This window comes from Rhopalosiphum padi, chromosome 1 (genome assembly GCF_020882245.1).
Source record: "Rhopalosiphum padi isolate XX-2018 chromosome 1, ASM2088224v1, whole genome shotgun sequence".
NCBI classification, from domain to species: domain Eukaryota; kingdom Metazoa; phylum Arthropoda; class Insecta; order Hemiptera; family Aphididae; genus Rhopalosiphum; species Rhopalosiphum padi.
The window spans coordinates 14,010,766-14,129,214 of record NC_083597.1 but is presented as its reverse complement, the minus strand read 5'-3'; the positions used below and the strand labels follow the sequence as shown (position 1 = coordinate 14,129,214).

The 118,449-nt window shown below is 27.3% G+C and overlaps 7 protein-coding genes and 1 long non-coding RNA gene across 12 annotated transcripts; 3 read left to right on the top strand and 5 right to left on the bottom strand.

Moving 5' to 3' along the window:
* Positions 1–3,323: 3,323 nt before the first annotated feature.
* Positions 3,324–4,532, top strand: LOC132917449 (adenylate kinase isoenzyme 6). The gene is made up of 4 exons (XM_060978196.1): positions 3,324–3,456; positions 3,564–3,718; positions 3,781–3,926; positions 4,224–4,532. The coding sequence occupies exons 1-4, from the start codon at positions 3,426–3,428 to the stop codon at positions 4,417–4,419; spliced, it is 528 nt and encodes a 175-aa protein (XP_060834179.1). The 5' UTR covers positions 3,324–3,425; the 3' UTR covers positions 4,420–4,532.
* A 1,274-nt stretch (positions 4,533–5,806) lies between these two features.
* On the bottom strand, positions 5,807–7,197 carry LOC132917448 (large ribosomal subunit protein uL18m). The gene is made up of 4 exons (XM_060978195.1): positions 6,813–7,197; positions 6,620–6,733; positions 6,136–6,247; positions 5,807–6,053 (listed from the first exon to the last, which is right to left on the bottom strand). The coding sequence occupies exons 1-4, from the start codon at positions 7,013–7,015 to the stop codon at positions 5,934–5,936; spliced, it is 549 nt and encodes a 182-aa protein (XP_060834178.1). The 5' UTR covers positions 7,016–7,197; the 3' UTR covers positions 5,807–5,933.
* Positions 7,198–7,891: 694 nt separating this feature from the next.
* On the bottom strand, positions 7,892–8,825 carry LOC132918252 (uncharacterized). Of its 2 annotated transcripts, none has more exons than XR_009660435.1 (2): positions 8,709–8,825; positions 7,892–8,638 (listed from the first exon to the last, which is right to left on the bottom strand). It is a non-coding gene; the product is annotated as an uncharacterized LOC132918252 (long non-coding RNA). The 2 variants fall into 2 exon arrangements; XR_009660434.1 differs by having other exon boundaries at positions 8,713–8,825.
* Positions 8,826–20,019: 11,194 nt separating this feature from the next.
* Positions 20,020–24,425, bottom strand: LOC132931679 (uncharacterized). The gene is made up of 2 exons (XM_060997609.1): positions 23,059–24,425; positions 20,020–21,308 (listed from the first exon to the last, which is right to left on the bottom strand). The coding sequence occupies exons 1-2, from the start codon at positions 24,188–24,190 to the stop codon at positions 20,503–20,505; spliced, it is 1,938 nt and encodes a 645-aa protein (XP_060853592.1). The 5' UTR covers positions 24,191–24,425; the 3' UTR covers positions 20,020–20,502.
* A 132-nt stretch (positions 24,426–24,557) lies between these two features.
* Positions 24,558–30,815, bottom strand: LOC132931680 (protein mothers against dpp-like). Its single transcript, XM_060997610.1, has 7 exons — positions 29,823–30,815; positions 29,555–29,732; positions 28,914–29,072; positions 28,770–28,840; positions 28,501–28,699; positions 26,322–26,562; positions 24,558–26,263 (listed from the first exon to the last, which is right to left on the bottom strand). The coding sequence occupies exons 1-7, from the start codon at positions 30,093–30,095 to the stop codon at positions 26,104–26,106; spliced, it is 1,281 nt and encodes a 426-aa protein (XP_060853593.1). The 5' UTR covers positions 30,096–30,815; the 3' UTR covers positions 24,558–26,103.
* Positions 30,816–40,435: 9,620 nt separating this feature from the next.
* Positions 40,436–46,342, bottom strand: LOC132929261 (zinc finger protein 431-like). The gene is made up of 9 exons (XM_060994487.1): positions 45,639–46,342; positions 44,604–44,785; positions 44,271–44,539; positions 44,017–44,211; positions 43,641–43,940; positions 42,548–42,861; positions 42,172–42,487; positions 41,827–42,103; positions 40,436–41,288 (listed from the first exon to the last, which is right to left on the bottom strand). The coding sequence occupies exons 2-9, from the start codon at positions 44,752–44,754 to the stop codon at positions 40,843–40,845; spliced, it is 2,268 nt and encodes a 755-aa protein (XP_060850470.1). The 5' UTR covers positions 44,755–44,785; positions 45,639–46,342; the 3' UTR covers positions 40,436–40,842.
* Positions 46,343–46,515: 173 nt separating this feature from the next.
* LOC132929243 (dystrophin, isoforms A/C/F/G/H) lies at positions 46,516–102,665 on the top strand. Of its 4 annotated transcripts, XM_060994464.1 has the most exons (68): positions 46,517–46,879; positions 48,037–48,098; positions 48,168–48,260; positions 48,328–48,405; positions 48,699–48,791; positions 48,919–49,008; positions 49,072–49,267; positions 49,335–49,447; positions 49,510–49,704; positions 49,773–49,954; positions 50,024–50,265; positions 51,490–51,728; positions 51,796–51,972; positions 52,489–52,605; positions 52,668–52,890; positions 52,973–53,184; positions 53,254–53,390; positions 53,456–53,823; positions 53,895–54,019; positions 54,276–54,467; positions 54,575–54,737; positions 54,800–54,919; positions 56,101–56,207; positions 56,874–57,026; positions 57,260–57,421; positions 58,105–58,233; positions 58,340–58,513; positions 59,197–59,310; positions 59,837–60,019; positions 60,081–60,269; positions 60,487–61,018; positions 61,080–61,396; positions 63,824–64,018; positions 64,082–64,255; positions 64,319–64,423; positions 64,561–64,728; positions 64,804–64,938; positions 65,003–65,151; positions 65,231–65,404; positions 65,774–65,902; positions 66,135–66,285; positions 66,369–66,476; positions 67,558–67,734; positions 67,830–67,937; positions 68,039–68,138; positions 71,173–71,309; positions 71,367–71,465; positions 73,801–73,906; positions 73,975–74,186; positions 74,258–74,412; positions 74,486–74,669; positions 89,978–90,150; positions 90,934–91,078; positions 91,159–91,282; positions 97,384–97,547; positions 98,128–98,253; positions 98,309–98,439; positions 98,517–98,711; positions 98,767–98,903; positions 98,975–99,179; positions 99,593–99,863; positions 99,948–100,468; positions 100,971–101,114; positions 101,178–101,415; positions 101,938–102,019; positions 102,106–102,207; positions 102,409–102,434; positions 102,494–102,665. In XM_060994464.1, exons 1-67 carry the CDS (start codon positions 46,852–46,854, stop codon positions 102,432–102,434), a joined length of 11,055 nt encoding a protein of 3,684 aa, XP_060850447.1. In that variant the 5' UTR covers positions 46,517–46,851; the 3' UTR covers positions 102,494–102,665. The 4 variants fall into 4 exon arrangements, with proteins under 4 accessions (XP_060850437.1, XP_060850447.1, XP_060850456.1 ...); XM_060994454.1 differs by lacking the exon at positions 102,409–102,434 and having other exon boundaries at positions 46,516–46,879; positions 71,176–71,309; XM_060994473.1 differs by lacking the exon at positions 102,409–102,434 and having other exon boundaries at positions 60,487–60,640.
* A 7,609-nt stretch (positions 102,666–110,274) lies between these two features.
* LOC132929126 (V-type proton ATPase catalytic subunit A) lies at positions 110,275–114,439 on the top strand. Its single transcript, XM_060994240.1, has 12 exons — positions 110,275–110,432; positions 111,755–111,847; positions 111,944–112,056; positions 112,132–112,497; positions 112,560–112,711; positions 112,791–112,932; positions 113,027–113,156; positions 113,238–113,364; positions 113,429–113,677; positions 113,741–113,947; positions 114,005–114,194; positions 114,263–114,439. Exons 2-12 carry the CDS (start codon positions 111,772–111,774, stop codon positions 114,353–114,355), a joined length of 1,845 nt encoding a protein of 614 aa, XP_060850223.1. The 5' UTR covers positions 110,275–110,432; positions 111,755–111,771; the 3' UTR covers positions 114,356–114,439.
* The last annotated feature ends 4,010 nt before the right edge of the window (positions 114,440–118,449 follow it).

Genomic DNA, 118,449 nt, shown 5'->3' with positions numbered 1-118,449 from the left:
ACATTTTAAATGAAAATTATGAACAAATATCAATGCATAAATAATAAACAACAATATTTCGTAGAGTGTATTTATAAATAGGATTTTAATAGAAGCTCTGCTTAAAAAGAATACAAATAAAAATGAACTAGGTAATCATGTTATTTGTGATTCAAATTGTCTAATGACATATCTTATTATACCATTATGTCAATCAAGGGCGTATTTGAGGGGGCCGGGGCGCATACTAAACTTAATAAGAATTTTATGCCTACTTAGGTAATCAACTGTAAATTATTTTTAGTTTGTATAGAAGAAAAATTAGTTCCCCCCCATGGTCACAACTCCAATGCGCCCTTGATGTCAATTAAATTATATAAAATAAAAAAACAAGTAAGAAAAAATGATCTCCGTTCTCCATTAACTATTAGGTTCTGGAATTTTCAATAACACGAGAAATATAAAGCTTGGATTATAAAGTACTTATAATGGAAATCAAATAGACAATAACTATGAGCCAACAAAACTCCGAAATGATTATTAGTGCAATAAATGTAAGAAATCAATCATAACTTGTAGACTTGTAGTTTAGTATATGGTTGATGGAAAATTTTCCAATTCAATAACCGATACAAGGTTCCAAATACCGGGTTTGTTACATTTATGGAGTATCTCAAATAAACATTAATAACTTAGAATTAACTAAAAAAAAAAAAAACCAAATAACCTACCTATTGATTTATTAATTAAGTTTGTCTACACTACCCCATGACGGTCTCCACATGCATATACGATTTTGTTTATATTATATAATATAAACATTTTTCTATATTTTATAAGTGAAGAAATAATAAATAATAAATGAGTAAGAAAAACATATTATATTTAATGCAAAAAAAATGTAACAAACTACATAACCAAATACCAATAGTTTTCGAAAAGAAATTTGTATCATTATAAAATTATAATATTATTTATAAATTAACCTAAACAAGGTACGTATAGTATGTTCTAGTAATTTATTATGATAATACCGCTAGGATGTTTTTTGAAAATTCTGAATTCTTGAATATTATGAGCAAAAATTAGCGGACTGAATACAAAACAAATATCTAAATTTGGAATAATATACTAGTAATAGGTAGGTTGGTAGCCGGTAGGTACCTACTAACATCAATTGTATGTGGTTTTCATATAAAAATTTTTGCATTTCATTAGTATAGTAAAATTATATATAAAAACAATATAAAAATAATATTTTTAGGGGGGGCAACAACTGGTTTTAGGGGGAGGCAATGCTCCCTTGCCCCCCCTCCATGGCTACGACCTGCAAAGATAGTAACACCATTATTTAGTGTGTGTCATCTCTTTCCAACATTTTTCTCACAACACTACCTATACTTGGTGAGCATTTCAGTGGGCATCGAGCAGTTAGGCCTCGGAACCTGTGATAACAGCCAGATTTATTCTCACGTATCCTGGAAAATGGAAATTGATGATATATTAGTATTATATAATGTATATTATATTATAATATTATTATAGAGTTAAATGAGCATTGAGCGTACTAAATTATATGTTCATTTTGTGTCTTTGTGATAAAACTTTGAGACATAGCATAAGCCATAAATTATACATAATATTATACTATACTCAGTGTTTGGAACGTTCATTAAAAAAATGAATTCGTTCACGTTCAGTCCTCAAAAAAGGAACGTGTTCACGTTCATGTTCTTTGAAAAAATGAATACGTTCATTAGGTTGTTCATTTAATTTTTTTTTTATGAATCGCTTACCTGCAGACTGCAGTCAATATAAAAACCCATAAACATTAAACATACCTATACAAAAACCTAAAAATAAAAACTCAATTTAGACTTTAGAGCAGTGGTTCTCAACCTTGTTGAGACTATAAATTGGATTAGATATTAGTAGTCCCTCCCAACGAAAAAAAAATTAAGTTTTAAAAATAATAAAATAATAAATAATTTTTAATTTATTAATGATCAGTGTCATTAGGACATAGGTAATCGCCAAGGTTAAATTAATATAAATTATATTATTACAATACTTGAATACTATAGGAAAATATTATTATATAAAATAATCAATATATTTTATACAGTTATTTACTAAATCTTAAATAGATTGAGCGTCTTAAAAATCGTCAAAATTCATTAAAAATATAAACGTCGATCACGTGAACGTTCCATTTGAAAAAACACGAATAGCGTTCGCGTATCGTTTACGATGATAAACTACGAACGTGAACGTGTGGCAAACGTTCACGAGCCACGTTCTTTCTAAAAACTATAACTACTATATGTCTATATCTGTGAGTTTTGTATTAAAGATATATCGTGTTGGAAATTGAAATGGGAAGAACAGACCCCCGTCTTTAACAATACACATTGTTCGTATTAATCAACAATCGTTTGGTCTGCTACAGAAGACCGTAGCCAGCAGAATATTTTTTTTTTTTGGGGGGGGGGGTGTTAGAGTATAAATTTGTTATATTATGTAATAAAATATGAAATTTTATTTCAAGAAAAAATTTCTGGGGGAGTCTGAACCCTATACCCCCTCCATAGGCGCAACTAAGGGGGCTTGGGTGGGCTAAGCCTACCCAATGTTTTATGTTAGTGTTAATAATCAATATTAGTGGTGTAGACTGTAGGGGCAAAGCCCTCACGGGTCACTAATATGAATTTAGCCTACCCAGAAATAGAGCTCTAGTTGCGCCTATGCCCCTCTGGCTACAGCCGTGTCTGTGGTGGTAGACACATGTTATCACAAATTAAGATGAATATTAAGATAATTATAACTCGTAATTGCTGATAAGTATTAAGCATCGTGGTATTAAGTAATAGTGTGGTAATAGGTATTAGGTATTCATAATTCACACTTTTACTGGTATGAACAATGAATAATTAGTAATTATTAATTTATTTTACTCTGTAAACAATAAAAATAATTCTTTAATGTCCTATAGTGTCTAACAACGCCAATCGGCGGAATTTCATATGTGTTAACCGCTAGAATTCTACCGGTTATTCTTAAGTTCTTAACCGACACTGAATCGGACATTGTAAGAATGGCCCTAAGTAATGTAATACCTAGCACCTAACAAGTAATCGTTAGCTGTTAATGTTATTAAAATGTTAAATAACGGTCATTTATTAATTTCGATCGACGGATAAATTATGTATCTGGTTCTGAGGGTGAGAAATGCATAAACTCAAAAAAAGTAATGGAACTATTTAGTATTTACATATTTACAATGTCGAATGGCTCGAATGGTCGGTAATCGGTATTAACTTGATTTGAGGTTAGAGTTCAAAAACTTAATTTCGGTTATCAGCTATAATTTCTTATCAAGGGCTCAAACTGTATCCATCCCGGTTTACTTAAATTTTGTGTGGTGTGCACCAAATCAATTTTTAAAAATGAGAAGAAAACCAAATATTCTAATTACTGGTAAGTATTTAATATTTATAGTAATGATTATAAGTAGTGCTAAAAAATATATGTCTGATCCTTGCTTGTTCTTTGATAAATAATATACATAATGGTTTTTTTTTTAGGTACACCTGGAGTAGGAAAATCAAAACTGTGTGAAGAATTAATTCGAAATGGTTTAGATATGGAATGGATTGAAGTTGGTCAAGTAGCTAAGCAGTGTGATTGTTATTCTGGATATGATGAAGAATTGGAATGCCATATACTCAATGAAGACAAAGTAAATGTTAATACAGAGTTTATTTTTTTGTCAGTTTGTGTGAAATTATCTTAAATATTTAGGTTTTGGACGAATTAGAATCAAGAATGGAAGAAGGAGGTAAAATAATTGATTATCATGGTTGTGATTTCTTTCCTGAGCGTTGGTTTGATGTAGTGTTCGTATTGAGAACTAATAATACATTGTTGTTTGATCGCCTTGAAAAAAGGTTAGTAACATAGAATATTATTAGAATTTATAAAATTAATATTATATAAAATTCTGGGGTCAAACACCTCATATAGCGATAGTGTGATGTCCTCTTAATCTGAGATGTAACAAATTATGAATGTATGTTACTTCAACATATATTTGATGTTTCTACCTATTATATAAAAAAAACGACAATATGGCAGATAAATGACAAAATAATTTTCTTGTTTCTGACACAATTTATTTATTACATTCCAATTAATGAATAATAAAATTTAATTATTTTTTTTTTATGTTTTACTTTTAATTTTAGAGGATATTCAACTAAAAAACTTCAAAAGAATATTGAATGTGAAATATTCCAAACTTTACTTGAAGAAGCTATGGAATCATATGATAACAATATTGTAAATGAGTTATGTAATGAAACCTTTGCAGATATGGAACGGAATATCACTCAAATAGGTGCTTGGGTAAACCAATGGATTAAAGACAATGTTAATAAATAAAATAAAATATATTAATATTTGTTTATTTCAACAAATATAACTTGTATAATTTAACATACTTACATACCTATTATAAAACTGAAACTGTTATTTAATAAATAATTTAATTTTTACATTTGTTTTAATTTTTATTATTATATTAATGTTAAAATTAAAACAAACGAACATTACAATTATTTTTTAGTAATTACAATTTTATATTAAATTTATTAAAATAAAACAATATCAATTATTTTATTTTTATCTCATAGGTATATAACCACAGAATAGATTTAATATATTCTGTGATGTAACTATGTAAGTTAAAAATAATAATATCAAATACCTTTCTTGATAATAAAATACTTTTCTTCAATCAACTGATTTGTCTTGCCATAGCTTACAGAATCTAAATTTGGAGATTAACTAGTCTCACACCAAGATTTATTTCAATCAGTTAACCTATTTATTTAATTAAACAAAACTTTTCACAATGACCTTTTAATTTCTTCACTCTCTTGTCCTATTCGTGTTGTCAAGCTTCCCTTTAAACCATAAAAGTTTTTTTTGTTAAAATCAGCATTTTACAGATTGTAAATTATATATTTAATGATAATACATGCACAAATAATATTATATTACTAATTTAATTCCTTTAATAAATACAAATAAAATGTCTGTTTGTTTATAATATAACATTTTCCTTTGGTCTACTATAATTCAGTTATATTATAGTTATTAAAAATACACATTTTTTTCAACTTAAGTCCTAAATATAAGACATTTAGATAGTATAAAAAAAATGGATGTATAGTATTTTCCAGTATTATTTATGTTCCTAAATGTTCATATACAAGATATACTCATCCAATAATAAGTAGTAACTACCTATTATAAATTTAAGTTCAGGAAAGAGTACACATTGTATAAATAATGATGAACTCTCTAATCATGATTTATTTAATTTTTTCCATAGTTTTTGGAATAGTTTTGATCACATTAAAACAAATATTTTCAAGCAGTGGCACCTAGTTCAGTTAAAAGAGGTGGTTCAATTCTTGTAGTTTTTTAAAACAAAATCCTACCTACCCAACTCTTTATACAAGTACTATAAAAAGCATTAAAAAATAAATACTTAATTTTTCAGTACTAAAATCTAAAAATATTTTTTTATTACTGCCTTGTCACAGTTTATTTATATGCAATAATGACATAGTAGTGTTATTGGATTATATTTTGAGATAATTTTATTTTTTTCCATTAATTTTGGTACAAAAAAATTAGTTATTACATCGAAATGTTGAAAACATTATTCTCTATTAGATAATGTTAAAACATACATTTTGAAAAAAATAGCTGGTTCTTGCACTGGACCCTTTAATTTTATCAAAGTTCATCAAAACAAAAATTAATTCCTCCTTTTTTTTTTATTAAAATACTACTACTTTAAATATATATATTTTTTAATGCATTAATACAAAATATGAATGCATAAAATACACAATCTATGTTAAAAAAATGTAATTAAGTTTGATTCAATAATGTTCCCAGGGTTTTTCTGGTCTTTCTTGATCCCAAGGATGTGGAGACTTATATCTGTGATCTTCTTCTAAACGTATACCACCTTTAGATAAGTTTTCTAGTAATGCCTCAAGCTAAAATTAAAATGTGTTAACATAAATATAGACTAAGATAAGAAATTAAATAAAACTAAAAATACAGTAAAATATGACTTACTTTACTATTTGGTAACACTTCATAGGTACTTATCATATCAGAAATACCACATTCTAAACAACGTTGTGCTAACACTTTTCCAATAGTTATAAATGCCATTTTATCTAGAGTGCTAAATAATAATATAAAAAATATAAAAGATTAAAATAAGCAAATAATCAAGCATTATCAAATTTTGTATACTCATAGATATTATCATATTTTATTAAATAACAAGAACAATTGAAGGACAATATATAAGGTAAGTAATAAGAATGATATATACACAAAGATGTGTAGTTAAATTGTCATGAATACAATCAACAATATTTAGAAAATCATCAATAAATTTAGTCAGTTGTGATAATACCCAAAACTTAAACCATTTATGAGTAAACAAGTAAATAGATATGTAGGAGGAACATAAAATACATTTTATATAAAATATTTACGTTTTATTCTAAAATTAACTCCAATATGTATTTTGATTGAAAAATAAACAAACCTGAAAAGCTGTTTGCGTATAGCCCATTCTGCAGTAGTTGCTAGTATTGGAACCATACCTGTATGATGTAAAACACTAGCTGTCACATGTCTTTTGCTAGTTGTTACTTGTAGTCTAATAATAAAAATATACAACATGAAAAGTAAAACAATACTAAGTTAACTGAATAAACTTCAGCACTTTACACCCTTACTTATGCCAAAATTCACGACCAGGTTTTTCGAGATGATAACCAGCTGGTTTATAAGCGATTCTTAACTTCTCTAAATTTCTAGGGTTACGATTATATACAAATTGAGCATGGCCTGAATCCTCAGATATTGAACCTAGACACCTTTTTATGTTTCTATTCATTACATCGAAAAACAGATTTTTTGATTGTCGACAGACCAACATGTTAAAAATATTTTTTCTTTAGTGATTTAAGTAAAATTGCTAATTATGGATTTTCAAAACTAATTCTGTGAACGTGAAAACTGAAAAGTTAACACCCGTCACTCACAGTTCTTCATTCCAAAAACAAATGAAATCGTATAATACTAAAATATCAGTTTAATATGTAAAATGTAAATATTATAATTTAGATAGTGGCAGATACTAGAAAATGGTAAGATTGATAAGAAAAATATAAGGTTAAATTAATACGGGATATGCCATTGCCGGTTACGTATCACCTAGATCCCGCGACAAGTAGATCCACGTACGTCAACTGGATCCCATAGGACATTTAGAACCTCAAAGAAAATTTAGATTTCATATTAACTATAATCTCCCACGTCATTCAGAAATCAGCGGTAATTTAAAAAACTTGTCTAAAAAAAATACTTACATAAAAATTTAAATTTAAAAAATATTATGAAGTATAAGTAAGTTACATGGCGTTAGTAAAATCTGTAATTCCATTAATTATGATATTAGATTCTAAGTTTTAAATAAGTAGTAACGTTTCATTATATTCTAATATACACGATATATAAATTATCGATTATGTTAATGTAGAACTTATATATAATTTTTAAAAGAACTTGCTCAAATACCTATTTATTATAATAGGTAAGTACATTAAAACCTAACCATTAACCTAACAGGGTGACTATACTTATTTACAAGCATTGTATGACCACTTATTCCTTTAATGTTAAATTTATATTGGACTTATTTATAAGTTTATAATATTTTTCGTTTCTTGATATAATTAATTATTTAATTGGTATTTAATAAAAAAATGTATGCAAGGTTAGGTAACTATAAGATAAGAATAACAGTGTTAGGTAATTTTCCACACCACCTTTATTATTAAACGACGTACAATAACATTGTCCGTATTGTTTAATAACTTTATGAGGTATTACACGAGGCGCGTTTTTTTATTGTGGTGTCCCCAGTAGGCCTAATCCACATCGTAAGCGAGAACGCATCATATGCAGAGGCGTATTTAGGTAGGGGTTTTGGGTTCTGATGTTCAGAACGGCAAATTTTTAAAGATTTAGAGGGGCGGCAAATTTTTATTTCGTACTTTATGAGTACTGGCGCAGTGACGTCAATCATTAATAATTTTCACAACACATGTGTGCCATAGACGTATAAAATACTATAGTATTTATATAACATGGTATTCTATGGTATTAACAGTTTGACCACTATTGCGCGGCGTAGAAGTTTTTTAATTTTTTTTTAATGGGGGGAAGGCGGCAAAATATGTGTTGCCCTTATCCTAAAATTCCTAAATACACCACTGATCATATGAATGCATTCAAATAATAAAAAAAAAATATACAATAACTTAAACTATGTAGGTATTAATAATATTATATAATATAAAACGGGTAATGTGTATAATATATGTGTGTTGCCGGCCGGCGATAGTGAATGTGTTGGATGAGTGGATGAGAGATGAGCGCTAATGCGTAAAGGGGGGACAACTAAATTAAGATGAGCTTCTTATTGATCTTCCTCCGGGTTGAAACGAAGCCGAGTGCCGACACATTTGCCATCAGCTTTGTGACAAATTCTTCTTCACTAATAAATATTATATAATTATATATAGTATACTGTACCTACTACGATTCTAAAAGTTATAATATAATACAAACAAATCCTTTGGACAGTTGATTATCAGTTGAATTTCTTTTTGCTGCTGCTAGACGTCCTCCGTGTTGAAATACAGCCGAGTGCTGACACATTTTCCATCAGCTTTGTGACGAATTCTTCTTCACTAATAAATATTATATATTTATATATAGTATACTGTACCTACTACGATTATAAAAATTATAATATAATACAAACAAATCCTTTGGAAAGTTGACATTAAGATGAGCTTCTTATTGATGCTGCCAATCTTCCTCCGGATTGAAACGAAGCCGAGTGCTGACACATTTTCCTTCAGCTCAATGACAAATTCTCCGTTGGTGGGTAGTCCATGATCCACCCAAATGTTCGGTTCCTATAAAACTTCAACTAATGTGCTGATTAAATGTAATTTAAATTTATAGTAAAATTTTAATGTTTAAGAAATCTATGTTGGTGTTCTTTTATTTTTGAATTTAAATTAATTTGAAATTTTATATTCATAATTTATCAGTTAAAAATGTAAACATGAACTAAAAAGGTTATAGTATATTGCAGTTTAACTTTCTGTTCGGTGGCCACCTTTTTAATTTCTCACTCTCTTTTATAAGAAAGTTAAACAGCACAATAATTATAAAAAAATATAAATTTAAACATACACAAAGACGAACTAGCTTTGTGATAAGAAAAAAAATTGAAAAAATTAGTAATTTATCAACGTATTATTAAAATAAAAAGAACACCTAAAACCGTAGTACAGTATATTATCTGAAAAAAAAGCCATAAAAATTAAATATAATTTAAGTAAATATTCATAATATACTGTACTACTGTTCAAAAAATTATAGTATTAAACAAACACAGCCTTGTGACATTTATTTTTGTTATTCAGATGTGCTTCTTAATGATACAGCCAATCGTCCTCCGGGTTGACATTACACAAGGATATAGCGTAATTATTTCAGTTTTTTTGTTTTTTCGATATTATGGCAAGATCTGAAATTTTTTGTTTTATTTTACTATTTACCACCCAAAGTACCAAATTGATGCATATTTGCTACAAGAATTCATGACAAACAAAAAATAAACTACATAATTGTAATTTGTAAGATCATTATACATTTTTCGCTACGTCCACGTCCAGGATATCTAAGGTGTACTATTTTACTACTATTCTAATATAATATAATCGCGAATAATACAAATAATACATGGTTGTTATTTCTCACAATTTTTTTCTACTATAACTAATGAGTAAAATAAGTAGGCATTGTGTACTATTTTTTCATTGGACCCTGGAGAATAAAATATGCGTCTACATCAACTACATCGTCCGACTAGCGCGGATTGTTCATATAAATTTGTATATTTTATTTTTAAGTTTAAAAAATAATTTTAATCCCAAAAAAGAAAATAAAAAAAAACTTACTTAAGCGTCGACTGTTCCCGTGAAACCGAGTTGTGTCAATCTTCAGACTATACGTAGTAGTGCACCGCCGCCGAAGAAACTGCAAATTTTCTTCATATCGATCTTCAATCGTGATTCTAAATGAGAATAAAAATTCATTTTTATGAAAATAAACAGCACGAAATTAAAATGAGAGTACTTGTCATGTACTTCAGTACTGTTCATTAAGACTATTATAGAATTGTTAATCGTCTTCGACGCGTATACCACAGATGACGAATATTATAATATGATAAATTTATGGTTTTTTTTTTATAGAACTCTTTGTGTTATTATACGATCTTTTTTTCTATTTTAGCTGTTTGACATATGAACGTAAAATTGAAACATTTAAACTATAGACCAAATCTTTATAGCTATTGCAAAGTATTAATATTTTATTCTAATGAAAATGATTACAAATTATTTAATTTAATCTATAAAAATAGTGAACTAAACAAAAATAATTATATTATTATATATATTTAAAAAAAAAGAATTATGATTTATGATTAATATCGTTATGTTTCTGAGTTATTATTTCTGCATACTTTTGGTTTTAATCACGCAGTGCTTTAACTTAATCTTACATATTTTTACATGTAAACTTACATATATATATCTGAAGACACCTTTCATAATAAAAACAAATTCATACATTTCCTTTATTATGGTTTCATGTAACAAATAGTACCTAGTCAATGCTTTGAGGAATTCAATTTTCAGTACCATTTTACAAAATAATCAAAAATTACATTAAATTAAAGATAAAGAAGTAATTATATTACAGTGTTGGTTTATACATTAGTGATTAAGTTTATTACTGTAATTAGTGTGTGAAATTTGAATTTGAAAGAAACAGTCAGTCAACCTTCATTAATAAGTATAATTTTGATGTATTATGACTTATAATATTATATGTTGATTGCTAAGTATTTTATTTTTTTTTTTGTGTAAAGTTTGACAAGCTACATTTTTTCCGAAAACATTGCATTTATCATAATTATTATTATAATATTGTATAAATAATAAATATAATTTATACCGTATTATATTTTTGTTATATACTTTTGAGTTAATAGGTACAACCCTTTCGTCAAATAATTCGAATAAATAATATCTTAAGATTAATCTATACGTATGTCAAAAATGTCATTGTGTCCGTATAGTATAACATGTAAAAAAAACTTTTATGTCCCTACAAATAATGTTTTAAATAATAACAAAATATCGTAAATATACATACTTTCAAAATATTTTGAAAACATACTATTTGTAAGAAATACTCTCATAAGAATTTAATTAAAGTTTTAAGTATCTAAGATTATTCGTTTTTGAACTATAACAAAATATAAAAATTATTTGAGAAAAAATATTTATTTTTAGGGTGGGTGTATAATAAACATTTAATAAGTTATAGGTATAATACTGAACTTCAAATAGTCATAAAAAATAATGACTTTCCAGTAAACATATTATTTTTGTTTTAGGTTAAAAAAACTAATGAGAATTAGTATATTAAATTTGTATATAAAAAGACAATATTATATAAATATCTAATGAAAAAATAATTTGAAAATTGTATAGATTTAGACAAAATTTGTCAACATTTTGATTTTAAACGTTTATAAAAATATAATATCGTGACTATACATTTTTTATTGCAGTAATTTAGTGACTGATGAGGAACATTGTATTAAATTTTAAATCATATTTGCCATCAATAATTTTTATCGGCTTAAAAAAAAAAAAATTTAATTATTTAAAATTGTTAAAATGTTTTTATAATTATACAATGTATATGAAATCATAATGTAGACAGTTGGTAAAATTTTCAACATTCTATGATTAGAATTTTTGAACCAAAACTTATTAAATTAATTAATTTTGTCGAAATTATACAAGTATATAGCGTAATGATTCCAGTTTTTTCGACGTTATGACAAGATCTAAAATTGTTTATGTTATTTTACTATTAACCACCCAAAGTACTAAATATATCATATTTGCTACAAGAATTCATAACAGATAGAAAATTTTAAAATCAATATAGATTCATTGCTACGTCCAGGATCCAAGGTAATATTGACGAATTTATTTTATTCTTGGCTATTTTTTAACTTTAACCTTTTAGAACTCTCATGCCATATTCACAAATTAAAAACAGTTTGCGGACCAGACAAGAATAAAAATTTTATATTCTTAAATTATTTACAAGAAAAAATTATTATCTAGAACTTTAAAATAATAAAATATTAAAAAAAAGATTTCGTCGTTTAAGAATTTAAAACGGGTCGTATACAATAACCCGCCGGTCGCCGGCTATTGGAAATAAAATATAGTTCTAAGTAATCGGGGTGGCAGCTTGTACAAGTCAATAAGTATTTATTTAAAGTATAAAAATTAAATTTATTACTACCCTAAAATTATAGGAAAATTAACCTACGTAAGTATCCTTCGACGCTTTTCGACGAAATAAAGCTGTGCCATATTAAAGTTCAAACGTGCACCGTCACCGAAGAAATAGCTATATAAGTAGTTTATTTCTTCATTCGTCTTCTTTACGCTTCGGAATGAAATTATTGAAATATTTTATGAAAATGAGAGTACTTGTCATGTACTGAAGGCTATTGTTTGACGACTGTTCAATAAAATTATTGGAATTGTTAATCGTTTTCTACAAATGACAACGATTGTCGTTTGCCATGGATGTCGGATGATAAATATTATAATTTTTTTTTTTATACAACTCTTTGTTATTTTATAGGATTTATTATTATATTTTAGCTCTTTGACATACGTAAAATTGAAACATATAAACTAGACCAAATCTTTATAGCTATTGCAAAGTATTAATATTTTATTCTAATGAAAATGATTACAAATTATTTAATTTAATCTATGTAAATAGTGAACTAAATAAAAATAATTATATTTTTAAGTATTTAAAAAAAAGAATTATGATCAATATCGTTATGTTTCTAAGTTATTATTTCTGCATTATTTTTATTCTAATCACGCACAGTGTTTTAACTTAATCTTACTTATCTATTACATTAGATGCAATTACTTCTGTCTGTAGATATTGTGTCTGAAGACACATATCATAATAGAAAAAATTCATACATTTCGTTTATTGTGGTTTCTTGTAACAAATAGTACCTAGTCACTAGTCAATGCTTTAGTTAATCAAATTACTTTTTAAACTTAAAATAAAATATATTCATTTTTATGAAAAATCCGTTACCCGGATAATGTAATCAATGTAGAAGCATATTTTATTAATTTATATAATAATTATATAATATTGAACTTCAAACAGTCATAATATAAGTTTTCAGTGACCATTTTATTTTTGTTTTTGCATTAAAAAAACTAATGAGAATTCCTATAAAACATTTTAAAATTGAAGATATAAAAAGAAAATATTTATATAAATACTAATGAAAAAAATAATTTGAACATTTTAAAAATTTTAAAAATTTGTAATAATAAAAAAATAAAGAACATTGTTTATATATATATAGTTTGGAAATATTTTTAAAATAATAACATAATAAGAAATACTCTCATAAAAAATTAGTTAAGACTTTAAGTTATCGCTGTATAAGATTATTTGTTTTTAAACTATGTATAGTATTATAGTCTATAACACAATATAAAACTCGTTTTACAAGAAATAGTTTTTTTTAGGGATGAAAAATTAATACTCAATAAGTCATAAAATATTGAACTTCAGTCGTAAAAAATAATGTGACTTTCCAGTAAACCTTTTATATTTGTTATACTTAAAAGAACTAATGAGAATAACTATATCAAATTTGTATATAATAAGACAATATTATATATATAAATATCTGATGAAAAAATAATTTGAAAATTGTATAGATTTAGACAAAATTTGTCAAAATTTTGATTTTAAACGTTTATAAAAATATAATATCGTGACTATACATTTTTTATTGCAGTAATTTAGTGACTGATGAGGAACACTGTATTAAATTTTAAATCATATTTGCTATCAATAATTTTTATCGGCTTAAAAAAAAAAAATTAATTATTTAAAATAGTTAAAATGTTTTTATAATTATACAATGTATAGGAAATCATAATGTAGACAGTTGGTAAAATTTTCAACATTCTATGATTAGAATTTTTGAATTAAAACTTTGTAAATGAATTAATTTTGTCGACATTTTACAAGTATATTATAGTGTAAGGATTCCAGTTTTTCCGATATTATGAGAAGATATGAAATTTTATATTTTATTTTACTATAAACCACCCAAAGCACTAAATATATCATAATTGATACAAGAATTCATAACAGATAGAAAATTTTAAAATCAATATACATGCATTGTGCTACGTCCAGGATCCAAGGTATAATTGACGAATTTATTTTATTCTTGGCTATTTTTTAACTTTAACCTTTTAAAACTCTCATGCCATATTCACAAATTAAAAACAGTTTGCGGACCAGATAAAAATAAAATTTTATATTCTTAAATAATTTACTATGAAAAAAATATTATCTAGAACTTCAAAATAATAAAATATTAAAACAAAGATTTCATCGTTTAATAATTTAAAACGGGTCGTATACAATAACCCGCCAGTTGCTGGCTATCGGAAATAAAATATAGGTCTAAGTAATCGGGGTGGCAGCTTGTAGAAGTCAATAAATATTTATTTAAAGTATAAAAACTAAATTTATTACTACCCTAAAATTATAGGAAAATTAACCTACGTAAATATCCTTCGACGCTTTTCGACGAAATCAAGCTGTGCCATATTAAAGTTCAAACGTGCACATCAGCCACCGAAGAAACAGCTAGCTCTTATTTCTTCATTCGTCTTCATTGCGCTTTAGAATGAAATTATTGAAATTTTTTATGAAAATGAGAGCACTTGTCATGTACTGAAGGCTGTTGTTTGACGACTGTTCAATAAAATATTAGAATGGTTAATCGTCTCCTACAAATGACGATGATTGATGTTTGCCATGGATGACAAATATTATAATAATATGATAGATCATATGTTTTTTTTTATAGAACTCTTTGTGATATTATAGGATTCATTTTTATATTTCAGCTGTCTTGCATACGAAACTTTTGGTATCTAATTAATTTCATACGTAAAACCATAATAATTGTATATCCTGAATTTTTTTTTAAATTATAATTTTATTATTTCAATAGTTGTTTGGTAAAATTTCTCACCAACAAATAAGACAATCTTCGACCAGCATAATTTTACATTGTACACAATGTATTAATGCATTATACATTGAAAATTGAATTCAAATTAGACAAATTCGTTATAGTGACATACTTAACCTAGTCTACATGTAGTATTGTAGTCACCTACTATAGTAGCTATACAGCAGTTTACGGGTTGGCTGTACTAAATGATTAATAATTTTAAAAATATTTGAAAGTTGAATCATTCAATTAATATTACATACTAAATAGTTAATAGATTATGATCTACGTATAATAAAGAAGGACTTACAAAATCAATAAAATTAATTTCTAAATACAAGTAGTTATTCACATTCGACTCGTTATATACACATGTGACTATATCATTCCCGTTTCGGTACCGTCCTGTTTAGGAATAATACATACCTACTCATACTATTTGTATAGGTTCTAATGTTAATATGTTCAGATAATTTGCGACATTAATATATATATATAATAAATGCATCTATTTATGGTATTATGCTATTGTTATTTTATCCTATAAGTGTATAGTCAAAATATTTTGAAAATTATTATATGTATAAGAAATGCAAACATTAACATTTGTTGAAATTTTCAAATAACTACAGTTATTTGTTTTTAAATTACTACAAAAAAAAACAAAAATCGGTTGAGCAGAAATAGTTTTCACAGAAATATGAAATGAATATCTAATAATGTCATAAAAATTCAAAATTCAGACAATTATAAAAAAATATTAATGCGTCTTTTCAGAAAACTTTTTATTTTTGTTAGGGATAAAAAAAACTTATATTAGTCAAGTACTCGGTCAGTTAAAAATGAAAAATGCTATTTATACAATTAATATAAATATAAATTATTATATAAAATGGATCTGGTAATATACTAATATGACGATTATGTATTTTTGGTTTCACGTATTTTATGCATCGCGCGTTCAGGAATAAAATATGCATACGTATACGTCACCCGGCGTGTAGCAGATTGTCCGGTGCAATAAGTATGTATTTATTTTATGTCTAAAAAAGTAAATTAAAGCTCCAAAATTATAGAAAATCAAACTCACGTAAACATCGATTTTTTTTTGTGAAACTTAGTTGTGTCATATTTAATGTCCATACGTTCAGTAACCACATCGCCGACCCAGGAACACCTTTCCTCGTCCGTCTTTACCACGTTTTGAATTGAAGATATTGAGATATTTCATAAAAATAAGCTGAACAGAACGGCATATGCGTGTAAAATATTATATATATTAAAGTACGGTTTAACGATTTGTACGTCAATTTTTTCTCCGTTAAAATTATTACAACCGTCAATCGTCTACGACGAATAGCGAAGATTGATGATTACCATAGATGATAGATTAATATGATAGATCCATATCCATAGATTATATACTGTATTATTATGTTGTAATATTATTATTAGCCAGACATTTAAATTTATTCGGGAGTCTGCCGTTGGAGAGACTCAATAGTGTAAATTTTATATGCAAGACGGAGGGCGGGGTAGATTGTATAGATGTTGTGCAGGACATTGAGACTAGACTCTTTCAAAGTTTCTGCCATTGGCATCGCATAAATTAGTACCTAATTAGTTGTTGTTATCGATATTTTTCGCCCATATTATTATTGAATGACACCCGTCTTCTCATTATTAATGTAAAAATATTATAATATTATCAATAATCAATATTAATATCGAAAACCATCATAATTATTTTCCAAATAGACAAAAATATTAAATTATAGGTACTACAATTTTCTTCAAACTTTTTTATTGCTTTACTACCTTTTTTATGGTGAGTTCGCCATCTCAAAGACCCCTGACGCTCCGCCACTGCAGGTGTTAATAAATTTATGGCATAAACAGCTTAAAACTAATCTACATAATATTTTGAATACTTCTCTGTTAGTGTTAATAATAATACACGAATTGGTGTCTTTAAATAATATTTTTGTTATATCTTAAAACAAAATAGATAATTATACCTATAGAATCGTTATTTTTCGTTAAAATATACAGTTTTGTCAATATTCAAATTTGGTATACGTACTAACGCCGAACACGGGTTTGAATTGGGGAAAATTCCCCAGAAATATTTATGGGTGGGTGGGCGATAATCAAAAATAGTTTGTTATGCAGTACCTATCTTGTATGTATATAGTTAGAAATAATATAGTGCCATTCGAACGTAACTAACTAAACATTTTTTAGTAGGTGGGTCTAACACCAGAATTTTTTCCCCTAACATGAAATATATGATCGGCGCCACTGGACTTACGACTAACATCTGAGACTGGGAGTGAGAATATGAATAAAGGTAAAACTTTAATATAATCCCTTTTTAATGAGCTATCAACCAACTTTTTAGCTATAATGGTTTTGGAGAAAAGTTAAAAAAATACAAATTTTGGGACTGTTCACGCCGACGTTTTTGTGGATTCAAATCGTTATACCACTTGGGTAGTTGGGTGTGATATCGGATCTCTAATTAATATTTTATGTTAAAGCTAGCTTAATTATCCACCTACTCAAACTCAATACTCATTACAACTGAGTTACATTTTCATCATTTTCCTATTTAACGAAAATTCTTGAAGTTTTAAAAATCCAGACTGTTTTCATTTCAATTAGGTACCATACTTAGTTGATTAAAAATCAAGAAAGTAAAATCGTTATAAATCTATCAGTATAGGTAAGTCCGAAAATATGATTGTAAAAAATATTAAAATAAAACTACCAATTAATTATTATATAAACGAAATAGTATAGACGGAGAAGGTTTCTATTGAAATTATAGAATTTGTCTAAAATCTAAATTAAAAAACCTTTGAGTTATCTACTAATTAAAATAAATCTGTAAATTGTATAAATTGTGTATCTATAAATATACATAGGTATACTAAATATACATATACTACATCATATACATATTGTGCGGCCCATATTATTCATAACTCCAATTGCATAAATTGTCACAATAAATCTAAATAATATTCAATAAAAATAGATACCTACTAATACGAAAATACCTAACTAAAATATTTAAAAATTTGGTGTTCGACGAGTATGATATTCTCGATGCATTCCGAAACTAGGTACTCAACCGATTTTGATGAAATTATGATCAATGTGTGTAATTTTATATCCGTCATAAGATTGAAAAATTTTAACTCTAGGCGGGACAGTTAAGTAAAATTTAATTTATATGTCAGTATATATAGTATAGTATATCATCTATACACCAAATCAGAAAACCAAAAATTGTTTTTAGCCTTACGCTAAATGTTAGCATTGTTAGCATTATAGGCAACCAAACTTGACACGTGTGCATTTTGTACGGGTGACGAAGTGCACGGGGACAGCTATTATTGTATAATTAATGAGGATAAGTATTACACACTGCAATAATGTAACTTTTTTGCCTATACTATATGCCATAGTGCACCACTTAATGTTTGTGCGAGTATACAAAACAATATAATATTATTTTTATTTATATAATTTAAATATTTATAAAAATAATAAATAAAATAAATATAATTTTAGATTTATAGAAGTTTTTCCCATTATAAAAATATTTATTCAGATAATCTTTGTCGTTTAGGTGTTGATAATATTCAATACAACAAATTTAATTTATTTCCATAGATGCATTTATTTTTTTGGCTGTAAAATAATTTAATAAATATTTAATATAATATAATAATTAATAATGTAAAACAATTTTTATTAGTGATGGGTCGAACTGTTCGAATCTCGAACCGAACCGAACCGAACGCTTGATGTTCGGTTCGATTCGAAATTCGAACTCGGCACGAAAAAAATTCGAACCGAACTATCAAACATCTTTTACTGTTCGAAAATCGAACTTGAAAATATTTGTCGAACCTGATTTACTGACCACGATAGTTCAGAGACCAAATATTTGTACAATTCTTCAAAATTTATTTAAAAAAAATAAAAATTGATAATCTTTTTTAGAAATAATTAGACTATTGGCGATAGAAAGTTATAAACTGTAACAGGCACCTTATGTATCATTTATAATAATAACGATAAAAAATATTGAGTTCGAGTTCGAGTTCGACTTAAAATGATTCTAGGTTCGTTTCGGTTCGGTTCGGTAGAAAATATGAAGGTTCGGTTCGGTTCGAGTTCGAAAAAATAATTTAAAGTTCGGTTCAAGTTCGGTTCGATTTAAAAAATCAGAGTTCGACCCATCACTAATTTTTATGTGTATTTTTGTTTTTTTTTTTTGTGAATATTTTGCCAATTTTACCTCTTACAAATTCTCATTCTTAATAATTATTATTGAATTCAAACTTAATAAGCCTATAATAGTGACTCAATCAATACCTAATAAATAGCTGAGTGGTACTTATTTACCTACCTTTTATTCTTTTTAATTATTCACGGAGTTTCTTTAGAATGAAATTATATTTTTTGTAGTGTAACCAGTGACGTATTTATAGATTATGGAGATATATCTCCTCCACTGACTCCCATTTTTAAGCTTATATTTATAATGTTTAATTATGTTTGATCCATTTATTACTTTAATAGAAGGTATTAAAATGTTTGGACGTTTGGCGTTGATAACTTTAGTTATACCCCCCCCCCTTAAAGAAATTCTAAATACGCCATTGAGTGTAACATATTAATATATTATTATTTTGAAATAATCAATTTAAGTATTGCAGGTTTACAAAAGTAAAGCGATTTGAGATGGATACATAACAAGGTTACCATTTGAAGTTAACAGCTAAAAATTTGAGTTTATAATTATTTTTCAAAAAAATGCTAAATTGTTATGCTAGTCTTAACTTTTAAGTTTTAAGTCAAACATTGACCGTGGGAATTGAATAGTAAAGACATTTTGAATATCTTTACCGTGACAAGTGAAATGTATTAAAATAGGTATTAGTTATAACAATATTATTGCAAGCCGTATAAGTTGTATAACTCGGTCTCATAATATCAGCGGACGAACAGTAACACGATGTTACTGGCAATAGAATAATAATGCCAACATTACTACTTCTGCAGTTCCACTTGTGCTACTACTATAGTACTACTAATAGTGATTTATGACCACCGCGTGAGATTGGGCAGCGGGTGTGTATGCGCTACGGACCGAGCCAAGATAATAGCCGACGGTGCAATCTCGCAGACCAACAGATCTCGACAACGAGCACGGCAGATGCAACGGCGTAGCTGAAAAACAGGAACAGGAACGCTTCCTTGAGCCGGACCAGCTTGAGTACCCGGCCACGGATTTTCTCCAGCGGTAGCACTTTGTTGGAGCCCAAGTGTATGATCCAGTGGTCGACAATGCCGGTCTCGAAGAGCGTGCTGAGCACAGCATTGACAGGTTCGATGAGGTACGAGCCACCGTTGAACATAAACTGCGTGGTGTGTGTGCGCAACAGACATCCAGGCAGAAACCGTATGGGTATTTTGACCTTGATGCGCTTGGCCTGGGGTATGGAATAGTAGTACATGAACCGTTTGACTTCGAACAGGGCGATGTCGCGCTTTACCACCAGCCGGTCAATGATCTGCTCGAAGTTGGTGGGCGGCAGCAGCTGAAGCCGCTTCATGAACGTCCGCGATATCCGCGTGGTGGCCGTCGTCGCGTTCATTATGTGCATCGACCGCGGCGTGGCCATCGTGATCAGCTTTGAGTCTAGTATCTCGTCCATTCGGGTGAACTCTGCACCGTGCGCGGGTACCGTCATGAAGCTACCCAGCGACGCTTTGTACGCCACGTTGATGACCATACAGTACCACAGCCAGTGCACCATGAACGCGCGGAGACTGCACCACACAGGTCTCACGCCCAGCGGCTGGTCGATGGCCGTGTGATACACGAAAAACAGTACAGAGTCCACGTGGTGCAGTTTTTTCAGTTTTCGAAAGAAATGGAACACACCTGTAATAATAAATTATATACGCCAATATTTTATATTAGTGCAGTGGTGCAGTTTATTATTATTTGATTATAGTTTTGTGTCGTTTATAGTTTACACATGGCTTGATTATAGCGAATCGTGAACTTTATTATATCTAAACATCAACGTTTAAGAGTTTATCTATTATCAACCATAATTTTCTAGACTTAAACCAATGTAGAGATTAGAGAATTTCTTTTTGAATAAGACTAATAGGTATTCCTCCTAGAATATGTATATAAATATTATTCGTATAGCATAAAATATAATAAATAATTAGCAATGTTTTTTATTTTTAAAGTATATGTGAGAAAGTAAGTAGGTACTTGGTCCAATCATTATCGGACAAATTATTGAATTATTGATTTTTCAACATAGCTGATCAGCAAAAATATTAGGTATATTCAAATATATTTTTATAAATTTTAAATTTATAACGTGTATATAAATTATATGACATCTTGAATGAAATAAGTACGGGAAAATATATGGGATGATCACTGATCTTAAATGTTGGATACATACTGGTGACTACTGACTATGCACGTTTCAACGTTTGTAAATTAAAAATGAATAATACAGTATTTCGCGTGTGTATAGTGCCTTATATATCTAACCTATACTGGCTATACTGAAAGTTTGAATGAAAAATTAAATGAATGTTTGACTATTAAATTTGTATTACTATAATAGTTGGATAATTGTTTATAGTGGTTATGGTCGGTGTGGACTATGGATATTAATGCAATTCTAGCCGAATGGCCGAGCTTCCAGTATTATGTTTGGCGTGTATATATTTTGTATTGATGTAGAAAATTTCTCATATTATTGAAATATTTGAAACAATGAGGTATAAAAAAATAGTTATTATATAATTTTCGAAACAAAGTATAAAGCCAAAGGCTTTGGCCCAAAGCATAAGGTTTTTGTTTTCCAAATGTAACAGTTTATTTGTAATTGAAAAATATCTACCAACAGATTATATTTTGAGTTGGTTTTTAGTTTTTACATAACATTTATATTTTCTAAATCACCCATTTAGCTAAATTATAAGTTTTTTTTTAATATTTAGCCACATTTTTTTTTTAGATATTTAAATAGAATAATATTATCGTTATCGTAATCAATAATACAATAATGATGCGTAGAATTACATATTAGGTACATACTCCATTCTCCATCAATATAATAGAAACCCAACGATCCCATCACTCCCATCAAGTCGGCATAATATACTTCTTATATAGTTAGTAGTTACCTATACAATATGACTAGGTTAGGTACGTATTATCACATAATTATAATTGTACCTTCTAATAAATATTTTGTACTAATAGGATAAAGATTGAGGATTGTTCGTTTGATTTAGGAGAAATATACTTTCAAAGTACTTTGAAATGAAATGCAAATAAAACAATACATATAATTAATAATAATAAATTATAGTACCTAGGAGGTATTCAAAAATGTCTCAACGAAAGTTGTTTTGAGGCCACACACAAAAGCTATTATATAATAATAGTTTATCGAAACATCAAATCACACCTGTTGTTATTTAAATTTTTGGTTACTAAGTGTGTCCACATAAAGGTTAAAGTTCATATTGGGCGCGAGTTTTTCGACAGACGTCTAACAGACTTATAGTCTACTCTGTAGGTACGGGTCTCGACTGATCTAACGACAACAGTACTTTATAATAATATTGAGAATAATAACTATATATATGATTACCGACAACAATCACGAACATCGAGCCGATGAATATCCATCCGATTTTGTCGAACTCGTAAACGTAATTAGTCCAAGGCTGTGGTGGCGGGCCCGCCCGGTATGGAACAGCCCACCCCAGACAGTCAATGCTCGTGGTTCGAGCCAGTTCCGTGTTGGTGTTGTATGTGCTATTGTGCGTAGCGTACGAATACCAGCCGAACGCCAAGTCAGCTTCTTCTGAGTCTAGCATAGCGGTTATGTTGTCCAACACTTCGGCACTGTTGTACCAGCTGTACATCTCTGACACGTCACCTTTTGGTGAAATGATGACCGGTGTGAAGTTCATGTGCCTAGCCACGATCTCCAGTACCTTACCGCCGACGCCGGAAGTGGTCCACAACGGCTGCTGTGGCGTGCCGTCACCGGGCCGCAATACTGTGTCCGGCGGATGTTCGTTGCCGGCACACCAGAGCGGACAGCCGAGCATGTTACCGGTCTTTGGCATGCCGGAGAATAGATCGGTGCCAAGCTGGAACCGCCCGTCAACCCATCGGTCCAGAAGAAACGGTCGGCCTAGCTTGTTGCACCCGTAGTTGGAGAACGGCCGGTACGTGTATGCGTTCACGCCACCGCCGTCCATCCGGACCAGCCCGATCACGTTTACGTGTTTGCCAGTGTCCCAGAAGTGCCGAAATATGCGCCGGATGTTGTTCATGGGCATCTGCCTTGTCCACACCACCACGAAGTGACTTCGCTGCTTAGCGGTCAGCAGTTGCGTGTATAGCATGTCTTCGGCCAGGAATGCAAATACATCGCCCCTCGATGGCTGTTGCGGCGAAGCATGTGCGTTAAACGACGAATACGGCACTATCACTTTGGGACTCTGCACGGCCATGGCGAATGCATCCACCGCAGCAGCGTACTCAGCTGTTTCCGACTGTCGGAAGTACATGTAAACGGTCCGCCGGTCAAAGTATGTTCGGGTCACGTTCGCCAGACAATCGAATAACTCGGCTGTGTACCCATTGCTGTTGTTTTGGGCAGTAACTACCGACATCAAAACGGCGTCGGCTAACGATGTCAACCCAGCGGCAGCAGCGAACGTTAGAAACGAGAGCACGGCTAACACCATTGTTGCAGGTCGAATCCTCATCTGAAAATTGTGTTGTTAGGGGTGGTTTGCAGCAGTTCACTGCCGAGGTAACGACCGTGTGCAGTTAGAACGGTGCCATAAATTATAGTAACCAGAAATTAATTGTAACAATCGACACTTGACTAGTCTTGTTGACTTGACATTGAGTAATTAAAATAGCGCCATAGTCGATGATAATAGACGAGACACTCTGTGAATTTTTGAAATTTAATTAAAAGTAGTGCAACGGTTTTGAGGATGAAAATATGTGGGTTTTTAATGGATATTTGTTTACCAAACTATGTAACATAAATTAAATGATTAATAATTAATAATTATTCACGATTTAATTTGAAGTTTGAGGGATAAAAAAATAATCAGCAGGAAATAATATTGTCTTTCTAGCAAAATATATTTTTTTCACAAAAAAACTATTGTTCACATTCAAAATATTTATAAAATAAGATCAATATAATATATATTTTTGTAGACAATAAACTAAAACGTTTAGGAAAAATGTATACAACTAAAAAAAAAATTACAATATAATAATTAATAAATCAAACATAAATATTACATTACTGAACGCATTGGGAACATTGAACAAACGCTTATTTAAAAATTCAACAATATAAATATACAGCTTACATAATATTCTCATATTGCACGCCTACTACAAAATAATAACGACTAAAAATTATTAATTTACAGATTGTTTTATGTTATTTCAATCAAGACAAACTACAAAGCATGTCGCCTCACTATTTAAAAATAAGAAACAAATAAAACATCATAAAACACCCTGTATATAGTTTACTGTCATTGTAAGTAGCATACCAATATTAATTTAATAAATTATAAATTAACTAAAATGAACAACATTTTGAATGAGCAAATATAATTTACTAAAATTATTTTAACAACATTTGAACACTATGACTTATAACTTGTATGTAATTTAAGAATAGTGTGCAATATAGGTTAAAAAGGAAATAGCTGAAAATTTTAAGAAAAAAAAAGTAATTATTTTTTATTTTTTAGTGCAACAATAATAAATCAATAGGAACAGAAAAAAAATCATGCTCTGCTCAAAAAATACTTGATTACACTTTTTACAGAAAAAGATGTTTAAGCCTTTCAAGAATACAGCTTTCTGAAGGGTTTTACAAGTGAAATTATATATTATAAAAATTATGGAGAAAAATTTTATCTACATTCATAAGAAACCAGATTGTTGATATCCCATTTCAATCAACCTGTATTTGATGATGAATTTTTAATATTTTTACAGATTATCTTTAAAATTATTTAACTAATATAAATATCAAAAATTTTATTTTTAATAGATTTAGATAAAATTATTCCCTATAATTTTTTATGTTTACTAGGAAGGTGTAAAATAAGTTTTTATGAGTATTTATATACTATTACACCATCTTAGTGATTATTAAGTTGCCAACAATAATTCATCAAATAAATATATTTGATTAGAGAGCATAATATCACCATATTTTTCAAAACTAATATGTCAAATAAGTTTTAGAAGAAAATAATATGTTTTAAATCTTTCAAGTCTCAAAAGTATTACTTTTTTTAAAAAAAAGGTTTCATTTTTTTTATTTTTTTTTTAAATATTTAGGATAAAAAAACAATAAATAAATGTTCTTTAACAAAAAAAAAATATATATATATATAGTAATAAGAATAGCGAGCACCAAACATATAGTACAGCAAAATAAAAGTAATTTAAATTTACAAAAAGTTAAATTTCATAAGTTTATTTAATATAAAAATACCTGGTATTTTGTAGCAAAATTATTTTACTAATATTGTGCACAACTTATGTGTATTTAAGTCATATTGATGATTTAGTTAAAACAAAAATAAAAATGACACCTTGATACTAGAAAAATAAGTGTGTTAAGCATGTTGGCCTATGAAACAGATGATATCGCATTGTGAGGCGATCCCATGGCACACAAAACTTTGTCTAACCACTGTAATGGTCCATTTAAATGTATTTCAATCCAACAAGGTGTGCTGGTAACATCTTGCCGATGATACTCTGCGCCCCAGCCCTTCACAAATGACATCCTAAACAGATAAATTAATTTTAATATTATGTTACAAGATTATTTTAATTAGTATTTACCTAATTGTGCACATTTTAGTGAGCTCAAATACCGCTTCATAACCAGAATTTACAGATTCTGTGAGTAAAGTTGCAAATTGTTGATTATTGAAAATACGTAAAGAACATCCAGCTGGTATCTTACACACAGTTAATGGATGAAAATTATGATGGTGATTGCAATTACGTGACTGTACAAACACTGCGGAGTCTGATAAACATTCTGCATATACTTCACCGCCAATATAATGTAATTGAATGCCTAAATTAAATAAAAAATATGTTTAAAAAGGTATTTAACTATATACATTGTTTATGAAATTTAAATAGGGACAAAATTCAAAATAAAATGATAAAAATACAAATTTTAAGTCTTTGTTGTAATTCAAAAATATTTTTTTGTAGGCATTTGAAACTTTTTAGATATATTATTATATTTTATAAAATTTAAATTAATTTTATACTATTTCCTATTTATAGCTTAGGCGCAAATAGGCTATTGAAAGAACATACCTTTTTTATTTTGGCGCAAATGGGGTGTGGGCGGTGCTCATAATCAACGGCAATTATCAACCCAACTAAGCAATGACCTTTAATTTTAATCAAGTTTTCATTTTATATTAGCAATGTTTTTATAAGGACATATTTCTCAACAAATACATTTTGAAATATACTCAGTCTAAAAGTCGCGTTTTGTCTGTCGAATGAATAACATGTACGTTCTGGTCGTGTGTGTCAAATTGTGCAGTGTTTATTAAATTAAGTTAAATATCTTTATATGATTTTTTGCTTACAACACAAGTGTCAAGTGTTTTAACACAAATTATTTAAGCCATCATACGTGGTGGCTCGTGCTGTTGCCCAGCAATGGGCTTAATGAAACAACGCTCCCACGGCGTCAACACACATTTTAGTTTACCAAGCATTTCTGATATACTTGCAATATGATAATGAAACATTACATTAACTTGTAACCGAATTACAAGCGAATAATGCGCAATTACAAAGTCAACTACTGCATATTCAAGTGAGTAACACTAATACTAAATATACTACTGTAAATAAAAGCTTAAACAATACAAATACGAATGAAAAAACAGGTTATAGCTCAAAAGCTAGTTCAAGCCCACAAAAAAAAAAAGAAAAACGCATCTAAGAAACTGATAATAATATCATTAAAACAATAGGTATCTAAAGTATATAAACCACCACAAATTACGGCGTGTAGTGTCAACGATATACAGAATTTAGTCACTATTTTAACTATTGAAGAAGCCCCCGGTCATGAACAATGTCAACAACTTAAAACTTTCGCTAACGGTGACATAAAAATCTCAACAGAGGATGAACACCAGTTTAAACAAACATTAAAAGTTCTTGAAAATAACAAAATTGAATTTCATAGATATCAATTGAAAGCCGAAAAAATGTCGTGTCGTAATGCATGGATTGCACCCAGAAACTGATGTAAAATTAAAAGAAACCTAGCTGACAAAGGTTTTTCTGTATGTGATGTCTCAATCATTCAAATTAAAAAAAAAGTTAAACCCTAATGATAAAAATAGCGAAGTTTACATTCGCCTAATTGAACATAATATTTTAACATTTTATAGTTAAAGATGCCCAATTTAATAGCCTATGTAAAAGCTGCTTTTTTTGTAGCGACTTCTTGAATACTTGATTCTATTAACCTGGTAGAAAACACATATAAGCATGACATTCATTCTTATTTTTAAATTGTTTAAAACTATGCATATCTTAAATTAGTTTATTTTAATTTTTCTATAAATAAAATAACCCAGTCCATAGTCTTGTGTTTAAAAGGAAATAGATTAAAACTGAGTTAAGGCGCGCCCACAGTATAATTAGTTATAATAATTCATTTGTAACAAATAATCATAATTTATTCTAATTAATTATTCATAATGAAATTCTCACTATTCAATTAACAACTTTTAATAGTAGAAATTGGAAAAGTGAGCACCGCACTTTTACGTGCCTACTAACGGGTTAATATTACATATATTTAATTATCATTATTTACTTAAAATTATCATTGTTTATGTATATTTTTAACTCAATATCCACCACGTAGGTATGAATATTGAGTACTTATTTATGCAAAAGTTAAATACAAGTGAAATATAAAATAAATTATCACTAGTCAGACTTGTATCTTATGTGTATATTTATATATTACCTCTTCCGATATGTCGCCTTGTGTTTTCAATTGTTTGATTTCGATTAACATTGGAAAGTTGTCCAAGACAAAATCGGTTTAGATTATTACTTGGATTAGTGAAACCATCCACAACTACAACAGGAGATTGGCAATGAAAAAGTTCTCCAACTCTACTATTTAATTCATAGTATGCTATGCTTGCCCAACTAGCTTGTTCCTAACAGTTAAACAATTTATAGTTAAGTTATTTATTAATAAATTTAATTTTAAATGTTGTTATAATTTACCTGATACATGACTTGTGTTCCAGATGCGGGACTCATAGCTTTTTCATCAGGCCCAGGAGAACTTCCTAATTCTAAAAAATATTTTAAACAAAAATATATAATAAATTAAAGAATTGATTACAATTTATTAATAAATGTATTTACCTGACAGTGCGCTGCTCTGAAAAGGACTGTTTGGTGGAGGACTTGATGATGGAGAATTGGGTCCTTGGTTATAGTTATTATACTGAAGATTTTCCGGCATTTGACGGAACATCATAGGGGGTAGCTGACTTTGTCTGGGTACCAATACAGGAGGTAACACTGAAAAGTAAATAATATAACTTGTAAAGATAAATAAGTCTAATATTGTGCTCGTTAGTTTAAAATAATTTTATGTCCAATACTCCAACAAGTAAAATTAAGTCTTTTAAACATGTAACATGTAGGTATAATTAATTTTTAAATATATTGTTTTAAAACTAAATAAGTATACCAACTAAAATAATTGTACACATATGATCGTCAGTTGACATCATTACTTACAATTTGGTAATATACAAGCATAAAGTTTTTAAATTTAAAATCCACTGTAATATAAATTAAAAGAACTGCTTGAAAAAGAGATAATGATAATAATAAATGTATCTTCTAAGTAGTTAATATTCAAAATTTCTACCAACATTAATTATATGTGCTGTATTCAGAGGAAATATTGAAACAAAAATAATTTAATAGAATGTTCTCATTTAAACTTCAACTAAAGTATACTATTTATACTGTTATTCAAATTGGGATTGGCTTACCAGGACTTTCAACACGTTTGTAGTGATAAGGATTAATACAAACATCTTTCTGTTTGTTTTGAGTAGAGAATGGAAATTGACAGTGGTCAAGCGGCTTAAGCTCGTGATGGGTTTGGAGATCTGGCCATCGCCATACACGGCAGTATATGACGTGCGGTAAACTCTTACGATGTGACACCTGAACATAAAAAAACACATTACATTTACATTACCACGATAGTTATTTGGCATAGGCAGGAGGTTTGATTTTAATATGTGGTAGTCGTACCTGCAGTCGTCCGTCAAGACTTCTCGGTATGGTGACGCACTTGCTTGGCTGTCCCGGACAGCTGAGCGCTTTTTCCAATTCCTCGATAGCGCCTTTGGTTTTCTTCAATTTCTTGACGAGCGCATCGACGGCTTTTTCGGCCCATTTCTCTTCTTCGTCACCTTGCTTCCAGCCCAACAGTTTCTTAACGGCCGGGCTGGTAAATGAGAACAGGCTATTTATCGACGAAATTGTCGACGACGGTCGGCCCGAATCGAACTCGTCCACCTCCATTGCACGGGAGCGTGAAACGTAATAAACTACACACACGCACGGAAAATATTCTACGACCAGAGTCACAGGACAAGTGAACAACAGTAAGTGTTAACTTATTATATTATTTATTTATTGTTATTGTTGTTCGGGGGAAGAGAGAAAGGAAAACGCGCATCATTGATTAGAATCCAACGGCGGACGGTGGCGGCCGTTCGGACGGATACGTTCCGGAGCAAACCGCGGCAACGTTGTAACGGAGTGTTACACGCACATTTGTTACGGTTCGCGAACGATGCGTGTGCTGCGCCGTTGCCGGATTTTGCGTCTCAGCAGGTGTACCGCGCCGTAGATGTCGAAGACGTGCTTACCGCGGATTGTTTGATTTCAAACCGCGGCCACTGGTAACGACGAAACTTTTACCGGCCGTTATGCACGACGAGCGGGCACGCGGTACGGCTTTTTGGACAGCGCAGTATAGCGAAACCGGTACGACGACACGGCCGCGTGTGAGTCTGTGTGACAGTGGTCGCGCTTGTTGTCCACCGTAACCGTCGCGTGAATGTGTGATCAATGATCTTATACGGTTGTGTATTATGGTCTCCGCGATAAGCGTATATCGCGGACGAGACGTGTCGCCGGCGATAAATTCTCTTCCTCACTGCAGTCGCGTTAGTGAGAACGGACTAGTTTCGTACGCACGCGCGAGATCGAAGTAGGTACAACGCGTATCGGTGGCGCTGCAGGTATACGGGTACACCATGATAGGTACTGTAGGTACTACGCGCGTACCTCACGCAGATGAGGCGGGTGGGAGCAGCCGTCTGGCGCCTATACGGTCCAGTCTGATTTTCCCTTTTTTAAATGTTTTTTTCCTCTCCAACGACGCGGGTATTATATTATTATATTGTATTTCAGATAATGTATGGTGATACGCGTGTACGAGAACAATATTATATATTTATATGACGTATACGTAGACGCGACGTGATGCATGTTGTCTGCACTCTTTTCTCGTACCCCGATTATCATCCGTCCATCCACCCTGGTGTAATAATATATTAATACGCGACTCTTAGAATAAAGCATAGATAATTTTTATATGTGTATATGTATCCGGGAGTCGACCGAAAGAAAACGACGGTAAATGTGTTAATATGTGCACTTCAAGACTCAAGTGCATCCTGCACAGTGCAGATATTGACCACACGGTCGATTTGTCAACCCGTTCCGCAACTGCAACTGCAGTTGCCTGTTGCTGTATTGAAAACGGAATTCGATTTTAAAATAATTGATTAGATAATTAATGTTTATCGTTCTTCAACCATCAACTTTTATGATGATAAAAATGTTTAATATAATATGAAGATATATACATGAATACAGAATAGATGATTATTATTATTTATGTCGATCGATATTCATGCACAGCAAATGAACCAGTGCGGCGTGTCTACATGTTAAATTATTGGCGCCTGTACACAATTTTTGTACAATAACAACTGCAACAAAGACGTCGATAATAAATTAAATGGGTTTAGCCGGTTTAGGTAAAGACCGGCGCTCCCCTGCAAAATTATATTTTGTAAAAATGTCGCCAGCATTTATAGTGCGGAAGTAACGGTCCGACGTGGTGGTATAGTATTGTCCTGCTGTCGCCACTTGCCGTCGCCATCCCCATCCAAACATGCTGTGGTCTCCGACCGTCTAAACGAGACCGGCTCTTGTATTTTACGTGTATCGTGCATGTATGCTGCATATTTATTTCTACAGGGTGGCAAAATTTCTTCAACACTGTTAGAGTCTCAAATGAATGATGAATGATATTAGAAGACAGCCCTTAAGTAATGTACATTAGACAAATCCAGGAATCGTTTGTGACTATTTTTTTTTTTAATGCGATAAAATAGTACAATCTATAATACTAGTTTACGTCATATTGTATGGCCACGTGGTATTCGTAAAAGATAGTCTACATTTATTTATAGTAAATGAAATACTGTAATAAGTTAACAAGTAGGTACCTAAAAACTACATTTTAATTCTCGTTGATGTGAAAATAGTTTTAGCACTGAGTGAACGATTATTTTACGTCAGGCACGTACACAGGGGGATATTTTGAGTGCTCAAACATCACTCGAAATATTTGAGTTTTTGTATGGTTATTTATTTATTCAATTTGAATGTTAATTTTGTTGTATCAATGTTTATATTTAAAAAAAGTATTGTAAGTATACTTCATTTTCATAAAAAATTTTTTTATAATTATTAAAAAAAGTTCTGCTTTTCATAATAACTGATTTTCAAAAACACTCCCAAAACTTTTTTGGGCATGCATTCCTGTTTTGTGTGAATAGTGATTATTATCTAGAATTACTATTAGTAATACTGTGATAAGTATAATACTTACATAACGTTGTATTCAAGTATAAATGCGGGTGATTTAATAATTTTAAAACTGATTAATTGTTATTGATTTCATTAATTCATATAATTCATTATATACCAATCCTCTTTCATTCATAAAAAGTTCTTAGACTACCTAAAGCCATCAATCAAATTGAGAATCGCGATGTTAAATATCTACCTATTTATATTAAAACAGCATTTTCAAACAGCAAATCGCCCTATTTGAAATCTTAGTATAAACTATAAACATTAAACAGTACTTATTATTACATTTGACACTTCGGTTATAAAATGTCAAGAATCGAGATAATATTACGTTTTTCGTAACACGTTATAAAAGATAAAACTCAATTACTGGTTCTTGCACTAGTTAAACGATATTTTTCATTTATTGTAGAAAACTTGCAGTTAATGGAAATTGGCAATTTAAAAAAAAAAATCAAATTTGTTCTTCTATATAATAATATTAATAATCTATGTTCAATAATTTATACGGTGACAATCTTATTTTTTTTCCAATTTTCCATCTGGTGAGTGTTAATATGTTATATTATTAAACTTGTATTAATATTTATGACAAAATCATTGGATTGAGAATGACAACGACAGTTTATTATTGTATGTACTTATTTAATATATTATATACTATACGCGTGTTCCACATATATAATAATAATAATAATAATAATATGTCGTGGCGGGCTGTGGCGCCAGTTCACCGCAGGGACCTGTTGAGTCCATGGTATGTTTATAGTGTAATATATATATATTAAATGTACGTCCGGCGGCGGGCTGCACGAGGTTATTGTGATGAGAATGTGCGTTTTGAAATTCGAACCATTCAGTGCCGGTCGGCGAGGGTTTCATACACATTTTTGGCGCCTATAATATACTCTGTGTGTATACAACGTATACCATCGTAGGAACTATTTTAACTTATATGTTATGTACACAATATTAACAAATATGATGTTTATATAATATATTTAGTATATTTATTTATTGTTTCTTTTAGTATATCCATGTGTGTTGGGTCTAAATGGTATTATAGTATTCATATATGTATATATACATATATGGGTACTTTGCATGCACATACAACACGTATAATACGTATTTATAAATAACACTAATCATATAGGTATATTGAGTTTAAAACATTTTTTATATTTATGCATGACTGTATAATTATTTTGTATTAAATATAAAACAAACAATTTATATATTTAAATTATTTCTATCAGAATATCAGATAGGTTATACTGGTTATATAGGATATTATATAATATATATTACTTAAAACAGAAAGACATTTATAATTTAATTATTATTATAATTAAATATCTTATTATAATATAATTTTTAAACATATCACAGTTCAATTAAGCTATGCATAGGTAATATCCATTAGTATGTTACAGACCTTACAGTACTGAAGCTATACTTTATTTTAATGGGTAGGCAGGTACCAAGTACGTGCAGGCTTTTTCAAAAACATTTTATACACATTAATTTGTATTATATTATCAATACTTAAAATTTGAATTTGAAATAAAATCTTAAGAGGACTGGATACGCAAATAAAAACAGTTTTTTAAAAAGTCGATTCAGGTGCGTCATTTATTTGATGGCAGAGCGGGTACATGCAGGACATTATTATACATATTTTTAACTGATATTGAGTCGGTATTGTATGTACATATATACATTTTTTTTACTTTTCAAGAAAATGTTTGTTGTCTGATAATTATTTACTTACTCCTACTAAGAGAAAATTTATAACAGTAATAGTTATATTATAATAATAAAAAATAATATCTATAGTTATAATAATATACGTATTATTTACCTTTACCTAACCTACTTAATTCATTTATGTTTTAAATATCATTGCTAATACTTTTACTCCGAGACGTATTTGGATGAGATTATTTACTTAAACAATAGAATAACTACCTATGTTAATTATTTTGTTATAATTTAAAAACATTATTCGTAAATCGTAGGAATCAAAACTTTTACGTATAATATATAATATTATTATACATTTTACATTTTTACAATACGCAATGAAATTTAGATTAATTATTTTATGATATTATCTATTTTATATTATGAACCTATTTTTACTGTTTTACGGTAGGTATAACGGAAAAATAATATTTAATTTCGAGTTAAATAAGTTGATATAATATGGTATAGATTATAAATATAATAAATGCAATATTTTTAGAAAATTATATATCAATCTACAATCTACCGTAATATTAAAAATAAATTAGGCTGACAGACCGTATTTTCGTTTAGAATTGTTTTTTATATAGGTACAATAATATATCATTGAATGTGAATTTAACACTTATAATTTACAACAGAGCGTACTCACTTTACACTTGCCTACCTTTTTAAAAATTTAAATCGAGGTAAGAGCATTTTCAAATAATCTAAATAGTTTATATAGTTATAACTTATGATTCACCTTAAAATTTAAATATCAACAAAAGCACCGATATGATATGTCCTATATAATTATAATTGGAAATAGACCAATTATTCATTAATCGCCATAATATTAGAGCAATAGAGCAATGAGCAAACAACATAAAATGATTATGAATTATTATTTTGTAATAAATATATTGTATATACCTGTATACCTGACGAATATACAACACATGCGGCCCATGCGGATGTAGCATAGTAATCTAATGGCATAGTGATCTAAGAACTTCTTGTTCTTGTATGCCTAATCCCTAAGATATACGATATACTTTTTAGTTATTACTATAGATAATACATAATATGTTTGTATTATGTATTATCTATAGACTATAGGTATATCATAATCTGATTGTGTGTATGTAATATGTATTTTATGTTTCTATAATTTTTTTTTAGGGGGCTTTTTATTTTAATAAAATAAAATAAATCTACAACCGTGGTAAAATCATAGACCTTATAGTCTATGACCCTATGGGTAAAATAATAAAATAATTGAATGATAATGATTATTATCACCAGTGCAGTCGGTAACGTGAATTCGGCATAGCAATAAATACATTATACCGCGACCAAATGATTTGTATTCCTATATTATCAACATTATATTTTTGATATAAATACGTTCGAGGGGGTGGGGGGTTACCACCCCTCTGGCTACGCCACTGCAGGTGTTCAGATATCCTCGTGTTTAATTAAGTACAGAATGACGGATACGTCAAACATCACGTATAGCATAGCGATTTCGCCTAGAGAACGTAGTTACTTTGCACAGACTATATAGTGCTGAAAAGTAATAATGATTAAGGTTTTTGCGGCGGGGTATACGTACAATGCGTTTTGGGTGTTTTTTGCTATCACATTTTCTTAGCAAACAATATTGCAACTAGTTTACAATTATGGTCAATATTTAACACTGCAGTGATGTACCTATTTTGTCTATACCATACGCCGGGTAATACTTTTTGTTCACGCGAAGTATTTAAAACAATAAATTATTCATATATTTTATATTATTATATTTATAAACATCTTATTTTAATCAGTTATCAGTATTTACACGGAAGTTTAGCTTTAGCGTAGTGTATACCTTTAATATATTTATATGTAGGTATTAAATATTTTAAACGTTTTTTACCAACGTCTTTCGTCCTACATATTACCTATATTAAATTCAAATTTTGATTAAATTGGATATTTAACGAAAAATAAAGATACGAGTATAGTTACTTATTTTGTTGTACCTAAGCAATTATGCTAAAATAAATAATATTTGTATACACATTTTTACTAATTAAAGACGTACAAGTAGATGAGCTTGTAACGAGCTCTCGATTGTTGAAACTCGTATGGAGTTTATGGATTTTTAGATCCAGGATAAGAAGAACTGGGGCACTATAAATATAAACAAGTCCGTGGCACAGCACTATAATAGAAGATGTACCAGATTCGAAGACAAAAAGTCTATACCTTCACGTTTCAGATTTTTTAATACTTAGCATATTGTTCTAGCTAGTTAGATTAAAATAAACTATTTTTAACTACACAAATTGCCTTTAAACTATCAATTTAAATCCAAAATTTGAAACAACGGAAAGTAGGCACCCTGCAAGCAATTCGAGTTAGTATTGAAAATATATACACAAATAAAGAACAGCCAATAGGTATTATTGTTTATTTCTTATTTCTTATTAATATTAATTATTAGGTAATGTTATATTTTTGGATTACGAAATTTAATTTAGCAAATAGCCCTTTTCCAACTCCTCAATATTTTTTTTTACTGAGATATCATCCATAATATACAATATTATTATACATCTTTAATATTTAACGTGTGTAGATCAATCTGCAGTTGCATCAGACATCAGTGCTCAAGATTGCCGGGTAATTACTGATAACTGATAATAGTATATTGTCAAATTTATAATACAAAATACTAGCCTACAAATATAGGTGAATTGCGTGTGCATTTGTGTATGTGTGTGGGACGTGGGTGTATTTATATTTTATATGGAATACCAAGAAGGGATTTGTTGTGATATCACTAATTTTTTTAATTATTTTTTTCCAAATACATATCTAGGTATCAGTCAGTGTATCATTAATATTAGTTCATAGTTATACAGTTGTACTACATTTAATAAACCTGCACGTGCTGTATTAATCTATAATAAAGTGTTATTTAGTTTTTAAATGCAACAGCACTACGACTCCACAAAATATCAACCCTTCTTTGAATGATGGCAATGCGCCACTGCGTTATCATTTCATTGTTAAATTATATTATTTTAATAAAAAAGTATAATCTATACAATATTTTTGATATTTGTATGCATTTTTAGAATAAATAGGTTCAGTCAAGGCCGTACCTAAGGGGGTGGGGTTCAAATTCCTCGAAATTTTCTCGCATTATGCAAACTTTAAAATTATTTTATACACTATTTACTAAGATTTGTATAACTTCCCCCTTCCCGAAATTTTTTATGAAGTACGGCCTTGGGCTTAGTGGTTTGTTAGTAATTGTGCTGCATATAAAACAACATTTACACAGTTTAAACGGGCAAACTTTCTTTCTATTTTTTTCTATTATCAAACAACACTTTTTATTTTAAAATCTATTAACGTTTTTGAAAATATTATTTTTACTTAATTTCCAGCCAAAATAAAATATACTTATTTTTATTTTTTGGTGAAGAGTTTATTAATAAAATAATAACAGCGGTTCATCGTTATTGACCTAGCGAATATTTGATAGCCAGGTTCACTAGAGTTGAGCCCATATTATGATATTTTCTTCTGGGATTATCTCAAAATTCAGATAAACTGATACCGAAATCGTCTCCAAACTTTGGAAGTCCTGGAAGAGGTAACAATACAGGAAGTATTGTTTTCATATACAGCTCGAATAACCCGTACCTCAAACACAACTATCGAGAAAGGTTCAATCAATGTATTAAAAACGAGAGCCATCACTTAAGTCTTAAGTGATGTAATTTTTCAAAAAAGTTAAAGTAAAACGACATTATATAATGTAAAATTTTTAAATAAAACATATAATACATGTTGATATTTTATTTGGTTTAGTATTTATAAGTTTCACAAATCAGGGAGGTTTTTCTGCAACACCCTTTATTATGGATATGCATCAAATGCCAATATTATTATTTATTAATAAAGGATATGAATTAGTAGAAAAATGTATTGTTTTAGCTTGAATCTTAAACACTTAAAATCGTTTACGATAAAGACGCAGAAGGCTACGCTACGAATCAACTTTCATCATATATGAAATCTTAGTTATCTTGCGCAATAGCAATAGCAATAGAAATAGGATGCATTCTGATGAAGACAAAGTCAATATATCTTTGCAAACCACCTCGTTATTGATTATTGAAACATTCCAATTCACTAATTTCATTTTTCTCTCGGATTAAATTAAAATAATTCCTTGACTCGCCATTACAGATGTGAAATGTCTTCCCTCCAAAATACATCTCTTTAGTTGATCTTCAATACACAGCATTCAAGCTCCCCCAAAAAAGTTTCCTAGCTATGATTTATTAATTTCAAAAATAATGAACTAGCTTCTATAATAAAAGTGATTGCGCTTTTAACCTATATATTTACTCAATGCTCTAATTATTCTACTTTTCTATTCTATGAAAGTAGGTATTCTATTGTGTCATACTAATTTTTGAACAAGAAAACTAACGGACAATGATGATGTTCATCTTCATATACTGTGGCGCCAAACTCACTTTTTTTGTGAAGCAAATTCTAAAATTTTGTCCCATCCACCCACCTATACTTTTCAGCCATCTAAATATCTTGTACCTCATACTTAAATCCTATTTAGAAGATCGATTTTTCTCGGTACGTTACAGCTTATCCACCTACTTACCAAAATCAATTAATGCAAGAATTTTCTCAAGTGTGTAACCCAGGCTACCAAGTAATCACTTATCTTATCGGTGACTTTGTAGATGACAAAGCTCTTATAGCTATGACTAGCAAAACATTGAGTAAAAAACCACAGGTCCCGGGTTGGGTGAAACAGTCTTTTTCATGTTAAAAGTCCCATTGTTTCCAAAAAACGCAAAAATACTCCGCTTTGAAAAAAATGGCTTCCTTAAACCAAAATTCAAATACTTTTTTTTTTGTTCGAATAAATAGATAACTTTTCATAAGTAGTGTTTTTACAAAACCAATTGAAGGGGGTATGTGGACAAAAGAATTATTTTATTTATAGTAATGACTAATTATTTTGTTTACAATTAATTATTTTTAGTTAGTTTAATACGATGACATATTAATGAAATTAATAAATTTACTTTATTAGTTAATAAACAAGATGATATATTATATAAGTTATTAATAACTTTAAACTTAAATACCATTTGAATACTTAATAACTTGTACTTATTGCCTGTAATATGTAAAGTTCTTTTCTAGAAACATTTATAAATTTTAATATTACGAAATTGTTTATATAAATTAAACTTTTATATTAAATTGAACTCTTATAGTATTTATTGGTAATTAAACCTTAAAAGTAAATTTGATATCTACATTTAACAAATTAACTTTATAGTTGATTTATTTTATAAAATCATAATTTATAAGTTATAAGATAATGAGTAATATAAATATGATCACCAAATTAATTTTTTAATGTGTCAAATAAAAAAATTTAACACTAACCAATATATTCTTAACACTCACAAGGAAGACATCAACAACATACATTTTTGTTTTCAAAAAATAAATAGAAGAAAATACATATAAAAGTATAATTGATTTAGAATGAACATAACGACAGTTACATTTAACATTACAACGTTCAAATATTTTTATTAAAAATTTAAAAAATGTTTATCCTAAAGAAAACTGATATATCATAATTTAATTTTTAAGATTGAAATATTGTATTGGATTTTAGTACTTGTATATAATAATACATTTAGATATAAAAATTTGAACCAAATTCCTACCATGTAACTAATCTTTAAACTAAGAATTTCCAACTTAAAATTATTTCACTATTCATTATTTTCTAATCATTATATGATTGTTTGGTTTAAAATAGATACTTATACTTTAGATATTGTTAAAAAAATATGGGATTTCAAACTTTTTTACTTATCTAAATATATTTATTACTTTATCAAGTAAGATATTTATTTTTTAAACATTTTTAAACTTCTCATATTATATGTATACATAAATAATATATATATATATATATAAAAAAACAAACAGTAAATTTATTTAAGGAACATTAGTTATGAATAAATTTTTATTATTATTATTATTATTAGCCAAGTTTTATAAATATTGTAGTAGTGCATACATTTTTCCCATAAAAATGTGCATCACTTAATAGTCATTTAAGATGTTTTAAAATAATCATGGAGTTGAAAACTTGTTAGTAATAGAATACAATAATTCAATTTATAATAAATATTCAACAAATTGTGTTAATTATATTACACATAATACATTTTTAACATTTTTTGACCCAAATGTTTATACTTATATAATGGTGTACGGGTCAGATAGTTCAATCAGTTTGAATAATTTACCTTGTTAACGTTTTCTTAATTGATATTAATGTTCGAATAGAAAGTAACAAAACGCAATTTTGTAATTCAAATGAAGTATCAAAATAATTTTATAATATCACACTTAGTAACAGCCAAAAACAACTCGTTTTTTTATTGCAGAGTATGTTTTTTTTTGAATTTTTGATAACTTCATCCAGAAGTCATTTATACGAAAATTCAGAGAAATATTACAAGTAATACATTTTTGGATTCAAGAAGTTGACCAAGTTATGCATAGTCAAAGTTCATAAAAATCATTCACTTTGTAATAATTGCTCAGTATTAGATGGAATCCAAACATATAAAGTATTTGTTTCCCGATCAATTATTTCTTGACGCCCATTAAACTGTTCAAAATTAGTAGATTCATCATTGTCACCATTATCTTGAGCTCGTAAATTGAGATTAAGAGGTGTACTAACTTCATCTGCAGTTAATATTTGATTTGAATCATGAGGGAAATTTTCATGGAATTTAACATCTCCATCAGATTCTGTTGTAATTTTATCTTTATTCACTTCCAATTTGGTTAGATGAATACTCATGTCTGAAGATGTAACAATCCCACTCACTTGACCTGCATAACTATTAATTTGAACAGAGTTTACAACATCTTTTCTATGTACAACAGTATGTCGACGCATATCTGAACGTACTCTGAATGCTTTACCACAAGTATCACATTTATATGGTTTTTCACCTAATAAAAAATATAAAAATATAAAATTATTTTAAATACCAATTGTATGTTCAAGTTTTTAAATAGCACACTAATTTTTTTTAAATTTTAATAATTTTTAAAAATTCAAAAGTTACCATTCTAATATTTGAACATGAGAAACACAAAAGAAAAGATAAAAAGCTCGAGTAAGAGCGTATGTGATTGGCAGTTGTTGGAACGAATAGAAAATTATTGAGCTGTAAGAATGATTATATTTAAAGTATTTAAAGTCAACATCTTTGGTATATGACACTCAGGAAATAATTAGAACATGTATGTTACTTTTACACATATTGGAAATTAATAATTTTTATAGATTGTTAGAAGTGGGACTCCTAGAACTATGTGAAAGGTTCTTCTACAAAACTTTGAGAGGGTATCATTATTTTGAAATGTATTATAAATAGTTATTCTTCAATATTTTAAATTTTTGGGGCTGTAGAGAAATTATTGAAAATTTAGGTTGTGCTAAAAAAAACAATAAGAATTTACAAATTATAATCAGAAATGTATATACCTGTGTGAATACGACGATGGTTTTGTAAATATGATGATGCTCGAAAAGTTTTTTTACAAAATTCACAAACATAATTCTTTTCCCCAGTATGTATTCGACGATGGACAATTAATGAGTATTTACGAGCAAAGTCTTTACCACAAAATTCACATTGAAATTGTTTAGATTCAGAGTGCAATGAAGCAATATGATACTTAAGGTCACCCCACTGTCGAAAATTTCGCCCACACCATTCACATTCGAATGGCTTATCTCCGGTGTGCAGCCGATTATGTACCTAAAATATAGTCAGCAGTTCAATTTCAATAAAGTAATTTACATTAACATTAAATAAGTAATAAATACCTTAAGAGCACTGCTGGAGAAGAAACTCTTAGGGCATAGTTTACAGCTATGTGGTCGTTTACCAGAATGTGATCTTAAATGATATAGCAGAGAATTACGATGATTGAACTTTCTTTTACATTGAGTGCATACAAGATTCTTTGAAATATTTTTTTTCATTATTTGTTCCAGTTCATCGGTATCATCTTCCCAAGTATGCTCTGCTCGACTATTTTCACCATTATCACCATTTCCATTCATCAAACAATTATTTTCTTCTTTCGGTTTAATCATAGTATCTTCATGATTTGTAATACTTTCACCATTGTATTCCCAACTACATAACAAATTTAAGAGTTTATATAGAAATTATATTTATAATTATAAGTTTTATTACATTTGATCTTGGATTGGTTGTTTTTCATCAGTTTCTGATTCGGTATCAGCTACACCAGGTACCATATGACGAATGCCTTCCATTAAATCTTCTGGATCAGAAAATTCTTCCAAACAGTCCTGTTTAACAGTTACAACAGTAGCCGGTTGTGGATGTACAGAAGCCATATGAATTTCTAATGCTTTTAAACGTCGAAAATTTCTACCACATAGATGACATGAAGGAAATGGTTGCTGGAGTTGTGCAGCTAATATAGACCCATCAGATGAAAATATGCAATGTTTATCATCTTCCATGCTCTCTTCTTCTGTTAACTAAAAATGTACATGACTATTAAAGTATAGATTTTTTTTGATTTTTATTATAGGAATATTTTCATACAATAGGCTGTTTTTTTGAAGCAAATATTAAAATATTAAAAAATTAAATTTTTTTTCTAATTGCCAATCAGCATATCTTACAATGATCATGTTTTTGCTCTAAAAAGTTCTTTTTTGTAATTAGTTTTGAGTAATAAATCACTAAATAATGTTATAGTGAGTTTTTATTCTTTAACTTTACTTTTCCATTATTAGCGAATTTCTAAAATAAAAAAAAATATAGTTTTCAGTAGAAAAATTAAATAATAAATATTTATCTCATTTTTAAAGTTGTAGAGCTTTAAGGTACTGCTAAAATCATAAAACTAATAAAGATACTTGTATATAATTTTATCCCAGAAAAATACAGAGAATATCTCATTTCATTTGTATTAGATACTTATGTAAAAATAATAAACATTTAGTTTTATACCATAATACCCAAGAAATCTTAGGTATTTTTTTTTATACATAGCCACCATACCTAGTAAGTATTAGAAGCGACTATTTGTCATACTTTAATTAAATACACTTTAATAGCAATTTGGGGGATACTTATATCTACCCACCAATGCATATGTAATAGTATATGCCACATATAATTTAAAATAATACTATTATTAATCTAGGATACAAGAAAAACAAACATTTAATAAATAAAAATACATTTCTGATAACATGTATTTACTTCAAGCCGACTATGTTTAAATATATAAATAAACATATGACCTTACTCTATAACTCTGTAGTGGAGGAAGATCATGAAGTTCTGGTTGATTTTCAATGGTTTCTTCGATATATTGATTTTCATTATTATCTGCTGATTCTTGAACATTATGATTTTGATAATTTACATGATGTGGTGAAGTACCAGAGTCTGTAGTAACTACAATTACTTTACTTTGTTGTGGTTCATAATGAAATTTTAGGTGTTCAAAAAATTTTATTTGATGTGTAAAATGTTTATCACAGATCTCACATAAGAATGGCATTCGACCAGAAACTTTTTTAGGAGCATGTACTGGTTTATGTGCCTGCAATTAAAGTTTGGTTAAATAAATGTATATATTTATTTGACATAATAATTATTAAACAATAAATAATAATTACAGTAACTGCAGATTGAGAATTAAACTGTTCACCACATTGTTTACATTTGTAACACTTTGGATGAATACTTCTCAATGGAGCCGGGGCAGATTCTCTTTTACGAAAACGTTTTTTATGTGGTAAATTATTTTGTATTTCTGCATGGTAATCAGACTCTGAAGTTTCAACTTCTATTAAATTTTCTGTACTAATAATCTGTATAAAAGACATTCAAATAAATAAATGTAAATGTAAAATATATTAATGTATAATACTTGTTGATTATTTATATGACTTGAAGTTTGTGATGAATGTTTACTATTCGTGTTTAAGTCAAAGTCAGTACTATACAGATAGCTGGTCATAAGATGAGTGTCATGATGGCCACCATCAACAAGAGATTTGTTCTGCTGAGCAAGCTCAGCAGCTAGTTCATTAGCTAATCGGTGGTCATCTTCAGTGAGAGTAGTAGATCCATCACCAGATAATATATCACTTGTATCATAATATCCAGTTGTATGATGGGACAATTCTCCATTCTCGTCTTAAATTATAAATGTAAAATTCTTTAGGTGTTATCATTATAAGTTGATGGGAAAAAACCTTACCGATACGGAATTCATCGGGCAAATTATGTTGGTCACTAACAAGTTGTTTACTATTTTCTTCAGATACATGTTGATGACCATGTTCAGTAATATATTGATCTGCAGTTTCTAAAAATTCTCTTGATCTCTCATCCAATATATCATTGTCCATAATTGGTGTTTAATATAATAGTTACAATCACCTATTAAACATAAAACTGAGATAATAGAATTTCTATTGATGTTTACTAATGAGGTTTACATAAAATTATTTACAAAAAATATACTATGTATCTACACAAAAAATATAAAATTTAGTCAATAGTAATAAATTTGTTAAATTTCAATTAATATAAGATAATAATTTATTTTAGGGTTACAATTTATAAGTTTAATATGATTAGATAAAAGTAGTTATCAAGGTATTTGTAAATTTACTATTTCCTAATCTTTTCATCCTTAAATTTGAATAAACAAATTTATATACAATGCAAAATATTTTGAATTATATTGAGAATGGTATTAACTTTATATAATTAACAATTAATTATCAATTATCAGAAAAATTGCAAATAAACACTATTAAATTATAGAATTAACTATTGCCAAAATTAATTTTTATCGAATTTGACAATCAATTATACATGAATTAAATACTGAACTCTATAAATATTGATGCCAACATAATTTTGTTGCAATCAGAATATTTGTTACATTTCATCAAAGTAGTTCTATACATTTTACATGTCTGAAACATGCATGTATATCTAAACACCTAATGAATATTAAGTGGCTATCACTTTTATTTTTGATATTCAGGTATAAATAATAACACACGTCTATCACCGTGATCAGAACACATCGATTACAGAGATAATCTGTCGCAGTGTCCATACTTTTGAACACACTGACCATTTATTTAGTCATCTCATAAACACTAGATACTAGTTCATAAAGGCAGAGCAGCGAGAACATCAGGTCAATTTTTTAGAATAATACCTACGCATCTTGGTAAATAGATGAATGAAAGAAACATGACAGATTGATTTTACTCACCAACAGCGGCGGTAATGCGACAGACCGAAAACAGTGATCCGGGGACGGACACTTATTGGTCGTCTGGTGTATGTACAACCGTCGCGCCACATCTTTCCACCCAAACGTGCGGTGGAGATCCAACGTCTGCGAGCTGCTGTACACGGCAATCTGACATCTCTTGTGGTAAGGTGGATTGCGGGTGTGCCACAATCGGAGGAAATGAACAGTCGAGAAAAAAAGTTCGGAAAATCACGACTAGCGAAAGTCGTGTGAAGTGCTGGTGTTTGGGACGAATGCACCGGTTTGCAAATCAAGTGTATAACAGGTAAAAATAAATTAAAATAATAAAATTGTGTTATTATACGGACGAAAAATACATGACAACGCAAGAACAGTCTTCGAGAAGTGAGGATGTCGAGGAAAATTTAATTCGATTTGGTCGCGTCGAAGGGGTCTACTGGTGTCTGGTGGTATTTGTACGGTATGTCGGTATAAGAGAAAAACATGTATTGCATATGAATATGCATTTAAATATATATTATTTATTCTATACGTATTTTGTAAATAAAACGACACTCGTAGATGATAATATGATATAATTATATAAACTATCGACTAATAACAATTAACAATATTATAGAAGTACTCACTACTCAGTATTGTAAATATACTAAATATTGTAATAATATGGAACGACGTAGCTGATATACATAATAAAAATAATAATAATTATTATTATTAAAGTATATGATCGGTGGGATCAAGAGGGGATCTAATGTTCGATGGGCAGGCGGGGGGATTCATACGCGCTACTAAAGACATCTAGCGTACAAATCGTGATAGTCGATGCGGTCTGACTTATTTTTCCGACGATATACAGAATACAGATACAGAATAGTATTATATCACTACTGATAAACGAGCAACGCCGCGATTCGGGTCAATCCATTCAAGAGTTGAGACACCAGACTACACAGTTATAATCGTATAATGTACCTGAGATTTATTATACGACCGTCGTGATGACGACGGAGCTTTTTACACTTACCGCGCCCGTCGCCGTCTGATCGTCTAGATTTTGCTGTCGGCAAGTGAAACCCCGGTGCGCTGCTGTGTATTTGTCTCGATTAATCCCCGCGTCTGAGATGTGACACGGCGCAGACACCTGTTGCTAATATCCTATTGCAAATCCCGGTTGTTCAGATTTTACGCGTCTTTGTCGCGTGATAATATGGCTACGATGGACAACATACTCGTCGGTACGTACGTCGGTTGGTTTACTCCACAGTTTTTTGACAAACGTGTCGTCGTCATCTTTAGCGGTTGGTTCCTCGATCTGAATGTTATTCCTGCTCTCTGAGTAATCTTTTATCTACAGAGGCTTATGTGGCTTCAGAAGACTAGCTCAATATTTTATTAAAACTTATTAAGTATCACTTGAAAAAGTGAATTTACAATACTATTGACAGGGGCGCAATTTAAATGAAAAAACTGAGGGTGCTGAAACTCCTTTATATTTTTTTATAATGTTATTTTGAGGTTATGGATACCTGTTATAATTAAAATCTAAATTAACATGAAACAATTTGCTGGTGCTAATTTCAAAATTGGGGGGTGCTAAGCACACCCAAGCCCCCCTCAAATTGTGCCTATGAGTCTATTGATCATCTGTAAGATAAGTGGTAAAAAATCTTTGTATTTGAGAAACATGAAGTTAAGACTACTTGTGAATAAAATATATTGTATGACCAGGATACAATCATAATAATATTTGTACATTTTTGTTTATTGTTTAAATTAAACAACTCGAATAATAAATTATTATTGATAAATTGTTTTTAAATTTCTTATGACACCTTCATTTTCATTATATGGACACTATTTAAGATAGTATATCTTAAATCATAGTTGTAGATATAATTTTATATAAATATATATGTTTAACATTGAATACTTGAAGTCTATGTCCATAACTATTAGATTATTTAGGTGTTTAGCCAAATAGACTTGATAAGCTAAAAATGTTTGACTGCCTATTTCTTTAAAGATAAATAGGTAAGAACATTCAATTTATTCTTTATGAGTATGTGTTATGTGTGTTAATAATTTAATGTTTTATAGTCAACTGAATTATATGTAGCACTGTATTTTATTGAAAATGTAATATTTACTTACAAAAATTAATGTTTCTTAATTAATAGTGGAATTTTAAAGTGATAATTAATTTAGTTTCTTTAAGATTTGTAAATATTATACTTAATGAATTCTGTTGTATTATTTGTTGATTTAAAAATGTAGGTGTGTTTTATATACTAATGTTATCTTGCTAATGTGTGGTTGTATTTGTCTAGTTTTAGATTGTATAGTTTCTTAGTTGCTAGTTACTATTTTAATGAATATCTGCTTTATAATATAGATGAACGTGAAGATGTTCAAAAAAAAACATTTACTAAGTGGATAAATTCACAGCTGTCAAAAGTCAGTTATTTTATTTTTATTAATTATCTTTTAAACAATATTATCTTAAAAAAGCTTATTTGGTTATAGGAAAATCATGAAGTTATATCTGATTTATTTTTGGATTTACAAAATGGCACTAAATTACTTTATTTGTTAGAAATTCTAACTGGCATTCAAATTGTAAGTAATTGTATGTTGCATATTTATAAGTTCATTTAATATTTTGTTTGATGTATTTTGTTTGTAGAAACCAGAAAAAGGATGTATGAGAGTTCACCATCTGAATAATGTAAATAAAGCTTTACAAATATTGGAACAAAATAATGTTAGTATTATAAAAAGTTTTTATTTTTCCTATTAATGAATAAATAGTTTTTATGCTATACTCCGGCCCACGAAAGACCATTTCTGTGCGGCGAACAAAATTCGTCCGTTCTCGCACATTCCCACCACTAAACTCTCCAAAACACTGGCCGCCGTCAACGCACGCCGCCTACACTGTTCCGCTCAATCATTTGTATGCGCGAATGAGTAGTGCTCTCGTGGGCCGAAGTATAAAACATAGCATTTTCAACATTTATTTTGTGACTTTAAATTTATACCATTTTTAATTGTCAGGTAAAATTGGTGAATATAAGTAGTAATGATATTGTTGATGGTAGTCCAAAACTAATTTTAGGATTAGTATGGAGTATTATATTGCATTGGCAGGTAAATTAAATATTTTTTATTTGTATTATAATTATTAAATAGTAGCCAATGTTTAGTTAGCATAGCAATAACATATATTTTAAATTGTAAATATTCATTTATTAATAACTTTGATGTTAATTATTAGGTTGATTGTCATTTGAAGGAATTAATGTCTGAATCACAACAAACAAATTTAGAAAAGACACTGTTAGCATGGTGTCGTAAAAATACAGAAGTAGGGATTTTAATTAAATATTTTATTTCAAGATATAATTTTAAATCTTACGGTAATTTTCAGGGTTATGGTGTTGACATTAAAAATTTCACTACAAGTTGGTCAGATGGGTTAGCATTTAGTGCATTAATACATAAGTTCAGATCTGATCTTCTGGATTACGAATCTGTTTTAAAACAGCATCCAAATGCTAGACTTGAAAATATATTTTCTGCTGCTCATCAGAATTTAAATATTGAACGTTTATTAGATCCTGAAGGTATTCTACTTATTATTAAATATTTATAATTTATATAATCTATTAGTCTTTTGTTTCATTTATTTAGATGTTAATACATCTATACCAGACAAAAAATCTGTTATGATGTATGTTATGTGCTTGTTTCAAAGATTATCTCAATACTCTGATGAAATGGGAGCTTCAAAGACTGATATACAAGTAAGAATTATCAATACAATTTTTTTAATATTATGCTAATGAAATAAAAATTATTTATTTAGTATGAAGATAAATTCAAAAAATCTGATGAAAGGCCATTGAGTATGTTAACAAATATATCGGTTGAACTTGGTGGTTACCAAACTGCATTGGAAGAAGTTTTAACATGGTTACTTGAAGCTGAAGATCGTTTACATCAGTCAGAAAAAACACCTGAAGATCTGGAAGGTGTTAGGGAAATATTTCACATGCACGAAGTAAATTAATTTATTATTTAGACATAAAGAAAAATAATTAATTACTAATTTTAAATTTTTGTTTGAAGAATTTTCTTATTGAATTGTCACATCATCAAGAAGGAGTTGGATCTATATTAGAAGAAGGGGCTAGAATGTTAGCTGATGGTGGTTTAACTGAAGAGGAAGAACAAGAAGTTCGTATTCAAATGAAATTGTTAAATTCACGGTGGGAAAAATTAAGAATTACTGCTATGGAAAGACAAACTAAGTAAGTGGACTATTTCTTTATTTATACAAGGTAATTATTGATTTCACTATTACTATTATTTATATTCAGAATACATGAATCATTAATGGGGATCCAGCAAAAACAATTAGATGAATTACGTTTGTGGCTAACACAAACTGAAGATCGTATATCACATTTATCACAATCTGCAAAAATGGATGTTGACTGCTTACGTTCACAGCTTGAAGAACATTCTGCACTTAGAGCTGATTTAAGGAAGCAGCAGCTATCAGTTGATTCATTGTCTAATCTTGTAGTGGTTATAGATGAAAATACATTCCCTGATTCTGGTAAATAATTTTGTGCTATTTGTTATTATTTTTTTTTTATACCTAGATTAATTTAGATATTTAGTCTATGATTAATATTACCTTTCTAATAGCCTTCTAAATTCTTGCAATATTATTTTTACTTTTAAAAATGTATATCCTATGGGTTTATTACTTATTATTGCTTATAATCAGTTTTATCCTTAAATATTTTCAACATATTAACCCTTTGAGAAGCAAATTATCAATACATAGACGCTACTCAGAGAGTAAATGAAATGTTAAAGAACTGGAAATTTAAAGTTTAAACATAAATATATCGATGATAGTGATTATAGAGTTAGTAACAAAACAAGCAAATTTTTAATTACTTAATATTTTGTATATGATAATTAAATAAATTTACATACATATAACTAATTTTTTTTTCAATTAATAATTTGAGAGGTATTAAAAATTACAAAGACACACGATTCTTATGGAATGAAAAGGTTTGAGTATCTATAGTTTATTATAAAAATGTATTAGTTTATAACATTAAACCCTATAAAATAAAGAAAAATATTGGTGTTAAAAATGTATAATGTATATATTAATGTTATATAATATATACACAGTGCTTGGAAGGAACGCTTTCAAAGGAATCCGTTCCTTTGATTTCGTTCCATTTTTAGGAACTTATCGGAAACGTAGTTCCTTTTTCATGTTTAGGAACGTATTGCAATTTCATTCACTTTTTAGAGGAACATGAACAATTTTTTTCGTTCCTTTCTTATTTCACTTATTTTTAAATAAAAGTAATTAAATCATTAAAAATTTATAGCTTCTTTTAAAATTTAGTAGCTAATATAAAGACTAAAGAGGTATAAAAATAAACCTGTATACGATATTGATAATATTTACAAAAGTTAAAACTATTACTATATATAAATAACAATGTGTTATATTTAAAATTTTAAAATGAAAACATTATTTTATAATTTAAAAATGTACCCATGTTTTTATATTTTATTTTACTTCACATTAAAAAAGAACGAGAAAAGGAACTAATTCCTTTCTTTAAGACAGGAACGGTAAAGGATTTAGTTCCTTTTTTAATGGAACTTTCCAAGCACTACATATACATAATTTCTGTCAAAAAGTTAAAAGCCTACTCGTATTGACATACTTTTTTTTTTTTAATTGTATCATTGAATCAAATTATTTATTGTTAGAAATTAATAACATGTTTTTATTATTTAATAGTACACGTACAGATGGAAGATGAATTATCTGCATTGGGTGAGCGTTGGGCTCATATTTGTAAGTGGGCTGAAGAATATGGTGTTAAGTTACAGACATTATTAATGAAGTGTAGTCGTATTACGGAACAACTATCATGGTTACAATCATGGTTTGATTCAAAAGAAATAAATCTTAAACATATGGAGTCGAAACATGTTACTGAAGTGGCAGAAATTTTGGATAGAATCAAACAGTTACAAGTAAAATAATTGATTACCTATAAATAAAAAGTTATTAAAATAATAAAGTATATGCTCTTTATTATAGACTTTACGCCACCAAATGTCAAGTCAACAAAAAAATATTATTCATCTTCAAACTAAAATTCAGAATTTGGAAGAAGAATTTTTGTATACTGATGATTGTCCTTATTCTGAAAAAATTGAAACACTACAAGACAGATGTGATGCTTTAGTACAAATTATTGAAATACAAGCTCAAAGAGTATGTTTCTTTAATTGATCATAAATAAATTAGTAATTTATTATAAAAACAGAAATCATTCCTATTTCTGTGCTAATAATGTAAAATGATAATATATAATAAAACAATTTAAATGATATTGGATTTTTAAAAGTTATTTTTATTTGTAAAAAAGTTATGGGTTACGAATTTATCTAAAAAAATATATATTAATTTATATATTATAATATAATAATTTTGAGGTATATCTGTTTTTTAAACTTATAAAATATTAAGTTTAAAAATTACTAAAAGAAAATTTACTTTCTATACTCTATTCCAAATAAGTCTAGAAAATTACATGACGAAACTATGTCTGGTTTCATGCAGGAATATTACGTGATCTGCCGACAGCAGGTGCTATTGGCAGTAATGACGGGTGCTGATAACTAGCAAATAACAGTGAACCTGCCTGTCTAATTTTTTCTTGACTTATTTAGAATAGAATATACATTTTAGTTAATAATTTTACTTAAACTTTATGTTATTCAATTTTAGATATTAGATGCTGGTTTTGAATTCGATCTAATAAGCAATTCAAATTTAGAAAAATCAGATGAAAAACTTTTGGAAGACAATTTACTTGATGGTAGTTTAAATTTGTCAGATATTGAGGTATGTATTTTTATTCTTTTTGTATTTACTATTTTTTGTTTACTTATTTCATGTATGTTAAGGAACTTGGCTGGAAGCGTAGAAGGAAAGGCGGATCATTTCAAGAAGATGAATATGATAATGCTACATCTAACTTGAGTAATTGGTTAAAGAGGACTAAAAAATTACTCGATGAACCTTTAGAAGTAGAAGAGCAAGCAGCTTTATATGAAGATATTATGTCTGAAATTGACAGTCAAAAATCTCAGTTAGATTTTGCTAGTAAATTTATTACAAATAGTGAAAGTAAGTTTCATTATATTAATTTTATTTTATTTACCAAAATTAACATTACTTGAAAAATATTTATTGTTATTTTTTATCTTAGGTAATAATACCCCATTTCCCAAACTAGATCACTATAATACATTATGTACAGAATTTAGTGATTTGGAAATTGCTTTAGTTACATTCAAAAATAAAATAAAATATAACCTTGAAAAAAAACAGACATCAAAAGAAATGAACAATTTAAAGTTGATATTTGATGGATATGCTAAATGGCTAGACAGTGGAAATTGTACATTTGAACAAATAAAGGTTAGTAAACGCTTTAAAATGTAACTATGGTAAATTTATAACAACTGTAATGAAATAAATTCCTTTTAGGTAAAATTAAAATCATTAAAATCTCTGGAAGATCGAATTACTAAATTACATTTACATAGTAAACTATTGGATCCTAATGACTCCATAAGAAATGAAGTTGAAAAATGTATATCTAGTTGGAGCATTTTAAATGAAAAGTATGTAATTAAATTTTAAAAAATATATAACATTTTTCAATATATATATATTTATATTTTTTTAGATTTTCTGCTTATGAAATACAAGCAAAATTATCACAAGAAACCAATTCTAACACAAAATTTAAAGAATCTAAAGAAGAGCTTACTGGCTGGATTAATAAATTGGAAGGAGTATTATTAGGCGAACCGGTTCTAATGAATTATTCAAAAGTTTTAACAAATCAATTAGAACAATTAAAGGAAATGCAGAAGTCGGTAAATGACCGCCGTGACACTTTGGAAATGGTAAATACACTTGGACAAGACATTTTAGAAAAGCTAAATAGTGAATTAGCTGCTGAAAGGTTAACTGAAGACCTTCAAGATTTAAATACAAGATGGAGTGATATTCCAGTGTTATTAGATGAACGAATTTTAAAGTTACAAAAAGGTATTAACTATTTAGCATTTTGTAATAATTTAATTTTTATTATTAACTAATTTGACCATATTTATTTTTAGATTTGATTTTAGTCCTAGAATTAGAATCTAATTTTAGGACATTAGAAGATTTAATGGAACAAAGTGAAGATCTGTTCAATTATTATAATTCTCAAAGTGATCAACCAGATTTAAAAATGATAAATGTATGACATTTTTTTTTTTCATTAATTATTCATTGAAACAACTTTATCTATCTGATAAAAACTGTTAATGTCTAATTACTTGGGAGGGTAGAAAATGTCTAGTTCACTACTACCTCTCTCTCTCTCTAAGAAGTGAATTTTTCATTTGTGTGGATTTCACTCACAGTAAAATGATCCTAGCAGTTCACATGACAATAAAATAACTTAAACAATTGTAAATTAATATTTTATAAAAAAAAAAATGATTTATTTTTAGGATGTCTGTGATTCTGTTTCTCAACTATATGAGAAACTGCATGGTGATATGATAAATATACTTGAATCATCAGTGGATCCAAAATTTAAGCTTGATATGAATCAGAAATTAGAGTCTATTAAAGAAAAATTAAATACAATTGTGAAATTTAAAGAAGATATTGCTATTGAAGGATTAAAAACTATAGAAAAAGTAATTTAAGTATAGATAAAGAATTTAATTTATTTATAAATTTCAGTTTATCTCAAATTCTTTAATTATGATACATTAACGATATTTAATTATTGTTTTGGCTTCAGGATTTTACTGATGTAAAAAAATGTGTATCTGAAGTGGAAAAAAGTCATTCATATCGAGAGAAGGATCCTGTAGGTTCAGCTGGTGAACTTATAAAATTAAAGAATAAATACCACACTTTACATGACAAACTTTTGGAAAAAAAACCAAAGTTAGAAAAACTTGGTGAGTATTTGTGACTTGTATTGTTTACTTTTATTGATTTACTTAATAATATTTTTGTGTAGAACTCAGTCAAGATGATGATGTTAAAATGTTAGTTTTAAAGTGGAGTAAAGTTTATGATGGTGTGCAATTAATAAAAAACCGTTTACAACAAGACGTTCAACTTCACTCTGAGTTTAAAGGTAAATTATTGCTTCTGTTATTGACCCATGAACTAGTTTTAGTCTGTGTTTCTCAACCTTCCCAGCTAAAATGGAAATCTATTTTCAATCCCTTTAAAAATGTAACTTTTAAGTTATTTTTAGGTAAAACATTAACTGGAAGTAGTTTTATCATTAACTTCCATAGATTTAACTTGTTTTTAAAATTAAAATTATGTTATGCCTCATAAAAAAAAGTATATTTATTATTTGAAATTAGTGATATATATTCTTGATAGCAGGATGATGCGGGGATGCGCAGAATTGGCGCTGTATCTTGCTGGACAGATTAGTTATTTTATCATTTTTATTTCATTTTATTGATAATTAACTTAAACATACATGCATAATATTTACAACATATTTCCATATGATGTTGATATCTACTCTCTATAAGCAAAAACTTACAACGGGAGCAGGGAATCTATTACATAATTATTTACATTTAAATACGTATTAATAAATACCACCTTACTTTAATTTTTTAACTTAATAACATATTGATAATAAATTTATCTATATTATTATTAATTTGTTTAATGTCAATAGGTAATCTTTGGTGAAATAATCTTTTATCTTTTTTAGTATAATAATTTGTCATCAATGTGGTATTTTATTTCAGGAATTTTAAATTACCACTATTTTCTCCTATTGTATTATATGTATTATTGTATTCATATTCAGATTTATTCATAAAAACTTTAATAATTGATAATTTTTCTAATGTTGATATTTTAATTTTATTAAATAAATTATTTGTACTATAATTTTTCATTAGTACTCTTACTAGCGCTCTTCGAGTTCTCTTTAATGATTTTAATATATTGTTATAAGCTGATCCCCATACAATCAGACCATACATTAGTATAGATTGAACTAATACGTAGTAGATTATTTTAAGACTAGGAATACCCAAGATGTTCTGATATGTAGTTATCAACATGGTAGTTACTTATAAGTTAAAAACAACCGTTGTATTGTATTGTGTGAATATTGCATACATTACCAAATTTATACACCAATAAACGATGGTAGCAGAACCAATATTAGTATAGAATAAAATGTGTAAAGACCTAAACCAGCAATTTTAATCATAGATATTTATATTTGTTATTTAAATATAATTATTTACAATTTATATATATATATATGTTTGAATATAGTTTTAATGTCTCAAGAAAATGTGTGGCTTGATAAATTAGATAAATGTCTAAAAAAAAGTGTAAAAACTATAGCAACTGACGCAGAAGAAATATCTGAAGAACTTGATGTAAGTATTTATTTTTAAATAAATTTAATTCAAATGATATTATTAATTTAGGTTATAAATCTATAATATGACCTATTTTACACAAATATTCTCAAGTTATTTTTGTAATTTTTAGAACACTGTTGGTTAATTAAATGAATAATAACAAAAAAAGAAATATTATTTTAATATTTCATAAAAAAATTCATTTAAGAATAAATAAATAGAAACAATAATTTTTAATGAATTAACCCAGAGGTTCTCAAAGTGTGAGGTGCGACCCTCCGAGGGGCCTTGAAAGCTTCATAGGGGAGACGCAAGAAAATTTAAAAAATCAACATTGCATTGGTAGGACAGAAAAAAATTTGTGAAATGTCCGTAATAATAATAAAAACAAGCATATCCATCACATTAAAATTGGCTGATTAATTAAAATCTTTTATAAAAAATACATTTTATTTTAAAATAAATTTGTAAAATTAAATTGTATCAATATTAGTTTATATATAACTTTTTGTTACTTTAAACATGACTATTAAAATTATTTTTATGAGGGGGGCTCAGGTCTGGGGTTGACCAAAAGGGGGGGGGGGGCCTGGCCTGAAAAGTTTGAGAACCCATTTTTCTCAAATACCAAGCTCTTGTAAAAATTATTAATCATAGATTATGTTTATTTATATTTTTTAGGACTTAGAAAATTGCCTCAGAAATCATCCAGAATCTAGAGTTGATCGATTAAATGAAATCGGTGCGATTTTATCAGATCACAATGTTATGGCATCTAGTATAAAAGTAGATTTAGCTAAAGTTACGTCACGTTGCAAAAAACTTACAACTCAAGTAAATATATATATATATATATTTTTTTTATATTGTAATAATAGTTAAATTTATTATTTATTTTTATTTGGCATAGCTGACTTCTAGGGATACTGCTTATGTTTTTATCACCATTTAAATTTAAAATATTAGAGTTATAATATTTCAAAAAGTTATGTTAAAATCTATCTTAAGCATATTAATCTCAATATATAATTAAATATATATATTTTAATGTTATATATTTATGCTAGGCAGAAGAAAAAGTTCAACGTTTAGAAGAAAGCATTGAACAAACACAAAAATCTGAAAATTGCATTGCTGAGTTTCAACAATGGCTTGACACTACTGATCAACAACTTACATCTCGCATTCAAAATGATTTCTCACCACAAGATCTACCTAATGATGTTGAAGTAAGTTTGATTGTAATCTAATAATAAATTAATTCAAATCTAATCTAAATATTTTATATTATTTAATATTAATATATAATATTTACTGGATATACTCAGGATTTTATATAGAGTCATTGGTACATACTTGGTCATTTTTTCAATTATAAATACTGTCTTATTAAATAATTGTTTTTATTGATAATAATTTGTTAACAAAAACACAAATTTTAAATATTTATTTATTAAAATGTTTGAGTAAAATCAATTGTTCAACAATTTTTTTTCAATTTTTCTTCTAAATCCAAATTTTGAATATTTCATGTAATTATTAATAAACATTTCTTAATGTTATGCTAATGACTAAATACTTTTATATTATTAAGATGTAATAAATAGTATTATCTTATTTATTCTACATCATACTTAAATTACACTATTTCTTTGAATTTTGAAATTATTATTGTGCTTATAACAATATTTTTTTATCAAAGAAGAATAATAAATGAGCAGTTGCTTATGAATGTATCATCCCCACTATGTAATTTGTGTTAATGCATTTTTTTTCTTAGATTCTAATCTAGTAAACTATTGGTTTACTGATAATTATGTCTGATTCTTATTGTATTAATAACTACTAAAATTATTAGGTTTTAATGTGATTGTAAATATTTTTTATTGACATTAATTTTTTTGTAAAACAGAGATTATCAAATGAATTCCAAAATCAAGCTAAACTTTTGCATGATATGGAAGAACAAATTTGCAATTACGAAATAGCAAATAAAAAAGAAGTAGCTAATCGATTGAAAGATCAACTTTCTTTATTAAAAGTGAGAAATTGTATTTTCTATTTAACAATTTAATATTTATTTAAATTGAATAAGTATTGAACAAGTAGGTATTCATTTTGGTTTATTTTACTGTATTATTGTTTAGAAACGTTTCTATCAGCTAGAAGAGAAGTTTGAAAGATATCAATCTCCTGGAGATTTACAAACTCGTGTTACTAGAGTATTGAGAGAATTACAATCCATTGAAAATACTATTTGTCTTTTAGAACTGGCATCAGACGATCCTGATAGCATTAAGGGACAATTAGAACAATGTTTGGTAATTATTACTTATTCTTAATTTATATTAATAGTATGTTATGTTACTATTTTTTCTATTTAGTATAAATGACTCAATACTAGTATTAAATTCATATTCATACAATGTTCAATGTGGCTTGTTATATATAATGTAATATATACACAATAAATTATTATTATCATTAACATTTCTTAAAATAGTTAATAGATGTTTTTATTCTATTAAAATCAGTTAAACATTATTGTTAATTTTAATCCATCATACAAATAAATAATTGCATATTATTTTTATTTTTAATAGTAGTAATAGTACAAAATTACTAACATATTTTATTAAGCCTATTTTCTATGATTTAAAGTCAAACCGAAATATCTTAAATTTTTTCAAGAGTAAAGTATGGTAATGTAAAGGTAAACCATATATTTAATACAAAAAACAGAATATTTAATCAACAATGAAAATATTAACCTTTAGTCTGTCCAGGGAGAGTGCATCGATTCTGTGCATCCCCCCGCGTTACCATAGCATGGCTGGGTATCATTGGGGAATGCGCAGAAAAACTGATTTTGGTCGGTTCTCTCGATGGACAGAGTATATTAATTTTGTCACAAAAGTTATAGATTTAATTATTTAAATGAATGTCTTAAGTTTATTATTTAATATTTTTAACTAATACTTATTTAAAAAAACAAATGTTATAGAAAATGAGTTCTACATTAGAAAGCTTAAAAAGTGAAGTAGAATTTGTGATTAATTCAAATGAAAATTGTGAAAACCAATTGCAGCTAGAAACTATAAAACAGTTGTATTCAAAAGTAAGTTAATTTTGTTTTGATTTAAAAACATGATTTGAAATTGATCACTTCCATTAGTGTTTAATGAAAAAAGAATGGGCGTTTTCCATATTAGTTTTTATTTAAAATAAATTCCCCATAGTATTTTTTTTTAAATTATTACATAATCTGTAAATACTATTAAAAAATTGTGACATGATAATTATAAAATATAATAAATTTATTTAGAAATCAAAGTATTTTTTTAAAAATATTTTGAACTAATATTTGTGTTATAATGCAACAGCCACCTAAATCATCATGAAAATGTTGAAAACCAAATGATTTCAAACTTAGGAGATTTAACATAATATTTTTACAAAATAGAAAAATATTCATGAAAATTTATTATAAAATCTTGGTTTTTTCTAAATGGGCCTGCCTTTTACCTAAATTAATTTCTATAAAATCTTCCACTAATAATTTATATTTTTTTTTTTTTTTTTTGATTTATTGTTTAACGATTCAATTTGAGTACTAAAATTGATAAAATATAATTTTTGTTTAGTTGGTAATGGATATTCATGACACTAAATGCAAGCTTGAAAAAGGCTTAAATGCTTTGGATTTCCTTGACACTAATATTAATATTATGTCTAATTGGTTGACTAAAGTGGAACAAAAATTAGATGAATTTGAAAATATTCAATTATCTAAAACAAATGTAGAAGCAAAAATTAAATTTACCAAAGTAATATTAATTTTTATTTTTTTTTTGTTTTTACAATGTATAATGTATAATTATATTTTAGCACATATTAGACAAAGAAATTGAAAATTGGGAAAAAGTGAAAAATGCGATTTATGCTCGTTATACTGAATTTAAATCCCTCAAAGATCCTTTATGTGAAGATGATACATATTGTGAACGTTTTGATATAATTTCTAATAGATGGACATTAGTCTTAAAAAGACTTCATAATAATTCAACACAACTAAAGGTTAGTTTAATAAGATGTATTATTTTTGCTTATAGCTATTATTTTAAAAATATCTATAATTTGTTGCTTATTAGTTTATTCTGAATAGATCTAGATTAATATTGTTTTAGAATTATTTGCAAACTTTGATCATGTTATCTAACAATGTAGATATACTATTTTTGGAGTGCATTTGTTAATTTTCATTAATTTAATAATAATATATCAATTTTTTTAGGATTTATCCACAATAATGACAAGTGAAAAATTAGGACAGTATGATAAAGAAACATCTGTTCCTGAAATAACAATTACTGAAGAAGATAATAAAAATAACCATAAAGCATTATTGGAAGATAATGAAGATGATACATTCCAATTAACTAAAAACAGTATGTTATTTTCACAAGTATCGCAAGTAGATCCTACCGTTTTTCAGTCTTTTGTGAAATCTAAATGTGAAAATAATACACAAGAGTGTGTCATGGTTGAGATTAAAGAACATGAAATACTTAAGTCTAGTGTTATTAGTCATGGTGAAGTTACTGCAGTTCACCGTGTAATTCCTGAGGGTTATGCAGAAATGGTAGAGTTATCTGAGGATACAGAAACAGATGCAGATGAAACAGATGAGGAAAAATGGCCTCAAATTGTATACAGAAGAAAAAATACTGAAAAAAAATCATGTTTGAGTCCGTGTGAAATTTTAGTCAAACGACAAAAACTGGCTTCAAATGATTCATTAAAGTCTAGTTTAGAAAGCTTACATAGTAATTAATTATTTTATTTTAATTGAGTCTTATTTTTCATTCAATATATTTTATACTTTAGGCAAGGAGTATATGGAGTCCTTAGAAGAAGAAAAAAAAAATCTTACTGATCCCGTTTGTGTTAAAGTGAACAAAACACATCATACTACTATAACTGCATGGCAAAGCCCAAAATCTGATAACCATAAAGAAGTTGTACTGCATAAAGAAATAGAATTATTAAATACATATAGAATTATTGGAACTGTTCCTGAAGATAACGATAGTTTTTATGGCAGTGATAAAGAAACTGATGATGCAGTATTATTTTCAGAAGATGAAGGACTCAATGATAAGTATCCAGACTCTAGTTCATCTGATGAAGAACAAATAACAAAGGTAACTAAATTATTTTTTAAACATTTTTACATTCAACTACTAAGAACTATTATGAGTTTGATATTATAATATCATATTTAAAGATATTTTACATTTCAATCCCATAATATAAAAAAACCAAGTATACTGAAGTAATACATTATTTCTTAAATTAAAAAATGTTTATAAAGAAATAAAATAAAAATTTATGTTTTTATGATAATTATTTATGATTACAAAAAACCTACATTGAGTTTGATTTAATGTAGTCCTTTATATATAAATAAATACTATAAATTTCAATTTTTATACCTTTTTTACTAAATTTTCATTTTAATATTTTTGGTATAAGAACAAGTGATTTCATTTTAAGTAAATAGGAGTTAATATATTTTTAAACTAATATTTATATGATCAGCTCCAGATTGGGAATAAATTACTTATCGGGCTGTTCACCTAGACCGGCCCAAGTTCCTAAACAATTTTTTTCTAAGCCTATACAAGTTCTTAGTAAATAACACAATTTAATTTACTGACCCTTATTGTAATTGCAAACACTACTACTACTTTCTCTTTCTCTTTCTCTAATTTTAAATCAAACATTTAAACACTAGGTATTATAATTACGAACAACATGAGTAAAATTGTAATAGGTAGTTTATTTTTATTATTATTATTGAACGACAGTAGCGTCGCAATGCTTTTGTAAACCTGGGACGGAAATAATTTGAGAGGCCTTCCAGACAATGATAAATCATAAACAACCGTTTTAAATATAAAATCAAGGAAGAAATTAAATACAATTTACAAGCCATAAAGCTATGAAAGGGTCAAGTATTTAGTAAATTATAAAAAAAATAAAATAATAACTAATAAGCTAAAAAAAGTTTTAAAAATACCAATTAATATTTAATTATTATAATTAAATTGTTTGTTTTAAATAGGTACTATAATTACAAACAATTATCATTATACATCACAGAACTTATTAATTTACTAGGCTGACCATAAAAATAAAATAAAAATACGGAACATGAGTGTTTTGATGCAACTGATAACGCCAATAAATGTTTTTTCTCTTTTCTAATATGTTATTTATATCTGAACGTATATCATGTTTTATAGAAAATACCGATTAACATATTGTACAAAATATTTTTCCAACCTTATAAGTATCTTTTAAAAAAGAAAAATCTGATTATAAATTTGGAATGAGTCTTCTTTGCATTTTGAGAACAAATTGTTATCGAATCGGCCCAAATCTTTCGAATTTTTAGGGCCCACCGAGTTTTGCCCGGTAGCTCGATGGCTCAATCTGGGCCTGTATATGATCAAAATTTGATAATGCACTCGCACAAAAATATCATTCTTAAAATCTTTAATATTTATCAATAAAATATAAATATTCATAACAAAAAACTACAAAATATATAATATTTAATGAATAGATGTATTATAATTAAATAATTGTAAAATTACTTTCTAATTGTTTTACTGTTGCTTATAGGAATAAATACTATTCTACCTACATATTATACAAATTATATAATTTAATGATTATGTAATCGTAGTCAGTCAATATATTAAAATGTAATATATTATAGTACAAAATATTTTATATTACTATTGTTATATTATACGTGTCAATAAAATTGACAAACATATTTATTTTTGTATGTTTACTTTTTAAATATTGAAATTAGGCAATTCTTACAGTGATTATTGAATTAATTAATAATAAACCAGAGTCCATGGTCAATTAGGTGTGTAGTAGTAAAACCAGTTATGAGTATGTGTTGTAACTTTTATAATAGTATTGTACAAGTATATTATAGTATCATGTTAGTTTTATTTAAATAATTTTAATATTTCAATGGCTTCTAACCTTGTTATCAATAGGTGTCATAAAAAGTTACCAAAGGAAATACTTGCTTCTACTTATTTATAATACCGTTGTGACATTTTTTGTGTTAATTATTTTTTTTTGTATTTATATTAATTTTTTGATAACAAATAAAATAAATTAAATTTTTAAAATATATTGATATATATTGTGGAATATGTATTTCCATATAATGAAATACCTGTTGCTTTTGAATTAAATGAACATAGATATTTGTTTGTTCATCATATATTTACTTATTATTTGTATTTTAAACATGTTATACATTTTTAAATTAATCTGATCTCAATATTATAATATTATTGCATATTATAATTATTGATTACAATATAAATTAATTAAAATATAATTTATTTGACGAGTTATCAAATACATGCAAAAAAACATTCATCAAACAATTAATAAAAAAAAAAAATATTTATAAAATAATTAATTTATATTAGAAATTAAATACAAATTTAATTATTAAACAATATGCTTAAAATGGTAAGATTTAATTTGTGGTTATTTTATTTATTATTTTGAATCCTATTTTTAAATTTTAGGGTATTTCATTTATGAGGCAAAGAATTGAAAATATAACCACTCCAAAATCACCAAATACATCAATAATTAAAAACATTGATGTAGATATTGAAAAATATGAAAATGAAGCAAAACAAATGCTGGCTAGAATGGAACTTACCTTAAAAGATCTTCGACAATTAAATACGGAATCGGATCCAAATAAGCGTTTTGAGGTATTTTTTTTAACATTTTTACTTTTAAGTATACTTTATATATTTTATACTATTTTTTAACAGTCTGTTGAACAAGAAGTTAGTAATATAGCGCCAGATGCAGCTACATTAATCAGTAAAGGTGATAGTCTTATATTAGCAAGCCATACAGAAGATCCCTCTAGAGCAAACACTTTATGTACTTTAATTCAAGATCGACTTAGAGTAATGTGGACTCATATCATGTCAGAAATAGAGGTAAAGTTTGACATAAGTAACATTTACTTTTGTATAGTTATTTATTGAATTAATTATTTACAGATTGTTAAACTTCAGACACAAATGTTAAAGAAACAAGTGGAATCGTTCAATAAAATAACTCAAGATATTGAAAACTGGATTAACAATAAGCATAATAATTCAGAGGTAAATCAAATCAAATAGTTTTTGACTGCATTTGTTGAAAGTGATATTTTACTGAAATTAATTAATATAAAAATATATTATTAAAATGAGAGTACATACATACATATATATATAAATATAAATATATTAATTTTAAGGTATTTGAACGGGAAATTAATAACAAGTATGCTAATTTATTAGAAATGGATGAGATTACATCAGATATTGAAGCACTGTGTTGTGATAAAGATGCTGTTAATAAAATGCGACTAAAAATTGTTGAACTTGAAAATAAGTTGAATAAATTAAGTCCCTTATCTCAACAAGTAAAAATAAAGGAAATAATTTTTTATTTTTATTTACTTATGTGTAGGTATAAACTAATATAGAATATGTTGTAGCAAAATGTTAATGTACCTGTAGAAGTGTTATCTCAAATAAACGAGACAAGAACAAATTTGGGTTCTTTATTAAAACAGTTGAATTTGATACCATTATCAAATAATTCAGTTGCTCTTCAAAATTCTAAGCTTGAAGTATAACTTTAAAAAACTATGATAGAAAAAAAATCTTTTTTTGTATTAAATGTTTTAATTTTAGGACATTCAAAGTAAAACTGAGGTTTTGAAAAAATCTATTGAAAAGTTAAATTCAAAAAATACTAATGATGAAGTATTTGTACAACGGAACATTGAAAAAATGCAGGAGACTTGGGAATTGCTTAATAAATGTGTGATTGAACGGACTGGGTTAGATATTTAATTTATATTTTATTAAATCTATATCTGATACTTAAATTGTTTAAACTTATCTAAGCTTTATTTTTAGACAACTATCTAGTATACAAACAGAAGTTACCAACTTGCAACAAAGCGGTAAAGAACTTTCTGAATGGTTAGCAGAAATTGAAAATGATATGGAAGAAAATAGTTTGTCATTGACATTACAAGAGAGAAAAAATAAACAACATAATTTAGAAAAACGAGTGTCATCTAGGCATAGGTAATTTTTAATTTAAAATCAGAATTTTATTAGTGACTAAGTGCTAACATCTTGTAGAGTATGTTAAGGATATGGTGGTAAAAGATATTATGTTTCAATAATTCTATCTTCCATCCCTATAAACTAAATAGCCCTCTCATTTTTCCCTCGTGTTACATATTTTCCAGTTATTTTTATATATATATATTTTATTAGTTATTGAACTTAAAAAAATGTTTTATTTTTTAAAATTATAAATAATACATTTTTGAGATTATAATACAGTTTTAATAGTTTTCTTAAATTTAGAGTGCAATTTACATTATTTTTTAAAATGATTATTTAATTTTTAATTTTTACTATTTAATTTATTTTTGTTTAATAAAACAGAACAGTTATAAGTTTTCTAAATTGTTCACGAACATTATGGTCGCACTCAGATAGTTTCCAATCAGAAGTTGAGAGCCTAAGATTAAGATGGCAAGCAGTTTTAAATAAGCTGACAACGCAACGAGAAAGGTATGTGTATTTTATGTTCTAAATCTATCCCATAATTTTATCCAAGTTGTCAAATACTGGAAAGAAGGTGTTATTTTTACTCATTTGGCATTTGTCCAAATTTTTTAAAATTATTTTGTCTAGGGACATTATAAGTATTTATTTTTGTTATTCTTTCTGAACTCATTCAGGTACATGTTAACAACAATACTTATCAATTTTTTCAATTTATTTTAATTTGTATGTTTATTAGGGTGAATGAGATGGAAAAATCTAAATCTGATTTTTCAAGTGTTATATCAGCTACAAAAATTACTATTGATCAAACTTTAAATGTGCTTCAAGCTACACAAGCTAATCCTTCTGAAGTCGACTCACTAAATTCAAAAAGTTGTTTACTCAAGGTTTTTATTTTTATATTTATTGTTTTTATTTTTTCATTGAGTAATTTTTTAAGTGTTATCATCTGTATATTGTAATTTTATAGTCCAAAGAATTAGAATTGCTGACTCGAAGAAAAGAATTAGATTCTATTAATTCAAAGAAATTGAAACAACCAAATGATCTTGAATCAATTAAATCGCTTCTTGATAAGGTAATAATTTATAAAAGTTATGCATTTTATACAAAGTATTCAATTGACATTGAATCATTTAAATATATATTGATTAGTGTTTTTACTATGATTACAATATAATTAGTGAAGGAATTAATGAAATATAAGTAATTGTTTATCTTCACTTTGTAATATTTTAGATTCTGAATGGTGCAAAGACTATACTACTTTTACCTTGTTTTTTTGTTTGTGTATGTATGAATTGTATGATCAGGTTTTTGAACAAAATTTGCTTAACATTTTGAGAAGTTTATGGTATTAAATTTTATCTACTAGTACTTATAGGCAGTTTTTATGTCCCAGTTTTTTTTATGAATAATAAAGATAAAATTTCAACCAAGGCTCTTTGAATGTAAGGATAATGTAGATGAGTAACAATGATTATTAAATAATTAACTCCATATTAAGCTTTATGTACATTTTAGGAATATTTATTGTAATTTAATAAAATTTTATTTGTTGTATATAGATTTTTCATATGTAACAAAGTATTTGTCTAAGCATATTAATAAACAAGTGCTTAATATTAATAATTATTTAATTATCTTAGATTAATATGTTAATAAAATATTATTTATAGCTTAATTAAAATAGTAGAAATTATCAAATTTAAAAATAATATTTAAAATTATATATTTTACAATTAAACATAATGTATTATTAATGAAAAAATTAAATATTGTATGCCATTTTTCAATAAGTTATTATCATGATAGTAAAGCAATAACATTGAAATTTAAAATAAATTACCTATACAATATTTTTTTTCAAAATTAAATTAATATAATATCCAAGTGTTTAACATCCTGTTTGTTAATTACAAATTATAAATAGATAAACATACATTTTATACATTTTTACTAAAAAATTAAATATTAATTATACTTATTTTATAGCCTGTAAATGTTAAATAAGCATTTTGATTTTTCTTTATCTTGATAAAACAAAATAAAAGATAATTTTTTTTTCTAATATAAACCTGTAAAGATGTAATAATAAAAAATTAACTCTAGTTAAATGTTTTTAAAGATAATATAAATGATTTATGTGTATTTTTCAGGTTATATCTGATTTGTCTGACAATTTAGAATGTTTAAATGGAAAATTAAATGCTTTAAACAAATTTATACATCAACTAAAAGAGTTAAACAGTTGGGTTATAATAAAAAGGTCAGAAGCAGAAGAATTTCACACAAAACCTATTGCAGAGAGAAAATTAGCAACTGAAAAATTACAAGTGAGTTTTTCATTTATATTTGCATTGAATAAAGTTTTGTTAAAACTATTAAAGAACTATTTTAATTATTAACAATCATAATATGTATTATTTAGTCAAACTTATTAGAGCGAAATGCCGAAGTAAAAGATATATTAGAAAATTTTACAAATATGGAAAAACAATGTGAAGGAATTGGTCAACCAGTATCTGTAGATTTACAAGTAAGACTTATTGTATTACTAGTTTTAAGTGTATTATTGTGTATATACCGTTTTATTTACATTTTAAAATTACTTAATTGAATAATTTTATTTTATTTTAGGATATAGTTAAAAATCTTAGAGACAATTGGAATTATTTAAAAAATATAAATGAAAGTATTTTGAAAAAACCATCAATTACATCTATTGAAGTAAAAAAAGGTAATATATTTTTTTAAATTTAAATTTATGTTTAGACTAAATGTATTTGAATCAATTTTGTATCAAAGAATCAGTGATGCAACCAAGGAAGATGCTTATGTAGACTAAACCCCTTTTAGTTGTCAAGATGTGAAGTATAATATTAATATGTTTACTATTTTGTATACTATTTAAATGAGAAAATATTATTTGATCCATTATCATTTTATTTTTCATAATGCAATGATAATTTGCTATCATTTTAGCATTTTACTTTATCTTTACACCCTTAAAAAAATGTTAGTTGTACCACTGCAAAACATAATTACACTTAAATAATATTCTTAATAGTCTTTAAGAAAAATTAGTCATTATTATTTAAAGCCAATTCTTGAGTCATTTGTCGGGGGCCTGTGCTTATATAAAAATTATAAGCTTGAAGTTTAGGTAATGGCCTCAACCACTAGAACTTTTTCATATTTGTTAATACTGTATCCGCATATTATTGTATATAAATTACTTATTAGTTTTTATATACAATAAAACAAATTTTTCTTTTAAAAATCAAGCCTTACCCTAAGAAAAATAAGGAGATTTAGTTGCTGATGCCTGTCAAAGCTGAATACAGCCTTATTTAAAGCTATATAAGATCTATTTTAGATGGCGCTAATTAAAAAATATATAGCATTGTTTGTATATTTGTTATAGATACATAAATTATTTTTTATTTATTTGAATTGAATACAGAATACAGTAGGATTTTTCTTTTTTACTACCTATTATTTAGGCAGTATAGCTATTTAAATTAAGTGAGTGTTAACTTATCACTAACAGTTTACAAAAGAGACAATAAAAAAACAAAAATATTAATAGCTTTAACCACAATTATGTTGTGATTTATTCATTTATTTATGATTCTGTTTAATTATTAGGTTTTAAAAATGAATGTGTTTCAAGTATTAAAATATTCAATTAAGTTTTGATTGCATAAATAATCTAAATAATATAAAAGCATGGTGATAAAATGTATTGTTAATTTTTCGTTATAATAAATTAGTTGGTTGTGTTGAAATTATATGGGAAAATATAAACATGATTTAAAATAATACTGTTTTAAAGTGTGCCACCCAACGTTATTATCAAGACGAAAGTTTGAAACCATTAAAAGTTTTCGCATTCGAGTTAGCGTATCAAACAGTAGTGCATATCGTGAGGCTTTTGTGCTAATGTGGTATAAATAAATAAATAATTTTAGTTTTCTACTCATGTGGGACTTCTATTATACAAAAAAGTGAGCAATTTCCCAAGCGTGCAACAATAACTTTAGTTCTCAAATGTCGGGTTTGAGTTTGTTTATGATGCGTAATCAACTGTCCACAGAGAACAACGACGATACTCTGCGAGAACTTAAATCTCTCCGTAATCGCTACGTAGTATATCGGGATTAATACAAAATATCTAAGCTAGCTGTTTCACGTCTCAATGTTGGAATAAATATTTAATATTATATATAGTTATATCTTTAAGTATTATTAACCGCGGTGTCCGCGACGTCCGTCCGTGGTGAAGACGCAGTCGATGTCATGTAGGACGTGCGCGGGGATCGATAATGCGAAGAGTGCAGAAGAAAACTTTGGAATATTAACGCTGCCGCCTAGGGGTTTTCGTCCTGACGCTGTGACGCGCACGTGTGAGAGAGTATAGTGGTGGAAGTGGAATGACAGTGCGGTACTACTAGTAGTAGTAGTAGTAATATCGGTGAGTGCGTGTGTGCGTGCGTGAGTCGTACCCATTCGTAGCTGTCGGTCGCGCGCGCGGCTTTTACCAAGTCTACACTTGTACTCGGCGGAGAGAAAAGTGCCGGCCGGCCAGCCGCGCGCGTACGCCACGACTCCACCCACTTGTGTATGAATCGATGAGGGTGCCCGTCGCCGCGCGAGCACACGGAACACATCTCGTGCGCGCTACTTGTTCCGGTTCATCCGCGCTGCCCGTATCGGCAGGACATCCCTTCCCTTGACCCTTTCCTCAGCCATCCGGGTGGCATTCAGCCACGCGGCCGCCGCCAATCACCACCATTTCGTTTACTTATAGGGTTCTGATTATATTTTTTATTTTTCACGCATTTTCTTTGATTTTTTTCAATACACCTAACCACCACTATACAGTTATCGATATATTAAAGGGTCGTTAATCCATGGATCATGTTTCGATCGTAAGTACAGTAATATCATCGCCTAGATCTTGACGAAACTTAATAATATTCCTATATGACCTCGTAATGTTCTTATTTTAGATGATATCCACATTGATGGTGAAAGTTTTCTTTTTTACGATGTTTTTTGATTTTGTTAGAATTTCTGTACGTACTTTTAAAAAAAAATTAGTACGCTCATGCTTTCATATAAATTACGTTACATTTTTTTAAATTTAATTATTTGTTCTTATTAATCCTTGGTTGTTTTTTTTTTTTTAAATAGATTTATTCGTTTATTGTATAGCTTGGTATACTTGCTTTGATTTATGTAAACATAAAAAAAATGTATTTGTGTTTTCATCTTCATTCTATTTTATGAACAATTGTGTACTAGTTACCATTGAAACAAAACGAACCGAATACACAATGGGGGTTTTTAGATGTTATTTTATGATAGCGTATTAAACATTATTAATGTATTAATTTAAAACAATTATTTATTTTACAATTTTATTTGATACATTTAATGGATTTTATCTTATAAGTTAGTATTTATATCCTATTATTTATTACCCATTTTTTATTCAACCTATTTGGGTTTAACTTTCACCAATTACTTTATTTACAAAACTAAAATAATTTTCATTTTAAGTGTTTACAAGACTTTAACTATTGTTAGTTAAGACCTATCATGTTTAGTAAAACGTAAAACTAATGATAGTAAATATTTTAACTAATATCTATATAAATAAAACAATTAAAAGTAAAATTAAATTAACTTACTTATAGAATATAAATAAATTACCATTATTTATCAATATAAATTTTATTTTATTTTGTGTTTTAATAATTTTATAGCAGAAGAAAATTGGAAGAGTCTAACAAAAAATGCCTCCGAAAAACACCCCCCTTCAAGTTTACGATCCCTATCACCAGTCAATTCATCAGATGCACTTCTCAATTTATTAGCTAGTTTTGATAAATCAATTCTTCAGGTATTAATTTTTTATAGAATGAAAATGTTCAATGTTTCATAATATTATTTGTTTTAGATTTGTGATTGGTTGGCTTTAGAAGAAAAGATGCTGCGTCAACAATCAGTTACGGTTGGGGATGTTGACGATATACTTCAGCTAATTGATAAACAAAAAGTAAGTATATTACTATATAAATATTTAATTTATGTTTTAAATGTACAATTTGAATTTTATAATTGTTTAAATAATTCAAAACTGAAATTGTAATATTAAATTCTCAACATTTTAATTATTTTTATAGATTTAAACATTTAAGTTTTATATTTTATATTTGAACTATTTATGATCTAAATTCTAAAATAAACAGACTTATAAACTTTGTATATTATAAAGATAAATTATCACAATCAGAAAATATTTAAGTCATTTATTTTGTATTAAAAACTTTGTATATTTTATCTTCCACATATTTCATTTTTAAACATTATAAATATCAAATTAATATTAAATTTCATTTTGTAAAAGGGGGCGGGGGATAACAACCTTTGGTTTTCTGGGGCAAAGCCCATTAATTTAATATAAAATAATATTATTATTATTATTCTTAGGCATATTTAAAGGCCATTAAGGTCCATTGCCGCAGCAACAACATCCCTCTATTTCTCTTTATACCTTGAAATTTCTTTCACATTCTCTACCCTAATCATCCTAAGGTCTTCCATAATTCTATTTGCCCACCATTGTCTTGGTCACTTTCTAGGCTGTTTAGTGTTCGGTTTCCATTTTTATGTTACCCAATACTCTTTCAGATCTCCAAACATGACCAACCCATGTTATTCTACTTATAACTTATAATATTTGTTTCCCCGAAAAATCTTCTCAATTCTTTATTTGTCCCAACTTAAAATTTACCTTTTTTATTCTTTTTATGTTTCAAAAATTTTCCAAAGTATTTTCCTTTCAAAATCACCTAAATTGTTCTCATCCATTTTAGTGGTTGCCCAAGTCTCACCTGTATATTATAATGCAATGGGTGTAATTTTGTTAGACTGACAGATTTTGTTATAATAGTGTTGATAGACCAAAATAGTCTATTTTTTTGTTATCAATCTTTCTTTTATTTCTTCACGACTTTGCTTTTCATTCATCCTTGTTCCAAGATACTTGAAATGTTCTACCTTTTCAAATAAAAAACTTTCTATTTCTAATTTTCCTACTATGTGCTGTTTCCTGGATGGTATTTTCCATTAGTTATTTTGTATTTCTACATTTCCTTCCATAACCTTATTAGTTCTTTTGTGAATTGCTTTAGACTTTCTTCATTCTCTGTAGTTATCACTTAATAATTGACATACATTACAATTGCAAGCTGTTAGTTATCACTAAATGCTGTTCCTTTTGTCTTACCTAAGGAATTGTCTCATCACTAAATTTAAGGTAATGTTAAACAAGACCTGTAACAAAACGTCTCCTTGTCTGAGACCTATCGATACTAGGAATTCTTTTGAGTAAGCTCCTTCAAAACTCACCTTGCATTTAGAGTGTTGTATGCACGCTTCTGATCAATTTAATAAGTTTTTCTGGAATCTCCATCTGGGACATAAAATAATATTAAAATTAAAAATGAATAAATTTATATAATATTTATCATTACAAAAATAAATTACAATTATTTAAATTTACCAATAGGAAATTGTTTATTAAATAATGTTGTTAGCGAAGATTTGATTAAATAAATATTTATACATACTACTATGTACTCTTACTATACTAGTATCATTATGCCAAAAATTAAAATCAATTATTTATTAAATTAAACAATCACAAAAAATAAACAATAATAATAATTATAATATTCATTATTACAATTATATTTCAAAAAATATTTGATTGTGTTATTTCTTTAATATTTTTGTTTAAATTTTAGATTTCTTTTTTTACAATATTTTATTTTATCAAATTATTAACTTTTTTTTACTTATTTATTTTTAATTATTTAAGGCTCATAATTCAAGAAACCTTTGTTTTTAAATTAATATTTAAATGTCAATATCTCATAAAAACTCAGTATATTTGTATTAAATTTGTATTATTGATTTGTATAATTTTATTAAAATAATAAAAATTATGACTTACAAATGATTGTTCACTTATATGTTTGTATATACACACAGTCGCCATAGCAATACAATATCTTATATTTTCTTACATATTTTATTATTAATAAGACAATTTTGAATATTATTTTGTGATTGAGACTTTGATATTTATTTATTTTTAACAATACATATCATATATTAAATTTATTGAAAAATATATCTTTATAATCTATACATTATTTTAAATAAAACTAATCGTACATATTTGATTTTAAATTGCATTATGTTATTTTCAGCTAATACTAAAATTGTTTAAGCCAGAAAACAATAATTAATTTAACTTTATTCAATATAAATTATTCTTTTTAAAAATATGTAAAAACTAATATAATTTGTTATTTTACATATAGAATGTATTACGAGAATTGGAACAAAAAAAACCTCAACTAGATGAGTTAGTTCATACTGCTGAAAACCTTAAAGCTGATTCAAATCGACAACAATTACATGGCAAAGGTAATTAATTGTTAATATTAAATTAATGATGTATATTTTATACAATATTTAATGCTATTATTCTATAGTAACTAAATTGCGTGAGCATTGGGATGAAACAAATAATAAAGTAATGCAACGTAAAACTGAATTAAATGCAATGTTGAGTGATAGCCAACGTTTTGAAACAAAAAAAATGGAAATAGATACTTGGTTGACTAGAATGGAGAATAGACTACAGCGAATGAGTTCAGTCGGTAATACAGCCGATGTACTAGATGCACAACAAAGAGAACAAAAGGTATGAACAAATATTATTAAACTTAATTTAAAATGACTATTTAATATTAACTTTGTATCTATACATTTTAGTCATTCCATGTTGAGTTACATCAATATAAACACCAGATTGATTTATTTAATCAACTTACACAAAAATTAATTGCAGTTTATCAAAATGATGATACTTCCAAAATTAAAAAATTAACTGAACAAGTACATCAAAGATTCCAAAATCTTAATACAAAGTAAATTTTGTTTTAGACCATATGTCTGATTAAGATTATATTTAATTATTAATTTCTAACTTCTTTTTTTTAGCATTATAAGCCGAGGAAAAGTATTGCATTCAGCAATAAACTCATTACAAAATTTAGATAAATCGCTCGACAACTTTTTAGGATGGTTGTCTGAAGCAGAATCATCAATGGAAACAATTGAAGCAGAATTCGATAGATGTAATACACTCAAACGAGAAAATACTACAGCAATGAATCAACTAAAGGTATGTGATTATGTGATATAAGTTAAAATAGTAGATCTTAAATGATATTTAGTATTTAAATATTACTTAATTAGTAGTATTGACAAAAGTTTCTGTGTCTATATCTCTAAAGCTTTCATTATTGTAGCAAAGATAATGACATTCAAAATGAGTAAAACATTCACATTTGTATATACATTTCATAGTTAACATTTTAATTCAAATTTATTATTGTTATTCAATTAGGTTTATTTAAAATATTTAGTAGAAGGTAAAATTTAAGTGAATATATATGCTAGTATAATAGTTGGTCTAAAAGTATAATATAAATGTTGAATTAAAATGTATAGGTTATTAACACTATAATATGTAATTCTTATATATTATACCTCAGTGTATGTTATGGTTATCCATTAGATATAATTAATGTTATGTTGTGCATTTATAATTTAATACCAAATTATTTAAATCATTATTTTTACTAAATGAACTTTTTATAAAATCTATTTATTTTTAATACTTATATATTTGTATAAATATTGAATTAGGAAGTAGATTTTATAGATATCAAAGACTTATTACTATATAATATAATACTAATGGGATATCCAAAAGGTTACCTAATCTAAAATTACAAGTTAGTAACTAACACTATTTTATGAATGGAGTTTCTGCATAGTACAATTTTAATTTATCTCAACAATTAAATGAATTACTGATTAATACAAAGTTAATTATACAAGATATAAAGTATATAATACTTATAATATTACACTTTGTAAATTTGAAATACTTTATTAGGTTTCATAAAACAATATAATTGAGAATTGCTTATAGATTACAAAAAGTATACGTATTTTAACGAGGTATAACGATATTAATTATTTTTTCTTAAAAGTCCTGAGTTTCCTTTCAGTAATGCTAGTGGTAGTCCATGCCTGGAAAATGTAAGCATAGGTTTTATTATTACCATGTGCAGCCTTGCTTTGATTTTTTTGGAGAATACTTTGAATTTTAAGAACTTACTTAGAGCAAAATCAATTATGCTGTTTCAGCTTTTGTTATCCTTAAACCCATATCTCTCTAGCCTAGTCATTTTTTGTACTCGGTACAGATCCTAGGTGTCGAAATTCATTGACCTTTTCGGAGGTCCCGTATTAGTTTTGTCTCCCTCATTTATAGCCGCTTATTATTTTGGTTTTATTCATATTAATTGTTAATCCTATATTACTGACGGCTTACTCGAGCACTTGGGCTATTTTTTCCGTATCTTGTACAGAGGTTTCTAAGATATTTAAATCATCCGCAAAACCAAGCATTTGCAGACGCCGTTGGTTAATCGCTATTCCAGTAGTTTCCATTTGCATCTCCCTTATGACTTTTTCCAATGCTACACTGAATAAATTGGTTGATAGCAAATCTCCTTGCTTCAACCCTGTATTAGCTTCATAAGCTTCAGACTTGTTTACTCGACCCTTATTCGATACAGTGTATCTTCCTTGCACATTTTCGCCAGCGCTATAAGTTTCCCTAACTCCTCTATTATATTATAAAGGCTCTGTCTATGTAACTTTATATAAATCTAGGAGTAATAGACCTTTTTAAAATCAAAAATAATTACCATATGTTTTGGCGGTACTCATACTTTTCTTATATTAGCCTATAACTGACAACTGCTTGGTCGTTGATCTTCCGGTTTGGAATCCACATTAGTAGCTTCCTAGGTTTTCTTCCAAGTATGGTGTTTGTCGGTTTAATAAAATCTTCGCAAACACTTAGTAGATTAATCTGAATTAAGGAAAGATATTCCTCTATAGTTTTCTTATTTTGTTTTATCACCTTTTTATGCATTAATATGATTATAGTCTTATTCAAGGTTTTCGGCAAACGTTATCATTCTATATCTTCCGGAATAACTTAAACTGGGCTAAGATGAGTTCAGCTGGTATTTCGTCTAATTCTGGCGCTTTCTAATTGTTATAGCTAATTATTACTTCGTATAGGTTTCTTCTTAGGTCACTTCACTTATCATTAGTTCGGCGCCATACTGGGTTTCTAGTGACTATCACTCCTCTAATCATTAAAAAAAACCTTATGAATTTTTTATTGTTGACCCCTTAGGTACCATCTAAATTAATTTTCTTTTTAGAAAAGATATTAAAGTAGAAAATTGAGGTGTTTTTTCTATTATAAAAATAAAAATAAATTTAATAAATAATGAAAACATGTCTTTATAAAATTAATATGTTCATTACTCCGTCTATAATGTAAATATTTAAAAATACTAGGTAATAAATACAATTTTTTTCAAAAGTGTTTTGTAAGGACTTCAAAATTATATGGAAAAAAAAATATTTTTTAAACTTATAGTTTTCAAAATAATGAGTGAATTATTTAAAAGGAATCACCCAGTATAGGAATTAATAACTATTACCAATAATTGGTATTATCTGAATTATTATTATTATTATATTTTGCACCCACCGCTACTATTATTTAGCAACAAAAATATATGAATTTATTATCCTTTATTTTATAATAAAATCTAGACTGTATCTACTTTCTAGATTATAGTGTTTCTCAACTAGTGTGTCGCTAAATAAGCCTAAATGTGTCACGAAGTATATTAAATGACACAACATTTTCAAACATTTTTGATTTATAAAAACTAATAAGTATTTGATATAATTTCTATGATAGTTAATGTTTCATGTTTCATCAAACACTCATTTTAATAAACTTGTACATGCAGAGTAACCGCTTCATATGCTTGCACGCTATATCTGTAATATTATTTATGCCCAATCCCTTCTGCCAAACCAAAATATTACAAATGCATATATAATTAATAATAATAATAATGTATGCTTAACAAGAAAAGTATGGATGTATAAATATATATATATATATATATACAAATATTTACCACTATAGGCCACAGCTTGAAAATGGGAAATATTTTGATATTATCGATTAAAAATATTTATCAGGTAATTAAAATTATTGGTTAATGTTATAAACTTTGGTCGTTTCATTTGGTATGCTGCATAATGCATACGTGATTAAAATCTGTGCATGTTAATCACACGTAATCACCGTAAGCTTGAAAGGATAATATTTATTTTAGCTATCAGTGTTAAGAGGACGTTACACCCGCATGTGTTGTTTCCATCTTATAAATGTAAAATATAGCAATAACTGTTTTACGCAGGAAAAAACCAAGAATGCTACACAATCATAACTAAGAACATAAAAAAAAATTTTAAAAATACTATGTTTTACAGAGAAACAATGCACAACAATTTAGAGTCTTAACTATCACTACTGCCTGAGAGGTTCTATCCGCGCAAAACAGTTTTTTGCTATGTTTTACATATGTAAGACGGAAACAACACATGGGTGTAACATCCTCTTAAACACTGTTGGCAATATTCTTATTGTCGTTTATTAATTTTTAATTATGGATAATTAAAACTGCACATGTATAAATGTATTATATTATTAACTGCGTTGTATATTATATTATTATATCTCGTATAATCGTATAATATATATATATTGACAGTATAGCTATGACCATGGTCCACTAATTCTAAAATTATTGTTTAGTTAGATATTTTTCATTTTTTTTTTAAACTATTTTGAATAACAATTTTTTCTTTACCATGATTTAGGAATATTTTCTATATTAATATCCAACATAATAACTGTTTATGGTGACCATCGTTTTGTTATTAATTTGGTACAAAATAGTTTATTTAAAGGGATTAAAATAAGCAATGATTTTTTGTCGTTGTCTAAATCATACTTGGAATATAGGAATTTAGACTTTTTTATTACAACGTACCACTCATTGATCTAGTGAAGCAATATAAATTCTAAAAACAGTATTAAATTAATCGTTAAATTTACTCGAGATCGATTTTACCTCATCTTTAAATTTATTCCCTTAAATCCTAAAAAAGGAGTAGTTGAAAAATGGAATATATCAAGAAATTAATTTTTTCAAAAACTATTAACGTTTTTGAAAATATTTGTTTTTATGTTTTTAATAATTAAAAGTCGTTAGAAACATCGTTTAAAAAATATTATTTATTTTTAACTGTATTTTATTGTAATAATTTATACTTTTCCTTTTTTTTTTTTACTGACAACATATATATATATATATATATATGTCAAGCAGAATATTAAAATTTTTAAATATTCGGGATATTTCTATACATAATTCGATGTTTTACCTCGGAAGTTCCACAAAGATCTAATTTAGGACCACTTCTTTTCTTAATTTTTATTAATGATCTTCCTCTTATTTTAGATAGTCCAGTAAACATTTAGATGTTTGCTGATGATGTTAAAATTTACAGTCAAATTAAAAATGTTGAAAACCTTAATTCGTTGCAATCTAATTTAAATAAGTTTGTGATGTGGAGTTAAAAAAAAACTATCTGACTTTGAATTATAATAAATGTAAAATTATTACTTTTTCACGCAGCAAAAGTACTATATTTAATAATTATCAAATTGATAACTATCCTCTTGATAGATTATTCTATTACTGATTTGGGTATATATTTATTTTAAATTTGATCTGTCTTTCAAAATTAATCATAAATAAAGCGTATCTATAAGATGTTGGATTTTATTAATAGAAAATACTAAGGACTTAAGAAATCATTTTTGTTTAAACAATTTAGGTATATACTTCAAAGTTAGATTTAATTTAGAATTTGGCTCTTTAATATGGTCTAATAATTATTCTACTTACTTAAATGATCTTATGATAACCAATATAAATTTCTGAAAAGAGTTGCTTATATTACTCATTGTGCTATCTCTAGAAGCTTTTTTCTTTTATTGGTTCAAGCTCTATAGGTATTGATTCTCTTACTATCAGGCGTGATTTAATTGATATTATGTTTGTTTATGATATTTTAAATAACTATATAAATTTCTTAGCTATTTTAATTATAATTGGATTTATACTTTTTTTTATTGGACTCTAGTCCCTAGTAGGACTACATGAAATTCTAGTTTGTTCCATATACCTGAATTTAATACAAATTGTGGCTATTTTTCTCAAGAGCCCTTTTAACGCAAATAAAATCTCCACAGTCTTGGATTTTTTTGTTCTGTCTCTTCAAATCTTTAAAGCTAAAACATTAGCCTAATTTATTTTATATTTTTGTTTTTATAGGTACATATATATATTTTCGTTTTTCTAGTTCGTATTATTTTATATTATTATAATTTTGTCTATTACTTTTATATGTGCCAATTATTATGTAATATTTGTTTTTTTCTTGTTTAAGTGCTTACTGCTTATGTCCGTTGATTATAAATTAATAAATAACTAAATAAATAATAATAAAATTGTTGAGTAATTAATTCGTTACATAACTTTATTTCAAATATGTTTTTGTTAATATGATGAAAGTTTTTTGCATTTACCATTTACAACAATGATAAAGTAAAATAAAATTTTTTTTTTAGTAAAGATTTATATTTTTTATCGTCAATTGAAATTTTTTTAAATTTTGGATGGGTAAATAAGTTTATGGTTATAACTTTATAAGTAAAACCAATTATAATAAATTATATTTAAAAAAAAAAAATATATGTTTATCATTAAATGAATCACCTGGTTCATTGTTTACGTGTAAACAACCATATTTTCGTTATAAACTGATTGTATCAAAAATTAATTTTAAAATGACACACTCAATAATAATAAAACTACCTTCACTAAATATTACTTTTTAAAATTTAAACTTTTATTTATTCGAGTATTAATTAGATTTAATTTTACTGTGATATTTCAGTATTCGTATTATAATAATAATAATATTGAATTAAAATTAATAATTTAGTGAATAATACTAAAATAATACATTTTTAGAACTTTAATAAATATTTTATGTGAACGGTCATACTTGATAAAAAAAAAAAAAGGAAGATATTTCGTGGCCATCTGGATTTTATTAGATTTAAAATGGATAATACAAGCGTGTATATGTCAGTTGTTATCTTACACTCCTGTCCCTGTCAATATCTGTACAAACGATTGCTTTGTAATATTTTTATTGTAATTGACATTTCTATCTCGAACAACATTATAAGCTTAATGTTTTGTTATAAACTTAACGTTGGTCTGTAAACACTCGTGGTTATTTTGTGAATTTGTAGTTTAAGTTTACTTGTTAATGTAAGTTGTCTATATCTAATATAGAAAATTATGGTAATGTATAATCATTAATCACATTTTATATTTAATATAAATTTAAAAATAAAATTTTATTGAACACGAAACTTATGTTATATTTACCAAAAATTAGTTTATATAAATGTACTTATATCAAGTGATAAATAACACATGTAATGTGTATTACAACTTTTATTCAATACGTAGTGAAAAGTTAAATTTTAAAATTAAGTAGGCGTGTATACAAAAAATAAGTAGATAATGTCTCTTTAATCGTATCTCAAATAGTTAATTTTATTTGAAAGTCTAAACACTAAACATAAATCTAAAATGAAAGATAAATTAAAATATAGTAACAATATTATTATTTATCCATGTATAATTTATTATAGCTACTATTAAGCCAAGGGGAATAATAATCTTCAATAAAATAATGCAGGAGTGGAATGTATTTATTGAAAAAAGTGGCTCATCTCATTGTATCTTCCTCCCACCTCCATCATTAAGTGTTTCAAAAAAGAGCACTCACTTGAAATGGGTAATTTAAACGAGTTAAATAATCAACTTAATTGTTATAAAATATAAAATGTCCTTAAATTAAACATATGTATTTATTCATGAATCATAATAATATCATATTATGAAATATCATTGGTTTATAATTATATTTTTAACTCTTCTGAGGTTAGGTTTATACGCATATAAAATAAAATATATTTAGGTGTATAAACAATATAGTATAATAATATTGTGTAATAAACTGTTAAATTTCTAAGTTAACATAAAATATTTCGAATGCATAACTGAGTTTGATTCAGAGTTTTTTACTGCATACAGGATATTATATAAGTATATCTGTTTTTGATAAATTCTAATTTTTAACTATTTTTATCTGCACATGCGCAGTAAAATAAAAATTTCTTAAATAGGAACCACTATTTTTGATACTAGATTTAGATTGATTCATTTTTTTTTGCAACTTTGATCTTTATAGTTTTTCGATATCTTCAAAATTGACATTTTTAGGACAGTCGAAAGTTTTAAATTAGGTATAATTTGTATAATTATTGTATTATTCAACACTCTAACTTAATCACGAATTTATAGGCATAATTAATAGATAAATTCCAATGATACATTTTATAAATTCGATGTAATAATAAATACACCTCGTAGTTTTAATCAAAATAAATTATTATATAATAATACCTATAATTACGAATTACCTAAATTAAAAATTTTGGCTGTCTTAAAAATGTCAATTTTAAAGATATCAAAAACTATAAAGATCAAAGGTTGCTAAGAAAAAATAATTCAATCCAAATCCTGTATCAAAAATGGTTCTTATTTAAGAAATTTTTATTTTACTGCGCATGCGCAGATTAAAATGGTTAAAAGTTAGAATTAATTAAAAACAGATGTATATTAATATGTCCTGTACGCAGTGGCGGATTAACCTTCACAACGTCCTGAGTCACGCTTAGTGTTTACAGCCCCCTTTTTTTAAATACTATACAAAGATCATAGTTTAAATAGGTTAACATCGAAGAGTGATGGGTAATTGGGTATGGCCGCCCCGAGAGTGAGAAATAGTAATATGGTTCAATTTTTTTTTTTTTGAGAATAAAAATAAAATAACATAACAAATTTGCAGCTCATTATAAGTTGCCGCACTAGGCTCGAGCCTCACGACCCTAGTGATTAATAAAACAATTCTGAATCAAACTCAAAGTCATGCATTCGAAATATTTCCTGTTACATTTAAAATTAAACACACGGTATATGAAATGTTTAGATATTAAAATAATTTAAGATATGTATTTTAAGTCTAACATGCATTAGAATATCTAAAAATTCGATATTTTTAAAAATATATTTGTAAATCTTATAAAATACTTCTAAAAACTAGGTTGACAGTTTTTATATACATACTATAATTGAGCATAAAACGGACGGAAATTAGATTGATGTTTTTTTGTATTAGTTTTATAGTCGTTACATTGATTATATCATTATCATACACTAGTGTCTAGCATTTTGTTGTTTTATATATATATATATATAAAATGTACATCCCATCATGATGTAAATGTTGATATTTGAATAAGAAAATAAAGGGATTGTATAAATGAGCAATTGTGTATTGTGTATAGTCATTATTGGTATTTTATTGTTATCTTACATTATTGTCATCTTGTTTGAAAATATAAAAAAGTAGGTAGGTATTTCTACACGATTAAGTAAAGATTTTAAAACTAAAAATGAAACATCTGTAATTTGTTAAGCTAAATTATATAAAAACATACCTTTCTGTTTTATAGTTTATAGTTATTGGTACAATATTTTATATACATACTATATATATATTATGGACAACATAAAAAATAATAACTCGTTTACTATTCGCGCTATGTTATATTACACAGAGCAATGATTTAATTAATTACAATAAATTAAGATTATCACAAAAATGTTAAGTGAATTTAATTCTCGAATTCTTTGATATTTACATTGTAGCAACCTTGGTATATATTTTTAATTTCCTATTCTTAATTATATTTCTGAAAATGTTGATGTATGCAGTACTTGTGTATTTACATTGTAATGTATTTTGGATTTTTTAAAACATTTAAAATTTTAAACAAGCGGCATGGAATTGAAGTGGCTACCACAAAATATGTTATTGGCACACTACTTCAATCATTAAAAATATACTAACTTGCTTATAAATAATTATGGGTGTATTGATTTAATATTTCGATGTATTTTGTACATAAACGTATATTTTAGGATCACGAAATAAAAATTATGGGTTACCATTTAGAAAAAAAAACGGCATCAATAAATTTGGTCAAAGTCTACCTACGCTGGTATAATATATAATCACACTGGTCAATGATATATAAAACGATGATCACCCTGTTTTAAAAAATAGATGTATCTATATTCTATACAGACGAATAGGTTATAATATAATATATGGACGTTATAAAATGATACGCATACGAGTAACTAATGTCGCCATCGCAGACGTTATTATTTAGTATAAAGTTCAGAAGACACAAATCGCGTCTCGGAGGTACAATAAATACAAGAAATCGAACCCGGAGGTTAGGGCTAGGTGTTCGAACTGGCGGCGCCCGACGACGGCTATTGGTGCTGGTCACCTATGACCGATTGTTGTTGGACGCGGCGGCGGCGGTGGCCCTGCGTATATGACAATGTAATATAATAATAACACGAACGGCTCACGAGTACTGAAGGTATATATTACACGGTAGTGGTGCACACACGCGCTCGCGCGAGTAATACTGTGCTTACACGTACACACGCGGGCACGGTAATATACACTCGTATAAACGCCGCGCACGTGACCCGGCACCGCAACAACCTCTCGAGTAAATTGCACGCGCGCCACCGTACATGCGCCCCTGTGAAACAAATATCATATAGGTGTTGTATCATCCACTCGCGGCGTCGCGTTCGTTATTCTCGCGTACTCGCGTCTCTCACACGCGGTCTGTCTGTTTGCGGCGCCGGTCGGTCGGTGGTCGTGGTCGTCGGCGTCCCACAATCACATCGCGTCATGTCCGAACCGCTGCGGCGGACGTCCCGCGACGGTGGCTCGTCGTCCCGGCAAAAGATTACGTCCGCGCTGCAAGTGATCCGGAAAAAACGCTGTATACCGGTCGATCGTGACGCGGTTGGGACACGCGGTCGACGTGACGCCGAAAAAATGCAAAAAGTCATCGCCGGCGGCATCGTCGTCGTTATCGCCGTCCCCGGCCGACGATGGTGGCTTCGGTGACTGGCGCACCGATGGTCTGCCAGAGCACTCGCACCGCAGGCCGTCGCCGCCTTGCGCCGTCACCAGATCCGTGTCCGATTACGGTGTGGTGCAACAGCGGTCGTCGACGCGCAGGCAACACTTCAGCAGTGACACTAAACGCGTGGAGGAAGCGTACCGTCGAGGCTTCTGCGACGGTTCTGTAGCCGACGTGTTCCTTATGCGGCAGACCGGCGGCGGTGGCGTGCGACAACAGCAGCAGACGGCTGCAGCTGCTGGAGGAGTTGGAGGAGGACGTCGACGGCAGCGTCCCAGCTCGATGGATTTTGCAGACAAACCGCCGTGGACGAGAATCAGCTCGTCGTCCACCGTCCCGGCCGGTCTCGGCTGTGGCAGCCTGTCTGACAAATCGTACGCTACCGCTGCGGTGGTCGTGCAGCATAGATCGTTACCCGCGTCCGCGTCCCGATTCCAGCGACACCGCCGACTCTCGCTTCCAGTCTCGTCCCAAGGTTGTGGCGCTGGTGGTAGCGGAACAGGTTCCTCGTCCGCGGTCGACATGGAGTCACCATCGGCCACGGTGCCCACTAGAGCCGCTGCTATCGCGCTCCATCAGCTTATTGAGTGTTACCGAAACGGTTATCGGGTGACCGATCATAAGATCGCTTTAATGTTGGATATACTAGACACGCAACAAAGATTGGCTAAGGTAAAAGTAACGAGTTAGGACGAAATGTCAATTTGTTTTCTCTTTCGTCCTCGGCCTGACGAATTCCGTGTATTATATTAAGTATTGTTTTTATACACCCGTCGCCATAAACAACGTTATTTCAGGATTGGGTTAGGTTCTGTGTACCTATATTAGGTGCTGCCTATATAATACACGCCAGTAGATTTATATATTTATGCGTCCATACGTGCGTAATCGTTGCAGTTGGTTCAATGTGATTTTAAAAAACGACAACGCGTAAGATATTTTGTGTATATATATATATATAACATTATGTAGAGTTAGTTTTTTTGCACAGTTTTAAAATATTTACTATGGTTTTTTTTTTTTACTTGATTTTATTTCAAATTGAAAATAGAAACGGATAAAAATATTAAATTTCAAACCCAATAAAACGTTTACTCTAAAAGTATATATTATACATATAATATAAGTAGTATATTCGACTTGTGCTACACTTCCAAATTATTCGCCCTTCTAGGTTAGATTTGCATAATACATATCGTTTGGCCGCCTGGTCTGAAAGCATTTTCACGTTTCGTCGGGAAATCATGTCAGGGATACATGCACATATATATATAAATTATGTTATAAAAAAAAAACTATTTTCCTTTTCCGTATATCTGTACCAATGAAATATTTAGTCTATCTAGTTGTTTTTCTCAACATCAAGCTCTCTACGGAGTTTGGTAGTTATTTTTTAAAGATGACAAAACTTTGCCGCTTTATAGTGTCCATTATTCATTATGGTTTGTAGTTAATTCCGACTCTGGTGATCCTCATGGCAACAAAATAAAATAAATAATAATTAAATCCTATTTGATTAATTGCTAAAAAGATTCGATTTATTTAAAAAATAAAATAAGTAATTAGTTTTAGTTTTAGTTTTAACATTAGCTTTTTTTATCGCTTTTTATATTTTAAGTTCGTATAATTAGTTACTCTTCAATTTGTCACTAAAATGCATTAGTTATTATTTATTACATTAACATAGTGATTTGATTTGATACATTTCTTAATTTATTCACAGATATCTTTTAAATTGTAAATAACCTAAAGGTTAACTTTTTTATTACAAAAAGGTTTGCTCATTAAAATGTATATGTTTTAAATTTATTGTAAGCAATATATTTGGTATATCATACTGTATCTATATCTTTCTTCGGAACTGTGTTTTTGATTTTGCAAAAAAAGATAAATAATGTTTTATTATCTTAAAAAAAATTTTACTTCAGATATCTTAGTTTGATTTTGATATAACGCGAAAAAAGTTCTATTTAATTATGAAATATGTTATGAAATGTTTCCAAAACTATTTTGAACGGCTCCATATTGTCAAGTCTGATTGAAATCCTCTTGTTATATTCGACTTCGATATAAGAATCAAAATGATTGATACGAGGGATTATCGTGATTGATTATTTTGTTATTGTTATATCAAACGAGTGTCAACCTGCAAACTAAACGCGTTCCATTTTTAATAATAATAGTTATATATATAATATATATTTATATATGTGTAAATAATTTTAGTTTTCCAAAATGCTGATTATAGCCCTTCAGATTACAAAAATTTTGGTATCATTAATTGGAATATTCAATAATACTTGACACGGTTTTTGATCAAGCGGGTTAAATATGATATTTATTATTCGCGTCCCTCGTATTATTTAAGCATCTCTCTCTCTATATATATATACATGTATATATGTAGATTTGCGCGTAAATTAAAAAATTATTCGTATATCAATAAAAATATGATTCTCAAAGTAAAACATTTCAGCATTGACTTAATATCTGTTGAAGTGTTTCGGAAGTGTAGTCCACATACATATAATACTATAGTATATAGTACTATATACTACCATAGGGGAAAATGTACAAGCCCAATTCTATAAAACAATGCACTTTGAGATTGTGTTCGCTTGTCTCTGCGTTTTTCTATAATTGTACGCTGAATTTTTTTTTAATCAATGCCAGAAGCGAACAAGAGGTCTCTCAACAAGAGCATCTGACCTCATTGTTTTAAACTTCCATATTAAACGTTCTTTTCTATATACAATGAACAGGATTTTACGGCGTTTCATTATATAAAATGTTGTGTTTGCAAGATAAGCTTTATTATAATTTTGGTGTTTAGCATATCTATGAATAGAAATTATTCTTGTTAATTATTTTCTATGATCTATAATAATTCAATAACTCTTCTCTATTGAAATAGTCGAGGTTAAAAATAATTAATTGATTTCAAAGCTTTAAATTTAAAATAATGAATTGTATTGGGTGTTTTTAAAGCATTTCTAGAGTATTATTTTATATTAAAATTATTATGGGTAGCAATAGTGATAGTTTCACTGTTTTTGTTGTAGTTCTAAAAATATGATAGACATTTATTTTATATCTTATTTCTATGTTAGATACTTACATTTTGTACCAAATTTAAGTGTATATAAAAATTATTAATATACTATAAAGTATAAGGTATTACTAACCAAAATATTGTTAAAGAACCAATATGATCTCAAGTTCTATTAGGTACCATCAGGTAGATTGTCAATTGTCATTATTTCGGGTACTTTTATGGTACTGGTATCGGGTTAATTTATGTGCAAATTCCTGATTTATTTTTATAATATAGAATTTTTTATTAAAATCTTTATAACGAATGCAATTTTAAATAATGAAGTATATAATATTACGTAGATATTTATGTAGATTTCCGTAATTTTATTTAAATCTTCTATACTAATTTATTTATTTATCTAGATAGATATCACTCAACACTTCTAATAAGTTATATGTGATAAATACTGTACAAGGATAAATTATTTATAAAAAAATATACTGTTAATAATTAATATCTTAGAGTTTTTATAGTAACAAATTTCTTTTAAATATATAATCTGTTAGATATATTTATTTATTTATTTGAAAAACACTCACAGGGCTCAAGTATAATATAATGAAAAATATTGACGTGCTATACTTTTGCACGTATTAATCTTATGACTAATAACCAATTCATTTTCAAAATTATTAGCATTTAAAAGAGTAATTAAAATTTAAAATTAGTTAGGAGTCAATTATCAATAGGATATATATATAAATAGGAATTAATAAATATCAATAATCTGGTCAATTCTGGTGTAAATACTAAATACCAAGTTCTGAGTTATTGTGATTACAAATAATAAATCATTAGGTTTTTGTTATTAGTATAATAGTATAGCCTTATTAGTGAATTTTATTATAATATAATATATTATCTATGTATAAATAATAAATATGACTTAATTATAATCATCCAACATATTAATATTGATGTAAATGGTTTAAATTAATATGATAACTGTTATATAATAATTTTGCTTTATTGCAACTATTGCATTAATTTGTATAAAAAGCAGTAATATAGTAGATACCTATAATGAAGGTAAAGGTAAAACTAAATAATTTGACATAGTTACCTTTAATATGTGTAGTCACAATAATTATTGCAAGTGAATATCAACAGGAGGAATTTAAATACTAAGGTCTAAGAGAAAAAGTAATTTTATAATTTTTATGCACTTTTTTAAACCAATTATAAATGTAAGCAATTTTGATTTTAATTAACATTTTAAACTCGTTTACATGATTATATTACACTTAACTCAATTTGAGTCCATCCTCACTCAAAATTTACCTATATGTGAAAAGAGATTCTGCGTGGAAAGAGAACGTAAGCTTGGTGTCCCTACCTAAAATAAAATCTTTGAGGATTTTTTTTTTATTGCTCTAAAACTATAATTTGTTGTTTTTTTTTTGTCGCTGTCGGAATAAAGAATATTTTGATGTTAACACAAATTTTATAATTTAACATGTTGTATGTGACTATGTGTTTGTTGGACATAAAACTACAAATAAAAATAATGAAAAATTACGGGTACATAACAAGAGAAAATGTTTGCATAGAAAGGATTTGTGAGGAACCTTATGGTCTTGTATTATGGCTCTCGTGAGAATACTACGATATACTAGCTATAGCAGCAACGATGCGTTAAAATTTAATTAAGCCTATTTTGCGGCTTGTTTCCTTTACCACCCTCTAGCTTATATTTTCTACGTGATCGACATAATAAATTGATGATAATTCGATTAGCTTCGAGATTCGCGTAGAAATTTAAAATGTTTATATTTTAATACAACTTATATTCCAAGATTAATGGTAATATATCTTCCCCCGGGTAAATATGCTGTACGATGACAATTTTAATGAAGATGAGGAATTTAACAGATGCAGTGCTCTTTCTCTCATAACGCAACCATTTCCGTCTATAATCCAATTACATAATGCATTCTCAATTAACTGCAGTTTATATTATTTACACTTTATCCGTCAGACGTTATATACCATTAATATTAAATTATAAATCATTGGATACACAAATATACAATTAGATACTTTATAAATCTACATAGACCGTAGACGTATGAATATTTTACGTATGGTTTGTTATTAGTAATTCATACATAATAAAAAATATTCTATGACAAATAATTAACAGAAAAATAATTTTAAAAAATGTGGCGTATTTCATATAAAACTAACTCATTTATTTTATCAACAGGAATTACAGCAAGAAATGGAAACGAAGAGTCAATCATTAAACTCACTTGATACTAGTGGAAGAAAACTTCTAGGAAATCTGTCGTCACAGGAAGATGCTGTAATGCTTCAAAGACGGTTAGAAGAAATGAATCAGCGTTGGAACCAGTTGAAAAATCGTTCCGTGACTATAAGGTACCTATTTACATTTATTATTTATATATTTATATTCGTGCATCGTTGTAATATTTCAATATTTAAAATTAAATTAAAAAAAAATATATATATAAATAACTGCTGATTATGTAGTTTATACATATTACTTTTGTAGTTGAAAAGTGCAATAATATACTCGTATTTAACCTTTAAAAATAATAAATTTTGTACTGTATAATATGTATGCCTTTTTTGGGAAGGGGTAATTGGAACCTGTCATTTTGCTTGTACCCTAAGGGATATGTACACCCTGTTAACTTTCATTTATATTATATGATTATAATTTATAATTCCCAAGAAGCTCATATAGCACCGAACCTGTGATATTGAAGCAATCCCGTTGGACTTTGATCATATTTAGTTTCCCCCTTTTAATACGTGACGTGTCAGGAGTAGTGTGACCTTTTGAATGATTTATTCGCGTTATGGGTACTAAGTTAAGCTCATAAAATTATCAACATTTGCAATTGGTTTTTGTTAAAAAAAATTTGGTTGTTAATAAAACTCTGATAGTAATTTTAAAGAATAATATTTTACATTTTTTTTTTACATGTTAGTAATCTGCATTTCGCGTATACGTTTTATAATAATATATAGGTATATAATAAATATAAATATTGAATACATGCTATAACTCCCGTGAATCAAAATTTGTTTTTCATAAATATACATCATACATACTTATTTATTTACATACGTTTAAGGATATTTGTAAAATTTAATTTACTAAAAATATATTGTAATAGAAAATATTTATTTTAGAAATCGATTAGAAAATAATACAGAACATTGGAATACTCTTTTATTATCCCTAAGAGAGCTAGTCGAATGGGTAATTAAAAAGGACACAGAAATTTCAAGTTTCGGTCCTTTAGGAAACGATTTGGCCACGTTACAAAAACAACAGGTATATATAATTAATTTATGCTTTAGAATAAAATATTTTATAGCAATGTATAATATATAAAAAATAAACATATATTATAGGATGATCATAGAGGGTTCCGTAGACAATTGGAAGAGAAGAGACCAGTTATTGATTCTAACCTACGCAGCGGTCGCCAATACATAAACAATGAATCACAAATTGCATCTGTCGTAAAAAATGAAGGTAAAAATATAATAATATAAAATACCTAATTATCAAAGTAAAACCATGAAAATGCCTGTGTCTTATAAAATAAGTAGAGTCAGTGTCGGTCTAGCTCGCTCGGCTACCCGTCGATTGAAATATATTTAATTATTGCGGGCTTATAACCAAAAGAGATGAGCTATTATATTAAAAACGAAACTTAGAGATCTTTAATAAGCCAATAATATCAAGATTCTGGATCCTTTAACTTGTTTGTTTATTGAAGAAGATATTTCGTTCAATTTATAAAAAAATATAAAATTATTCATTTAATATGTTAGATCTTCCGGAATAAATTAAAGAACTACTACTTCAATAATAACTTATAATTTATATTTAATTAATGTTATTATTTATGTTTATTAAAAATTTTATTTTGCATTAAAGTAAATTATTTTTATTTATGTTTATAAATTGTAAAAAAGTACCTATATAACATTGATTATAATTACGGCTGTGAATTTGTAGGAGTGCATTTTTTTTTGTGATTGTGAAACGTAGCTTTGTAAGTGCATAATTTGAATTATGTAACAACAAGTCCATTTATGAAACTTTTATTTTTGCAAATTTTAACTTTTTAATTTTTTAGGTCATTTTTTACCTTTTTAGGTCATATTTTCCTTTTTTAGTTCATTTCCTGTATTTTAATTAAATTCCGTCAATAAACATCTTTAAAAATCTTTGAAAAATTTTTTTTAAAAATGTCTGTTTAAAGGCATTATTTAAGAATCAGCAAAATTCAGAATGAATAAACTTTTTTAAAAAAAAATGTTATTAAATAAATACATTTATATGTATATAATATACTAATATCAATATAAGAATATTAATAAAACTAAAAACCATTTTTAGTGCATTTTATCCTATAATTTTTAGCATTTTAAATGCAGTTTTTTTTATTTTAAGTGCATATTTTATTGCATTATTTTGACATTTAAAATGCACTTTTTAAGGTTTTTTAGTGCATTAAATTCATAGCTCTAATTATAATCTTTTTTTTTTGTTTTCTAACAATCATTATTAATACGAAAATAATATTATTGTAATGTATTAAAAGGCAGATCAATTTTTTTTAAAGTAATTATAGGGCGTAATGGCTAAAAATGAATGTGTCGGTAGAGTGTGTATCGTCATCAAATTGCCACTGTAATGGATATATCAAATTTAAATTAAATGATTAATCATTGCAAAAAGATTCTGAGTTCTGTCAACCTATATTATTTAAATTTGAACTTTATATTCAATAATATTTTTTTAAGTTTTTTTATTTAAATACAACAGTTTTATTATACATAAATCGAAGAAAAAATAAAAAAGACCATTACTTCAATACTACTATGAATACCACAAAAAAAGTGAATATTTTTAATTTACACAATTTTTCATTTACATAAAATAAATAACAAAATCGATTTTGTCAAAAACTAGTATTGCAGCATAAAATTTTCCTATTTTTTTTCTACTATAAACGAGTACACAGACAAATTTAATAATGAAATAATATATATATCATATATATCATTGTGAAACCAATATATTTATCAATCTGCTCAGATTTTAATAGTTAAAAAAAATTAAAAAATATATTGTACACATTGAACACGTATATAATATATTATTTTGCAACTCAAAAAAAGTTAATTTTGTGTTCGTATAAAATAAATGAATAAATCGATGTTTTTTAATTTTTACGTGTGATGAAAATATACGAACCAATTAGGGATTAACTTTGTAATTACTAATTAGTAATCTATATTTTTTATTAAATTTAGAGAAATTAATTTATTAAACGTTGTGGCAAACTTATTTTCATTCATATTTACTGAAACATATTTACGAACTACATTTTTAAACTTTTTTAATTATTATATTATTTGTTATTATAATCGTATATATTATCGTATATCGTATATAATATTATAACTTATAAGGTTTTAGAAACTATAATTAATAATTTGGAACAATGCGACTACGACACAACTTATTTATTCTACTAATTATTATTAATTTATACAAATTACCTATATTTGTTAAATGTTGTAAAATACTCTATTGTGGTTTAATACTAGTTTAAAATACATGCTAGTATTTGTTTTTATTTTTAGTGAATTGCAGAACTCTATTTTCGAATGATCGATATGACCCGACAAAAAATAGTTATTTGCTTCTTAAGTTTTTGTTTACTTAGGTAACTATTTAAATTTTAGTTGGTGGAATAAACATTTAGAAATAAATTACTTACTAAACTTGCCTTGACATAAGAATAAGATAGTTGTAAAGTAAAATTAACTATAAAAAAAAAAGCAATGATAGACATTTGACAAATGATTTTAAGCGAAAAAATAATATCACTGTTTTACATTTTACAATATAGCATATTGTACTTGTTAGACTTTTTTTAAATTTCATGAATTAATGTATTAAATGTAGATTTACCCAATATAATTAGAATTTAAACAGTTATTTTTAAATAAAATGTATACATTCCGTCTTAGAATAAATATATTTTTATTCTTTTAAAATAATTATTAATAGTAATAAAAAACATGTTTATCTTTTTATGTTCCAATTTTGTGACGACACTATTAACTTTTATCCAATTTTTTTTCACGGAGATCTTCCAAATACTCTTCTGAATATTACCACGTCGACCGATTTTTCATTTTTATTGTCTAAGGGGACGGAGAGGGGGTTTGTATTTAAAGGTTACGGTTTTTTTTAAATAATTTAATGATTTTTTCACAAGATTTTACTAAATGAGCTTACGAGTAAATCACTCTTATTATTTCCAATTTCATTTTATTTTTCATTTCAGTTATAAATATTATAAATTAAGTTAAATTATAAATAATATATATTACACGTCTAGGCTTTAGATAGTTTAATTATAATATAAAAGCCGATTTATATACGAATCGATTATTTAACACACGAACGAAGGTGGTTTATTCAGCTACTAGTACATTATAATTTATAACTAATACATAACTTCGAACAATATTTTTTAAATAAATCTATATAATATGAATATCACAAGCATTTAGGCAATTTGATTCTTTAAAATACGTAGTTAATATAGTAATATTAATAGTTATCATATAAATAGTAATATATTTTCTTGTTTTTAAGTATATCAAAAATAAAAATGGTTTTGTTTATCAACAATTGTAATATATACATATATAAGTCGTTTTTAATCATTTATAATGATTTAAATAACTATTTTATAAATTATAATAATATAATATGGTATTAATATTAATATGGCTTAAACTATTATTACCGATATCCTTCATTTTACAAATTTACAATTGTATATAGATAGGTAATTGTAAAATAGTGTAATAGTGTATAATAACTGTATTTATTATGTCATCATATTAAGCATTAACTAGATACATACTAAAAAATATACGTATATTTTAAGTCATTGACATTTTACAAATTACAAAATGTAAGTACTTTTTGTATTGAAAAAAAATGAAAACACATAGGTAATGAATTAAATACGAAATTTAAACAGCTATTTATGAAACTACATATTATTATTATATATTTTAACGTACCTATTATTTTAACTCAAGAGCAATATTATTATTGAATTTATTCTATGCCTGCATTCGTCAGACGCACTCACAATACAATGATATGATAACCACAATTTATATTGATTATTAATTTGAGCTCTGTTGTATATGTGAACTCTAATTACCGTGAAATAAAATACTTGATTAGAAAAATAATAATATTAATATTTATTATTTGGGTAGTAGTTACCAGAAGCCACTTAAATACTACCATATTCAATTAATTGTTTTTAATATCAGTTCAGATCTTTTTAAGCTGATGCCTAGCTGCTAGGCTATTAAACATAAAAATATTTTTAAATAAGTTAATGATACTGAATATATTTATAAACTTGAATTAAATATGTATTGAATTTCTTAAATAAACTAAAACCGAGGATCATATTTTTCAGAACACTTTTCTATCTATATAATCTATATAATATGTATTCTATAAAGTTAAGGCCTAACTCATAAAACTTAAAGTAGGTTTTAAGTTATATATGATTTATGAATTATAGATCTCATCACTGATTTCAAAATATTAAATTTCAATAACACACGCAGAAGTGTGCGAAGTCGCCCACCACTGGGTCTCTGTATCCGGTTCACTCTAATTGCTTTGTTATGTTTTGCAATCAAATACTCATTAAAACATTTACAATGATTACTTGTATAGTTGTATGCATTTCTTTCTTAGTTCTAGACATTTTTTTTATGTACTCTGTCCAGCGAAAAAATGTGCCGCGGACCGACCAAATTGGTTTTTCTGCGCATCCCCAAGCGACACCCTATAATAAGTGAAACTGTTTCGATAGCAGGGGGGTGACGCGGGAAGAATGAGAGATGCGCAAAATCGGCGAGTTCTCTTGTTGGACAGAGTATAAACATAAATTACGAATACCAATCTTAATGATACTGAATTTGCGTCAACTTTAAGTATTAGTTGACTCTGTTCCCATTTATTTTGGGTTAAATTAAAAATATTTCAAAATGAAGAAGTAGGAAAATAATATCATATTATTTTATTATTACATTAATAACATTGTACTATATATTTAAACTGAAACTTAGTGGGAAAAAAATATAGAAAGTTGATTAATTTTAACTTAGGCAAAGTCAGGTAATTTAGTTAGTTAACTTAATAAATATTAATGTAAATTATATATTATATATAATTTTAGTTTTTATGGTGTTAGGTACTTTTTAATTTTCACACAGATTAAAAAGAAAAAGTATGAGAGCTTTAGCTCCCCTAAAATATATTTACAGTTATTCATATGCCATTAGATTTAGTTTTATATATTTACTAGCAAATTTTTAAAGTTTAAATTACAATTATATAATCGATTTCAAGATTATATTACATTAAACAGTTTTATTAGTAAAAGTTTCTATTAATAGAATTTAAATTATTAGGTAATATAACATCTTGTATGGTTTTATGATCTTTGTTCGGTCAGTATAAATTGACTTTTTATTGAATTATAGCTACTAATTTATGCTATTGGTCAATATTAAAATTAGTAGTTGATTAGCTATTATTAATTTTAAATATTAGAATATTATATTTCATAATTGCTAATTAATTTCAATGCTGACCAAAGCTTGCCATGCCCTACTTAAACAAATGAATACAGTGGAACCTTGATAACTTGAACCTCTATAAGTCAAATTTTATTTTCGCCCCCCGACCGATTCTAATTAACGAGGTTCCACTGTATTTCAAAATGTATGTTTCACACTTGCCCATATAATTTACAGGGATTACAAATCCATGTGAGGACTGAGGAAGTGTAATTTTAAGATTATAAATTTTATTTTATTTGAGTTAATTTTATAATATTAAAAAAAAATGTTAATGAAAAATATAAAAACAACTAAGACAATGAGTATGTATAATACAGTGCCTTGTACAAGTAACACAAAAGTCAGAATCATTGTAATTTTATTTTGATTTAGAATCTTATTTGAACTTTTATATTAATGAGACTTATAATCCCAATTAATATTTAATAACAATACACCACTATCTTTCTTTAAATTTAAGAATTATAATTAACTAAGCTATAATATATTCCTCACTTATATAATTACCTATATAATACAGTTTGATTTAAGTATATAATATATTATTATATTATTGTTAATGAAAATATATTATATTTAAACAAAATTACTTGAAACATGAGTAAAATATTTGAATTATATTCCAATAGAAGAAATAAATGTTGTATTTTTAATGTCTCAAATAAAAAAAAAAAAGAAATGAAAAGTACCTATCAGTAAAAAAATATTCTATTGTGTAATTTGTTTTAATTTTTGAAAATAAATCATACTATTTATTGATTTGTCGGAGTTTAGTTATATAAATATTATACTTATCATTATAAATTAACTATATAAAATTAAGTTAATATTTTTCTATAGAATTTTGATTTTTCACAATAAATTTTATAATTATGTAAAGTAATAAATCTAAATGTAAATTTAATTAAATTTATTTATTTTTAGAAATTAATAACACTGGAGATTCTAGAGGATATCGTAGTGCTGAAGAACAAGCTCGCGATTTAACAATAAGTTTGAAACGTGAAGTTTCGCGTGTATCTGAACAATGGAATTCTTTATTACAACGTTCTGATCAATGGCAACGTAGCCTAAATGATTCAATTAAGGTATAGTTTATTTTTTATTTTAATCTTTAAACCATATTCTTTAAATGTTAACATAAAAAAAAACTTGATATAATTTTTTTTAAATTGCCACTCTCGATGGACTTGAGCTCTATTTTTACAACTTTTTAGAGAACCAATCAATCTTTCAAACTTGAATTATAGTTATTTTTCAAGTTTGTTTTAATGTTTATTGTTAGGAGTTTATAGACAGATAAATAGATTCTTATAAGTCCAATCTTTAATACATACCTAGTAAAAATTATTGACCTAAATATTTGTTTTTATTTTATAGATTTGAATGTAATAGATGTTAATTTAAATTATATTTATCTTATAAAATTATTAATCAAAACACCTAAACCATTTAAAAATAGATTATATACCTGTTTATGTATATGTTTTTTGTGTATGTTACACACAGTCTTCAGAACTGGGTAATAAACTATTTTTATACAATAGCCATGTGTTACTAGTATGTAGCCAAATCCAATAGCCAATCAATTTATTTTGTTCATTTTACTAAACAGGTCAAATAGTGATTTGATATATTTTTATAATTGTATTCTTATATTTCTTCTAGAAAATGCAAGTGTTCCAGAAAGGCTTAGAAGATTGTGCATCTAAATTAGCTAGTGTTGAGGCCATGTATAAATCATGGCCAGCATCAAGTACTGGTGACTCCACTAAAGGTCTTCAAGAGCTAAGGGTAAAGTAACCAATTAAAAAAATTTACAAATAAATAAATAATTTTATTTTTACAGCAATTTGGAGACAGGTTAAATCCTGTACAACGATTATTGGAGGAAGTTAATGATCAAGCTAGCATACTTGCATCAAACAATGTAACAATATGTGCTTCCAATAAAAATATGTTACAGGACATAAATAATAGGTAATTTAATTTTGTGTTATTAATACTTGTTGTCTATACAATAAAAAATATTAATAAATGTATGTATATTTTTTTAGATGGAAAATCTTACAATTAGCTATGGATGATAGGTATAAACAAATTCGTGATACTGGGAAAAACGCAATTAGTAATAGTAATGAAACTTCACCTGCCAGTCATAGTGAGGCATCCACTTCTTTATTGTTGAGTAGATCGGTAGAACCTCCATGGAAACGTGAAATAACTCCAAATAAAGTTCCTTATTATATTAAGTAAGTATTTTTTAGAATCTATTTTTGAATAAAATACTAATTTAATTAAATATAGTCATCAATGTGAATCTACAAATTGGGACCATCCAAAAATGATGGAACTTATGTCTTCTCTGTCAGAATTTAATGATGTACGATTCTCTGCTTACCGAACTGCTATGAAATTACGAACAGTCCAAAAACGCATGTCTCGTAAGTGTTATCATTTATGAATGTTATGTTAAAAAAATAATGTCTTTTAAAACTTTTATGTCTTGTATTAGTTGATTTGTTGACATTGGAAGCTGCATTGGAATCATTTGATAATCATGGTCTACGTGCTCAAAATGACAAATTAATAACCGTATCAGAAATGTTAACTATTCTAGGATCTATTTTTGACACATTGGCATCTCAACATCCTTCTTTAGTACATGTTCCACTTTGCCTTGACTTATCTTTGAACTGGCTATTAAATGTTTATGACAGGTAAAATATATAATATTAGATTTATAATTTTAAAATATTATCCTTTATAAAAGTGTTTCCCTATCTGTGAGGCAAGGTAAAAATTGATATTATAATTATATACTATAGTTCAGAGATTCTCAACTAGGGTGCCGCAAAATTTATTTAGGGTGCCACGAAATTATTTGAAATATATTTTTAGTCTATAGGGTATAGGGTGCCTCCGAATTTTTAGGGTGCCGTGAGTCAAAAAAGTTTTGGAACCTCTGTTATAACTACTAATATAGCACTAGGTATACACTAATAAAAATGTTGTTTCATTTATTCAAGGGTGGTATGATTACATTTTTTATTTTTGAGGATGAGTGAACTAAAAATGTTTAGGAACTGCTATATAATATTCTGTTTTAATTTTTTGTTTATTTTTTTTTTAGCCAACGCACAGGTCAAATTCGTGTATTATCATTTAAAGTTGGTCTAGTATTATTATGTAAAGGACATTTAGAAGAAAAATACCGTTATTTATTCAGATTAATAGCTGATCCAAATAGACAAGTGGATCAACGCAAATTGGGTCTCTTATTGCATGACTGCATTCAATTACCACGCCAATTGGGTGAGGTAGCATCATTTGGTGGTTCTAATATTGAACCATCTGTTCGAAGTTGTTTCCAAAAAGCAGGCAAAGATAAATCTGTTATAGAAGTGAGTATTTATAAAATACTTTTGGAATTGCACGTAATACCACTAAGAAATTAATTGACTCAATTAAAATAAAAATTGTTTTAGGCTATGCATTTCTTAGTTTGGCTACAACAAGAACCACAGAGTATGGTATGGTTAGCGGTGTTGCACAGGCTAGCAGAAGCTGAATCAGCAAAACATCAAGCAAAATGCAACATTTGCAAAACGTATCCTATAATTGGTTTCAGATATCGGTGCTTGAAATGTTTCAATTTTGATATGTGTCAATCCTGCTTCTTTTCTGGTCGTAAAGCCAAGCACCATAAACTTACTCATCCAATGCAAGAGTATTGTACTACAACGACATCTGGTGAAGATGTTCGGGATTTCACTCGTGCCCTTCGTAATAAATTCAAATCAAAACGTTATTTCAAAAAGCATCCACGTGTTGGATATTTACCTGTTCAATCAGTATTGGAAGGTGATGCATTAGAGAGTCCTTCTCCATCACCGCAACATTCTAATACTCCTTCTACTATACCTGATGTTCACAACCGCTTAGAGATGTATGCTTCACGTCTAGCTGAAGTTGAATACAGGGCACGTAGCAATTCTACCCCAGATTCGTAAGTTATTGCATAATTAAATTAAATCTTGCAACATTCAGTACACCAGTACAAAGGCATTTTCTCAGGATGAAAAAAGAATATCATATCATCCTTTTGGATTTTTTTTTCTTTTGATTTTTCATTGACTAAAAAAAAAAACTAAATAATTTATTATTAAAATAAAAATGCATGTTTATAACATTTTTTTCTTTTTTTTGGTGTATTTAATACTTTAAAATTTAAATTAATGAATTAAACGATAACAATAACATATATGTGATAAAGAAATTAATGCATTTTTACCGCAATTGCTAAATTATTTACGTGAACATGTCATTAATACTATATATATGTACAAATATTTACCTTATACATTTGATAAATGATATTTTATTTATTTAAGATAAAATTATTTGTTTTAATGTTATTGTAATTAAAAATTCATATACCCTCCTTTTAAAAAATTACATGAGTACACCACTATACCAGAGTACATGCTAAGATTTGTTATTATTTTTAGTGAAGATGAACATCATTTAATTGCCCAGTATTGTCAGTCTTTAAATGGTGGTTCCGAAACATTGCCATCTGTACCTAGGAGTCCAGTTCAAATAATGGTCGCAATTGATGCAGATCAACGACACGAGCTAGAAGCTATGATAAAGTAAGCCTTCAATTAGGTTAATTAGATTAATATATAATTAAATATTCAAATGCAAAATTATAGAGAATTGGAAGATGAAAATACACACTTGCAAGAAGAATATGAAAAACTAAAAACCGGAACTGGAAGTAAAGGGTCTTACAATATTATGCCCAATAATAATGGTGAAGTTGATATGGTATCTGAGGCAAGAATGTTACGTCAGCATAAAGGCCGCTTAGAAGCACGTATGCAAATATTGGAAGATCATAATAGACAATTAGAAGCACAATTGCAAAGACTTAGACAATTATTAGAAGAAGTAAGTGAGAATTATATAAATAATTGCATATAAAAATATTCTATACTTAATTTCTTAATTTAAAAGAAAAAAAAATAGTTATTATGAATATTTTAATTTTAAAATTAATTACTAATTATAAATTATCTGCTTGTGCTTGATTGTCAAAACTCATAAGAAATTTAATCAAAATTAACATTATTGTTATATTATGTCATCAATCAAATATTTAATATTATAAAACTGTAAAAATATATTATTAGAGACATAACATTTTTAGTTTTCCCTGTAATATGTATAATATTAATGTATAAGACTAATAAGTGATAACTAATCCATTTAAATTCAATGAATAAAATTGACTGATATCAATCACGGGTAAAAAAACTTTTAGACAACCTTAAGCTTCTCGCACAGGAGACAACTGTCATTCAGTTATCTTATGACATGATTTCTTTCTCATGAAACTTTGTAGATGAATGTCTTGGTATCCATCAATAACATAATTATTAAATAATATTGATATATTTTTTTAAATTTTAGCCAGCAACATTCCAAACAAGGTCAGTAACAGCTTCTCAATTAGCTTGTGATTCTCCTTTGCAAAATTCTTCCGACAAATCAGGTAAGTCTAGAGTAATTAATATATTTATATATGAATTTATCTCAGTAAATATTGTTTCTTTTATTATAATATAATTCTTTTTTTAGGAAATTGGTCAGAAAACAATAGCCGTAATACTTTGGAGAGACCCCCTCCTCCACCAATTTCAGCATCTCACCATGCTGTTGGTAATTTACATCACATGGCAGGTAAAATATAGTTTAAAATACCATTTTTCTATGTAATATAAGTATTTGAATAGAACCATTTAATCTAATAGTAACAAAACAAATTATCATTATTTTTCATCATTGGTTTAAAAATATTTATATATATATATTTATATATATTATGACATTTTGTTTTATCTATTACATTTTTTATACTACTAATGTTCCATTATTTGTTAGCTGTTCATGGAAATGGAAAAATCTAGGTTAGTATTATTATAACAATATTTTTAAAGAAAAATAATTATTTGATTATTCTTTATAGGTGATCTAGGTAAAGTTGTTACTGAACTTGTAACTGCTATGACATCAGATGAACATGAAAATTAAAGAGTATATTATGACATTGTAGTACAATATAAATAGTATTATTAATATTATTATTATTTGTTAAATATATGTATGTTATAATTATAATATGTACTTACATATCAAAATGTTGATAAATGTTATGAATAGGAACGTATATAAAATAACATATTCACCAACATATTTTTGAGTGTTTAATTTCATAAAATTAAAAAAAGATAGTTTTGTAGTGATATGAGATAACACCCACTAGTTTTTTATGCAGAAAGTTAAATTTTATAAAAAAAATTATTTTCAATGAGAACGGTTATATATTTTCTGTACTAAAATCTTAGTGTTTTTAATCACTAGATGTATAATTGTTTAATTTTTTTTCGCTATAAAATACAGATCAAAAATAATTTTCATCATTACATTCTTCTTAAAAACCTATTTAATGTTAATGTAGTAACAAATAAGTATTAACTCATCATTTTAAAATAAAACTATTAGTTTTATTTTAGGTATAAAAATACAAAATATCAAATTACACAAAATTTGTATTTTTTATAATTACATTTTAATACATTATTTTAGTGCATATTTGTAAATCAGTTATGTGCCATTACTTTTTTTCTTTTCAAAACATTTAATATCATTTTATTTTCCTATTTTATTTTAGTTTATCATAGTTTTATCACTGTTAATAATATCAATAATGTAAATACATGTGTATATTGTTAAAATGTGATGAACAATTTCAAATTTTAGGGTCAAACGTTCCATAGTGTAATTTCACTGTAGATCCCACTACCTAACATATCAAAAATTATATCTTAAAAATATCTTTATTTTATTTTTATTTTTTTTCATTACAAATATAAAACTAGAACTCGCATTTTTTAATTAAAATAATATTTGATAATAAAGATAATTATTACATTTTAATATAAGGACAATCACAATTTTGTACGATTTCCCATACATATTGTATGTAGTTACTTATAAGTGTTATATGATAATAATAAATAATATTATGCTATATACCTACATTATAATTATAGTAGGCAAATTTTTTTTGTTTTTCATTTTTTTGTTATCTTTATTTAAACGTTTAATACATTATTAATTTTTGGTTTAATAATTATTTGGTTAAGAGGTTAAAAACTTAATATCATTAATTATTATATAAATGTTATAATGTAATTATTATTATTATTATTATTATTATTATTTAACTTATATTTTTAAATAAGAAACTATATAGCAATAACAAACAAAATAAAAATATACTAATTTAAAAAATATTGATTTTTTTTTTACTTTTATTACAAAATCTAATTGTGTTGAATACTTGAATGTTGATCAGAGTTGTAACTAGGGTGAGGTGAGCAAAATGCTTGCCTTGAGCACTTGATGCTGGGAGGTGTACAAATATTAAATGATTAACTTAAGAAAAATATTAAATATTATTGGTAATATAATATTTTTCACCAATCCGTAGACATAAATACATAATGTTGAGAATATACATGTGGTTAAAAACGTTATTTCTTGTTTTGCTCGAAACCTAATTACAAGTTTTCAGATTTACCGACTCATATTAAAAAATATTAAAAACTGATCAATTCCAATCCATCCCTCAACAAAATATTTGGGTCATCCTAGCGCCTCACTTAGGCTCATCACGCAAAATTTAAATGCAAACAGGCAAATTCTCGCCTTCATCTTCTAAAAACTCTCCTCAAATCTAAAATGTGTATCAAATATAAAACTTTAATTTACAAAGCTAAAATTCCAGTCTGGTCATGTTGCATTCAAATTTGGGGCCCTACCAAACCTTCTAGTATATGCCCACTCCAAGCTTTCCAATTTATTTGCCTCAGAATTCTAACGGTAGCTTCCTGGCTTGTTACAAACTAATCTCTTCATTGAGACCTCCAAATTCTCACAGTCAAGAAACTTGCCAAAATTTATTATAAAAGATTCCATGCTAAATTATCGAACCATCCCAACCCCCTCATAAAAAATATGTCTTTATTTTTTGGTTTAATGACATCTAAAACGTATCTGCAAAGAAGTCTTAATGACTTAATACGATAGATGTATTAGTATCTTTGATACTTAAATAAAAAAAAAACGAGGGTAATTCTACGTAAAATTCTGAGGTATCGTTAGTGAATGGCTCCATCCCCAAGTTTTCATATTATGTATTTATTTTTAATTTTCCTATCTATCAAATTTGCTTATTGTTTTAATTTAAACAGATTGTAAATAACATTGAATTAATAAAAAAAAGTCATTATTTATTAGAAAATTTAATTTCATCAAACTCATCATTAATACAATATTAAAGTCTACTATTTCAAATAAAATAAAACAATTAGATAATAGATATGTTTTATATTATTTTGAATTTTCAATGATTCTTGGTACTACACTACTACCCAGAATATTACAAAGATAAACTAGTGTTCAATTGTACCAAGATATGTATGTACCTACTACCTACATGGAGAATATATGAACATTTAGTCGCTGTATAACATATATATGTACTGAAGTTGTAACAATCTGTATTACTTGCAGTAGACACTATAGCCATGAACATTAAACATCACTTGTAAGTTGTATTGTTGTATTAGAATTTATTAGGAACACTACAATCGACAGAGCTAATATGCAAGACATTTATTAATATATTATACAAATGTTTTACGTCTTAAAGTAAAACGGCACTCGAACAAGTTCATGTTTGGTTCTATAGCCACGTTTGAAACTTGATAATATATGACATTACAAAATACCTAGTTAAGTAGAAACTAGAAACGTTTCTTTGTATCGTTAATTCATCAATTTCAGTCAATTTTATCATTTTTAGTATTTTTTAAAGACAGACGCGTCCCCGAAGAGACTTAACCTAACCCATGGTGAGGGGGCGCGCGAAGGGGCGTTAATATAATACACGTTAAATACTAGATTAAAAATAAAATAGTACGAAAAAAACATTTATACAAAAAAATCGTTAAAACATGCATTTTTATATGCCCTGAAATATGCAAAAATATGTCAAATAAGATTTGGTATTTGAACTGTATTAGTATTATTGTAAGTTAAAACAAATTTTGGCCAAATCAATTTTATTGTACGGTTTAGCAAAAAAAAACATGCAAATGCATTAAATTACAGCTTTGATAATAAGTAATAACTAAATTGACTGGACTGGCATTAATGCATGTGCATAGAAATATAGAATTAGACACAAATAATATAATTGACCGGTTTGCAAAAAATAAACGAAAAATTGATTTTATTGTATTGTTGTGCTTGTGCTTAATACTAATATACTATTAGTATTATTATTTTATTATTTTTTATTTCATTGTTTGAACTATGTACCTACAATTGTACTTACTACTTAATTATATTAAGATTATTATCAACACTAAAAATTAAACATTAAAAATATTAAAGATGAATTTATGAAACGATACTTTGTTACGTAAACTTATTTGTATTGTAGTCGCATTAAAAAAAAAAATTAAGTCAGTAAAATTAACTTAAGTTCACCCAAACTATTGAAAAATATACGCATAGGATAATTATTGATTTAAAAAATAGATTGGTGGATTGGTCCCCCCCTCCTAGAAGACTGTCTAGGGACGCCCCTGTTTAAAGAATCTAGCTACTAGCGTATGATATTTGGAAGTCAATAAGTAATAAATAATAATTATCCTGATAATTTTCGAAATAACTATTACTAATTAGATATCGAAAAAAACGAGATGGACAACAAAACAAACCATCCTTAGCAGAATGTTTGGTACCTACTTACATGATAAATTTAACAATGCTTTGTTTACTGAATTAATTAATATAGCTTTATTAAAAGTATCCAATAATGAAAGTTTTAAATCCTATATTAGATCTAAAAATAATTATTAATTATCATCGTTATTGAAGTACGAGTTATGAAAAATACAAAAATGACATGTGAATATGTGATAAGTCCATATAAAAAATACAATGCATAATTGATTTAGAGATTGAAAATACTGAATATGACAAAATTAAGATGGATTTAGAAATGTGTGATATTCAAAACCAGTTTGAAAATAAACGTATTAGAAAAGCAAAAAGGAAATCTGATAAACAAAAAGAAGATGAATCAATAATTAATATAGTGCAAAACAATTTTAAGTTGAAGTATATAATAAAGTATTTTATGTTATTATACAAGGTTTATTAAAAATAATATATCGTTATTTGATCTTTTTCCTTTATTGCCAAACCATTTTGAACCATTCAAAATTGGAATGCTGAATTTCCGAATCCGAATGGTAGATTATCTATACATTATCTATCTTCAAATCTTAAATAATTATTGAATGAATCAATGAAACAATTATGATGAAAAAAATAAACATACTAGAATTATTAAATTTCTCTAGTATATAGAAATATTTAAATTTTAAATATTCAGTCAATGACGAATATTGGTAATAATATGACATTTAGTGTGAAGATGGTGAAAAAGATTCAAAATCGTATAAAATAAAGTCATGCAAAAGCTATCTTAACATTCTAAACTATTTTCTTTGTTGTTACAAAGCCTTTAATTATTAATTAATTATAATTTATTTTCGAACAAATATTCTTATATAAACTTTGATGTTGGCATATTAGTTCTTATTGACATAACACAAATAGTGTGTGAAAGATCGTTTTCAACACTATGTAATATGTATACAAAAATAAAAAAATAAAAACCAGCTAAGAAGTACTATGAATAATAAACATTTAGACACTTTCATGTTAATGGCCATCAAGAAAAAAAATACTAATTGAACTTTGCGATGACGAAATAATTAACTCCATTGGAGAAAAGAGTAAATTATTAAACGATTTATTATTATAAGTAAAAAAAAGTGTTAGCATAATTAAAGCTAAAATAGTTTGCTTATTTAAGTTGGTGTTTTAATTTTTTTTTATTAGAACATATTAAATATTATTAATATATTATTAATATATTATATTAAAACAGTTTAAATAAATTATGATTAATATATTTTATTAATTGTTATTTATATATATTTACACACAAAATTCAATATACAAATAGATAAGAAAATAAGAAATATAACTTCTATTCAAGAAATGAAAAAGCTGGAGTGGTCGAGATGAAATTAATTTTCTCGGGTTGAATTGTTTTCCTACTCCACCCCTGAATATAACCAAACTTAATAACAATAAAAAATAAAAAAATCCCTAAATACGATTAAATATCTAGTATCTACAGGTTACGCTATAGTGCTATACAGTCGCTATTTTAATATGGGAATTTTATTTTTTTTAAATATAATATATACAAGGTGATTCTTTGATCGATTAACACTTTTTATTTCAAAATCTATTGAAATTTTCGAAAATATTTTTTTCACCATAATTTCCAGTCAAAATTAAATAACATTTAAAAAAAAATTATACTCATAATATTTTTATTTTTATATTTTTTTTATTATTTATTTTTTTGAATGTCAACATGGGTAAACATTTATAATTTCATACTTCAAAGTCTTATGTTTTGGAGTATTTCGGTTTATAAAAATCGAAGTATTTAAAGTTATGGTTAGCAGAGTGGATTGGAATAGGGATACCCCACAAACTGCTAGTGTACTTACTTGCATTCGTTATAATAACATTATTGCCAATACACAAATATAAAATGCACTAATATAAATATTAAAAAATACTAAAAACATACGAATTACTGCAAATACAAATAAATAGGTACATTATTAATATTAAAATACAAAATAAAAAAAACCTAAATAATATTTTTTATTCTGGTCTAAGATCATCACTTACAGAAATTAAAAAATTTAAAATATTATTATTTGAAAAACGTTTAAAAAACTTTTTTAGCCAGTCATCATTACTTAAATTATTACGAAATCCTCTTGCTTTATAATTTAAAATTTTTTATTGATGCACCTGAGTTGCTCATCTTTAGAGCTCCAATAAAAGCCAAATATTCGCATGATTAATTCGCACTAGGTAGGTACTGCACTAGTATTGCAAATTTATTATTTCACCCTTCCGAAATATTGTTTCAAATTTGTTTGCTCTACCGCCTCTACCTATACCAGCTTTAGTTAACTCAAACACGTTCCATATGGAACGATATAGTAGGTAGATATAGATGCCCGTATTTTTCGAGTAAACCCAAAGAACCTATTTTTCAACCTATTATATTATAATATGTACCTATAAAAAAATAAATATTATTGATTCAAATGGAAATGTCTCAGTCTAGGGGGAAAGTCTAATTGTCTAAATACCATATTTAATACCTATCTGGCTATCATCTGCTACTATATCGAAGCTGCCAGCAAGCAGTCTATCCAAATATTCCGAATGGTTAGTGTATTGTGTACCTATATATACGGTATATATCTAAAATAGGTGTTTTCTCAGCAGTCTTTATTTCTATTGACTATATTTATGCGCAGAAACAGTAAATATATACAGTTTAAATAGTTTATTATATGGTGCTGAGTGCTGATATGACGCTGTTATACAATTATTCATATTATTATACCAGGCTTCCAGTGCTGTATTTAGAGCTGGGCAAGAGGACATGGACCAGGGGCACAATTTTAAGAGGAGCGCAAATTTCAATACTATAGTTTTGTAATAATTTTTCACGCAATAGGTATTTCAAAAATTTATATTTATTTTAACAATTTTTTTACAATGGAATCTCGTTCTATTTGTGTATTGTATTGTATATAAATTTGGAGCACATAATTTGAAATATTGTCCATTCATTGTGCATGGAATATTGTAGATATTATACGTATAATTGATATGATGGTAATATTCTCGTAAAATGGGTAGTTGATGAATATATTTATAGCATGATTCTACCTATACGAAATGTACATGGCTTGTCAAATGCAAATTTCCCATTGTGAGGAGCGGGCACAAATGCAGTAATTCGCCAAGGGCGCCACTAAACAGTAAACGGTCCTGTATTACATGCATCTCTAAACCCTAAACCTATGTATAGGATTAATGATTATTGTATATAATAATACATCAATTTTAATACTTTCAATGGCTAAATATTATAATCATTTAGATTATTTTTTTACTAATAATTAAATGTAATTATAATATTAAATATAAATAACTTTTTGATTGGTTGGATTCCATTTAATTTAGAAAAATATGATAGTAATATTGTATAGGTATTAGTATACGTCATAACACTCAAAGTCAAATAGGCTTAAGCATTATTTTAAATTATATACACATTATATCTGTAGTTCTGTCATTATTACATATTTACATTAATTTATCTTAACAAGTATTCATTTTATTATTGTTAGTTCAGTTAGTTGTTACCAAATACCAAGGCTTCTATAGTTCTATGAACAAAATTATCATGCTTCGATACTTTTTATCTAATATCTCTTTCTAGTTTCTATTGTATACAAATTAACAAATTATTTAAACTATTTTCAATTCTAAAATATATTTTAATTTATTCATTTTAATTGATTAGAAAAAGAATACTGATACAAACTACAAAGGTAATTAAAATTACCTTGATTGATACAATATATAATTTTATTCAATACTTTTTATTTTTTACTTCAAAAATACACAGAAAAGTAATATAAAATATTTTAAAATTATTATTTATTATATATAAAGTTGGCATTAGAATCTATGTTGTTGCACATGCAGCTGATAGACGTCTCCTAGTCAGCTGGTTAGAGTTCCACCCATTATTTTTCAAGTCGCGGTCGCTCCATTCACCGCCAGTAGCAGCACTGTATGAGTTGTGGCTTTCGGAGTAGTCTTTCAAAGTTTCAATCGAAAAAGGATACGCCCGTGCAGATATTCATGTGAGTATAATTTTTAATTATTAATTTTTTTACCAAAATGTTTCCTTTTAGTTCAATACAATTGTACGAATGTTTACACCGACTCAATAGTCATCCATATTTTTGACGTTGCACCCTTTAACCTCCCGTTATCAATACTTATCAACCCTTTAATGGTACCCTCCCAGTTTTGACGGCGTTGACGGTGGCTACGGCCAACACCCTCAAATCTATACTACGAAATATTAAAATTTTAAGTTGGATTTTTCCTCAAATCCTATCTTAAATACCGAAATTATGCGTGTAAATATTTCTCCTAGTTCATTGCCAATCCTAACCTAATTAATGCGGGATCCGCCTTATTTTTGGATATTAATTAACTAAATGGTAATTGTGTTTAATTGAGTACACTTTAATAGTACTGATTTATTTGTTCACGAGCTTCTAAAATATATTTGAAGTATATTTATTTATATTTATAACTACAAATAAAATTATGTAATTTATTAAAAATATATTTTTTATGTAAATAACAAGAACCTAGATAATGGATTAAATACATGTTAAAATATTTACAGTGATTTATGGTTTACATCTTAATATCTATAAACTCTTGTTGCTCCATGTAACTTATATAATATTTTTTAAGCTGAACTACAATATTTTAGTGTAAACTATTTCTCTATCCCAGTTCATAATGTACCACTTGTTACATTGTATATATATTATTTATATATATATTTATTTTTCTAATAAATTAAAATTTCATGTTTAATGTATATTATTTACACATATTTTAATTTAGTATATATTATAAAGTATGTGGAATTCTATTAAAACTTGTTGTGGATCATTAGGTAAAATATTTTATTTATGTATGAGTATTATTGGATTCATGTACAAGATTGATATTTTAATAAAGAATATTTGACTTTGTATACTTAATATTATCTTTAGTACTTGTAATTATGTATATTTACTTACTGACTACTGGTTATTTGTAATTTGGACTTTAATTTATAAATATAATTACATTGCCTTTTAATTATTATTTTCATGAAAATATAATAGTTACATTAATATTAAATGTTAGTAAAAAATGTTAAAAAAAAAACAAAATGTTTGTATTCTTAAGTTCATATTGAAGTTATATAAATATATATAGGTTTGTTATTGTCATATTATCTATTAAGCAGTTTAGGAGTAAATAATTAATTTAAAATACCTTGTTAGCCCTATACAACATTTCTACCTACATAATTAATTTAACTTATATTATTTGTATTGATTTTTATCAAATATTATAAATATATATTTTACTAAACCTTTTCTTTATTGTTCAGACAAAAATAGTACGAAAATGACTTCGTTAAAGACATTTGAGGATGAAGACCATGAAAGTGAATATGGGTTTGTGTTTGCTGTGTCTGGACCCGGTAAGTATAATTACTTAATACTTATGATTAATTTATCTGAGTTTTTATGTATATTATTTTTTACTTATTTATTTTATCATTGTTTTTTGATTTTAGTTGTTACAGCTGAAAAGATGTCTGGTTCAGCTATGTACGAACTGGTTCGTGTAGGTTACTTTCAACTGGTTGGGGAAATTATTCGTTTAGAAGGTGACATGGCAACAATCCAGGTTGATAATATTAAAATTATTATTTTTATCTTTTAAAATAATTACATTTCTAATCATACAATGTATTTATTCTAGGTTTATGAAGATACGTCTGGTGTTACTGTTGGTGACCCTGTGTTAAGAACTGGAAAACCACTTTCTGTAGAATTAGGACCTGGCATATTGGGAAGTATATTTGATGGTATTCAACGGCCGTTAAAAGATATTAATGAGCTCACCCAAAACATCTACATTCCCAAGGGTGTTAACATACCTGCTTTAGGTCGTAGTGTTACTTGGGATTACAATCCATCCAATATTAAGATTGGAAGCCATATAACTGGAGGAGACCTCTTTGGTCTTGTTCATGAAAATACTCTGGTTAAACATAAGTTAATGTTGCCACCTAAAGCTAAGGGGACAGTTGTATTTCAAGCTCCACCAGGAAACTATAAAGTTGATGTAAATATAGTTTATAACTTTATTTTTATGGAACATCAATTTAGTCATTATTTTGTTTTTAGGATATTATATTGGAAACAGAATTTGATGGGGAAAAATCATCATTTACTATGTTGCAAGTGTGGCCCGTACGTCAGCCACGCCCAGTTACTGAAAAGTTGCCTGCCAATTATCCACTTTTAACAGGACAACGAGTACTTGACTCTCTATTTCCGTACGTTAAATAATGTTAAATATTATTTATAACTTATTATTTTTCTTATATAATATTTATATTTGTTGAATCTGTTTAGATGTGTACAAGGTGGAACAACTGCCATTCCTGGAGCTTTTGGTTGTGGAAAAACTGTTATATCTCAAGCTTTATCTAAATATTCAAACTCTGATGTTATTATATATGTTGGTTGTGGAGAACGTGGTAATGAAATGGCTGAGGTAAAATTATATATATAATATATATATTTATGAAAATAATTTCATTTGAAATGTGCATATAATTAATTGTATGTATTGTATAATTATCAATTAGGTACTAGGAGATTTCCCAGAATTATCTATTGAAGTTGATGGTGTAACTGAATCTATCATGAAGAGAACTGCATTAGTTGCTAATACTTCTAACATGCCTGTAGCTGCTCGAGAAGCTTCAATCTATACTGGTAATGACTATAATAAATATTATATTATATACTGACTGTCTTATTAATTCAATGTTATATGAAAATAAAAATAATTTTTAGGTATTACTTTATCCGAGTACTTCAGAGATATGGGATATAATGTGTCTATGATGGCTGATTCAACGTCTCGTTGGGCTGAAGCTTTGCGTGAAATTTCTGGTCGTCTTGCTGAAATGCCTGCTGATAGGTATATTAAGAAAATATAATTACCTATTTATTTATTTAAATAAAATGTTTTTATTATGTATTAGTGGTTATCCTGCATATTTGGGTGCTCGTTTGGCTTCCTTCTATGAAAGAGCTGGCCGAGTAAAATGTCTAGGTAACCCTGAACGAGAAGGGTCAGTTAGTATTGTTGGAGCTGTCAGTCCTCCAGGTGGTGACTTCTCTGATCCGGTTACATCAGCTACTTTAGGTATTGTACAAGTGTTTTGGGGGCTGGATAAGAAATTGGCTCAACGTAAACACTTTCCTTCCATTAATTGGCTTATTTCATACAGGTATTTATAAAAATTACCAATTATGTTTAGAATATTATTAAACAATAATTTTTTTTTTTTTAGTAAATATACAAGAGCTTTGGACGATTTTTATGACAAGAACTTCCCTGAATTCGTGCCTCTAAGAACCAAAGTTAAGGAGATTTTACAAGAAGAAGAAGATTTATCTGAAATAGTGCAGTTGGTCGGTAAAGCATCACTAGCTGAATCTGACAAAATTACATTAGAAGTTGCTAAACTATTGAAAGATGACTTCTTACAACAAAACAGGTAATTCATTTGGCTTATAGCTATAATATTCTCATATAATTTTGAATATTTTTTTAGTTATTCGTCTTATGATCGTTTTTGTCCATTTTACAAAACCGTTGGAATGTTACGAAATACTATTGCTTTTTATGACATGGCACGTCATGTTGTCGAGTCAACAGCTCAATCTGAAAACAAGATAACTTGGTCTGTAATCAGGGACAGTATGGGCAATATTCTTTACCAGTTATCCTCTATGAAGTTTAAGGTAAAATATTTTTTTTTTTTTATATATATATATATGAATATTTTTAGTAAATGTGTCTTGATTAATAGGACCCAGTTAAAGACGGTGAATCTAAAATCCGTGCTGACTTCGATCAGTTATATGACGACATCCAGCAAGCTTTTAGGAATCTGGAGGATTAAAAGTATTTTTCACATTAATATATCGTTATTCAAAAACAAAACAAAAGTTTGTAAAAAAAAAAAAAAATATATATTATAATGAATTGTTGTTGTTTACTCCAGCTTAAGTAAAATTAGCGCACATCATAGAATGAAACTGTGGTGACGGATGTAAAATTCTTTTTGTGTTTAAACTTGTTGTTCATATGTGTCACCATCAAAAAATTTTTTATTATTCATTTTATTCGTCATTCCATTCTTGTAGATTTCTTTCACAATAAGTGAACTATTATTTTATAATTTAATTTTAATTCGACAATAATCAACCACACCGTGTGAATTTTATAAATTCATTTCTGTTTCAATTAATCATTATTTAAAGATATAAATACACTCATCATGTAAATATAAATTATTTATTATGAAATTGCCTACTATAATAATTTAAAAAATAGTTGAATCAGTACTATTTTTATTATTTTTATTTTTTAGGCAATACAAAAAATTTAAATATATTAAAATATTACATTTTAAAAACGGTTTCCCGCCATATAAAAAAAATAAATAAATAATCTAAATACCCAAGAATACTATTTATATTTTCTTAAAACCCAAATAATTATTGCCAATGTTTTTTTGAATAGCCAATTATGGTTTTTTTTGTCATGAATGATTGTTTTGTTGTTTTTAATTATATTATAATTATATTATAGTCTATGAATTATATAAAATAACGTAGGGGTTAATTCTTATGAAAGAAACCATTAGAGTGTACTTGGTAAATTTAATATTTGTAAAATATTATTAGGTAATCTGTTATCAATGATAATTAACAAATACATTCCAAATTTATTGTAAAATTGTATTTATTTTAACATCCTTTACTTTTAGTAATATATTATCTTTCCCAATGAATAAAATTATATTTTAGTATTGATAGTTTTTCAAGCATCCAGTAACATGAATTTATATCTGTTATTTTAGTCAAAAATGATTATTAAAAATTCTTAGTCTATATGAGTTGTAACAACTAAAAATTATAATTGTTGTACAATATGATATATTGATAACAAAGGGGAACAGAAAAGTTCAACAAAATTAATGTCAAAAAATATAATTACATCATAATTACAACAATTTATTGAAGTAACATGTGTATTACAACATTGTGTGCAAAAATAACTAGCTTGTAATATCTTCAGTTCTTTATTAAATTTTTATGAAATAAATAAATATGCACTCATATGAAAACACAAAACTCATAAAATGTACAATGGGCCACGATTAAAAATATTATATTTACAATGAGATTATTTTATTATTGAACTCATTATTTCAAAATCTAAATTTACTGAATTGTTTTTAAAATATTTTTCTTACATATTTTCCAACAAATAAAATAACATTTATTATATATATTAAGTATTTTACATTTTTGAATGACAATTTTTTAGATTTTACACATTGAATATTCACCCTAATAATAACTATTTTTATTTTTTGTATTAATTAAAAAATGAATAGCAGTGGATACTTGGAATTTTTACAAAATGATTATGTGATGAATAACTATTAATTATGTTAATTATTTTATTATAATTAAAAAAACAATATTTATGGGGACTTGTATCTTCTACATATATTATGATTTATTATGTATATGTTATTACTCAAAAGTGAATAACTAATATAATTTTGTATAAACTATATACAGTAGTATCCACTTAATAGGGAGTATGGACGGCTCAATAATGGGGACAACAGCTTAAGAGGACGTCATACCAGCATGTGTTGTCTTCATCTTACAAACATTTACCTACATGGCAAATTTTTGTTCAGTAGGATCAATTTTATGTAATTAGCTTGATTGAGAAAGGGAGAAGATTATCAGTGTTTTCTCGTCGGCTTTTTACCATATTTTAATTTTTAAATGATTTTTGAGTAGAGATGTTCCGGGTAACCCAGCTATTACTCGTTACCTGAGTAGGTACTCGATATCATAATTAAAACTCGACTCTTACCCGTTACTCGGTTAGTATTAAACATTTTACTTGACCACTGCTAGGAACCCGCAACAAAAATTTGCCATGTAGGTATACGTTTGTAAGATGAAGACAACACATATTGGTATGACGTCCTCTTAATGGGGACAAATAAGTAGGGTCCCGAGTAGATTATGTATTTGTTACATTAAAATTCAGTTTATTGGAACAGTGGTATTAGTGGTAGACCCTCCCCCCCCGGGTTGGGAACCGCCGGATAATGAGGACAGATATATCACCACCACTCAATGTATCCCAATTAAGCAAATTTGACTGTACAGAGTGTCCCAAAAAGGCCACTTTTTATTTAAATCGGTAGCCATATTTTTATTTTTATATTTATAAAATTTTTTTAATCTACTATCATTCCGGTTTGTTGCTGTGTAATTATAATATTGTACATTGTACATGTATTATAAATTATAATCTATGTATAAAGTATGTACCATGTACGTCCGTGGCATTAGTGCATTATCAATACAAACACATTACTTATTTCTATAAACGCAAAATTACTCTTTTTATAATATTTTTAGCTCAAAATAAACCGGGGGTGCTAAGCCCGTATGTGCGCCAATGTCAATGATATTATATCATAATTTAATTCAAATTTAACACACCTACTACAATGAGCCAGTACCCAGTAGACACTTAATGTACACACATCAGATTATCAGAATACTAGAATGGTACCTACCCACTTATCTACCTTTTTTATTCTGATGTGTAAACATCTAAATAATATATACGTGGTAATCGGTCAAAAAGTCCGTTTTAAAAAAAGTTGGACAAAAAGTCCGGATTCAGTTTTATCTATTATATTATTAAAAATCTTATACTAATATACTGTCGTCCTAATCCTAAAGTAAATCAATAATTACTTTATGAAAATTTAGTAAGAAGCTACATTTACGTCCGTTTCACCAGCCCCCCCCCCCCCCACACACACACAATATTGAAATCTCGGATTTTTTTTTCACTAACTTTTCAACTTTTGCATGCTAATTTTTAGTGAAAAAAAATCCGAGGTTTTAATATTGGGGGGCGGGCGGATGAAACAGACTTGCTATACTTATTTTGTGAACTGTAGTCTATGATTATACTAATTAACATATTTTTTAGTACACTCGTCAGCCGTATAACACGATGTTTATAATTTATTTCAATAATTATAAAAAAATGAGTAATACAATATGACACATTGGCGTATAAAGGAATTAATTTCGGTCGATGGGTGTGTTTGGGGTTCACTTTTTCACTTACCTTTTCCATCGTACTAGAAGTACAAGTGTACTTGAGACCATAAGTTACTAGTGTACCAACACCCGACACCGTTATAACTAACTTACTGCTAATAGAAGCTTGAATATTAAATCAGAAAAATCTCAATAATTTAACCTAGATATGGGTCTATAGTCCATACGTATTAAGAAATAGTGAAATACATAAATAGTTAAGTAATTATAAGATAATATACAATTATATGAAGATGTTGTTAAATGGTTTTAGATACACGAATAATTTTAATTTTACTAGTAAATAAAATTAATCAAACTAATAATTATCAGTAAGAAAGATAGTACTTACCTATTTATAGATTTCAGGCAATCTTCGTGCTATCATATGAACATAATATTTATTATTTATAAAAACTCACTACCTAATCAATATTTAACAGTTTAACACACAATTATTACACAAATAAAAGATAAGTTTCAGAGTATAAATATTAAGATTTTTGCTTACTGTAGCAAAATTGCCAAAATTAATAAATTATTAACCAATTTATGATTTTTAAAGACTTGTATTTAAGTTAGGTAACATATGCTCGGTTGCACAAAAATCATCCGATAATTAATTGGCTCCAATGCTCCATTAATCATTATGCTTTATTAGTTTTGTCAGTTGAATAAAATATTTTATTGGTAGATAAATATTAAGAATCGTTTTGTTCATGAACAAATCATTATGTATTTTATTATATCTTGAACCACAAACATTATATTTATGGGGTATTGCCGTATTGGGGTCCATTTTTTAATTTTGCTTACCCTGCCAATTAAGTCTGTAATC

Coding starts and splice junctions, on each gene's coding strand:
- LOC132917449 (XM_060978196.1), top strand. CDS start 3,426: ATGAGAAGAAAACCAAATATTCTAATTACTG. Junction 3,719..3,780: donor ATATACTCAATGAAGACAAA/GTAAATGTTAAT, acceptor TTAAATATTTAG/GTTTTGGACGAATTAGAATC. Junction 3,927..4,223: donor TTTGATCGCCTTGAAAAAAG/GTTAGTAACATA, acceptor TTTTAATTTTAG/AGGATATTCAACTAAAAAAC.
- LOC132917448 (XM_060978195.1), bottom strand. CDS start 7,015: ATGTTGGTCTGTCGACAATCAAAAAATCTGTTTTTCGATGTAATGAAT. Junction 6,248..6,619: donor ATACGCAAACAGCTTTTCAG/GTTTGTTTATTT, acceptor ATTATTATTTAG/CACTCTAGATAAAATGGCAT. Junction 6,054..6,135: donor AAGTGTTACCAAATAGTAAA/GTAAGTCATATT, acceptor TTTTAATTTTAG/CTTGAGGCATTACTAGAAAA.
- LOC132931679 (XM_060997609.1), bottom strand. CDS start 24,190: ATGAGGATTCGACCTGCAACAATGGTGTTAGCCGTGCTCTCGTTTCTA. Junction 21,309..23,058: donor GATGTTCGTGATTGTTGTCG/GTAATCATATAT, acceptor TTATTATTACAG/GTGTGTTCCATTTCTTTCGA.
- LOC132931680 (XM_060997610.1), bottom strand. CDS start 30,095: ATGGAGGTGGACGAGTTCGATTCGGGCCGACCGTCGTCGACAATTTCG. Junction 29,073..29,554: donor CAAACGTGTTGAAAGTCCTG/GTAAGCCAATCC, acceptor TTTACTTTTCAG/TGTTACCTCCTGTATTGGTA. Junction 26,264..26,321: donor ACTAAAATGTGCACAATTAG/GTAAATACTAAT, acceptor TTATCTGTTTAG/GATGTCATTTGTGAAGGGCT.
- LOC132929261 (XM_060994487.1), bottom strand. CDS start 44,754: ATGGACAATGATATATTGGATGAGAGATCAAGAGAATTTTTAGAAACT. Junction 44,212..44,270: donor GTCATATAAATAATCAACAA/GTATTATACATT, acceptor TCTTTTATACAG/ATTATTAGTACAGAAAATTT. Junction 43,941..44,016: donor ATTCTCAATCTGCAGTTACT/GTAATTATTATT, acceptor CTTTAATTGCAG/GCACATAAACCAGTACATGC.
- LOC132929243 (XM_060994445.1), top strand. CDS start 46,852: ATGGCTACGATGGACAACATACTCGTCG. Junction 71,310..71,366: donor TTGATAAATCAATTCTTCAG/GTATTAATTTTT, acceptor TATTTGTTTTAG/ATTTGTGATTGGTTGGCTTT. Junction 98,254..98,308: donor AAGGTCTTCAAGAGCTAAGG/GTAAAGTAACCA, acceptor TTATTTTTACAG/CAATTTGGAGACAGGTTAAA.
- LOC132929126 (XM_060994240.1), top strand. CDS start 111,772: ATGACTTCGTTAAAGACATTTGAGGATGAAGACCATGAAAGTGAATAT. Junction 113,157..113,237: donor AGAAGCTTCAATCTATACTG/GTAATGACTATA, acceptor AATAATTTTTAG/GTATTACTTTATCCGAGTAC. Junction 114,195..114,262: donor TATCCTCTATGAAGTTTAAG/GTAAAATATTTT, acceptor CTTGATTAATAG/GACCCAGTTAAAGACGGTGA.